The 144179-nt window shown below is 42.9% G+C and overlaps 2 protein-coding genes and 1 pseudogene across 3 annotated transcripts; 2 read left to right on the plus strand and 1 right to left on the minus strand.

The window, feature by feature from the left end:
- The first annotated feature begins 24453 nt into the window (after positions 1-24453).
- GPCPD1 (glycerophosphocholine phosphodiesterase 1) lies at positions 24454-89628 on the plus strand. 2 transcript variants are annotated; one of them, XM_010378924.2, is made up of 20 exons: positions 24475-24654; positions 30313-30389; positions 34689-34785; positions 40668-40752; positions 47529-47604; positions 49481-49522; positions 53508-53631; positions 55023-55254; positions 57900-58062; positions 58344-58476; positions 59921-59975; positions 63741-63833; positions 66364-66441; positions 67462-67501; positions 69117-69178; positions 73260-73325; positions 74702-74838; positions 75935-76070; positions 76626-76786; positions 86250-89628. In XM_010378924.2, exons 2-20 carry the CDS (start codon positions 30341-30343, stop codon positions 86437-86439), a joined length of 2019 nt encoding a protein of 672 aa, XP_010377226.1. In that variant the 5' UTR covers positions 24475-24654; positions 30313-30340; the 3' UTR covers positions 86440-89628. The 2 variants fall into 2 exon arrangements, with proteins under 2 accessions (XP_030770134.1, XP_010377226.1); XM_030914274.1 differs by lacking the exon at positions 30313-30389 and having other exon boundaries at positions 24454-24654.
- LOC104674642 lies at positions 84609-85914 on the minus strand (annotated as a pseudogene).
- A 27064-nt stretch (positions 89629-116692) lies between the features above and the next one.
- LOC104674574 lies at positions 116693-120770 on the plus strand. The gene is made up of 2 exons (XM_010378925.2): positions 116693-116996; positions 119247-120770. Exons 1-2 carry the CDS (start codon positions 116850-116852, stop codon positions 119544-119546), a joined length of 447 nt encoding a protein of 148 aa, XP_010377227.1. The 5' UTR covers positions 116693-116849; the 3' UTR covers positions 119547-120770.
- The last annotated feature ends 23409 nt before the right edge of the window (positions 120771-144179 follow it).

A 144179-nucleotide genomic window follows, 5' to 3' on the forward strand; every position in this document is an offset into this window, starting at 1 on the left:
CCAGCTTGTATTCAAGACGGAGTTGCTCTGGTTCAAATGCCTCTGACAGAAGCAATGCTGAGGCCATGAAGCTTCCATAAAAACACAGAGGACTGGTTTGGAGAGCTTCTGGATGGCTGAACGTGTGGAGATTTCTAGCGGGCGGTGCACCCAGGGAGGGCATGGAAGCTCCGCACCCCTTCCTTCATATCTATGCATCTCTTCACCTGTATCCTTTACAATAAACTGGTAAACATCACTATTTCCCTGGGTCCAGTGAGCCTCTCTAGCAAATTTAAGGAACCCAAATTGGGGGTCGTAGAGACTTCAACTTGTCGTTGGTAGGTCCGAAGTTCCAGTGGCATAGACTTACCACTGATGTCTTCTGCAAGGGACGCAGTGTTGGGGACTGAATCCTCAAGACATGGGATCTGATGCTATCTCCAAGTAGATAATGTGAGAATTAAATTGTAGGGCCCCCACCTGGTGTCGGCTGCTTGGTGTATGGGGAAAAACTCCCATATATTTGGCCATAGAAGTCTTCTTCTGTGTTGGCGGTCATTGTGGTGGTGTGAGAACAGTGGAAAAGCACAGCTTGGGAGAGTTTTTCCTGAAACACACCCTTAGAGAGGAGTAGTCATTTCCAAGCAACAAGAAAATTGCTGTGAGCTCCATAGTCAATGCAAGGGAAGCCTTTAGGAACACTCAGCCTGGTAAAAATGTTTATGAAAGGAGACATCTGGGGGAAAAGAAGCAGAGGTGGGATCCAGGAGAGATCCCCTACTCAGCAAAGCTTGCGGGTGTTCTGCAGGCAGAACACTGGTTTCAGTTTGCTTTTTATATCAGTCGTTTGTGGTCCATGAAAGTAAATTTTTAAAAATTCTAAGTCCAGACATAGGATTGCCAGTTTTAATTTTGCCACAGGGAACACTGTAAACCAAAACACACTCCTGTCACTTCCGGGTTTGTTTTTTTTTTTGTGCTTGTTTTTGAGATGGAGTTTCACTCTTGTTACCCAGGCTAGAGTGCAATGGCGCAATCTTGGCTCACTGCAACCTCCGCCTTCCGGGTTCAAGTGATTCTCCTGCCTCAGCTTCCTGAGTAGCTGGGATTACATGCATGCACCACCACGCCTGGCTAATTTTTGTATTATTAGTAGAGATGGGGTTTCTCCATGTTGGTCAGGCTGGTCTCAAACTTCCGACCTCAGGCAATCCGCTTGCCTCGGCCTCCCAAAGTGCTAGGATTACAGGCGTGAGCTACCGCGCCCTGCTGTCACTTCCATTTTAATGAATATTTTGATCCATAAAAAGTAGAAACTGGGCACAGTGGCTCACACCTGTAATCCCTGCATTTTGGAAGGCCAAGTTGGGAGGATTGCTTGAGTCTAGGAATTTGAGACCAGCGTGGGCAACATGGCAAAACCCTGTCTCTACTGAAAATACAACAACAACGACAACAAAACCTAGCTAGGTGTGGTGGCTTTCACTTGTGGTCCCAACGACTCAGGAGGCTGAAGTGGGAGGACCACACCGTTGCACTCCAACCTGGGCAAAGAGAGTGAGACCCTGTCTCAAAAAAAAAAAAAAAAAGAAAAAGCAAGTAGAAACAAAATACATTTATGGAAGGATATCTTTTTTATGGGATACATTTTGCTTTTTTTTTTTTTTGAGACGGAGTCTTGCTCTGTTGCCCACGCTGTAGGGCAGTGGCACGATCTCAGCTCACTGCAACCTCTACCTCCTGGGTTTAAGGAATTCCCTGCTTCAGCCTCCCAAATAGCTGGGATTACAGGTGCGTGCCACCATGCCTAGCTAATTTTTTTGTATTTTTAGTAGAGACGAAGTTTCAGCATCTTGGCCGGCAGGTCTTGAACTCCTGACCTTGTGATCCACCCGCCTTGGCCTCCCAAAATGTTGGGATTACAGGCATGAGCCACTGCGCCTGGCCAAATTTTGCTATATGAAGAACCTATCACATTTCCTTTATATTTATCAGTTTTCTTCTGGCTGGAGAGCTTGTTTTCAGAAATAATGACCCGTTCCACACTGACTTTGGGAAAATTACTCTTCTGTTCAGGATTCTAATGATTTTAGAGTATAGAAAGAGAAAGCCAGGCTGGGCTCACACCTGTAATCCCAGCACATTGGGAGGCAGAGGTGGGAGGATTGCTTGAGCTCAGGAGTTCCAGACCAGCCTGAGTAATGAGGCAAAACTCCGTCTCTGACAAAAGCCTGTAGTCTCTGCTACTTGGGGAACTGAGACTGGAAGATTACTGAGCCCAGAAGGTCAAGGCTGCAATGAATCATGATCACACCACTGTACTCCAGCCTGGGTAATAAAACAAGACCCTTTGTCAAAAAAAAAAAAAAGAAAGAAAGAAAAGAAAAGAATAAAGATAGAGAAAGTTACTCAGGTGAATAAAAATAAAGAATGGAATGGTGAATTGACACAAGGGATGTCATGGAGACCAGTCTTCAACTTTCTGTGATGTTTTCTCTCTGCTTCCCTCTATACATCTGTTCCGCCTGTCTGTCCCTTGATTGATCCTCTTGAACTTGGCCTGATAAGTTACAACCTCCTGCACCAAATGTCTACCATTTTCTGAGAACAACCTTCTCAGTATCTGTTATGGGTTGACTCATGTTTCTCAAAAATACATGTTCAAGTCCCAACTCCCACACCTGTGAATGTAATCTTATTGGGAAAGACAGTCTTTGCAGAATTAATCAAATTAAGATAAAATCATTAGGCCAAGTGTGGTGGCTCACGCCCATAATCCCAGCACTTTGGGAAGCTGAAGCAGGTAGATCACTTGAGTTCAGGAGTTTGAGACCAGCCCAGCCTAAATGGTGAAACTCCGTCTCTACTGAAAATACAAAAATTAGGCCAGATGCAGTGGCTCACGCCTGTAATCCCAGCACTTTGGGATTCGAGGCGGGCAGATCACCTGACATGGGGAATTCGAGACCAGCCTGACCAACATGGAGGAACTCCATCTCTACTGAAAATACAAAACTAGGCAGGTGCATGCCTATAATCCCAGCTATTCAGGAGGCTAAGGCAGGAGAATTGCTTGAACCTGGGAGGCAGAGGTTGTAGTGAGCCAAGATCGCGCCATTGCACTCCAGCCTGGTCAACAAGAGCAAAACTCCATCTCCCCCCCCCAAAAATACAAAAATTAGTTGGGCATGGTGGTGGGCACCTGTACTCCCATGGACTCAGGAGGCTGAGGTGGGAGACTTGCTTGAACCCAGGAGGCAGAGGTGGCAGCAAGCTGAGATGGTGCCACTGCACTCCAGCATGGGTGTCAGAGCGAGACTCTGTCTCAAAAATACATGAATAAATAAAAAGATAAAGTCATTAGGGTGAGCCCTAATCACATGGGTCTCCTTTTCTAAGAAAAGGAGGAGAAACACAGAGACAGACACACAAAGGGAAGACAACAGGAAGAGAGATACACAGGAGAACACTGTGCAACAACACAGGCAGCGATTCAAGTGATGCATCTACAAGCCAATAAGTGCCAAGCATTGCTGGGAGCACCAGGAGCTCAGAGAAAGGCATAGAATAGATTCGCCCCTACAGCTTTCAGAGAGATCATGGTTCTGCTGTCACCTTGATTTTGGACCTCTGACCTTCAGAACTGTGATAGTATAAATTTATTTCACTTTAAATCAGTGGGTTGGCCGGGTGCAGTGGCTAGCTGGGACTACAGGTGTGCTCCACCATGCCCAGCTAATTTTTTGTATTTTATAGAGATGGGGTTTCACCATGTTGTTGAAATGTAGAGATGGGGGTTTCACCATGTTGTCCATTCTGGTCTCGAACTCCTGACCTCAAGGAATCCGCCTACCTCAGCCTCCCAAAGTGCTGGAATTACAGGTATACGCCACCACACCTGGGCCAAGTTATGTTTAAAAACTGACCCCCAGATGCTCGGAGAGACTGATTTGAATAATACAACTGTGGCCAGCTCTGTGTGAATTACTCTTTCTCTATTGCAATTCTCCTGTCTTGATAAATTGACTCTGTCTAGGCAGCTAGCAAGGTGAACCCATTGGGTAGTTATATCCTGGGCTCCAGTGATCCTCCCACCTCAGTCTCTCAAATAGCTGGGATCACAGGCCCACACCAGCACACCTGGTTAATTTTTGTGTTTTTAAATTGTTGGTAGAGACAGGGTTTCACCATGTTGCACAGGCTGATCTCACACTCCTGGGCTCCAATGATCTGCCCTCCTTGGCCACCCAAAGTGCTGGGATTATAGGCATGAGCCACCTCACCTGGCCTTAATAAAATATTGTAATTTCTCTAGACCAAGCATTTGTACAAGATATGGTCCCTTAGGAGAAGAAATATTGTCTGGTTGGTAAAATAGTTACTCCAAGGTATAAGTATGCCAAACAAATTAGGCTATTCATGGCTGAGAGCAGTGGCTTACACCTGTAATCTCAGCACTTTGGGAGGTCAAGGTGGGTGGATCACTTGAGGTCAGGAGTTTGAGACCAGCCTGTCCAACATGGTGAATCCCCGTCTCTACTAAGATTAGCCAGGCGTGGCAATCGCCTGTAATCCCGCCTGTAATCCTAGGCTGAGGCAGGAGAATTGCTTGAACTGGGAGGCAAAGGTTACAGTGAGCTCAGATCGCGCCACTGCACTCCAGTCTGGGTGACAGAGTGAGACTGTCTCAAAAAAAAAAAACACAGGCAGCGATTCAAGTGATGCATCTACAAGCCAATAAGTGCCAAGCATTGCTGGGAGCACCAGGAGCTCAGAGAAAGGCATAGAATAGATTCGCCCCTACAGCTTTCAGAGAGATCATGGTTCTGCTGTCACCTTGATTTTGGACCTCTGACCTTCAGAACTGTGATAGTATAAATTTATTTCACTTTAAATCAGTGGGTTGGCCGGGTGCAGTGGCTAGCTGGGACTACAGGTGTGCTCCACCATGCCCAGCTAATTTTTTGTATTTTATAGAGATGGGGTTTCACCATGTTGTTGAAATGTAGAGATGGGGGTTTCACCATGTTGTCCATTCTGGTCTCGAACTCCTGACCTCAAGGAATCCGCCTACCTCAGCCTCCCAAAGTGCTGGAATTACAGGTATACGCCACCACACCTGGGCCAAGTTATGTTTAAAAACTGACCCCCAGATGCTCGGAGAGACTGATTTGAATAATACAACTGTGGCCAGCTCTGTGTGAATTACTCTTTCTCTATTGCAATTCTCCTGTCTTGATAAATTGACTCTGTCTAGGCAGCTAGCAAGGTGAACCCATTGGGTAGTTATATCCTGGGCTCCAGTGATCCTCCCACCTCAGTCTCTCAAATAGCTGGGATCACAGGCCCACACCAGCACACCTGGTTAATTTTTGTGTTTTTAAATTGTTGGTAGAGACAGGGTTTCACCATGTTGCACAGGCTGATCTCACACTCCTGGGCTATTCATAAATATAATTAATTGGGGCCTTTTATGGAAGTAACAGGCGGCACAGAGATTCAAAAAAAAGAAAGAAAAAAAAGCTCACATCAACACTCAAAGATGTTATGTATAGTGTGTAGTGTTTCCCTAACCAGACTGAAACAGCTGAAATGGGAAAAATCTTTAGGAAAGTTTTTTGTTTTTTGTTTTTCTTTTTGCCATTCTTGGGATTCCTTCATGTTACAGCTGGGAAGATAGCCCTCATGACATGCAGAGCCCAGTTATGAAGCATTCTACCTAAATAGATAAATGAAGCCTGAATTTGAGCCAGATTAGTAAGTTCATCAATCATCTTTCAATTTAGGAACTGTACATGCTGGTAAATATCGAACAACTGGCTCTCCAAGGAGAATAGCCCTGATTTATGGTGTTTTCTGCTGGCTTCTGATTCCCATGATGGCCAGTTTCAAGTCCCCAAACTGAGGACAGTGAACTTGAAGTTGAGAGGAGATACATGTACCAAGCATTTGAGCTATTTTCTGAACAGTATTGCTAAGGAGTCTGTTTTTTTTTTTTTTTTTTTTTGAGACGGAGTCTCGCTCTGTCGCCCAGGCTGGAGTTCAGCAGTGGCCGGATCTCGGCTCGCTGCGAGCTCCGCCTCCCGGGTTTACGCCATTCTCCTGCCTCAGCCTCTCGAGTAGCTGGGACTACAGGCGCCCGCCACCTCGCCCAGCTAGTTTTTTTTTTTTTTTTTTTTTTTTTTTTTTTTTTTTTTTTTTTATTTTTTAGTAGAGACAGGTTTTACCGTGTTCGCCAGGATGGTCTCCATCTCCTGACCTCGTGATCCGCCCGTCTCGGCCTCCCAAAGTGCTGGGATTACAGGCTTGAGCCACCGCGCCCCGCCCGGAGTCTGTTTTAATAGTAGTACTCGACATCTGCGGAGAACATAAAGAAAGAGTATTGTTTTCTGTAGACCAGGTATCTCACATACGAACTCCTTCACAGTTGGCATTCTTTTTTAATCCTTACATTTGATGAGAGAGATACTCTCTCAGTTTTATAGGCCATAAAACTAAGGGCCTAAGAGAATTAGTGGTTTGTATAAAGCCGCGCAGCCAAGCTGAACTAGGTACATTATTTAACCTTAATGGCCTTTGTTTCCTTTGCTGTAAAATGGACTAACAATAGTACTTCAAAGATGGGCCAGGCGTGGTGGCTCACACCTGTAATCCCAGCACTTTGGGAGGCCAAGGTGGGTGGATCACTTGAGGTCAGGAGTTTGAGACCAACCTGACCAACATGGTGAAACTCCGTCTCTACTAAAAATACAAAAATTAGCCGAGTGTGATGGCTGGGGCCTGTAATCTAAAAAAAAAAAAAAAAAAAACAAAGATGGTTGGGAGCAGTTAGTAAGAGAATGCATGTAAAATTCTTAGCACGTTGCCTAGTATGCAGTTATTCTCTACTTGAAACGGCAACAAGTGTTCATGATAGAAAATTAGAAAACACCAATATACCAAAAGAAGAAAATTTAAAATGCTATTAACTGCCAAGAGTCTTGCTGGAGAATTCTGTTCTGGCTTAACATGACTTATGAAGAGCAGTCCCAACATATGAAATGCTTTTTTCAATGATGAAGCATTTGAGCAGTTTTTTTTTTTTTTTAATTTTTTTGTTTTTTTCTTTTTTAGAATCAGGGTCTTGCTCTGTCACCCAGGCTCGAGTGTAGTGGCATTATCACAGCTGCAGCCTCAAACTCCTCGGCTCACACCATCCTCTTGCCTAAGCCTCCTGAGTAGCTGGGACTACAGTTGTGTACCATAATGCCTGGCTTTTTTTGTGTGTGTTTTTTTGTGTTTTTTTGTGTTTTTTGTGTTTTTTTGAGACGGAGGGAGCCTTGCTCTGTTGCCCAGGCTGGAGTGCAGTGGCATGATCTTGGCTCACTGCAACCTCCCTCTCCCAGATTCAAGTGATTCTCCTGCCTCAGCCTCCCGAGTAGCTGGAACTACAGGCAAGCACCACCACACTCAGCTAATTTTTGTAATTTTATTAGTGATGGGATTTCACCGTGTTGGCCAGGCTGGTCTCGGACTCCTGACCTCAGGTGATCCACGCACCTTGGCCTCCCAAAGTGCTGGGATTACAGGCATGAGCCACCGCACCTGGCCTATTTTTTTTTTTTTTTTTTTTTTTTTTGGGACACATGGAGTCTCTCTATGTTGCCCAGGGTAGTCTTGAACTCCTGGCCTCAGGCAATCCTTCCACCTCAGCCTCCCAGAGTGTTGGAATTACAGGTGTGAGCCACCACACCTGGCCTTGAGCAATTGTTGAATGCAATTCTGTTTGGATCATAATGAAAGTTTAGGGGCAGGGCAGGGTAGCTCAGGCCTATAATCCCAGCACTTTGGGAGGCCAAGCCGGGCAGATCACTTCAGGTCAGGAGTTCGAGACCAGCCTGACCAACATGGTGAAACCACATGTCTACTAGAAAACCTACAAAAATTAGCCAGGAGTTGGGGTGCATATGTGTAGTCCCAGCTACTTGGGTGGCCAAGGCATGAGAATTGCTTGAACCCAGGAAGAGGAGGCTGCAGTGAACCATATGGCACCACTGTACTCTAGCCTGGACGAAAGAGCAAAACTGACTCAAAAAAAAAAAAAAAGAAAAAGAAAAGAAAAGCAAACAAGGAAGCAAGTAAGGTTGGGTTTTATACTGATGCATGCAAATTATTTTAAAAAATAAATTAGAGCAGGAATAATAATGTCATTGCCACTCATGGATGTTACGATGTTCTGTCTGGGGTGGGAGTACTAAGAAAGGAGATGCAGCCAAGGCCCCAGGGCATGTAATAACTGTTGGACAAGACACCCATGGGGACACAGTGGTGTCTGTAAACGATATTTCTCATGAGTGTTGTAAGAGAGACAGGAAGACAGAACTGAGTTGAACACATTCACAGCTAGACAGGGAGAGCAAATGTGTTTCTTTCCAGCCTACTGTGCTGGTGGGTTCTCCTCAAAGCCTTGTGTTGAAAATGACTGCAGGGCCTCTTCTGTGGAGGTGCAGTAGGGTTTTGTGTTCATCACATCTACCTCCTCCTCTTCCTCATATTGCATTGAGGCCAAAAGTAGAGAATTACTTGAAGCAAGCAAAGGGAAGCTTTATGAAACTATAGGTTCATAATATAGTTTATGATATGACTTTGGTATATAGAACACAGAGAACATGCACCAATCGTATTTAAAGAGATGAAAAGAGACATTATTTAAAAAAAGAGAAAGAGATGAAAAGAAAACTGCATACTATATAAAGAGATGTGGGCATCTTGGTTTGGCTGAACCTGGTGAAACAGGAAATTTTCCTTGACCCCTTCACGGGCCTCATGACAGGGATGCCTCACTTACTCAGTCCACAGCTCTCAACCCCTCACAGGAGGGGGAGCATGCAGGTGAGCAGGTGCAGGTGCCAGAGTGAGTGCATTTAGGCACAAACAGGAGCAAAATTCCATGTGACCCCCTGGCAGTGTCTAGCGGGGAGTACCCACGACTCCCAAGGCCCCAGAGGGTGTGTGTTATAGTGCTCTTTTAGCTTTGCCATCTACAGATGGCTTAAGTGTTAAACAGCTCACTGGGCCCTCTCTTTTTTTGTGAGGTGGTTGCTCTCTGCCAGCGAGGGCAGACGGTCAGTGTGACAACCTTTAGCATCTGCACCCATGGCACCTGAGTTCTTGTTTAGCATCCAGGAAAAATCACGTCACACAAATGAACTGAAGGGTGGTGAATACAGAGGATTTTATTGCTGATGAAAGTTGCTCTCAGCAGGAAGGGGAGCCAGAAGGGGGATGGAGTGGGAAGGTGATCTTCCCCTGGAGTCCAGCTAGGGACAGAAGCAAGGTTGTCAAGCCGTCCCTCTGTAATCAAGCTGCTTCTCTCCGACATCCAACTGCAGTCTCCGATGTCCAGCTGCTTCTCCTTTTCTCCCCTTCTCTGCTCTCTGCCAGTCAGGTCAGGGGTTTTTATGGGTACAGGATGAGTGGCATGGTGGGTCATGAGTGGTTTTGGAAAAGGCAACTTTCAAGTGGGAAAACAGGAATGCATGTTCTCACTTTGGGCCAAGGTTCCAGGCTTGAGGGTAGGCCTTTACCAGGGACCCTGCCCTTTTCTGCCTACAATTTATCTGACTCCTGTCCCTATCACTGGCATACTACAGATCAGCATTATTTTGAAGACAAAAAGAGATTTCTGGGTAACACAGGATTCTTAGGGCTCTGAGTTCCTTAACATTTTCTAAATGAGTTTTGATCTTCTAGGGAAAGAATTTTGGCTGTTCGTCTTATACAAGGGGTCCTCACTTTGGTTATAATTCTATAATTTGAATCATGAATTGGTGACTTGAAAATGGCTTCTCTGGAGTTTGATCTGGGACCTAAGGACATAATCACTGATTTTAATGATGTTTTGACACTTTATTAGACAATGATACCATTTTATTTTATTTTCCTTTTTTTTTTTTTTTTTTGAGACAGGTTCTGTCTCAAAGTGTCTTGGAGCACAGTGACGTGATCGTGGCTCACTATGGCCTTGGCTTTTCAGGCCCAAGCAACACTCCCACCTCAGCCTCCCAAGAAGCTGAGACCACAGGCACAGACCGCCACACCTGGCTAAATTTTTTAGTTTTTGTAGAGACAGGGTCTCGCCATGTTGCCCAGGCTGGTCTTGAACTCCTGGATTTAAGTGATCATCCCACCTTAGCCTCCCAAAGTGCTGGGATTACAGGCATGAGCCACCACACCCAACCTGAGGCTATTTTTCTTTTCTTTCTTTCTTTTTTTTTTCTTTTTTTGAGACGAAGTCTCACTCTTGTCCCCAAGGCTGGAGTGCAATAGCACGATCTCAGCTCACTGCAACCTTGGCCTCCCGAGTTCAAGTGATTCTCCTGCCTCAGCCTCCCGAGTATCTGGGATTACAGATGCCTGCCACCACGCCTGACTAATTTTTATATTTTTAATAGAGATGGGGTTTCACTGGGTTGGCCAGGCTGATCTCGAACTCCTGACCTCAGGTGACCCACCCGCCTTGGCCTCCTAAAGTGCTGGGATTACAGGTATGAGCCACCGCGTCCCGCCACCTGGGGCCATTTTTCTATAGAACCCTTCTGTAGTGAATTCCCTGCCTGGAGATTCTCTCCCAAAACCCAGAAAAATGTTGAAGCCACCATTGCAAAATTATAACTGAGCTGACCTTACCAGCTACATCTTGCTTGTAACCTCCAAGCTATTCTTGTTCATTCCTGGGCATAGGCTGAACTAACTTTGGGAGAAACTTAGTTTACAGTTTAAAACAAAGACAATAACAGTTCTTTCCCCAAAAAAATCTCCTTCTTGCCTGCGGACTAGACTGCCTTTGTAGGATTAACAAATTAGCCACAAGATTAGAAATTATGGTTTAGCAGTCATGCAGCTGGAGGCTACAAGATGCTGACCCTCCCTAAACTGCTCCTAAGATTAGTGCTTGAGATATTTTGCAAACTCTGCCCTTGATGGATCAGCTGGTACCGCCCAGAAAGATAAACTGGTTCATCTGATCCTGTGGCCCCACTCAGGAACTGACTCAGTGCAAGAAGACAGCTTCAACTCCCTATAATTTTGTCTCTGACATGGCCAATCCACATTCCCAGCTCACCAGCTTCCTCCCACTCACTAAGTTGTCCTTAAAAACTGATCCCCTGGCTGGGCACAGTGGCTCATGCCTGTAATCCCAGCACTTTGGGAAGCCGAGGTGGGCGAATCACCTGAGGTCAGGAGTTCAAGACCAGCCTGGCCAATATGGTGAAACCCCATCTCTACTAAAAATACAAAAATTAGCCAGGTGTGGTGGTGCATGCCTGTAATCCCTGCTAGTTGGGAGGCTGAGGCAGGAGAATTGCTTGCACCCGGGAGGCGGAGTTTGCAGTGAACTGAGATTGAGCATTGAGCCACTGCATTCCAGTCTGGGCAACTGAGCGAGAATCTCTCACAAAAAAAAAAAAAAAAGAAAAAGAAAAACCTCTGATCCCCAAATGCTCAGGAAGACTGATTTGAGTAATAATAAAACTCCGGTCTCCTGTACCATCTCTGTGTTAATTACTCTCTCTATTGCAATTCCCCTGTCTTGAGAAATCAGCTCTGTCTAGGTAGCAGGCAAGGTGAACCCACTGGGTGGTTACAAATTCTCTAAAATCAATTAATACTATTGATTGATTGATTGATTGATTGAGACAGAGTCTCACTCTGTCACCCAGGCTAGAGTGCAATGGCGCAATCTTGGCTCACTGCAACTTCAACCTCCCAGGTTGAAGCGATTCTCCTGTCTCAGTGTCTTGAGTAGCTGGGATTACAGGCACTCACCACCATGCCCGGCTAGTTTTTGTATTTTTAGTAGAGATGGGGTTTCACCATCTTTACTAAAAGATTAGTATGTTTGGCCGGGCGCGGTGGCTCAAGCCTGTAATCCCAGCACTTTGGGAGGCCGAGACGGGCGGATCACGAGGTCAGGAGATCGAGACCATCCTGGCTAATATGGTGAAACCCCGTCTCTACTAAAAAATACAAAAAACTAGCCGGGTGAGGTGGCAGGCGCCTGTACTCCCAGCTACTCGGGAGGCTGAGGCAGGAGAATGGCGTAAACCCAGGAGGTGGAGCTTGCAGTGAGCTGAGATCCGGCTACTGCACTCTAGCCTGGGCGACAGAGCCAGACTCCGTCTCAAAAAAAAAAAAAAAAAAGATTAGTATGTTTTACTCATGCCATGAGGTAAAACATATAACTCAATCATATTGGCCAGGCTGGTCTCAAACTCCTGACCTCAAGTGATCCGCCTGTCTCGGCCTCCCAAAGTGCTGGGATTACAGGTGTAAGCCACCAGCGCTCAGCCTCAACTAATATTAGAATTTATTAATCCCTATTAAAAAACTTTTTTTCAGAGATGGTATCTCACTATGTTGCCCAGGCCGATCTGAAACCTTGGCCTCAAGGGATCCTCCCACCTCAGCCTCGCAAACTGCTGGTATTACAGGTATGAGCAACCATGCCCACACAAATGCTATTTTCCATACTTGGCTGAGTAATAAAATAACTTAGGAGATTGTTTTCGTTTCTGATGGGCATTGGTTGACTGCACACACTATAATTTAGTCTTTTTCTTTTTTTGAGATGGAGTCTCGCTCTGTCGCCCAGGCTGGAGTGCAGCGGTGCAGTCTCTGCTGACTTCAACCTCTGCTTCCTCGGTTCAAGTGATTCTTCTGCCTCAGCCTCCCGAGTGGCTGGGATTACAGGTGTGTGCCACCATGCCTGGCTAATTTTTGTATTTTTAGTGGGAACTGGGTTTCATCATGTTGCCCAGGCTGATCTTGAACTCCTGACCTCAAGTGATCTGTCCACTTTGGCCTCCCAAAGTCCTGAGATTACAGACATGAACCACTGCACCCTGCCCTAATTCAGTTTACCAATCATGAGTTATAGGTATAATGTTTGTATTAAATAGGTAAAGACCACTTACTCTGATTTTTAAAAATACCAGCTAGGGTGGTAGCCCCCACGTGTAATCCCAGCACTTTGCGAGACCAAGGTAGTTGCATTGCTTGAGCTCGGGAGTTCAAGATCATCCTGGGTAGTATAGCAAAACCCCATCTCTACAAAAAAATACAAACATTAGCTAGACGTGGTGGCAGGTTCCAGGAGTCCCTGCTACTGAGTGACAGAGCAATACCCCATCTCAAAAAAAAAAAAAAAAAAACCTTAGAATGCTAATCGTTACTTTCATATTCCCTTGGTATTTATTTTCTTTTCCTTTTTCTTTATTTTTATTTTATTTACTCTTTTTTTTTTTTTTTTTTTTTTTTGAGACAGAGTCTCCCTCCTGCCACACAGGCTGGAGTGCAGTGGTGCTATTTCGGCTCAATGTGACCTTACCCTCCTGGGCTCAAGTGATCCTCCCACCTCAGCCTCCTGCGTAGCTGGGACTACAGGTGCACGCCACCACACCCTGCTAATTTTTGTGTTTTTGGTAGAGATGGGGTTTTGCCATGTTGCCCAGGCTGGTCTCAAGCTCCTGGGCTCCAGTGATCAGCCTGCCTCAGCCTTCCAAAGTGCTAGGATTACAGGCGTGAGCCACCCCACACAGTCTGTCTTCCTTTTTCTTTAGGAAAATGTTTTTATTATTTCATTTTTGATCTCTTTGCCTGTTTATATGTAGTCATATTAATTGAGTGTATGATAGCATTGGTGAATTCCAAATGATTTGGATGATTTCCACCCTCTCTCTATGCACCTTGGATTTGGATTTAATTTGCTCTTTTAGCAGGAAAATACAGCAAGGGGCATAGCCAGGATGCCCAACTATTTTCATGAAAGAGGATAAAGCTCCCTTTACTGAACAGGATTGAGATAATCAGGAGTTTGTTCTTTACCCTGAATTCCAAAGCCTGGAATCCTGGGCCAGGCCAGAAATATGAAATGCATGATTAGGAGAGTGAGCAATAGGGCATGGTGGGGGCCTGTGCTGGGTTAGGGTATGCATTCCAAAGTCAATACATTTTAAAAAAACCTCTTCAGTAGCTAAGCCCTGCATTGTTATATGATTAATAAATAAAATGTTGACATCTAGGGTTGACAAACCTAATACTTTTTCCTGAAATTTTCAGCAGTCTCTGTGAGTATATTTGTACTGTTATGTGCCAGCAACTGTGCACATAACAACTGGTATGATCAATGAGACATAGTCCTTGCCAGGGCCAGGCACGGTAACTCACACCTGTAATCCCAGCACTTTGGGAGGCTGAGGCGGGCAGATCACTTGAGGTGGGGAGTTCGAGACCAGCCTGGTCAACATGGAGAAACCTCGTCTCTACTAAAAATACAAAATTAGCCAGGTGTGGTGGTGCATGCCTGTAATCCCAGCTACTCGGGAGGCTGAGGCAGCAGAATTGCTTGAACCCGGGAGGCGGAGGTTGTGGTGAGCTGAGATTGTGCCACTGCACTCCAGCATGGGCAACAAGAGCAAAACTCTATCTCAAAAAATAAATAAATAAAATAAAATTACCTCCTTGCCTTGAAAGCCTGCTTATAGGAAAGCAAAATAGAGATATAACAGATAAAGGCAAGGAAGAGTGAGTCGTCACTCTTTGTTTTCATGTTGTAAGTAAATAACAAAGGTACGGTATGAGCCAGCAAGTCAGGAGTAGAACAGAGAGCAAAAGCATGGCCTCTAATCTTCCCCCATCTAAATCATGCACATAATTAATTGGGTGCCATTGCCAAGAACCCCTGTCTTCCTGACTCCAGTCCTAGCTCACTTTGGCTGGCTTCCAGCCTGGAGTTGGCAGCTGGATTTTTGAGCCTGGTGCGTGGTAACCGCGCTGTTAGAGCTCTTTTGTTTACATTAAGGATAGACCCTGTAAACAGCAGCTCATTCTGCAGACAGTCATCAATATTTTCACTAAAATGATAAAAAGATAGCCAGTGAATTGTTGAAACATTTAAGCAGTAGAAAGAATTCCCTTGGGGAATCCATTTTAATGCAGAATGCACAAGACTGAGAGGCATTTGGAAAGATACAAAAAATAATCATAGTAACATTATTATTCATCATCATAATAAATGGACCAGGGAGGAAACAAAATGGCTCAGTTCAATGTTTTCTGAAATAACTTTGGCTTCTTAGTTTTATAAGGTCTTGATTTCTAAAGAGTTTATATTACACATGCCTTAAAGAGCTGCAATTATGTTACATTGTGTTAAAGGTGGTAATTTTTCTTTAAAGCTTCATTGGGCCCGGGGGCGAGGGGGGGTGGGGCGGTGGCTCCCGCCTGTAATCCCAGCACTTTAGGGGGCCAAGGCAGGTGGATCACCTGAGGTCACAGGTTCGAAACCAGCATGGCCAACATGGGAAACCCCGTCTCTACTAAAAATACAAAATTAGCTGGGCATGGTGGCTCATGCCTGTAATCCCAGCTACTTTGGGAGCTAAGGCAGGAGAATCGCTTGGACCTAGGAGGCAGAGGTTGCAGTGAGCCGAGATCATATCACTTCACTCCAGCCTGGGTGACAGAGTGAGACTCCATCTCAAAAAAGCGGGGGGAAAAAAGCATTCATACGTTTCTTAATGAAAAAAGCCGGCCAGGAGTGGTGGCTCACGCCTGTAATCCCAGCACTTTGGGAGGCAGAGGCAGAGGCAGGCGGATCACCTAAGGTCAGGAGTTCGAGATCAGCCTGACCAACATGGTGAAACCCCACCTCTACTAAAAATACAAAATTTGCCAGGCATGGTGGCGCATGCCTGTAATCCCAGCTACTTGGGAGACTGAGGCATGAGAATAGCTTGAACCTGGGAAGCGAAGATTGCAATGAGCCAAGATTGCACCATTGCACTCCAGCCTGGGTGACAGAGTGAGGCTCCTTCTCAAAAAGAAAAAAGAAAAGCCAGGCACGGTGGCTCATGCCTGTAATTCCAACACTTTGGGAGGAAGAGGCGGGCAGATCACCTGACGTCAGGAGTTCGAGACCAGTCTGGCCAACATGGTGAAACCCCATCTCTACTAAAAATACAAAAATTAGCCAGGCATGGTGGCAGGCACCTGTAATCCAAGCTACTTGGGAGGCTGTGGCAGAAGAATCGCTTAAATCCAGGAGGTGGAGGTTGCAGTGAACTGAAATCGTGCCATTGTACTCCAGCTTGGGGGACAAAGTGAGACTCTGTCTCCAAAAAAAAAAAACTTTTTCTTTTTTTTACTTTCTTTTCTTTCTTTCTTTCTTTCTTTCTTTTTTTTTTTTTTTTTTTTTTTTTTTTTTTTTTTTTTTTGAGACAGGATCTGGCTCCTGCACCCACCCTGAAAAGGAAAAAGATTTAAAAAATTAAAAAATGATAACAGCCTTTCTCAAAACTAAACTGCCTTTGTAAAACTAATGAAAGGCCACAGGTTAGGAGGATGGGAGGGGTTTAAATTTGACTAAGATGCAGATGTATTACAAGTCTTTATTCTGGAAATCACAAGATTTGCAACTTCTCCAGTTACTCCTGCAATTAACATCACTATTGTAGAACCTAAGATTAGACTTTGGAGATGGCTTTTGAACTTGTTTTTCTTTCTTTTGGAGACAAGGTCTCCCTTCTGGGGTGTAGTGCAATGGTGTGATCAGAGCTCACTGCAGCCCACAACCTCTCAGGCTCAAGAAATCCTGCCACCTCAGCCTCCCAGGTAGCTTAAACCACTAGGACATGCCATCACATCTGGCTGACTTTTGTATCTTTGTAGAGACAGAGTTTTGCCACATTGCCCAGGCTGGCCTCAACTCCTGGGCACAAGCAAACCACCTGCTAAGGCCTCCCAAAGTGTTAGGATTACAGGTGTGAGCCACCATGCCTGGCCTTTATTTATTTATTTATTTATTTATTATTTATTTATTTATTTATTTTTGAGATGGAGTCTTGCTCTATCACCCAGGCTGGAGTGCAGTGGTGAAATCTTGGCTCACTGCAAGCTCTGCCTCCCAGGTTCATGAAATTTTCCTACCTTAGCCTCCCAAGTAACTGGGATTACAGGCGTGAGCCACCACGGCTGGTTAATTTTTTATTTTTGTTTTTTAGAGATGGGGTCTTGCTATGTTGCCCAACTGGTCTCACATTCCTGGTCTCCAGCAATCCTCCCACCTTAGCCTCCTAAAGCATTAGAATTACAGGCATGAGCCACCACACCAGGCCGTCCTGTAGTGTTACATTCCCATTTCATAAAGGAAGAAATGGGTCAAAGAAGACCTTTTGATCTTATCATGTGAACCTTTCTTGCTCCAGACATTTGGATCTTATGATGGATTCAAGAAGTTAGAAAGTAATATACCCAAAAAACTGCAGCCAATTTAAAATTGGTTTAAAGGCTCACATCTGAGGCACTTCCTTGGTCTTCTTAATATAGGATTAATCTTTATCTTTGTTTTGTTTCATTTCTTTCTTTTTTTTTTTTTTTTTTTTTTTTTTTTTTGAGATGGAGTTTCACTCTTGTTGCCCAGGCTGAGGTGCAATGGCGCAATCTCAGCTCTCTGCAACCTCTGCCTCCTGGATTCAAGTGATTCTCTTGCTGTGGCCTCCCGAGTAGCTGGGATTACAGGTATGTGCCACAACGCCCAGCTAATTTTGTATCTTTAGTAGAGGCAGAGTTTCTCCATGTTGGCCAGGCTGGTCTTGAACTCCCGACCTCAGGTGATCCGCCCGCCTCAACCTCCCAAAGTGCTGGGATTACAGGTGTGAGCCACTGCACCCGGCCTTTAGGATCGATCTTTATCTAAAAGAACAATCAATAGCAAACACTAACAATTTGTCACCTACATGAAATCTAAGTAGTGCATACTATAATTTGGGAAATTGCCCATGGACTCAAGCCAAGGGAATAAAAGGCGTGGACAGTTCCTTCGAGTAGCAGGGCCACCAATGAGGTGCATAAAACACGTAAAATTGATAGTGTTTGAGTCTGGTAAAAGATTCTCACATTAGAATAATTGTGGAATATCTGAGGAGAATAGTCAAAATATTTTCATGAATTGGCCAAGAGATAAGTATAAGTGATTACTCTTTTATCCAACTCATAATGAATATTTCTGGGAGACGAATCGGTGCAAAACAAAGCTGATAATAGCTAAAACTGCTAAGGTAAGCTGTGCTATTACCCAAACATTGCTGGAAGAATCAATACTTTGTAACAAAATATAGACTTGCAAAATTGGACTCATGAAATAATGTGGCTACAAAAGGAAAAGCACAATGGTAGAAGCTATAATTGGCAGTTGGTTTAAAAACTCACTGTATTGGCCAGATGCGGTGGCTCACACCTGTAATCCCAGCACTTTGGGAGGCTGAGGCAGGTGGATCACAAGGTCAGGAGTTTGAGACCAGCTTCTCAACATGGTGAAACCCTGTCTCTCCTAAAAATACAAAACTTAGCTGCGCATGGTGGTGGGCACCTGTAATCCCAGATACTTGGGAGGCTGAGACAGGAGAATCGTTTGAACCCAGAAGGCGGAGGTTGCAGTGAGCTGAGATTGTGCCATTGCACTCCAGCCTGGGTAACAGGGCGAGAGTCCGTCTCAAAAAAAAAAAAAAAGATTCTCACAGTAGAGCGATTGAGAAATATCTGAGAATAATCAAAATATTTTCATGAATTGGCCAAGAGATAAATATAAGTGATTATTCTTTTATCCAAATCATAATTAATATTTCTGGGAGAAGAATCAGTGCAAAATGAAGCTGATAATAGCTAAAACTGCCAAGGTAAGCTGTGCTATTATGTAAACATTGTTGGAAGAATCAGTACTTTGCAACAAAATATAGACTTGCAAAATTGGACTCACAAAATAATGACCACAAAAGGAAACTCATAATGGTAGAAGCTATAGTTGGTGATTGGTTTAAAAAATCCCTGTATTAGCCGGGCACAGTGACCCACACCTGTAATTCCAGCACTTTGGGAAGTGGATGTGGGAGGATCACTTGAGCTCAGGAGTTTGAGACTAGCCTGGGCAACATGGAAAAGCTCCCCTCCACCAAAAATGGTGGCACGCACCTGTGGTCTCAGCTACTTGGGAGGCTGAGGGAGGATTGCTTGAGCCTGGGAGGCGGATGCTTCTGTGAGCTGAGATTGCACCATTTGCAATGCAGCCTGGGTGACAGAGTGAGATCTCATCTCAAAAAAAAAAAAACAAAAATCACTGGATCATCCTGAGCAACATAGACTGCATCTCTACACACACACACACACACACCAAATTAGCCAGGCATGGTGATGTGCACCCATAGTCTCAGAACAGAACAAGATCCTGTCTTGGCCAGAACCAGTGGCTCACTTCTATAATCCCAACACTTCGGGAGGCCGAAGCAGCAGATCACCTGAGGTCAGGAGCTTGAGACCAGCTGGGCCAACATGACAAAACCCCGTTTCTACTGAAAATACAAAAATTAGCTGGGCGTAGTAGTGCACACCTGTAATCCCAGCTACTTGGGACGTTGAGGAAGGAGAATCACTTGAACCCAGGAGATGAAGCCTGCAGTGACCCAAGATAGCACCATCACACTTCAGCCTGGGGCACAGAGCAACACTCTGTGTCAAAACATACATCAACAAATAAACCAGTAGCAGGAAAACTTTTACCAAAGATTAATGTCTACAATGTAACAGGCTGGGTGCGGTGGCTTATGCCTGTGATCTCAATACTTTGGGAGGCCAAAGTTGGAGGATAATTTAGTCAGGAATTCAAGACCAGCCTGGCCAACATGGCGAAACTCTGTCTCTACTAAAAATACAAAAATTAGCTGGCCGTAGTAGCACACACCTGAAATCCCAGCTACTTGGGTGGCTGAGGCAGGAGAATCACTTGAACCTGGGAGGTGGAGGCTGCAGTGGGCCAAGATTATAAGACTGCACTCCAGACTGGGTCACAGAGTGAGTCTCTGTGTCCAAAAAAAAAACATCCACTTGTGAAGGGTAGGATTCAAGCCCATGTCTGGCTTCTATGTCTAGAGTTTTTTGCATCAATACTGCTGATTTTTTTTTTTTTTTTTAAGAGACATTGCCTCCCTTTGTCACCCAGGCTGGAGTGCAGAGGTACAACCATGCACTGGGAGGCAGCCTGGACCTCCCAGACTCAAGAGATTCTCCCCTCTAAGCCTCTAGAGTAGCTAGTACTACTGCCTGGTGCCACCATATTTTGCCATATATCTGACATGGAGATATATATATATATATATATTTTTTTTTTTTTTTAGCTAGAATCACTTTTTTATTGCCCAGGCTGAAATGCTACTGTTTTCTTTCTTTTTTTAAAACAGGCAGCCTCCTGAGCCAGAGTAGGCTCACACTCCTTACTACAGTTTTTCAAAAAATGATGGCATAAGGTGAGATCCTGTGGTTCTGATTTCAGACAAATGAGGTAACGTATTTCATTATTTAATCAAGTACAATAATGAATGTTAAATATTTTATATAATTCAAAACATATGGAGCTCTTCTGGAAGTAATCAGGTAAGACCTAAATTGATCTCATTAACCATGTGCTTGAAAAGTTATGGCTGGGAGCCATGGCTCATGCCTGTAACTCCAACACTTTGGGACGCTGACGTGGGAGAGTCTCTTCAGACTAAGAGTTCAAGTTCAGCCTGGGCGACATGACAAGATCCCACCTATACAAAAAGTAAAAAACAATTAGCTAGGTGTAATGGCATGGTGGCACACACCTGTGATCCCAGCTACTAGGGAGGTGGAGGTGGGAGGATCGTTTGAGCTCAGGAGGTCAGGGTTGCAGTGAGCTGTGATCATGCACTCCAGCCTTGGCAACAGAGCAAGACCCCGCCTCAAAAAAAAAAAAAAAAGAGAAGAAAGAAAAGTTAACATTTCACAGAGTGTTGGGAGAAAGGAATATGGGAATGCATTACCTATATTCTAATTATCTATATTCTACTTCAATATCCCAATCAGAGCAGCATGATTTTGGAGTAATCTAAAATACGTTGCATTATCAAAGAGTTTCTAAGCAAGGCTGTGTAAAATGGCATCTGCAGGAATTCCTTCTTCTCTTGGATGGTATATGCTTCTCTGCCAGTCTTTTTATTTATTTATTTATTTTGAGATGGAGTCTGGCTCTATCGCCCAGGCTGGAGTGCAGTGGCGCGATCTTGGCTCACTGCAACCTCTGTCTTCCAGGTTCAAGCAATTCTCTTGCTTCAGCCTCTGAAGTAGCTAGGACTACAGGTGTGTGCCACCACGCCCGGCTAATGTTTTGTATTTTTAGTAGAGATGGGGTTTCGCTATGCTAGTCAGGATGGTCTCAATCTCTTGACCTCGTGATCCGCCCTCCTTGACCTCCCAAAGTGTTGGGATTACAGGCGTAAGGCACCACTCCCAGCCTCTCTGCCCGTCTTCTAATGCTACTGGTTTATTCCACATCTTTTAGAATGAGCTTGTCCAACCCATGGCCCAGGGGCTACATGTGGCCCAAGATGGCTTTGAATGCAGCCCAACACAAATTTGTAAACTTTCTTAAAACTTTATAAATTTTTTTGCGATTTTTAAAAAGGTCATCAGCTATCTAAAGTGTTAGTGTATTTTATGTGTGGCACAAGACAATTTTTCTTCTTCCAGCGTGACCCAGGGGAGCCAAAAGAACCCCTGTTCTAGACATTCCTCAGTTTCTGGCCATTGATGGCATCTTTTGAACATGTATAATTCTTCTGTCGTTTCAAAAGGATTCAGGGAAGGAGCAGGTCTACTAAATGGAACGATAAACATTAGACCTTGGATTAAGTCTATTAACTGGAACTATAAACATTAGACAAATAGCTTGACTCAATGCTGGTTATAGAAAAAAATCAAGATCTGGCTGGGTGTGGTGGCTCACGCCTGTAATCCCAGCACTTTGGGAAGCTGAGGTGGGTGGATCACCTGAGGTCAGGAGTTTGAGACCAGTCTGGCCAACATGCTGAAACCCCATCTCTACTAAAAATAAAAAAATTAGCTGGGCATGGTGGTAGGCGCCTGTAATCCCAGCTACTTGGGAGACTGAGGCAGGAGAGTTGCTTGAACCTGGGAGGTGGAGGTTGCAGTGAGCAGAGATCACGCCACTGCACTCCACCCTGGGAACAAGAGCTAAACTCTGTCTCAAAAAAAAAAAAAAAAAAACCATTTCAAAAAAAAAAAAGAAAAATACAGATCTATAAACATTTTAAGGAAGCAAATTCTTATGAAAACATTCATCACTGAAGTATGATTAACAGAGGAAATTCACTCCAAACTACGTAGGAAATGTAGGACAGCAGAGTTTAATGGGTAATGGCACATAACCAGAAGGAATTTTAATTCTTTAAGAAATCTGGGATTAAAATGAGTACTATCAAAAAACTATTGCATCCTGAGCCTAGCATAAAGCAGGCACTTAATTATTTAACTGAATGGATGACATTGTCAGAAATTTTCTGGGATTGAATCCAAGCTAAATATCAAATGTGGCAGAGAACATTCCGATTTATAAAACCAGAAATTCTACCTAAAGCTAGAGCTCATCCAATCCAAACACATTTTTAGTAGGCCCATTTTGAACCAGCGTGCAACTCGAGCTATTTCTCTATGTCTTGTTGTAAGGGAACTTCAACATCTCCCAAAAGGTGGTTCTTTTTAGTCGGTTTTCTGTTTTGTTTTGTTGTTTTTGCCAGAGTCTAGCTGTCACTCAAGTGGGAGAGCAGTGGTGCAATCTTGGCTCACAGCAACCTCCACCTCCCAGGCTTAAGTTATTCTAGTTCCTCCGCCTCCCGCCTCCCGAGTAGCTGGAATTACAGTCGTGCGACCACACCCACCTAATTTTTGTATTTTTAGTAGAAATGGGGTTTTGCCATGATGCCCAAGCTGGTCTCAAACTCCTGACCTCAGGCGATTTGCCCGCCTTGGGCACCCAAAGTGCTGGGATTACTGGCGTGAGCCACCGCACCAGGCCTCTTTTTTTCAATATCTCACTTTATTTAAGTAAAAGCTGCTAATATAATTTTATATTGGACACTAACCAGAGGGTAACTTTGATACTGGTAAGGTAACACTGTAAGTTAGGTGAGTTGCAAAGTTTTTTTTTTTTTTTTTTTTTTTTTTTTAGACGGAGTCTCGCTCTGTTGCCAGGCTGGAATGCAGTGGCGCGATCTTGGCTCACTGCAACCTCCACCTCCCGGGTTCAAGCAATTCTCCTGCCTCAGCCTCCCAAGTAGCTGGGACTACAGGCGTGTGCCACCACAACCGGCTAATTTTTATATTTTTAGTAGAGACGGGGTTTCGCCGTGTTTGCCAGGATGGTCTCCATCTCTTGACCTCCTGATCCCCCCTCCTCAGCCTTTCAAAGTACTGTGGATTACAGGCGTGAGCTACCGCGCCCGGCAAGTTGTAAAGTTTCGTAAGAGAACTTCAAGTGGCAAATGCTGATTAACTTTCTGGAGACCACCAAAGGAGAGGGAAAAAATTTTTTTTTTTTTTTTTTGTTAGGGCTCAATTTTTTAGAAAATAAACTACGACTCTGGCAGGGAGAGTCTGCTTTCAAAAAAGTTCCTTCAAACTTTAATTTGCATAATTGTTAACCCGGGGATGTTGCTAGAGGCAGATTTGATAGGGCAGGTCTAGGGATGGTCCTGGGAGTCTACAATTCTGAGTTCTGGCAGGTGCTACTGGCTTGTCGACCACACTTTGCGTAGCAAGGGTATACACTCTCATCCAGCTTAGGTAACTTAATCGTTTTCAATTAATGATTTGATCTAAGTGTGGCTGTTGTTTTGCAACGAAAGACAGTTTCCAGAAAACATCAGTACTGGTAATCTCCCTCGTTTTCAAATAGGGGAAAAAATACAACTCAACTCTGAATTGTAGCTCCAGGCTCCACAGTCAGTTCTTTCCTTCCCTCCCTTCCTCCCTCCCTCCCTCCCTCCCTTCTTTCCTTTCTTTCTCTCTTTCTCTTTCTTTCTTTCTCTCTTTCTGATGGAGTTTTGCTCATGTTGCCCAGGTTGGAGTGCAATCTCGGCTCACTGCAACCTCCGCCTCCCAGGTTCGAGCGATTCTCCTGCCTCAGCCTCCCGAATAGCTGGGATTACAGGCGCGCGCCACCACGCCCGGCTAATTTTGTATTTTTAGTAGAGACAGGGTTTCACCATGTTGGCCAGGCTGGTCTCGAACTCTGATCTTACGTCATCCGCCCGGCTCCGCCTCCCAAAGTGCTGGGATTACAGGCGTGAGCCACCGTGCCCAGCCCACGTGGGTTATTTCTGAGGCGGCTTTGATGGACCACAGTACACGCCTATGACCCCAGGGCAGGTGTCAAGGTGCTGGCGCCGGGGTCGGCTGAGAAGGGCTGCGGGGACACGGGGGATGCCCGGCTGCCCTCGGCCGCAGACGTCAGCCCTTTCCAGGAACGCGCGGGCCCGCACCCCCCCGCGCGCGGCTGCCGATTGGCTGGGATGGCGCCGGGCGTGACGTCAGGGCCCGCCCCACCGCCCTCCGGCCCCGCCCCTTGGGGTGGCCTGGCAGTTTGGTCTGGAGCAGCTGAAACCGGTTTGAGCGTAGCCGCTTCCTGCCGCTCGGCCCCGTGGCAGGCCGCCGGGGGGAGCGCTGGCGAGGCGCGGAGGGCGGGCGCACGGTACCTCTGCCTGTGGTCCTCGCTCTCGGGCGGGGCGGCAGCGACGCGGACCTGCGGACTAGCGAACCCGGCAGGTGAGGCGGCGAGCCGGGTGCGGGGGCCGGGCGGCCGCTCACGTGGCGGGCCGAGCTGTCAGGGCGGCCCGGGACGCGGCGGGGCTGGGGGCGTCGGGGCTAAGGCGCGGGCGGGGTCCTCGGGCCGGGCACTGCCAGCAGGGGAACGGCGGCCGGGCGTTCGCTGCGCTAAACCGGTGTCTGGGACGCACTCGACTTTTATTGTTCACTGGCGCGCTTCCGCTAGGCTGCCGGGGGCTTAGTTCCCTTCTAAAAAATACGTGGAGCATTTGAGGCGTAGCAGGGTAAGTGGAGCATAGGACCACCGCAGATATGCAGAGTACTGAGTCCGGGAACAAAGACACCAGAAATGCAGGTGAGGTCCTCTGGGGACATCCCCTGCCCCACAGCGGCCCCCTGGCTCACCGCCGCTCTCTGTCCCTAAGTTACTCATCGTGTTTTGACAACTGCTTATTTTCTGAAATTGCCTGGACACGTAGTCTAGAGCATGCTTGTATAATTCAGTTATTCCAAGAAACCAAAGTGCCTTTCCTAGGAAAAGGTTCCAGGAATAGTCATGAGTGCCCTCGATACAATTTTTTAGGTCGGCTGCCCCTTCTCTCCAAAGCTCTGCAGACTGCCTTGCTGAGGTAGGAGAGAGAGCCTCAATCACTTAGGTGTCTCATCAGCCCTCTACCCAGACTCCACTGGCCCGCTGGAAAAGAAATCGGGCATGAATTGTAGAGGATCTTCCACCTTAAGGCAGCTGTTAGTCTTAGTCTGATGTAGACCTGCATAGAGGAACTGATGGAACCGAGCAGGATGTTTGGACCCGATGTTTTTTCTTCATACTCCTCTGTCGTCTCCTCCCATTTCTGCACAGCTCTCACCCACTACTCTACCCCGTCATGCTTCCCCTTGCTACGTTTCTGACGAGTTGTGACTTAACTTAAGAAATAAATACAAGGTATTAGTCTTTTTTTGTTTTCAAAATTCCTAATGTCATGGATACAAATAACACCAAGCAAACAAGAAAACTGCACATGGTGCAATCTATTCCTGATTTAAGAACTAGGAAGAACCAAGAGCTAGAGAAAACCAGCATTCTAGACAACATTTAAATCTGCATAATAACGACATGGGAAAGCTGGACTCTGAGAAATAATGACCACAAAAGAAAAATCGTAGCAAAGTGAGTAAAATTTGATACGTACATAAAGTACGTCGATGAATCGAATTTTTATGAGTTAAAACAGGAAAAAAATGTATGAAACATACACATGAGAATAATATCACGATAAAATGAATGGAAAACATTTGGGAAAATGTTACTGCATTGTTTAGAAAGTTGATCAAGGAATTAACTTGGCTTAATTAAACCTAATCCAGAAACACTTTCTTAATAAAGACCTATTAATGTCTTAACATGTTTGATTAAGATATTGGCTTCAAGGATACGGGAATCAGAATGACAGTCACAACTTATCAGAAATGTAGCAAGGGTTGCAGTGATCCTTCACCAAGATGAGCAAAAATTAACTCAGGGAAAGGTAGGCATTTTATATATTACTTTATTTAGCTAGTTAAGAGGATCAAAGCTGCCAAGGCCTAGGAAAGGGCAAGGATAATTGGAAACAGCTTTTTTCCTTGAAAAAATTCAAAGGAAAACAGAGATGTTCCTTTTAGCCAGCAAAACACTTTAGCTAAAAATATCTAACTTCAATTTAGCTCTAAAGTGAATGTCCCGGTACCTTGGTTTACTTCATACCCCTTTTGTTTCCCAGGCTTGTAAATCAGTAGTGTCACGTGTTGGGAAAGTTTGAGGAAAAGAATAGGGTAAAATTTATTTTGTCAGGTAGTGTGAACTCTGAAATTTTTAAAACTGTAGATTACCATGTAATATTTTGCTAATTGCTTGAGACTTTTAAAAAGGGTTATTTAAATACTACTCAGAATCTCAGATGAGAATGCTGTTTAGTCTTTCTCTTCAAAAAAATTACAAAATAGATGTTATGTTTTCAAAAACCAAAAAGCAGAGGCCTATCTCAGAAAGTGTAGTCTATATGTGAGGTAATAGGTGAGTTGGTTACATTATCTGGTCAGCTGATGTGCATACAATGACTAACATTTTTCATCTTACTCTTGTTTTTATGTATATCCAGAACTGACCTTCCCTTTCCAAGTTGGGATTTTTTTTTTTTTTTTTTTTCCTTGTTTAGAAGAAGATGTATGGGTGGGTGCATACATTTTTTCTTCCACAACACAGTCGTTTTTTTTACTTGGTCACTGCTGTTTTGGTGGTAACTGGATGCCAAAATTGTATACTTCAACACAGCACCAGACTTTTGGCCTCTGTCCATAATCAAGTAAATTGCATTTGGAACAGCTCCCAAGGCTTTTATTTGGTATGGTATCAAATTTGGAGAGGGAGGGCGTTCAGGGTGGAAATCAAACCAGATTGCTTGACTTTGGTAAATCAAGTGGAAGATGATGCTTTGTTGACTTTTGGAGAGGTTTTCTGGGAGGTGTTTTTGTGCTTGTGTATATAGCTTTGTATAGTACATTTACTGCAGCTGTTTACTGCTAAGTTACTGTAGTCACTCTTCTAAACAACTCTGAGAATAAAAGACTCAGTTTTTATAATCAGTTCATTTCCCTTTTATTAAATTTACTTAAGTTTTCCATTTGCCTTAATGCAGTAGAAATCTAGAGATAATTTTGTACTAGCTGTTGATTTTAGTGCATAGGAATATCTGATTTCCATTAGGTTGATTAAAATAGTTAAAATTAGTCAACAACTATTTAATCACGTATATGAGGTTGTCCTTAGTTGAGAACCGCAGCAGTAAACACCAAATGAAAGGGCACCTTATAGGTTAAGATTGAAGTTGGTTATTTAGCCCTTTTGATGGGTGATGGACTATTTGCTCTCTTAAATTTAATTCAGTAACTTAAATGTCAGGCTTTTTTTTTTTTTTTTTAATTGAGACAGAGTCTCACTGCATCACTCAGGCAGGAGTACAGTGGCACAATCTCAGCTCACTGCAACCTCTGCCTTCTGGGTTCAAGTGATTCTCATGCCTCAGCCTCCCAAAGTGCTGGGATTATAGGCGTGAGTCACCACGCCTGGCCACTATGTTTACTCTTAGATGCAGAAGGTAGTATAAGAAATTATTTTAGAAATTATTTTGATGAAGGGAAGGCCTTTTTTTTTTTTTTTTTTTTGAGATGGAGTCTCCCTCTGTTGCAGAGGGCAGTGGCGCAGTGGCGTTCACCGCAACCTCTGTCTCCCGGGTTCAAGTGATTCTCCTGCCTCAGCTTACCGAGTAGCTGGGACTGCAGGCACATGCTACCATGCCCAGCTAATTCTTTAGTAGAGATGGGGTTTCACTATGCTGGCCAGGCTAGTCTTGAATTCCTGACCTCATGATCCACCCGCCTGGGCCTCCCAAAGTGCTGAGATTATAAGGCATGAAGCCACCATGCCCGGCCTTTTTTCTTTCTTTCTTTTTTTGAGACAGTCTCGCTGTGTTGCCCAGGTTGGATTGCAGTGGCATGATTTTTGCTCACCGCAACCTCTGCCTCCCAGGTTCAAGCGATTCTCCCACCTCAACCTCCTGCGTAGCTGGGATTATGGGTGCCCATGACCATGCCCAGCTAATTTTTGTATTTTTAGTAGAGACAGGGTTTCACCATGTTGGCCAGGCTGGTCGACCTTAGGTGATCCACCCGCCTTGGCTTCCCAAAGTGCTGGGATTACAGGCATGAGCCACCGTGCCTGGCCAAAGGGAAGGTTTTCACTAGTGTAGTGTTGGGTATTCTAACCAAAATGGTAGAGTTGCCAAATAGGGAATTTCGTATCCAAATATGACATGACTCCACACTAGTGGTCTTGCACTCTGTGAGATGAATATTTGACAATGTACATTTATAAATATATATATATATATCAGTGTTACATTTTATAATTGATGTAAATGTGATGATACATAGTTTATAGCTAACATGGAGCCTGGACTCTTGGCCCTCATCTCAACCTGAGCCCTATTGATGTTTGGAGCTGGACAATTAATTATTTGTGGAGGGCTGTTCTGTGTATTGTATGGTGTTCATACATATTGTATGGTTGTTTCATATTGTATGGTTGTTTGGCCTTTACCCGCTAGATGCTAGGAGTGCCACTCCCAGTTGTGACAACCAAAAATGCCTCCTGACATTACCAGATAATCCCCTGGAGGGCAGAATTGCCTTTGGTGAGAACTGCTGGTATAAATCTATCTACCCTGACTGGGAAGTGTGGTTAATTTTGCGTAGCAGTGTTCATTAAATGACTTGGGGAGGGGAAGGAAGCAAAGCAGAACTGGAAAAGTGACTATGGAAGGTAGCTATGCAAGGTACTTCAGAATTGTTTCGTAAGGTAATATATAAATGCAAATGAAATTTCAGCTGGTAATGTACATGATGCAGAATAAAGATGTGATTGGAATTCTTGTAGGAACATTGGTGGGTTGGGGGGCAAAGGGTTTTTTGGTGGGTGTTGGAGAAGTTATGTAGAATATGGTGTGTCTTTGGATGGAGTATGTTCTCTGTCCATTTAAATTATGTAAGTATCTCAAAGTATATGTACATGTGTATTAATCTATTTTTTATATTCCTTTAGGTATTTAAGTTAGTGGATGGGAAACAGATTCCTTTGACAAGGAAGAAATGAAAAAATTAGCGATAGTTGTTTTTCTTCTCTACCACAGTATTACCCTGGTCAGGAAAGATAGGGTTAAATTCAGAACAGCTGCTTATCAGAAGAGAAAGTATGTAGCAAGAGAATCTTGACAACTTAAAAAATAACAAGTTTGGATACTTTGTTTTACAATGTGTATTTCAGGCATGTATTATTCTGTCTTGTTTTCTTTTTGGGCATACATTCTTAAAGAATAGCTTTGTAGCACTAGGCTTCAAACTTGCTAGATACTTCCCAAGTAATTGAGTCACTGTATATATAAGGACTCTGAAATTAATTTTTTTTTTGCTCATAATTGAGATTCATTTTCATTTTTTGCTTTAAAAAAAAAAAAGCTTTATTCAGACTGTGTTTTGATTTTTTGAGACAGGGTCTTGCTCTGTCACTCAGATTAGAGTACAGTGGCACAATCACAGCTCACTACAGCCTCAACTTCCTGTGCTAAAGTGATCCTGCCACCTCAATGTCAATCTGTAGCTGAAAGTACAGGCATGCTCCCCATGCCCGGCTGTGTGTGTGTATATGTGTGTATGTGTGTGTGTGTGTGTGTGTGTGTGTGTGTATATATGTGTGTATATATATATATATATATATATATTTTTTTTTTTTTTTTTTTTTTTTTTTGTAGCTATGGGACCTCACTATGTTTCCCAGATTGGTCTCAAACTCCTGAGCTCAAGTCATCCTCCTGCCTCAGCCTCAAGTGTTTGTATTACAGGCATGAGGCACTGTGCCTGGTTTATTTTTTGCTTTTTCACTTGTTTCTTTCCCCCCCAACCCCGCACTAAAGTTACTTAAAAATAAACAAACAAAACCCCACCGTAAAACTGCAAAGACATTAAATATTGCTTTTAAAAATATAAATGGTTGAAGTTGTTTCTTGATGGTGGCTATCTAATGCTAATATTTTTATACTGTAAGTTACTTTTTTTTTTTTCTAGCACGACATCATAAAATAAATTCATCAGAATGACACCTTCTCAGGTTGCCTTTGAAATAAGAGGAACTCTTTTACCAGGTATTTTAAAAGTTTTACTTTAAAACAATTAAAATTAGCATGTTTCCTATCTGGATTACCTTAAATATGGAGTTGCTATTAGAGTGGACCTGATTTTTTAGATGAAAATATCTATAGGTCCTGCCTGATATCAGAAATGTGCTTGGAGCATAGTAAGCACACCAAAAACCTCCTTAAACTACTGTTTTGTTGTCATGTTTTCCCAAAAAAGCTGTGAATTTATACTTAACTTTGCACAGGACAGAGATGGTTGGGCTGTGGTTTCTAGGCAGCATTAAAATGAAGGAAACTTTGCTAGTGCAAGAAGTTGGTAGGCCAGGCACAATGGCTCAGGCCTGTAATCCCAGCACTTTGGGAGGCCGAGGTGGGCAGATCACTTGAGGTCAGGAATTCAAGACCAGCCTGGCCAACATGGTGAAACTCCGTCTCTACTAAAAATACAAAAATCATCCGGGCGTGGTGGCACGTGCCTATAATCCCAGCTACTTGGGAGGCTGAGGCAGGAGAATTGCTTGAACCCAGGAGGCAGAGGTTGCAGTGACCTGAGATCATGCCACTGCACTCCAGCCTGGGTGACAGAGCCAGACTCTGTCTCAAAAAAAAAGAAAGAAAGAATAAGTTGGTGAAACAATTAGCTGGGATAACCTTGTTCCTATGCGTGAATATATTTTTAGCCTCATTGTATTTTTTGCAGTCCCTTAAAGTGCCATGAGATAATTTTAGTGTTAAGATAGCATGTCAAAGCCGTATCACACCTGGGCTCTTATAAAACTGAGGTGTACCTCTCAGTTTTATGTACTCTGGCTATACAGGCCTTTCAGTTCCTTAAATGTGCTGCATTCCTTCCTCCTTTCTTCCTCTTTTAGGACTTTCTCAAATGCTGTGTCCTCTGCCTAAATCTTTGACCACTCTCATACTCCCCCTGTTCCTTCTCTCCCCTGTCCCCACTGCTAGCCTCCAGATTCCACTAGGTTAGGGCCAGCCTCCCGATTCCACTAGGTTCTGGCCCTATTTTATAGCACCTCTTGGATATTTTCTAGAATTATTTGAGTGACAGATTGTAAATTCTGTTGAAAACATGACTTTTTTTTTGAGACGGAGTCTTACTCTGTGCCCAGGCTAGAGTGCAGTGGCACGATCTCAGCTCACTGCAACCTCCGCCTCCTGTGTTGAAGCAATTCTCCTGCCTCAGCCTCCTGAGTAGCTGGGACTACAGGCGCCCATCATGGCGCCTGGCTAATTTTTGTATTTTTAGTAGAGACAGGGTTTCACTGTCTTGTCCAGGCTGGTCTTGAACTCCTGACCTCGCGACCCACCCACCTTGGCCTCCCAAAGTGCTGGATTACAGGTGGGAGCCACCATGCCGAGCCTTTTTTTTTTTTTTTTTTTTTGAGATGGAGTCTCACTTTGTTGCCCAGGCTGGAGTGCAGTGAAGTGATCTCGGCTCACTGCAACCTCCGCCTGCCAGGTTCAAGCAATTCTCCTGCCTCAGCCTCCTGAGTAGCTGCGATTACAGGCACCCACCACTACACCCAGCTAATTTTTTTTTTTTTTTTTAGATGGAGTCTTGCTCTGTTGCCCAGGTTGGAGTGCAGTGGCACGATCTTAGTTCACTGCAGCCTCGGCCTCCTGGGTTCAAGCGATTCTTCTGCCTCAGCCTCCTGAGTAGCTGGGATTACAGGCGCCTGCCACCACACCCAGCTAATTTTTGTATTTTTAGTAGAGATAGGGCTTCACCATGTTGGCCAGGCTGGTCTTGAACTCCTGACCTAGTGATGCGCCAACTTTGGCCTCCCAAAGTGCTGGGATTATAGGCATGAGCCACCGCACCCGGCCTGTACCTGCTAATTTTTTATTTTCAGTAGAGACAAGGTTTTACCATGTTGGCCAGGCTGGTCTTGAACTCCTGACCTAAAGTGATCCGCCAGCTTTAGCCTCCCGAAGTGCTGGGATTATAGGCGTGAGCCACCGCACCCAGCCTGTACCCGGCTAATTTTTTATTTTCAGTAGAGACAAGGTTTCACCATGTTGGCCAGGCTGGTCTTGAACTCCTGACCTAAAGTGATCCGCCCACCTCAGTCTCCCAAAGTGCTGGCATTATAGGCATCAGCAAATCACACCTGGCCTTTTTGTATTTTTAGTAGAGACAGGGTTTTGCTATGTTGGCCAGGCTGTTCTCGAACTTCTGGCTTTAAGTGATCTCCCTGCCTTGGCCTCCCAAAGTGCTGGAATTACAGGCATGGGCCACTGCGCCTGGCCCACATGTATTTAGAGCCCTGAAATCTGAATGACTGTCACACTTGGAATTTTAGTTAAGTTTTAGGCAATCCAAGCTAACAAAATGCTCATGTAGGTGGCTAAAGCTGAGTACAATTCTAGTCTTACTAGAGCGGTGCCTCAAGCTTGGAATCCCAGCTGTTCTCAGAATGTGGAGGAGTCTGTCTTGAGCCAAATTGGCAGTTGGACTCAGTTCATTATCTTTTTCTTTATGAATTTTAATTGTATTCAGAATGTGTTGATAGTTAAGTCAGAGACTTCTACGTACTTTTATCCAAGTGTGTTCTGCTAAATATATAAAATTTAGCAAGAAAACGTGGTAGCTTATATGTTGGCTTTTAAAGTCTATTGATAAGTGTTCAAAAGAAATGATAGTCATTACTTTAGTTAAGAAGTACTAGATTTTGGCCAGGTGGGGTGGCTCATGCCTGTAATCCCAGCACTTTGGAAGGCCAAGGCAGGCAGATCACCTGAGGTCAGGAGTTCAAGACCAACCTAGCCAACATGGTGATCCCATCTTTATTAAAAATACAAAAATTACACAGTCGTGATGGTGTGTACCTGTAATCCCAGCTACTAGGGAGGCTGAGGCAGGAGAATTGCTTGGACCCGGGAAGTGGAGGTTGCAGTGAGCCCAGATAATGCCACTGCACTCCAGCCCGGGCAACAGAGCAAAACTCCATCTCCAAAAACCACAAAAGAAGTACTAGATTTTCCAACTATGTAAGTCTTTGTTTTGATGGGTTTTTAATTACATTTCTGCTCTCTCATTGATAGTTTTGTTTTTGTTGTTTTTGAGATGGAGTCTTGCTCTGTTGCCCAGGGTGGAGTGTAGTGGTGCGATCTCAGCTCACTGCAACCTCTCCTCCTGGGTTCAAGTGAATTCTCCTGCCTCAGCCTCCCGAGTAGCTGGGATTACAGGCACCTGCCCCCACAAGCCCACCTCAGCCTCCCAGAGTGCTGGGATTACAGGCACCTGCCCCCACACGCCCACCTCAGCCTCCCAGAGTGCTGGGATTACAGGCACCTGCCCCCACACGCCCACCTCTGCCTCCCAGAGTGCTGGGATTACAGGCACCTGCCCCCACATGCCCACCTCAGCCTCCCGAGTAGCTGGGATTACAGGCACCTGCCCCCACACGCCCACCTCAGCCTCCCAGAGTGCTGGAATTACAGGCACCTGCCCCCACACGCCCACCTCAGCCTCCCAGAGTGCTGAGATTACAGGCACCTGCCCCCACACGCCCACCTCAGCCTCCCAGAGTGCTGGGATTACAGGCACCTGCCCCCACACGCCCACCTCAGCCTCCCAGAGTGCTGGGATTACAGGCACCTGCCCCCACACGCCCACCTCAGCCTCCCGAGTAGCTGGGATTATAGGCACCTGCCCCCACACGCCCACCTCAGCCTCCCAGAGTGCTGGGATTACAGGCACCTGCCCCCACACGCCCACCTCCGCCTCCTAGAGTGCTGAGATTACAGGCACCTGCCCCCACACGCCCACCTCGGCCTCTCAGAGTGCTGGGATTACAGGCACCTGCCCCCACACGCCCACCTCAGCCTCCCAGAGTGCTGGGATTACGGGTGTGAGCCACCACGCCTGGCCTTGATAATGTTCTTGATGTGAAACTTATTAATAGCTACTGTTTGACTTTCTAGAAAATATTAATGATTCTTTAGAATACTGATAGACGTTTAGTGTTTGCCTGTTAAAATTGGAAGCTGTCTTGAAGGCAGATACTGTGGTTTTATCCCATGTGTATTCTTGGATGCTTGTTACTGGCTCAATGAGTAGTTGAACAGATGAAGAAAACATCCGTATGCCTTCCGCCTTTTCTCTGGCTTTGGTTCTAGAAAGGTGAGTCGAGTTAATAGGCAGGTGTTATTGAGTGGTAGGTACCTGGGCCCAAACCTATATCTAATGAGGCTCCTTAATCTCTGCTAAAGGAGGCAACACATCTGGTTGAACTAATGCAAACTTCCCTGCTTATCCCACTATGACTGATTGTTCTGTTTCTTTAGGAGAAGTTTTTGCAATATGTGGAAGCTGTGATGCTTTGGGAAACTGGAATCCTCAAAATGCTGTGGCTCTTCTTCCAGAGAATGACACAGGTGAAAGGTGAGTATGGAAATGTGAGGTTACAGAATAACTGTGACATTAACCTTAGGATTTTAGGGGCTTTTAATATATCTTGGTATTTTTTCTTTCAGTTTTAATTTTTATCAACATTATCACGTTGCATAGTTTTATGAGTGAAATAATTTTACAAAATGTGTGTGGTAAAAACAGGTTCCTCTCTTACCGGTAATCCCCGCCTCTCAACCACTTTCATTTCTTTTTTTTGTAATTTATTTTCTATTTTTACAACTCAGGATAATTGAATACTTTTACTTCTTGACTGGTTCTTTAGGTACTTACCACCATAATTAGTTAGGGTCTCACTCTCTCACCCAGGCTGGAGTAGGGTGGTATGATCCTAGCTCAGTGCAGTCTTGAACTCTTGGGCTGAAGCGATCCTTACGCCTCAGCCTCCTGAGTAGCTGTGACTATAGGCACCCATCACCATGCCTAGTTAATTGTGGGGTTTTTTTGTGTGTTTTGTTTTTGGTGTGGAGATGGCATTTTTTGATTGTTTTTTGGGGGGTTTTTTTTTGGTGCAAAGGTGGTGTCTGGCTATGTTGCCCAGGCTGATCTGAAATTCCTGGACCTGAGATCCTCCCACCTTGCTTTCTTATTTAAAGAAACATTTTAAGGCATTATCATTTGTCTTGTCAGTGTATATTCTTTTCTTTTTTTTTCATTTTTTCTGATTTTTTTTTTTAATTGTCATCACATATTCTTGATCAGAGCTCTAATTTTTGTATTTGCCTATAGAAGTATTTCCTTGAAGTATGTGGTGTTAAAAGGAGCTGAGAGTGGAACACATACTTAGATATCTTAGCTAAAATAAAGAAATATATTCACTAGTGGCATTGAATCCATCAGTAAACTTAATATGGGCCCAGCGGATGGAGAAAGGTAAATCTGGGTGTCAGCCACTCTCCTGCAGTTAAGTGTGAGCTTGGGCAACTGATGTCTATAGGCCTCAGTTACCTCATCTACACAGTAAAGGGGTTAGCATAGATGAGTGGATGTCAGCAGAGGTGGCACTTACCCCACTGTGGATAGTTGGAAGTGTTATAGGTTTTCCTAAATAGCATACAAGTATATCCCGTGCCAGATTAGGTGATTGCTAAGGCTCTATTTTCCTGTAGAGCAGCATGACTTAAAATGTGGCCTGTGTACCAGTACCGGTCCAAAAGACTTTTAAAAAAAGTCAATCCATGATGGGAGAAATACAAAAATTGAGAGCAAGCATTTAGAAATGTGTATAGCAGTTTGACTCCATGCATGTCACTGTGGGCACATCTCATTGAATTGGGTATGTAGATGAGAATATTGGTCACCAAACAGGTTGAGTAAAGGAAAAAAAAACTGCTGGTCATTGACAGCAAATAGTTTGAGGAGCACCGGTGGTAAAGCAAGGGAAAATAACAAAGGAAGGTAAAACGGTAACAGTAATGGAAGCTAAGGGAAGGAAAATAAAAAAACACAGAACTCCCTTTTTTCTAGTTTGTCACTAGTATCACACATTTTCTCAGCCAATTCTCAGCCCTTATAAGAGTTCTATTGGTAAATTGTATGATTTTAATAGTATATATTCTTTACTAGTCTTTATTTCCTTCAAGTGGCTGTTTTTTTCTTTGATTTTCAGATCAGCCACTCTGGGTCTGAAGTGAAACCTCGTATCTTTCTGAACTTGTCTCTAAAACACACCCTTGCCTGTCCTAAATCAGTTTCAGCCAACTTGGTCAAAAAGATATGAACAGGATAAGACACTTAACAACTTTAAGAGGACCAGTTGTTCATACGTTGCGCATGTACAATGAAATAAGAGCTGATTCACAGGTGGCAGATAAACAGTGTTTTACAGGGAGAAGGGAGTAGATGACACAGGAATCCATGTGCCTTTAGACAATATTCATGAGTTTTAGAATTGTGTTTCTTTGGAATTTTAATGTGCTCTACATCTAAGTCTGCTGTGCCCCTCTTTTTCAGGGAGCGTCTTAAGCTTTCTCTTACCAGCTCTTCCTACCCACAGGCTCATGGCAGCTAGAGCTTTCCTGGAATTTTTTTCTACTTAGAGATAACTTGAAGGTCATGGTATCATTTCCTAATACTGCTGAAGATGTGGGTCATTGTGGTTTCATTTGCCCTCCTTGTAGATTTTACGGTATTTTGGAAAAGGATATAAGGGCAATTCAGAATTAGGCAGTTGCACTAAACTACCACATGACTATCCGTCTTTCCTGGTTTTGATTTAATTTCATCGGATTATTTTGTCTTCACCAAATAGTGCTGATTCTTTCTTTGAATCTTTTTTTTTTTTCTGAGACGGAATCTTGCTCTGTCGCCCAGGCTGGAGTGCCGTGGCGTGATCTTGGCTCACTGCAAGCTCTGCTCCCGGGTTCACGCCATTCTCCTGGCTCAGCCTCCCGAGTGGCCAGGACTACAGGCGCCCGCCACCATGCCCGGCTAATTGTTTTTGTATTTTTTTAACAGAAACAGGGTTTCACCGTGTTAGCCAGGATGGTCTCGATCTCCTGATCTTGTTATCTACCCACCTCGGCCTCCTAAAGTGCTGGGATTACAGGCTTGAGCCACTGTGCCTGGCCTTTTTAAAATTTTTTTAGACAGGGTCTCACTCTGTCACACAGGCTGGAGTGCAGTGGCATGATTTCGGTTCACTCTAACCTCAAACTCCTGGGCTCCAGTGATCTTCCTGCCTCAGCCTTTCAAGTAGCTAGGTGCACACCATCATGCCCAGCTAATTAAAATTTTTTTATAGAGGTGAGGTTTCACTATGTTGAGACCCAGGCTGTTCCTGAACTCCTGGGCTCAAGCTTCCCTCCTGCCTTGGCCTCCCAACATGCTGGGTGTAAGCCTGGGTTCTGGTTCATTCTTAAATTTGCCATGTTTGCTTAGACAAGTGGAGTAAAAAGGCTCGCTGCTTTGCCTTCTTTATCTCTTATTTTCATTTAGTGGTTCTTTACCAGGGATCACATTAGAGTCACTTGGGAGGACTTGAAAAAAAATACACATACCTAGATCCTGGAGATTGAGAAATAATGGCCGAGAGAGTGGCTGCAGCATATTTTTCAAAGCTTGTTACTAATTCTACTCTGCACATCTGGGGCTAGTTTCACATGCTCCAACTGACTGTTTTGTAGATGAGGTAGTACTGGGAATTTGCGCCCCCCCTTTTTATTTTCCTTTTGGGGTAGCAGAAATGGCAACTTTCTATTCTGAATTGGAAGAGTCTGCCTGGAGACCTCTGTTGAAAAGAATTCTGAGGCTTATTGGGGAAAATTAGGGAACATGTGCCAAGCATTTGCTATTCTTTTTTTGTTTTTGTTTTGAGATGGAGTCTCACTCTGTCGCCCAGGCTGGAGTGCAGTGGTGTGATCTGGGCTCACTGCAACCTCGGCCTCACGGGTTCAAGCCATTCTCCTGCCTTAACCTCCTGAGTAGCTGTGATTATAGGCGTGTGCCACCATGCCCGGCTAATTTTTGTATTTTTAGTAGAGATGTGGTTTCATCATGTTGGTCAGGCTGGTCTTGAACTCCTGACCTCGTGATCCGCCCACCTCAGCCTCCTAAAGTGCTGGGTTACAGTTGTGAGCCACCATGCCTGGCAGCATTTGCTATTCTTGCTTTAAAGCAGTGATTTTTATTTATTTTTTTAAATTTATTTATTTATTTTGTATTATACTTTAAGTTCTAGGGTACATGTGCACAACGTGCAAGTTTGTTACATATGTATACATGTGCCATGTTGGTTTGTTTAAAGCAATGATTTTTAAAAATGTACATACCTTAATTAAAAAATACTTTATTGCTAAAAAATGATACAATCATTTGAGCCTTTAGTGAATTGCAATCTTTTTGCTGGTGGAGAGTTTTGTCTCGATGTTGATGGCTGCTAACTGATCAGAGTTGTGGTTGCTGAAGGTTGAAGGACAGTGTCAATTTCTTAAAATAAGACAATGGGTCGGGTGCGGTGGCTCACGCCTGTAATCCCAGCACTTTGGGAGGCCCAGGCGGGCGCATCATGAGGTCAGGAGATCGAGACCATCCTGGCCAACATGGTGAAATCCCGTCTCTACTAAAAATACAAAAAATTAGCCAGGCATAGTGGCGGGCGCCTGTAGTCCCAACTACTCGGGGGGGCTGAGGTGGGAGAATGGCGTGAACCCGGGAGGCGGAGCTTGCGGTGAGCCGAGATTGTGGCACTGCACTCCAGCCTGGGCGACAGAACGAGACTCTGTCTCAAAAAAAAAAAAAAAAGACAATGAGGTTTACCACATTGATGAACCATTCCTTTCATTGAAAGATTTTTCTGTAGCATGCAATCACTGTAACAGATATAATAATAACAAAAAAGTTTGAAACATTATGAGATTTGCCAAACTGTGACATAGACACGAAGTAAGCACATGTTGTTGGGAAAATGGCACTGATAGACTTGCTGGACTCAGGTTTGCCACAAACCTTCAATTTGTAAAAAACACAGTATCTGTGAAGTATAATAAAGTGCAATACAATGAGCTATATCTGTATTTAATTTAGGAGCTAAGATTGTATCAGAGTGAGGACAATGCCCTAAAACCTGTCTTAGCAGAGCCAGGTAGGGCTAAACTACTCATACTGAATTAACTTTTGGTTAATGGTCTATGACAGGAGTTCTCAAAGTGTTCATAAAAGTTACCTGGAGGTGGCCGGGCATGGTGGCTCACGCCTGTAATCCCGGCACTTTGGGAGGCTGAGGCGGGCGGATCACGAGGTCAGGAGATCGAAACCATCCTGGCTAATGCAGTGAAACCCCATCTCTACTAAAAATACAAAAACAAAATTAGCCAGGCATAGTGGCGGGTGCCTGTAGTCCCAGCTACTGGGAAGGCTGAGGCAGGAGAACGGCATGAACCCGGGAGGCGGAGCTTGCAGTGAACCGAGATCGCGCCACTGCACTCCAGTCTTGGTGACAGAGCGAGACTCCATCTCAAAAATAAAAATAAAAATAAAGTTACCTGGAGGCTTGTTAAAATACAGATTACTGGGCCCCCACCCCCAGAGTTCTTAGTTTTTTAGGTCTGAGTGGGGCCTGAGAATCTGCATTTCTAAGAAGCTCCCAGCTGCTAATAATCTGGGACCATGCTTTGGATACCACTAGTTTATTATTTGAAGCTAAAAATCAGTTAACAGTAATGAATTGTAGTGAATTCTTGACCTTAAGGCAGCTGTTGAGTCAAATCTTTAGTTTCTGTTAGAATAACGTAGTTCAGAGAAAGACATTGGCCTGAAACAAGGTATAGGTTCTGACTGCTTGTCTAAGGAATAGCCAGAGCCTGGGTAGAACAGTTTAGAATAAGGGATAGTCAACAGGAGTGTAATTCATGTTTATCTCTCATTTGTAACACAAAAGCTGTGACCCAAAGTCTCTTATCAGCCATGTAACATCCCTCACTGAATGGGAAGTCAGAGAAGATTCTGACTGTGGCTTCCACTTTTGTATGACTTGAATTTTCTGTTTGGAAACTTATCCTGGCTCTTTATATGGCTGGTTCCTTCTCATCATGTAGATCTCAGCTCAGACAGCGCTTCCTCATTAAAACCTTCCTTCCTTTTAAAAGTCTCCTCCAAAACTTCCTTGTATCTATCTTTTTTGGTTATTTTTCTATCTACCCACACAGCAAAGGAACTCTTTGAAGATGAGGCTGTTTCTGCAATATATACTCCTGTGTTCCCATTGCCTGCTACAGAGTAGGCCTGTAACATTTTGTGTAGGAATAAATGAATGATATTGGTCACATGTTTTATTTGAGGGGTTTTGTGAATTAAGAAGTCTTTATGCACTGTAGTTTGATATTGATGCTGCTGCTTTTAATTTTCTTTCTTCACAGCATGTTATGGAAAGCAACCATTGTACTCAGTAGAGGAGTATCAGTTCAGTATCGCTACTTCAAAGGGTACTTTTTAGAACCAAAGGTATGTTTTCTTTATCTAGTTTCCAATTTCTTTAGCACTTCCTTCAAAAGCAACTCACTTAAGTTTGAAAACGTTCAAAGTAAAATGCATTTGCTTTGGTCAAATAAGGAATAGAACTCTTGATTAATAAAATTTACCAAAACCGAGGAAGTAGCCACTTCAGAGGCAGATGATGTCTGCCATGGAATTTTAAAAAGACGTAGTAAGTATGTTCTGCAATATTCTTATGAAATTGGTTTTAATGTGTTCTCTATAAGTGTGCATTTTCGGTAACTTTTGTAAACTAGTTAGGGACCACTTGCAGAGGTTTTACTTTTGGTTTTGTTTTTTAATCCTTGTGTGGTATAAATACATTTAGATAATTATATAGCCTGTTTTAAGTGAGTAATTAAAAAAATTATTTCACAGCAGCCGTCTCTTAATGGCTGTATTAACTCTGATCAAAATTTAATTGATTCTTTTTAGATTTTTTCAAAGATGTTATTGATAGACCCCTATCTTTTCTGGAGGCCTTTGGGATTATCTATTCTAAATCTGCCTGTTCACAATTCATTATTTTGGGATTGTTTTCATATTCAGAAAAGAAAAAAACTTAATCCTTTTCCATTTATTCTAAAGATACTTATTTGCTGAAAGGATTCTTTTCCTTCAGATTTTTATCTTTGACACCCTTGGGCTGCATATGAACAAGGGTTTAGGCAGGGGTCTAGGAAACAAATCATGGATTAGATCTTGTTAAAAAATGTATTTCCTTTGGGAGTCATTAAGTGTTTTTGTTACATGTGAAAAATGCAAGCAGCCACTCTTACCTCGTTCTCTTAGCCACCATTATACAAAGAAAAGAGAAAAAAATGACAAACCCACTTTAGCTGTCTTTTGCACCTATTACGTTTCTTATTCCAAGAATATTTTGTGAATACCCAGTAATTGAACTTAAATTACATTGTGGTTCATCATTGTGTTGGCTTTTCTTGACAATGGTTTCACTTTAACTTAAGAAAAGGGCATCTCATTGATTTGGCATGAGGTTGTGCATCATGGTAAAGTTCTTTGGTATAACTTAAGCAATGGTGTGTAGATACGTAGGTCATAGACACAGCAGGCTTACCTGAGGATCCTGGTGTATGAAATTTAGCTTTGTTATATGTGAAACCAACTAAATTTTACTTAGAAAGGGGAGTATGTATGAGAAAGATGATAATGAGTTATTTGGGCATAGTTTTCTAAAGTAAGACTATTGTCAACACAGGTCAAATTAAGCCAACCTAAGTATTTGTCCTCTTCATTGAAAATGTAACCAAAAGCAGCAGATCAGTCCAAAATACCTTTTGAAAAAATTGGCAAGAAGTCTGCTTAACAGTAAAAACAAGTTTTTCCCCTTGTAATACTTGCAAAAGTTTACAGTATGTGTTGGTGAGTGTGTTTCTTTAAGTAGGTGCTCTGTATCGTGTACACATGTACCGTGTGATGCAGGGGCTGCCATGGTAAGTATGTTTTTCATGGAATCGAGTACATAGCTACATAAAATCCCATGCATATGGCTACAGTTTTTTTCTCCACATGCCAGCTTAATGTGACACTTTAAAAAAGTTGGTGGCGCTTTTTAAATAAAGCATTTTTAATAGAAGTATTATGAAACTTTGTCTAGTTGTACATTGTCAAATAATAGAAGTAATGTGCAAGGCATTTTCAATTGTGAAATGATGTAAATTATTGGAATACATAATGTTACGAATATAAAGAATGATAGGAAAATAAATAATGAAAGCATTAAAAAGCTGAAATGGGAGAAAGGTTAATTTTACTGGGTTGAAAGTTTTAGGAGGTAATCTACCCAGGCAGTTTTGGAGCTAAAGCTTAAAGTTTTGCAATTATGGACAAGCCAGTTGACCTTTAGGCTTTAGCCTCCTCATCTATAAAACAAAAGGTTTGAACTATAGATTTTTAGATCCTTTCATTGCAAAATTTTATTTAGTAAATGAAATTTTACCATTCATATTTTTCTCCCATGCATTGCTTTTTCTGGCATATTCCTTTTAGTTTAGAAGAGTCCTGAAATCCTTTTTCTCAGTTTTTCACAGCTACATGTTCTCTTTGTGAATTAGGATAAGGTGTTAATATGTTACTTTTTAAAATAATTTCACAGATGACAAAACAAAATATTATCTGATTTGAACATACCACACAAAAGTAGTGAGTATTCCTGGAATGAAAACATTGGTATGAATCTACAGATAGTCCTGATGTCACATCTTCACCAAAGATACTTTTTGAATTAACATGTAATTTCAACATTTTTTTTTTCCCCGTGTCAACCCCTCTTTGCTTGTGGGTAGAATTAGGGATGTTTCCTCATAGTGAAATGTTAGCCAGTTTCTCATGATATCCTTTGAAATTTTTCCTTCATTTTTGTAGAAATAATCTTTATTTTTCAGCACATATCTATGTTTCTCACTTTCATAGTTGCTAACATTCACTTAGATTCATTACAAACTGTCTTATTTTGACCTCTATCTCCCTTGAGTTTTAAGTCCTTTAACAAGGTAATCAGTCACCTGCGATAGATAATTGTTTATTTTCAGAATAGTCTAGTTTGTCATTTTGTACAATAGTTTATTAGTATCTAAAATTCTTCTGAATAGTAAATACTGTCAGCTGTTAACTTGAGATTTGAACATTCTCAGTCTGTTGGCCTAGCTTCCTTTGCTTTACTCATGCCTAGGTGACTATTTATTTTACTGGTTGTACTAAAAATAGAGATTTTTTTTTTTCTTTTTTTTTTTTGAGATGGAGTCTTGCTCTGTCGCCCAGGCTGGAGTGCAGTGGCACGATCTCGGCTCCCTGCAACCTCCGCCTCCTGGGTTCAAGTGATTCTTCTGGCTCAGCCTCCAAGTAGCTGGGATTACAGGCATGCAACCACCATGCCTGGCTAATTTTTGTATTGTTTTAGTAGAGACAGGGTTTCGCCATGTTAGCCAGGCTGGTCTCGAACTCCTGACCTCAGGTGATCCACCTGCTTCAGCCTCCCGGAGTGCTGGGATTACAGGCAGGAGCCACCACATGCAGCCTTGATTCCTCAGACCCCCTCTTTACGTTCAGTTTGTTTTCAAAATTGTGGAAGGATAACAATCAGTAAAAGTTTTAAAAATTTGTGATATATGCAAGCAGTGATATTACATGGCTAGCTAATAATTTTGTTTGGTGATTTGTTAAAAAACAAACTTCCAATCTACATATTGGATAGTCTTATTTATTTCTCTCAGTGCTTGGAATAACTGAGTGATGTCAGTAACTGTTTAAGAAAACAATCATTAAGACTTATTGTGGGAAGAAATTTTTAAAAATATTTTTGTTAATATGCATGTTTGGAAACATTTCTGCAGTCGTCTGACATTATGTATGCTAAATTGTGAAATAACTCTGCCAGTACTGTTAATGGAATATTGTCTTAGATTGACATCATTACATTTTTCTCCAAAGATCTATCTCCCATGTTACTCCAAAAAGCTTAAAATTTTGGCAGACTTTGTCAGAATGTTTTCTTTCAGAACTGTTTTCTTTTCGTAGATCTTAAAGAATAAGTTATTACAGATAATATATTAGAAAGTATTGCATGTACAATGAGACCAGGATTAAAAAATAAATAACAGGATTGCATGTTTTGGAGTCATCGCTGAGATTCTGAATTTCCCAATGCTCAGTTGTTAGTTTTTATTTATTTATATTTTTGAAGTGGAGTTTCACTCTTGTTGCCCAGGCTGAAGTGCAGTGGTGCGATCTCAGCTCATTGCCAACCGCGTCCCGGGTTCAAGTGAGTCTCCTGCCTCAGCCTTCCGAGTAGCTGGGATTACAGGCATCACTGTGCCCGGCTAACTTTTGTATTTTTAGTAGAGACAGTGTTTCTCCATGTTGGTCAGGCTGTTCTCTAACTCCAGACCTCAGGTGATCCACCCGCTTTGACCTCCCAAAGTGCTAGGATTAGAGGAATGAGCCACCACGCCCGGCCTGTTAATTTTTTTTTAAGGAAGTGAAGCTGAAAATTTAAGATTGCCTTCTAAAGTTTAATAAAGTAGGTTTAACAACTTTGGAAATTCAGTGTATTTTAAAACTAGGTTCTTTTTTTTCTATATTGTAGCAGTTTACCAACCAATGTGTGTTTGTAGTCTGAATGATGATAGACATAATTCTGTCATCTGTTTACCTGGCCATTTGGACTGTTCCTCAAATATGCTATTCTATTCAAGTCTAGGTAGTTTTATGCAGTTGGGTAGTGGGTAGATGAGAGTGGAGTTGTTAAAATTGCTACTAAAATATGTTCCCTATCAAATTTAATCCAAAGGACTATTTTTACCTGATTAAAGATACTGCTGTCAACACTCTATAAAGTTCCCCTGACATCTGAATTAAAACAAACTCTCTGCTATGCCAACTGTATCTCTTTTTGACATTTAATATTATATTCATAGCACCCTTTTCTTTTTCTTTCTCTTTGTCTTTTTTTTTCTTTTTTGAGACACAGTCTCGCTCTATTGCCCAGGCTGGAGTGCAGTGGCGTGATCTCAGCTCACTGCAGCCTCCGCCTCCCAGATTCATGGGATTCTCCTGCCTTGGCCGCCCAAGTACCTAGGATTACAGGCGTGTGCCACCATGCCCGGCTAATTTTTGTATTTTTAGTAGAGATGGGGTTTCACCATGTTGGCCAGGCTGGTCTCGAACTCCTGACCTCAAGTGATCTGCCTGCCTCGGCCTCCCAAAATGCTGGGATTACAGGCATGAGCCACCATGCCTGGCCTATATTTGCAACTTTTGAGGTTTAGAAAGTTTGATGTTTAAAAAACACATTTAAAAAATGTTTCAGGAAAAATGTTACAGTAAACATCATCTAGAATTAAATTGATTTTCTTTTTAGTATAATGGATATGAAAGTCACCATATTTTTAAAAGAGCAATTTCACATTACATTTTTTAAAAATCTATGCGGTCTACCAATTAAGGTGAACTGTTATAGCAGAGAAGTATTTAGCTAGAGAAAAAGATAATTTTATTTAGCATCCCAGAATTAATGATTTGAAGAAATATATAGTGCTATTTTAGTTTTTAAACTTCAGAAGTTTGAGGATTTCAGAAAAGAATTTAGCCTGGTTATTTTAAGTGACAGGACTATTTCTTGCATTTAATACTTAATAATTTGCCTAATTTGTTACATATTTGTTATTGTTTGGCATATTATCAAATTTAATCAATATTAAAATCCTATGGAAAGTATAGGAGAATATTTTAGTCCATTATTAATGCCTTCTAAAGATAATAGAGAAGCTTTTATGTCTAGGCTTTTTAAGAGTATGTATAGGCTGGGCACAGTGGCTCACACCTATAATCCCAGCACATTGGGAGGCTGAGGTGGGTGGATCACGAGGTTAGGAGTTCCAGGCCAGCCTGGCCAACATGGTGAAGCCCTGTCTCTACTAAAAATACAAAAATTAGCTGGGTGTGGTGGCACGTGCCTTTAATCCCAGCTACTCAGGAGGCCGAGGCAGGAGAATTGCTTGAACTCAGGAGGCAAGGTTGCAGTGAGCCAAGATCATGCCATTGCACACCAGCCTGGGCGACAGAGCAAGACTCTGTCTCAAAAAAAAAAAAAAAAAAAAAAAAAAAAAAAAAAAAAAGAATATGTGTAATATAATGCCTAGAAAAAAAGGGCTCAAAGATTATTTGTGAAAATGTTGATGGTGATTATCCCTAAATGGTATGATATGGGTGAGTTTTGTATTTTCTTTTTGCTTCTCTGTATTTAATTAAATTTCTTCACAGAACATATAACGAATAAAATACCTTGTAAGATTATAGTTTGAAAATGTGCTTCCAAAATGTGTATTTAAGGGTTTTATTTCAGCATGTAATTACAACTAGTGAGTTTCTTTTTAAAAATAAAAGGAAAATTAGAACACTTAAATTTTAGTCTTTTAGGTATACTCAGGGAATCTTGCATGGTTATTCACTACTGCATGTGTTATCAACACATAACTTCATGTTCTTTTTTAGTAGGGGAACTTGATAATGGAAAACAGTATGAGGAATTGTCACACTGTATGAGATTTTAGACTAAGGCATAAGAATGGAACTGGATGTTAGTTCCTCTTTTATCACACTTGCTCTTCGAGTTTACCTGGCCACGTGTCCCTTCTAGAATTTCCTGTGTTCTTTAGAAACACTGGTTCCTATGATATGAGAAATCTTCATGTTTTTCACTTAGTATTCTTAAATAAATGTAATAAAGAACTTGATTATGCTTGTTAGTTCCTTGAGTAGCCTGTGATAGTTGCTCTTGCAGTACTTGTTCCTACTATTTTTACTATTGTAGGCTTTTTCTAAATGCGTAGAGCGGGAGGTACATACTTATTTAGCAATACCTCATTGATGTCTGACATACCAAAGAAAGTATATTTGATATTTATCTTAAGAATTAATATCAGTTAAAAATGAAAATTTCTTTGAAACAATTGAGTATTGTAGGCAGATTTAGAAATGGGTTTGAGACAGTTCTGTGTGCCAGTTCATCTCATTTTTCTTTGTTTACTGCCTCTAATTTTCTTCCAGCATTTCATCGTGTTTTGTGATCTGGTACATTCCTGACTTTTGGCATATAATATTGATAATAAGATGAATCTTTTGGTCTCATATTTAGTATAAGATATAGGCCACAAACATCTAATGGAGTCATGGGTAGAAAATAAGATATAAGAAATTATTGCAGACGTTTAACTTTTAAATTGCAGACTATCGGTGGTCCATGTCAAGTGATAGTTCACAAGTGGGAGACTCATCTACAACCACGATCAATAACCCCTTTAGGTATGGGCATTAACTGCATCTGTTTGAGGCATATGCATAAAGTTACTAATATGCTGCACAATGGCTTAGTGGGATTTAATAAATTTTTATTCTAAAATTTAAGGTCAATGCATCGTCAGTGCTACAAATTTCACTGAGCATTTCATGGATCTTTCAAAACTGAACAGTTTTTAATTGCCTTTTAAAATAAACTGTATTAGAAATGTTTACCTAGATATTTTTGTTTTCTTGGGTTAGATTAGTTTATGAAATATTTACTTTCATTTGGAATGGTTAGAAAGTTTATAAGATAGCATTCTTCTTGACTGAGCATCCATGCCTCTATTTGTTTACTTGCTGAGGCTTAGAGAACATTTGAAGAAAAAATTAATCCAAAACAAAGATTCTTAAATTTTTAGCTTCGAATATTAATAGAGTAAGTTATTCTATTTTTTCTTTTCTTCTTAAATTTTTTTTTTTTTTTTTTTTTTTTTAAGGAACTGGTAAATACTTGAATAAACTCGTATGAATGAATTCGAATTTCTTAAATTCCCTGCTGGCTATGCTAGAATTACTACTCAGAAAGTTGTTTTCTTTTTTTTGAAAGTTGTTTTCTTTTAAACACATTATCCACTTTTCTTATTCTTTAATATGGCATTTCTCTTCATACAAGTATTTTTGAATTTCCTTGTCCATATTGACAATAGAATTTGAAGTTCATTTCACATACATTAAATTACCCACATGTATGCATCTATAAATTGACTCAGTGCTGAGAAACATATCTTTTAGTTTCTAGGTAAAGTTAAAATTGAAAGATAACTGGATGCTAGTTTTCTGGTTTAAATTAGAAAGCAGTGGGAGTTTCTGCTTTACCCCGGAGTAAGGACACATCTCGTTTAAACAGTATCTCATTCCATCCTCTTTATTGGATTTTCTTTTTGTATGTTTTAATACATTTTTGATAGTGTATTTAGGATTTTTATGACAGTATACTTAAAATGATAATATTCCCATACTGAGGTTGGAACTTACTAGGTATTGAATGTTTTAAAAAATTGTATTTTAAAGCATCTTGCAGTTAAATATATTTTATTATGAGAAGTGGGATGATTTTGTTTGTCTTTTAGAAAGGAATGTATACTTTCAGAAATATAACTTTTGAACTTAAAAGCTGTGTGAACATTACCAGAGAATCATTATTAGGAATTGTCACATCCATTTTGCAAGTATTTCAGACTAATGTTTAAAGTAAACTGGGAAGGGAAGTAGACGAGGAAGATAAATTGTATTTTACTCAGGGGGTGGGGCTTTACAGCTTTTCTCATTGAGTTGAAATTTCTGTTAGGAGAAGGGGATGTGCTAGCATTTATTCTTTTGGTAGTTCCTCACAGCTCTGTACATACAGGTAAGTTCACGCTGTTTGTAAAGTAAAGCTTTTAACTGGCAGTAGCGAATAGTTGGGATATGAGGAGAATTACATTTGAGACAAGTTCAGAATATGCACTACATAAGAATAAGCATTTTAATTGTGCCAAGACCTTTGGTTTGAAAATGAAGAAGGAGTTATCATGGTCCAGCAACCTGTGAGTCTTGTACATTGGTTAGTGTAGAAGTTAATCCCAGTGCCTCTAGAGCACCTTTCTGAAGAGTTTTCTTTTTCTTCCTTTTAACATAATGGATAATCAACAAAGTGTATAAGAACTATTACCGTTTGCTAGCCTCCTTTAAAGGGAATTCTTTATTGAGGGCTACAATAAATATGCTTATTCACCTTGGGCTGCTTTTAAGCTGTAGATTTAATATTATAAATGATCTTTAAGGTGGGTAATTTCTCTTGTTCATTGAGTATGCATCAAGAGTTTTAACTAAATTTTCTATTTTCCTTAAATTCTAGAAAGCGAAATTATTATTGACGATGGACAATTTGGAATCCACAGTAAGTGAGACTGACTTATTTAAATGCTTACTGAAATGATTGAGATGTTACTTTACATTTCATTGGAAGTATATAGCACAGGAAAATAGAACATACAGTCATGTGCTGCATAACGATGTTTTGGTCAAAGACAGACCACACATACAGCAGTGGTCTCATAGGAGTATAATGTAGCTGAAAAATGCCTGTTGCCCAGTGACATGGCTGTCGTAACGTAGCGCACGTTATAGTACAGCGCATTATGTTTTCTATGTGTAGATGTGTTTAGATACACAAATGCTTACCATTGTGTTATGTAGTTGCCTATAGTATTCAGTATGCCCTACGGTGTTGGAATCTAGGAGCAACAGGCCTCACCATCTAGGTTTGTGTAAGTACATTTCCTGATGTTCCCACAGCAATGAAATCGTCTAATGACGCATTTCTCAGAACTTACCTTCATTGTTAAGCAATGCATGACTGTGGTATGATTTTGAAAATAGAGACTAGATCCAAAAAACAAATCCCTTCTGTTAAATAGTAAGTAGTTTCTAATATAATTCTTGCGCTTTAAAATGTTATCCTTTTGGTTTTCATTTGACTAGCAATTTCAGGTATATAATGTTATATAATTTAAAGTGTGTAGTATACTGAACTGCTAATGTAGCCTTTTACCTCTTTTATATTTGAAATTACATTAATATTTCTAAATATCTAAAGTGTGAAATGGTACACTTAAGACTAAGTTTGTGAATTTTGTGTGTTTGTATATCTGCATATACTGTAAAATTCAGACTAACCAGAGTGTTCTAGTAATTCTGGCTGAATGTTTAATTTGAGATAGAGTAGAAAATGCTTTAACTTCTGAATGTGTTAAAAGTGTTATTTGTGTATTTTCTGTTTTAGCAAATACCATATCCTAAAAATTCTAATTTTCTTCAGTGACTGGAATTCTTACCCCCGCCCACCCAGGCTGGGTGCAGTGGCGCAATCTTGGCTCACTGCAACCTCTGACCCTGAGGTTCAAGAGATTCTCTTGCCTCAGGCTCCTGAGTAGCTGGGATCATAGGCTCCTGCCACCATGCCCAGCTAATTTTTGTATTTTTTTTTTTAGTAGAGACGAGGTTTTGCCATGTTGGCCAGACTGGTCTGAAACTCCTGACCTCAAGTGAGCCACCCGCCTCAACCTCCCAAAGTGCTAGGATTACAGGTGTGAGCCACCATCCCCAGCTGGGTGACTGGAATTCTTCTTCTTCTTCTTTTTTTTTTTTTTGAGATGGAGTTTTCACCCTTGTTGCCCAGGCTAGAGTGCAATGGCACAATCTTGGCTCACCGCACTCTCTGCCTCCCAGATTCAAGCGATTCTCCTGCCTCAGCCTCCTGAGTAGTTGAGATTACAGGCATGCACCACCACGCCCAGCTAATTTTGTATTTTTAGTAGAGACGGGGTTTCTCCATGTTGGTCAGGCTGGTCTTGAACTCTCAACCTGAGGTGATCCTCCTGCCTTAGCCTCCCAAAGTGCTGGGATTACAGGCATGAGCCACCGCACCCAGCTGGAATTCTTACAGTGTATCAGGGCTGTTGTATTAAACTGCATTCTCTTTTTTTGTTGTTTTTTGAGATGGAGTCTTGCTGTCCCCAGGCTGGAATGCAGTGGCACAATCTCCTCTCACTGCAGCCTCCACCAGCTGGGTTCAAGCAATTCTCCTGCCTCAGCCTGCTGAGTAGCTGGGACTATAGGTGAGTGCCATCACACCTGGCTAATTTTTGTATTTTTAGTAGAGATGGGGCTTTGCTGTGTTGGTTAGGCTGGTCTCAAACTCCTGACCTCAAGTGATCTGCCTGCCGTGGCCTCCCAAAGTGTTGGGATTACAGGCGTGAGCCACCATGCCCGGCCTGCATCCTCATTTTGGATGCTGTACTGTAGGAGTCAAAAGGTGGAAAGAGGGTGGGCGAAATTGTGTTTGTACTGACTCTGAATCAGAGATAAATTGCTGATAACCAGTTTGCTTTCCTGCTGAGCACAGGAAAGAACAGGCCTGAATGTTTTGGTTGTGGTTTTTATTAGGTATATGTGTTTATGTATGGTAGAAATGAACATGCTCTGGCAGTATTTAAATAGGAATTTGACATCTTTTCCTTGATTTTGTTTGAGATTGTTTATATTACATCAGAAAATAGTGTACAATACTTGAATAGCTTTAGTGTTAAGTGTTTTAGAGTCTTTATTACTTTCATAAGTAATATTTACACTACATGTTTTGGAGTGCTTTATGGAGTAGCAGTTTTTGCTTGAGCTGTAATGCATGGTCTCACTTTGTCTTTTCTAGAAAAGAAAAGGTTAAAATCCCACAGTTATTAAGCATTCTTAAGTTAGGAGAGAATTTCTAAGGAGAAAGTTTCTTGGTATTTATTTATTTTAACCCCATTTATGAAAAAGCTTAGGTCCAAAACAGTTGACAGCTTCTCTGGTATTTATGAAAATTTTATTACCTATATTAAGTAGGTGAGTAGCTCCAAGTTAATGCTAACAGTGTTGTCACGATCATGCAGTTTATTTATGGCAGAATATATAAATTTGAGAATATGGAATTGACTCACAGTTCTGTTCTTACCTTCTGATATCTCAGACCCCCAGGACTAGTGGCATAACTAGTTGCAGCTGAATATCTAAAATGACACTTTGGAAGTGTAACAGTGATCCCTAGTAGAATAATTGCTAGGTTAGATGCTATCTTGGACCATGTGCTCTTTCTGAAATAGATTTGTATTTTTTCAGTCATGGATTCAATACGAATATTTTAATTTATTTGTGCTGTGACAGCATAGCTAATTATTAATATTCATTTAATTTCCCCCCTACTTCATAAAAAGTTATATTTTAATGAAGAATTTAAGACTACCTGTATATTTGCTTTGGGGAGAAGAGTACCAGTGTTATGTAACCTCAGTGTATTATTACAGTGTGAACGTGGGCAGGGTGAGGTGGCTCATGCCTGTAATACCAGCACTTTGGTAGGCCTGAGGAAGGCGGATCATTTGACGTCAGAAGTTCAGGAGTTTGAGACCAGCTTGGCCAGCATGGTGTCACCCTCTCTGTACTAAAAATACAAAAGTTAGCTGGGCATGGTGTATGCCTATAATCCCAGCTACTTTGGAGGCTGAGGTGTGAGAATCACTTGAACCTGGGAGATGGAGTCCTCAGTGAGTTGAGATCATGCCACTGTACTCTAGCCTGAGCAACAGAGCAAGACTCTGTCTCAAAAAAAAATGAATTGATTCCTTTTAGATTTTTTTCAAAGATGGTATCGATAGAACCAGGATCTTTTCTGAAGGCCTTTGGAATATGTATTCTAAATCCGTTCACAACGATTCATTATTTTGGGATTCTTTTATTTTATTTTTATTTTTATTTTTCTTGTGAGACGGAGTCTCGCTTTGTTGCCCAGGCTGGAGTGCAGTGGCGTGATCTTGGCTCACTGCAAGCTCCGCCTCCCGGGTTCACGCCATTCTCCTGCCTCAGCCTCCCGAGTGGCTGGTACTACAGGCGCCCGCCACCACACCCGGCTAATTTTTTTTGTATTTTTAGTAGAGACAGGGTTTCATCATGTTAGCCGGGATGGTCTCGATCTCCTGACTTCGTAATCTGCCTGTCTTGACCTCCCAAAGTGCTGGGATTACAGGCGTGAGCCACCACGCCTGGCCTATTTTCATATTTAGAAAGGAAAGAAGTTAATTCTTTTTTTATTGTTATTCTAAAAATACTTATTTGCTGAAAGGATTCTTTTTGGTCAGATTTTTACCTTTGGAACCTTTGGGTTGCATATGAACAACGGTTTAGGCAGGGGTCTAGGAAACAAATCATGGATTAGATCTCATTAAAAAATGTATTTCCTTTGGAGGTTAAAAAAAAAAAGAGTGAGTGAGTCAATGCATATAGGTACTTATTGTGTTGTTTAAAAAAACATGTATAATAATTACTGTTCTTCATATTTATTCTGTCAGATGGTGTTGAAACTCTGGATTCTGGATGGCTGACGTGTCAGACTGAAATAAGATTACGTTTGCATTATTCTGAAAAACCTCCTGTGTCAATAACCAAGAAAAAACTAAAAAAATCTAGATTTAGGTATGACCATGTATATGTTTATTAGGCCATTTTTTTTCACTAGTGCTGTAGATTTCAGACTCAATTGGTTTTGGTCTTTAAGTTTACACAGTTTGGGATAATGTTACATATTCTAGTAACTACAGGGCTTTGTAATAGTGAACTACTTATCCCGACTCAGGTTGCTACTGTTGCAGTTAGTCTTAGTCTCTACATTTAGAACCAGAAAAAATTTGTTTATATAGATAAGTGGTTTTCTAAGCTTATGTATTTTTATAGTTTCTATTTAAATTTTCATAGTGTAGCAACAGTTTGTTTTAAAATTGATATAATGTGCCGGGCTTGGTGGCTCACGCCTGTAATCCCAGCACTTTGGGAGGCCAGTGGGCACGGTGGCTCATAACTGTAATCCCTGCACTTTGGGAGGCCAAGGTGGTCAGATCACCTGAGGTCAGGAGTTCGAGACCAGACTGGCCAACATGGTGAAACCGCGTCTCTACTAAAAATACAAAAATTAGCCGGGCATGGTGTTGGGCGCCTATAATCCCAGCTGCTTGGGAGGCTGAGGCAGGAGAATCGTTTGAACCCGGGAGGCAGAAGTTGCAGTGAGCCGAGATCGCAGCCCTGCATTCCAGGCAGAGCGAGACTCTCAGAAAAAAAGAAAAAATTGATATAATGGAAATGATTGCTATGTAAGAATGCCATAAAGAGAAAATATTTTTTGGAAATATTCTTCAGTGTTCTAAATTTTACTGTGTGTTGAAAATGAAAAATTTTCCACACAACAGAAAATTTTTGAATATTATGTATGTGTAATTATATATATATATATTCTTTTGAGAGAAGATCTGGCTGTGTCACCCAGGTTGGAGTACAGTGGTGCAATCTCGGCTCACTGCAACCTCCACCTCCCAAGCTCAAGTGATCCTCCCACGTCAGCCTCTCGAGTAGCTGGGACTACAGGCATGTAACACATGCCTGGATAATTTTTATATCTTTTGCAGGTGGGGTTTCACCATGTTGCCTAGGCTGGTCTCAGACTTCTGAGTTCAAGCAGTCCTCCCGCCTCAGCCCCCTGAAGTTCTGGGATTACAGATGTGAGCCATTGGCCCAGCCCTGGATTTATGTATTTTTTAATGAAAGAATCAACAACCTTAGGCATAATGGTCATTTATCCCATTTTAATACTTTGCAAAAATATACGTGGATAATAACATCAGTATTTTATAAAACACACCTAATTCCTTAACCTGTAGTATGTGTAGTCTCTGCATAATGCGTTGTTTTTGTTATTCGAAGATTTAGCATATTTGGGGGCACTTTAAAATGTAGAATTTAGGCAACATTTGTATGAGTTTTTCGTTTCTGCCACTTCTTGCATCTCATTTTTTTTTTTTTTTTTTATTACATAGAGTGAAGCTGACACTAGAAGGCCTGGAGGAAGATGACGATGATAGGGTATCTCCCACTGTACTCCACAAAATGTCCAATAGCTTGGAGATATCCTTAATAAGCGACAATGAATTCAAGTGCAGGCATTCACAGCCGGAGTGTGGTTATGGCTTACAGCCTGATCGATGGACAGAGTACAGCATACAGACAATGGAACCAGATAACCTGGAACTAATCTTTGATTTTTTTGAAGTGAGTAGTTACTGCAGTGAGGGGATTGAGAAAGAATGCAGGGACACTCTTATTTTCACATGTTTTGATTTTTATTTTAGTCTAATTTGTGTAAAGCTAAGTTTTTAGAAGTATGCTCCTTTGTACAGTTAAGCTTAAAAGACTTAGAGTTGTCATCTTCAAGTACTATTAAAAATATAATTAAGAGAACAGCAGTATTGCTGTTTCAAATCAAGACCAGATGTCTTTGATGCCTGTCTGCTAAATCTAAATGTGAATGAATTGTATCCAAAGGAACCATCAGTAGTAAATAGAGACCAGAGCAGAGTTTTTACCTCTTGGCGGGCATACCAGTGTAACAAGTGTGATCGAGTTCTCATTATGATGAAGGCTGTCATTTATTGAGGTACTTTATTAGGATTTGTTGATGGGACTGACTTGCAACTTGATATTGTAAATATGTAATGAAATTATAAAGCTTGTGCCAGGTTATTGACAGTCTGTGCTGCTAACTTTCTGGAGCTACATGTGATACTTACACTAGTGCTTACAGATCACTGGCTGTTCATATTTCCTCAACACATAATACTTGGTACATCCCCTAAGGTCCTAACTGCTGTGGGCCTGGCTTACTAGTGATATGTAGTGGTTTCCTTAGCCTCTAGCTCCACCTCCACATCCATTTATACTAGATTAGAGTTTAAATCTTGGAGGGTGGGGAATATGTCTTGACCACCAGTAGCCCCCAGCCCATTTCTTAAGGACAGAATTCAGGATGGATTTTAAAAAATCTAATCTTAAGCAGTAAGATCTGTGGGACTCTATTATAAAAATATAAAGTTTTGATGACTTCTTTCTTTCTTTTTCTTTTTTCTCTTTTTTTTTTTCCCCCTGGAGAGAGGGTCTTGCTGTGTTGCCCAGGCTGGAGTACAGTGACATGATCATGGCTCACTGGGCGCCAGTGATCCTCCTGCCTCAGCCTCCCAAGTAGTTGGGACTACAGGTGTGTACCACCACACCCAGCTAATTAAAAAAAAACTTTTTTGGCTGGGTGCGGTGGCTCACGCCTGTAATCCCAGCACTTTGGGAGGCCAAGGCAGGCGGATCATGAGGTCAAGAGTAAGAATACAAAAATTAGCCAGGTGTGGTGGCACTTGCCTGTAATCCCAGCTACTTGAGAGGCTAAGGCAGGAGAATTGCTTAAACCCAGGAGGTGGAGGTTGCAGTGAGCCAAGATCACGCCACTGCACTCCAACCTGAGCGACAGAGCAAGACTCCGTCTCAGAAATAAAAAAACAACTTTTTTTTTTTTGTTGAGACGGGGTCTTTGTTGCCCAGGCTGGTCTTGAACTCCTGGGCTCAAGCAATCCTCCTGCCTTGGCCCCTCGAAGTGCTGGGATTACAGGTGTGAGCCTCTGCTCCTGGCCTGAACATTTTCTTGTTGCTTCCTTTTAATAAACCTACCTTTTAATAAACTCTTGAATGTCCTACCTTCCCTTTAATTTGGTTAGCATTTTTTGTAATAGTGTTTTATTCATAGACTAGGCTGATAAAATACCCAGTGTAATCTCAAAGTGAGTATAGTATCTGGTTTCCTAGAGAGTTGCTATCCCTATATGACGCTTGTGTAGACATTTTTTTTTTTTTTTTTTTTTTTTTGAGACGGAGTCTTGCTCTGTCGCCAAGGCTGGAGTGCAGTGGCGCGATCTCAGCTCACTGCAAGCTCCTCCTCCTGGGTTCACGCCATTCTCCTGCCTTAACCTCCCGGGTAGCTGGGACTACAGGCGCCTGCCACCTCGCCTGGCTAATTTTTTTGTATTTTTAGTAGAGATGGCGTTTCACTGTGTTAGCCAGGATGGTCTCGATCTCCTGACCTTGTGATCCACCCACCTCAGCCTCCCAAAGTGCTGGGATTACAGGCATGAGCCACCATGCCCGGCAGTGTAGACACATTTTTAGAGAATATGTTTAAAATTCACTACAAATATATCTTAGTCTTAAAACAACATAAAAGTGATTAGAAATTTTCGAGCAGTGCTTTAAATTTCAACTGAATGAGACTCCGTCTCAAAAATACATACATATTTAAACTGTACAAGAAAATGTATTTAATTATAAAGAAGACATCGTCACTTGAATATAAATTTGATTGTGTCTCTTTCTTATCAGTTCTGCCCAGAGATTCTCAGTTGACTTTAAGTGAGGCTTTTGATCTTTAAATTGAAAATACTGAATTTTTTTTTTTTTTTTGAGATGGAGTCTTGCTCTGTTGTCCCAGCTGGAGTGCAGTGGCACGATCTCAGCTTACCGCAGCCTCCACCTCCTGGTTTCAAGCGTTTCTCCTGCATCAGCCTCCTGAGTAGCTGGTACTGCTGGCATGTGCCACCATGCCTGGCTAATGTTTTGTGTTTTTAATAGAAATGGGGTTTCACTATGTTAGCCAGGCTAGTCTCGAACTCCTGACCTCGTGATCCGCCTGCATTGGCATCCCAAAGTGCTGGGATTACAGACGTGAGCCACTGCACCTGGCCGAAAATATTGAGGTTTTTATGAAAAAAATACATATACACATTTCATATATAGGTGATATATAATGTGTGTGTGTAAATTATGTATGTATGTAATACAGAAGTTTAAAAAGATTATTTTAAATCTCATTTTTTCAGGAAGATCTCAGTGAGCATGTAGTTCAGGGTGATGCCCTTCCTGGACATGTGGGTACAGCTTGTCTCTTATCATCCACCATTGCTGAGAGTGGAAAGAGTGCTGGAATTCTTACTCTTCCCATCATGAGCAGAAATTCCAGGAAAACAATAGGCAAAGTGAGAGGTAAGTTTGAAGACACGGCCAAATAACCCAAGGGGTTAAGTTAGAATTTTAATTAGTTTCAAATTAAGTATTTGATAATGATAAAGAAGAAATTAATAATTTCCTTATCAATTTAAGGAGAATGTCTGTTATATTTTCTAAAAGTTTTGAATCTTGATTTTTTTTGTTTGTTTGATAGAAACTAATAAAGCTGACTTGAGTGGTATTTAAATATAATTCAGCTCATAATGGCCCTTTTAATCATTTTTATTTTTGTTCCTCCCTCTTTTTTCCTATGAAAGTTGACTATATAATTATCAAGCCATTACCAGGATACACTTGTGACATGAAATCTTCATTTTCCAAGTATTGGAAGCCAAGAATACCATTGGATGTTGGCCATCGAGGTGCAGGAAACTCTACAACAACTGCCCAGTAAGTTGAATATTTGAGTAGGATTAGCATTTGGTGTAGCTCATGTTTGATAGAGTTATACTGCTTTTCTCAGCAAAGGTGAAATGATGTTTTTATTTTTTACCAAGGGAATTTAATGTAATTTGGTAATTGGAGTTAGAGACCAACCATAAGATTCTGGTCAGTTTTATAATATATCTACTGAATTGATAAGGAGGAAGACATTAAAAATTGAAAGATAGGAAGGAAAGCTTGATACAGAAAGCTTTGGTAGCATCTGTGTGTGTGTCTGTATTGTGGTCCTTACTTTTGACATGTTGCCCTCCCTGAGTCTGAGTTTCTGCATCTATAAAATGGAAGGGTTTGGACAACGTTATCCCAAGTCTAGAAAAGTGTGATTAAACTCAAGGAATATTAGTTAACTTGAACCTCAACCGAAAGATGCTCTCTCTTCTCAACAGACATTAGATTGTAGCCTAGAATAGTTGTCTTCCCCTTCTACTTTTGTAAGTTTGTTTAATTACCAGTGCTATAGCTCATGCCACAGATTTTCTACTGTAAATTTTAATCCCTCTCCATTTTGTTTTAAAGTGATGCTGTGGAGACCATTAGGATTTTTTAATTTTAAGGTCTATAAAAAACCATTTAAGGAAGAAGCACCCTCACCCGCCCCCACTTTTTTTGTTTGTTTGTTTTTGAGACAGGGTCTCTTTCGTTCAGGCCGGAGTGCAGTGGCACATTCTTGTCTCACTGCAGCCTCAATTTCCGGAACTCAAGCCATTCTTCCACCTCAGTCTCCCCAGTGGCTGGAACCACAGGCACGTGGTACCATGGCCAGCTATTTTTTTTGGTATTTTTCTATAGAGACCAGGTCTCACCTTGTTGCCCAGGCCAGTCTCAAACTCCCGAGCTCAAGTGATCTGCCTGCCTCAGCCTCCCAAAGTGCTGGGGTTACCGGCGTGAGCCACCGCACCTAACCTCTCAGGCCCCATCTTAAACAATACATTTTCCCCCTTTCTGTTCTTATTATTAATAGATTTTCCATACTTCTATCCTGTGTGTGTGTCGGTTGTTTCTCATTCCCCCACTGTCTGCCAGTAGTGAGTCCTTTGGAGGCTGTATTGCAAGGAGCAGGTTTCTATGTCTTTATTTCTTCTGCCATTGAAGAGGATTGTTTTTACTGATCACTTTGCATGACTCCAAGAAAAAAGTCCATAGTACAGGGCAAGTGTATGTTGTGTTGGCTATGTTGGTATACAGCTTGTAAATATCTATCATTGTTAGAGCTTGCATTTAAGGAATAAATTCCTAGTGACAGCCATAGTCATATTTTGGGGATGTCAAAATTGGCCTCAAAATACAGAATAAGTACCGTTTCCCATTGTTGAAAATACACTTTGCTTCTTTATTACATTTGTTTCTTTATCTTCCCTATAGTCTATGATAATGTATTTCTTCTTTTCAGGCTGGCTAAAGTTCAAGAAAATACTATTGCTTCTTTAAGAAATGCTGCTAGTCATGTAAGTAACCTTTAAATAACTTTAGACTGCTGAGGTAGAGAAATATCGATCAGGGAGTCTCCTCCAGTTTTTATTAATAGTTAGAAAGGGGAAATATCTCTTGGCATTTATATTCAGATCCATGGTGAAGATTGGGATAAAGACAATAGAACCATAAGCATCTTTTCTTTTTTTTTGAGACAAGGTCTCGTTCTGTCACCCAGGCATGGAATGCAGTGATGCGAACTGGCTCACTGCAGCCTCAACCTCCTGGGCTCAGGCAGTCCTCCCACCTCAGCCTCCTTAGTAGTGGGAATAGAGACATGTGCCGCCATGTCTGGCTAATTTTTGAATTTTTTTTTCTTTTGTAGAGACAGGGTCTCACTATGTTGCCCAGGCTGGTTTCAAACTCCTGGGCTCAAGCGATCCTCCTGCCTCAGCCTTCCTAAGTACTGGGATTATGGGTATCAGCCACTGTGTCCAGCCAGCATCCTTTTTTGAGATAACAAAATTTTGAGTAATTGAGACAAAAAAAAAGTTCCCACTAAGCATTGGTTTTCACTACCTGAATAATGTGCTTATTCAGATACTCACTTTGGAAAAAATGCCTTTAGAAAGATTTGATGGGACAGGCATGGTGGCTCACACCTGTAATCCCAGCACTTTGGGAGGCCGAGATGGGCAGATCACCTGAGGTTGGGAGTTCAAGACCAGCCTGGCCAACATGGTGAAACCCAGACTGTACTAAAAATACAAAAAATTAACCGGGCGTGGTAGCCTGCGCCTGTAATCCCAGCTACTTGCGAGACTGAGGTGGGAGAATTGCTTGAATCTGGGAGGTGGAGGTTGCTGTGAGCTGAGATCACGCCACTGTTTTCCAGCCTGGATGACAGAGTGAGACTCAGTCTCAAAAAAGAAAGAAAAGAATGAAAGATTTGATGGTGACTTTATGTAACACTTGCAAAAAGTATATCAGCTGGGTGTGGTGTCTTATACCTATAGTCCCACCTACTTGGGAGTCTGAGGCAGGAGCTGAGCCCAGGAGTTTGAGGCTGCGGTGAGCTATGATCCGGCCAGTGTACTCCAGCCTAGATGACAGAGTGAGACTCTATCTCTTTAAAAAAAAAAACAAAACAAAAATATTAGTTTCTACCCTTGCATAGCAACTTGATTGTCTTCCTTAACTCCTTTTTTTTTTTTTTTCAAATCCAGTTATCAAGGATTAGAGTCTGTTTTTTAGCTTTTAGTATTTTCAGCAATTGCAAGTTGGACATTTTTAATCAATAACCTGAGATTTTTCTCCCCTCTTCCTCTGTACTTGTCTGGACCGCCTCACATTCCAAAGTGAAACTAGGGGAAAAATGGAGGAACATCTCATTTTTTAATTTCCACTTTTTCCACAATGTACTCCATATGCCCTCAACTTTGCCTTGTAAAAATAGTTCGGGAAGTAAACTTGGCTAGTCAGTGTTTAGCTTCATTAGTTATATGAACTAACATCTATTCTGAGGTGTACTTTTAAAATATTTTAACCTCTCTGAAATTGGAATGGGTTTACAACTTAGCTTTGAGTCATAATTTAATTGGCAGCATATTTCCCCCTCTTAGTGGTATGTAAAATAAGGCATTTTAAAATTCATGACATCTTGAATTGATTGTAATTTTAATGTTTAAAATAGTAGTATATTGTTTTATCTTTGTCGAAAATATATTTATTAGTAGTATTGGGCTATAGTTTATAATTAATCTGGAACCAGTTTTACTGTCATGGCTAATCTAAACATCATTTCATTAGCTATAAACGTGATGGCCTGGTCACCCAGGCTGGAGTGCAGTGGCAGGATCATAGCTCACTGCAGCCTCAACCTCCGGGGCTCAAGTGATCCTCCTGCTTTGGCTTCTCAAGTAACTGGGACCACAGGCATGTGTCATCACACCTGGCTAATTGTTGTATTTTTTGTAGAGATAAGATCTCACTATGTTGCTCAGGCGGGTTTCGAACTTGTGGGCTCAAGCTATCTCCTCACTTGGCCTCCCTAAGTACTAGGGTTACAGGCATGAGCCATCTTGCCCGGTGTGATGAGCCAGTTTTTTTTTTTTTTGAGATGGAGTTTTGTTCTGTCTCTCAGGCTGGAGTGCAGTGGCGTGATCTCGGCTCACTGCAACCTCTACCTCCTAGGTTCAAGCGATTCTCCTGTTTCAGCCTCCCGAGTAGCTGAGATTGTAGGCGTGTGCCACCATGCCCAGCTAATTTTTGTAATTTTGGTAGAGATGGGGTTTCCCCATGTTGGCCAGACTGGTCTTGAACTTCTGACCTCAGGTGATCTGACTGCCTCAGCCTCTCAAAGTGCTGGCATTATAGGCGTGAGCCACCGCACCCCGCCGAGAATTTTTAGATATGTGCTTTTTGAGAGAGGATTTCATTAAGCCTTTTTCTTCCGTATTCTAATGAAATCCTTTGTAACTCACAGGGATCACATTTTCAGAAGTGTTATTTTAATTGTTATTGACTTATTTTAATGTTAAATACATATCTGTGACGATGTTTTGGTCTGTTATTGGCTTATTACTTAAACCTTACGATGAATTTTGGGATTAAGTTTTGTCTCCTACTAAAATTATTTTCTATAAGGATTATGGTTGTCTCAAAACCAAACAAATTAGAAAGCTACAACTTAAAATGTTTTATAGAACTACTTGGGAATGGTAGGGTTTGTCCTCTTTGGTAGAACGGGTTTTTGGTATTATCTTGTTTCAAATAAGAGGTGCTAAGTTTCCTGCTTCAGAAGTCTGCAAGGAAGTAGGCTTCCTCACCATACTCTTGAACTCCTTTGACTCTAGTGTGTGATCCATGTGTATTCACACATTGAGTTCTACCCCTTGACAACTTAGAGCCGGTGTAAGGGGTAGAAATGCACCCATCTTTTCTAGTACAGCACCTCTGTGGGTCACAGCAGAGTAGTGTTACAGAATTTTCAAACCTTCCTTCTATCGCAGCTGGCCTTCTTTCAGGAAAGGTACATATTTGTGTGTCAGTTTATGACATATAGACTTTAACTGAATTAATTCATGGGGGTGAGTGGATCTGCCTTTTTCTTTCTTTTTTTTTTTTTTTCTTTAAATTAATTTCAGTCCTGCTCCTTCTGTATGGATCTGATTTTTAGAAATTTGGCTTTAACTATAATTCATGTCTCCCTCATTTGTTTGGCTTTCATTAGGAAACTGGACATGAGCATCATCTTTTTCCTGTTTCTGTTTTCTCTGTCTGTTCATCAGCAGTTATGGCTTCCTCTTTCATTCAGTCCTGACATTTTGCTGAGAAAGGCTGTACAGTGGACTGCTCAGGTGCACTAAGGAGCAGAGCTAAGGCGCTTTGCAGCTTATTCCTTCCCTCACCAAATCTTTCATGTTAGCTATGCAGCTAAGGTTTGCAGGGACAGCGGGCAGCAATGTGAGGGATCCCTGAGCTCGAGGCACTTGTTGGGTTCCTTTTCTGCCAATAGCAGTTGTAGAAGTGACAGCCCAAAGGCTGTCTCACTGCCACTGAGGTGCCTCTGGATGTTTTAAAGTGAATTTGTGTCCTTTTTTTTTTTTTTTTGGCCAGGAAAAAGTAGCTGTGCTTTTGCAAAAGAGAAAAGCCATTGTTTTAAGAGAATACATTACTTTTTAGAAAAAGTTTGTACAGGTCCATAATTTTATAGTGAACAAAAATTTCTTATGTTCTTGCAGTTTGAGATGTACTGTGTACCAGGCAATGTTTTTCAAATACTTGCTTCCTTCTATCAGGGTGCAGCCTTTGTAGAATTTGATGTACACCTTTCAAAGGATTTTGTGCCCGTGGTATATCATGATCTTACCTGTTGTTTGACTATGAAAAAGGTACGTTGAAATTTCTTCTTTTCAAACTCTTAATGTTAGGTATAATGTTTAAAAACTAGGAAGTTTTTTTTATATTTTTAATTACTTATTAAATAGAATTGGTTAATTCATTTTCTTGGTGTATTCCTGCCAGTCCTTCCCTCTCATGCTCTTGCAACATTGAGACAGTGATGAGATTGGGATACTGCCTTCCTAGAGTAGGGTCTCTGTTGCTAAATACACTTTATTATGTTATAGAAAAGGGACATTCCAGGTGATTTCTGTGGTGTTGTGACTGTCTGTGCTACTATATTGAGGCAAGAGAGGAAGATATCATAGTGTTTGTTTTCTGGGATTCCAGCTGTTTCTGCTTCAAGCTTCTTCAATTAATAAAGCTAGTGAGCCACAGTGAAAAATTCAAAAAGTGGTTTGGAGTTAGATGGCGGAGGGCCTCAGTGAAGAGGTTTAGACTCAAGAGCTAGGGAGGTAGGGAATACTTTTTAGCTGAAAAGGGAAATGTTCACGACTAATGTTTTGGTAGCTGATGAAATAGGAGTGTCAGAGGACAGAGATTGCAGGCAGGGCGAGCAGCAATGTGGGCTACAGGAAAGGTAAGCCTGAATTGAAGTAGGGGACCAGAAGAATGGAGAAGAGGGCATAATGGGGGCCAGGGGGGAATCCAGAATGAGATTTAAAAATTTATGTAGCTTTAAAAAACCTGTAATTGTTTTTGTACAAACATAATCGTGACAATGATATAGTCCCTAAACGTCAGTATACTATGTAACCAAGTGATTTATCAGGGACTTGGACGCTAAAACTGTGTTCGATATTAATTTCCAACTGAGTTGATTTCAAGTTAGTGTAGTTTGCTAACATCACTGTACCAGATACTGCCTGTTGTATTAAAGAGTGTGACAGGGAACCTGGCACCACCTGCTGGTGAATTTTAATCAGAGTTCCTAGGGGTTGGATTATTATGACGTATAGGAAAGGACCCTTTTGTTTCTGCGAAATGGTATTGGAAGGAAGGAAGGGAGGAGGGAGGGGAGGGAGAAAAGGAGGGAAGGAAGGAGATGCATCTATTTAGATTACATGAGTAGAGTGACCAAACACATGGAAGAGGTTGTTTTAGCCATGGAAGAACATTAATGAAAAGATAAATGAGAAAGAGTGAAGTGATAAATGATCTTATTAGCCAAGGTTGAGATTAATTTATCTAGCTGCAATTTATTTATTTATTTATTTGAGACCGAGTCTTGCTCTGTCACCTAGGCTGGAGTGCAGTGGCGTGATCTTGGCTCAGCCTCCACCTCCTGGGTTCAAGCAATTCTCCTGCCTCAGCCTCCTAAGTGGCTAGGACTGCAGACTCCTAAGTAGCTGGACCACGCCCAGCTAATTTTTGTATTTTTTAGTAGAAACAGGGCTTCACCATGTTGGCCAGGCTGGTCTCAAATTCTTGACCTCAGGTGATCCGCCCACCTCAGCCTCCCAAAGTGCCGGGATTTACAGACGTGAGCCACTGCACCCAGCCGAGCTACAATTTACTTCTGAAAATCAATGAGAGTTCAAATATTACTAAAGCCCCATTTTCACCAGGCTATATCTTGATCTGAAGATGAACCTGAATGAGTTGAGAAATGAAAGCAATGAACTTTTATATTGAAGTTTTATTTTTAAGCTAGTATTTTTCTTATAAAAACATTTCATGTTCATTAGAAAAAATGTAAGTATTTCAGAAGATTATGAAATGAAAAATAAATCTTTCCTGTTTTTCCTTGTTCTCACTGCCTTACTCTTAATAGTTTCTTATGTGTTCCAGAAAAACCTTATGTATGTACAGGTTCATACCAATGTACATGAATGAATATATATGTGGTGGATTTTAGTATATTTGTTGGACAGATGATTTATTGGTGTTACCTTAATTCATTTCCTGTAGAAGTGCCTTCAACAGAATGACATTGATCATTTGATAGACATTAAAACCTAATACAACAGATTTGCTTCTGGGGGAAACATGATAACTCAGAGTGCTTGTTAAGTATTACGGTTTATAGCTAATCAGACAATTTTTTCATGACATTTGGTGTGTCGGCTGTTTTTAATCAAATGTTAGTTTAAAAGTCTTTGAAAAGATTAGAAACTTACAGAAATAAATTCTATATAGTACTTTCATGTTGATTTCTAGTCATGTAGTATGGATAAGTATCAAAGAAAATGTATAGACAGCATAACAAGAAGTAGGGGAGATGACTGACTTCTGGTTCTATCTCAGTTGTCTTCAGCGCTACAGCTTTCTCCCAGCTCCTTTTTTCCTTCCAGGTATTCTACACTGCAATAAAAACGAAAGCCAGAATATAAGGGCTGGGAGGTAATGTTAGATTAGAAGGGGTCCCCCGCATGGGCTCAGTATGGCTACTCACCGTTACTCTCATTGTTGAGTAAATAGAGTTGCTAGGCCTGTCTAGTGTGAGCATTCAGTGATAATTTAGGGCTCACTTTTCTCTTAATTTTCTTTCTTTCTTTCTTTCTTTTTTTCTTTTTTTAGAAATTTGATGCTGATCCAGTTGAATTATTTGAAATTCCAGTAAAAGAATTAACATTTGACCAACTCCAGTTGTTAAAGGTAGTAATAATAACATGAAATGTAAATTATCCCTTAGTTTAGGACTATTGTACTTGCTTATATATGGTTATGTTCTCTTTGCACATGGGGATGACTGTTATATTTAATGTGTAGAGTATGTGCTTTGGTATTCTGTTCTGTTTGGGAGAAGGGTTCTGTATTGATCCAGCTGTCTTCTCCAACCATTTCCATGGACCCCACTGGTTTTTGTATATGAAGGAACAAACTAGACGTAAGTTTTCATAGGCCATAGTGGCTAGCCCATTCATAATCTTTAGGTTGCTTCTGTTCTGCAGTAGCCCTTCTTCATATAATGGTCATTATTTTACAGTAGGCCTTTTATGCAATTGTTGGTAAATAAATGTTAATTTCCAATACATTTGAATATTTTGTATCATGTCATTTTACATGGTTCCTCTTCCTATCCCTATTAGGAACCTAAATAAATGCATGATTCCCTATTAACAGTTATCTAGTGAAGAATTTTTATATTCTTCCTTAATTGAGTATTTGATCATTATCTTAAATATATGTATGCACATATAAAATATATACAGTGGCTAGTGCTTATTCTTTTTTTTTTTTTTTTTTTTTTTAAGACGGAGTCTTGCTCTGCCACCCAGGCTGGAGTGCAGTGGCCGGATCTCAGCTCACTGCAAGCTCCGCCTCCCGGGTTTACGCCATTCTCCTGCCTCAGCCTCCCCAGTAGCTGGGACTACAGGCGCCCGCCTCGTCGCCCGGCTAGTTTTTTGTATTTTTAAGTAGAGACAGGGTTTCACTGTATTAGCCAGGATGGTCTCGATCTCCTGACCTCGTGATCCGCCCGTCTCGGCCTCCCAAAGTGCTGGGATTACAGGCTTGAGCCACCGCGCCCGGCCAGTGCTTATTCTTATTAAACTGATAGTTCTACATTTTATAGGCTTTTTTATCTTGCTAGTTTTTCAAGTTATAGTTCTGTTAACTATCTCTTCATAAGCTAAGGCTTCCTTTCCAATTTCATTTTGTTTGTGTGCTTTCTAGCTCACTCATGTGACTGCATTGAAATCTAAGGATCGGAAAGGTATGTACCAATATGGAAACACTGTTTTCCTTTTGTAGTTAGCATTAATAGGATTTTAAAAATCCATTTTAGCACATACTTGGTCATTTTTATGAATGTAATACTGGGCCTTCTAAATGTAATTTTATAGTTCGGAAATTTGCATTTGTTTTCTACTAAATACGTATCATGTGTGTAGTAACCATTGCATTGCGTTTCTTAGCTTGATGATCAAAGTATTAATACCTATCAATCTTTCCAAACATTCTTAACCATTACAAAGTGGAAAGTAAATCAGCTATAGAATCCAGCTTCAGGGTCAGTTTGAACCAGCTCTGTCATTTACCTGTTATGACCATGGGTAAGCTTTGTCCTGCCTACCACATCCCTTTATAATTTCACTTTGCTTTTCTACTCCCATAGAAATTAATGGCTGTGCCATTCATATAAGGCTTATTGTATTCATTTTAAATCCTTTATTTTCATATATGTCCCATCTTTTCAACTAGAATGTTAGCTCCTCAGGGATAGGAAAATGTTTGTACATTCCGAGAGACTGATGGTGCTGTACATATAGTAGGTGTACTATAGATATAGGTGTTTATCTGTCATTGTGATAACCATACAGTTTTAATATCTTTATAAAGATTGTGAAGTACTTAAGACTAAAGATTATCCCCACCCAGAGCATAAATGTAACTATATAGGCTTACAGATATTTTATGACTCTTAGTAATAAAATGAATTCTACCTTTATTCCACTGTAAAATTTTACATGATTTTATCTTTGAATTTGTAATACAGTTTTGTGTGTGTGTTTTTAAGAAAAACTTGATATTTTAATTTTTTCCACTTTTGGAAAATATTTTTTTTTAGTCTGCATTAATAATGATAAAAGCATAATAGTAGCTATATATTCTCTTAATTTGTAATTTCTGAGCTGATCTTAGTATTTCAAATTTAGTCTTAGCAGAATCACACAACTCTTAATTCTCTGGAAAAATAGCAAAATCACAGCTTGTGACTACTTTTTAAAGAGCAGTACTTTAGTACAAATTTTATAAGAAAGTAATCACTCTTGGGTCTACAGACTGGTGTCTATTAATCGTTGCAAACTGGTTTTCATAAAGGTTACTTATTTAGAAAATGGGTTTTTGATGGTTAATAAATACAAGAGCCTTTAAAAATACTGTATATAGGGGCTGAGCATGGTGGCTCACTCCTGTAATCCCAGCACTTTTGGAGGTCAAGTTGGGAGAATTGCTTGAGGTCAGGAGTTCAAGATTAGCCTGAGCAACGTACACCTCATTTCTACAAAAAAATTTTAAAAATGAGCTGGATGTGGTAGTGCACGTCTGTGGGCATCGCTACTCGGGAGTCTGAGGCTGGAGGATCAATACTTGAGCCTGCTTGAGTTTGAGGCTGCATTGAGCGATGATCATGCCACTGTGTTCCAGCCTAGATGACAGAATGAGACCCTATCTCTATTAAAAAAAGTGGGGATCTCAGAGTTACTTATGCTTTTGCAGTTCTCACACTCTTTCTTTCCCTCTTTTTTTGGCGCTAAGGATTTAAGAAAGCTCTTAGTGATATAGTGGTATTTTATTTACTGAGATTTTTTATTTTAAAATTTCAGAATCTGTGGTCCAGGAGGAAAATTCCTTTTCAGAAAATCAGCCATTTCCTTCTCTTAAGATGGTAAGTTATTGAGGAAAACCAAGGCAAGGCTATCATTAACTTTGTTATGTATGAATAATTTACTTTTGTTTCTTAAAAGGATCCTTAAAAGACTATGTTAAAAACAATGTTAATATGAACTTATCATCATTGGTGCCTTTTAGAGAAAATACTTGTGTGTGTGTTTGTGTGAGAGAGAGAGAGAGAGAGAGAGAGAGAGAGAGAAAGAGAGAGAGAATCTCACTTTGTCATCCAGGCTGAGTGCAGTGGTGTGATCAGGACTCACTGCAGCCTCCACTTCCTTGGCTCAAGTGATCCTCCCACCTCACTCAGTCTCTCAGGTAGCTGGGATGGCAGGTGTGCACCACCATGCCTGGCTAATTTTTTTATTTTTTTGTAGAGACGGTCTCACCTTGTTGACCAGGCTGGTCTCAAGGGGATTCAAACCCCTGGACTTATGCTGTCCCCCAGCCTCAGCCTCCTAAAGGGTTGAGAATACAGGCATGAGCCAACACACCCAGCCAACAAGATACATTCTTGTGTGGTATACTTGTGCTACTTTTGTTTCTTTCCCCAAGAGTAACTTCTACTCAAATAAATAAAAATTCCCATCTCAGTATGTTAATTTGGTAAGAGTAGCAAATTCATTTATTTCTGTTTATAAATGGGAAGGAGAGGGCACAGGTATGGGGTGAGAGATGATGGTGGGAGAGGCAGGTTTTTTTTTTTGTTTTTTTGTTTGTTTTTAACAATATTTTAAATTATTCCTTAGTTTTGGGAGAGAAGTGAGTTTCTTCAACCAAAGAAAATAAGTGCCCCTCTTACTTAAGATGGTATCGAAATTTCAGAAATTCACTCTGAGAAAATAGATCTTCACGCAAAAACGAGCATGAAGATTTAAAAACTAGATACAATTTAATACAGGAATACCCTTGACAGCATCAGGAAAGCCCACACAGATGCCAAAGAGATGCTGGCTCTGCTTTTGTTCTGTCGACTCCAGTTTCTAAATTCTGGTCTTTCTGTTCATGTCAGGTATAGTAGCTTTCTTAGGCAAAAATAGGTAATTTTAGTTAACTACTATGTGGAAATTCTTATTTGGGGAGTGGAACTTATTAGCTTAATGGTTTTTATCTAGTATATTAGCTACTTGCTAAAACTTGATTTAGAAAGGAAAGATTTAGAAATGATTTAGAAAGGAAAGACGTGACTATAATGAAGATTTTGTTAAAATATTTAGGTATGTATTTCTTGAGGGGTTCATAAAACAATCTAAATCATTAAAATCTCAGTGGTTAAAGGTAAATTAAGTGTTGATTATTCACTCTGCAAAAAGGACACTAAAAGAGAGCCCCTACAATGAACATTATCCTGGTGCATTTAAAACATCATTTTTGGCCGGGCATGGTGGCTCATTCCTGTAATCCCAGCACTTTGGGAGGCCAGGGCAGGCAGACAGTTTGAGTCCAGGAGGTTGAGGCTGCAGTGAGCTGTGATTGTGCCACTGCACTCCAGCCTGGGCAACAGGGAGAGATCCTGTCTCAAAAACAAATAAGTAAAATATAATTTGTATGATTTTTAAAGTGTTTATGAAGCCCATCTAAGTAAGATCATTTCTTCTAATTTGATTTGCTAAAATCATTTGTTTTTTAGAAATCTCATGATTCCCAGAAAAAATCTTAAATTGTAATACAGGCTTGACAACCTTTTAGTCAAATAAGTTAAAACACACACGCAAACTCATTTACTCACTTTGCTATCATAATTCAATCACAAAGAAATTTTGGCCAGGCGTGGTGGCTTACGCCTGTAATCCCAGCACTTTAGGAGGCCGAGGCAGGTGGATCACGAGGTCAGGAGATTGAGATCATCCTGGCTAACATGTGAAACCCTGTCTCAACTAAAAATTCAAAAAATTACCTGGGCATGGTGGCGGGCACCTGTAGTCCTAGCTACTCTGGAGGCTGAGGCAGGAGAATGGTGTGAACCCAGGTGGCAGAGCTCGCAGTGAACTGAGATTGTGCCACTGCACTCCAGCCCAGACAACAAAGCGAGACTCTGTCTCAAAAAAAAAAAAAAAAAAAAAATTTAACACCAAAAATAATCTCATTATATAGACACTTTTCTGGCAAATTCGCTATTGAGCAATCTCAACACTAATGTATTGTCTTACGGCCAGGCGCGGTGGCTCAAGCCTGTAATCCCAGCACTTTGGGAGGCCGAAACGGGCGGATCATGAGGTCAGGAGATCGAGACCATCCTGGCTAACATGGTGAAACCCCGTCTCTACTAAAAATACAAAAAAAAAAAAACTAGCCGGGCGAGGTGGCGGGCGCCTGTAGTCCCAGCTACTCAGGAGGCTGAGGCAGGAGAATGGCGTGAACCCGGGAGGCGGAGCTTGCAGTGAGCCGAGATTGCGCCACTGCACTCCAGTCTGGGCGACAGAGCGAGACTCCGCCTCAAAAAAAAAAAAAAAAAAAAAAAAATTACCTGGGCATGGTGGTGGGCACCTGTAGTCCTAGCTACTCTGGAGGCTGAGGCAGGAGAATGGTGTGAACCCAGGTGGCGGAGCTCGCAGTGAACTGAGATTGTGCCACTGCACTCCAGCCCAGACAACAGAGCGAGACTCTGTCTCAAAAAAAAAAAAAAAAATTTTAACACCAAAAATAATCTCATTATATAGACACTTTTCTGGCAAATTCGCTATTGAGCAATCTCAACACTAATGTATTGTCTTACTCTTTCTGATTTTGCATTAGTCCAGCAAAAATATGACAGATGTGTTAAATAAGTCTTTAGATAGGAGAAAATAAAAAAAGTCCCACACAAAATTGAGTATAAACTGTTTTAGATGCTGTACTTCACATGCAGCTGGTTATAGGAGACCCAGAGCTAGATGCCAGGTCACCAGACTCCCAGGCTATGTTCTTACCACTCTGTTATTCTGTTTGTATGCATTTATTTGCTGTTAAAAAATTAAATACCATATATGCTACACATGTTCTTTGATATCTAAAATTTTGAAGTATCTAAAATAGTCTGCCGGGCACAGTGGCTCACACCTGTAATCCCAGCACTTCAGGAGGCCAAGGCAGGTGGATCACCTGAGGTCAGGAGTTTCAGACTGGCCTAGTTAACATGGTGAAACCCATCTACTAAAATACAAAAAATTAGCCAGGCATGGTGGCAGGCACCTGTAATCCCAGCTACTCGGGAGGCTGAGGCAGGAAAGTTGCTTGAACCCCAGAGATAGAGGTTGCAGTGAACTGAGATTGTGCCACTCTGCTCCATCCTGGGTGACAGAGTGAGACTGTGCTTCAAAAATAGTAATAATGATAATAATAATAAAACATAATCTCTGTCAAATTCATTTTGCCCTGAGCATATTTATGTATATGTCTGGCCTTCATGTTTGTTTAAGACTGAACAAGTCTGTTCTTTGAAGGTTACTAACCAAGTTTCATATTTTCAATATCATTTTCTAGTTACAACTGCCAAAATAATCTGATGGCAAAGTGTCTAGATAATTTAGTTTAGATACACTGATAGCATTTGTCATTTATATAAATTATAACTTTTTTGATTTATGAGCTGCAGCCTAATCTTTTCATTTGGGGATACATCTTTTCAGGGAGTTACAGTATTTGTTTAGCATCATCACCTTCAAAACAATCTAAAAATCATGGTTTTTCATAGATTTTAAGCAAGTAGATTGACATCCCCAAATGCAATGTATAATACATGACAAATGTCTTGAATTAATGATGTCGCCTATTGTGTTAGAGTTCACTTTGGATGTTCACTAGTAATGGCGGAAAGGGTTTGAGGTTAAGAACCATCTTGGTGTTGGTCAGTTATCGCAGACAGTGCCTGAGACCCCTGCTTTTGCTGCTTAATTTCTTTTGACCTTATTTAATGTAATCATCTAACAGGCTGTCACTTTGAGTATGGCAAAATATGTTTGTGCATTATGCACAAAACATTTTATTGCTACTAATGATAAATTCTTATTTTTAGTAATAATTCTATTTTTTTTTGTTTTCTTATTCTGCTGTCCATCTCACCAAAAACAAAATTTACCACCGACAAAACAAAACTCTAGGTTTTAGAGTCTTTGCCAGAAGATGTAGGGTTTAACATTGAAATAAAATGGATCTGCCAACAAAGGGTAAGTAATTCTCTATGCCGCACATTCTGTACTCTCTATGCCCTTCCTAAAAAATTCTTTCATTCCTGTCTTTGTATTTTAATGGAATAAGCTAACCTGAAATCTCATTGTGGCTTCCTCCATCAAGCACAATGCTTTTGGACCCTTTAAATAAAACATATCTTACATTCATGCTAGTATGTGAGTACTTCAAATTAATGATGATTATTGTAGAAATTTCAGTTTACATGTGTCTTGTGTGAACAATATGGTTTTGGGGAGATACTTATAAAGTGGACAGTCACATCGCTTGGATTTAGTTTTTACTTTCTTATTGCTCATCTAATAACATGTTTTAAATAATTTTCTAAGCAGTTTTCTGTTGTTAACAGTAGCCAGTAATAATTACTCAGAAAAAAAAATTTTTTGCAGTTGTATTTTAAATCACTTCCAAATTTAGTCATTTTTTTGTTCAACAAATGTTTCTCAAAAAGCTGCTACGGGCCAGGCATTTTCCAAGTGCTTGGGACAAGTAGTGCACAAAAGAGAATAAGGCTTTGGCTTCCTGGGACTTATATTTCAGTTGTGGAAAACAAATTAGCTAACTATTGAATATATCAGAGAGAGTATGTACAAATTGATGGGATGCATGTCAAGGGGCTTGGGTAGGGTGTGGGGTGTTGAAAGTAGTTAATTCAGATGTCATGATTGGGCATTGAGCAATACCCTTGAATTTGTTTCGGTCAGAATAATCTGTAATTGCCCTCAATTCATGCTGTTTATGACAAGCTGGTCCTTATTAATGTAGTGAATGCTCAACTCAGGTTTCCCTAATAATGTGATTTTTAGTTTTCTGAGCTTCCAGAATTATTTCAGTGACTAACACTTAAAACATTTAACATTTGAATGTCAATAGAGCTGGCTTGGTGTCTTGTCTATGTTTAATGAATTATTTTAATTAATTTTTGGTTACTTCATATGTCCAAGACCCAAAGAATGAGACTTTTAAACTGGTAATAATTAATAGGGACATTTTATTAATTTGTTAGATGACGTGTCCTATAATTTATGGAAATAAAATCATAGCAAACTGCAATATTCTAGAGTTTTAGCTTTTAACTTTAATAATGCAAAAGTGTATTGATGATATAGTTAATAGTTACTTGCTTTTTGTATGAGAGTCTCTGTATCTGAATTATGACCTGTGTCATCACTAAATAGCTTTGTGATCTTGGGCCAATCACTTAATCTTTTCAGGTTTCATCATCTGTAAAATAATAGTTGGACTAGATACTGTCAGGGCTTCTTTCTATCACAGCTTGCCAGAATAAAAACAGTTTCTAGCACTGTGGTTTAGGGTGTGCAGTGACTTTTATTTTGCTTTCTCTTTCCCATAGGATGGAATGTGGGATGGTAACTTATCAACATATTTTGACATGAATCTGTTTTTGGATATAATTTTAAAAACTGTTTTAGAAAATTCTGGGAAGAGGAGAATAGTGTTTTCTTCATTTGATGCAGATATTTGCACAATGTGAGTAATACCCAGTGTTTTTTCCTATACTCTTAGAATGTGTCTAGGACTTAAGGTACCAGTCTGGAGCTGGGGTAGTTGTCCAGCTTTCCCCCGATCTGTCCTTTCAAATCATGTCAGGTTGTGTGTCCTCATGTCCTTTCCTGACTGCTTGCTAGGGTGCCTACTACTCCTGTGAAGTCCACACCTCCTGGGTCCTAGAGCCTTACACCCTTTTATTTTACAGGCAAGTCATATACTTCTTACCATATTGTAAGCTCCCAAGGGATTTATCACTGACAATTTCTGAGAATATTTTAGCTCTTGTATAGAAAAATTTTAAATTTGTATTTATCTTTTATTTTTAAAAAAATTGTTTTTGAGATAGGATCTCACTCTGTCACCGAGGCTGATGACTCACTGCAGCCCTGACCTCTTGGGCGTAAGCAGTCCTCCTGCCTTGGCCTCTTGAGTAGCTGGACTGCATGTGCATGCCATTAAGACTGGCTAATTTTATATTTTTTGTAGAAATGTCTCTTCATGTTTCCCAGGCTGGTGTCAAACTCTTAGGCTCAGGTGACCTTCCTGCCTTGGTTTTCCAAAGTATTTGGATTATAGGCATGAGCCACTGCACTGTACCTGGCCTGAAAGGCAACACATGTGAATGGTGATTTTATCTGAGCAATGGGACTATGCTCCTTTTCTTTGTTTCTTAAAAAAAAAAATCTATTTATTTGAGTCAGAATCTTGTTCTGTTGCCCAGGTTGGAGTGCAGTGGCGTGATCTTGGCTCACTGCAACCTCTGCCTTCAGGGTTCAAGCGATATTGTGCTCCAGCCTCCTCAGTAGCTGGGATTACAGGCCTGTGCATGATACTTGGCCAATTTTTGTATTTTTAGTAGAGACGGAGTTTCAACATGTTGTTCAGGCTGGTCTTGAACTCCTGACCACAAGTGCTCTGCCCACCTTGGCCTCCCAAAATATTGGGATTACAGGTGTGAGCCACTGTGCCCAACCTCATTTGTTTTCTTTTAACTTTTAGTGTTTTCTAAAATTTCAAAAAGGAATATTACAGTTACTCCCCATTGAAAGGTATTTTTTAAATTGTTTCTTTTCAGGGTTCGGCAAAAGCAGAACAAATATCCCATACTATTTTTAACTCAAGGAAAATCTGAAATTTATCCCGAACTCATGGACCTCAGATCTCGGACAACCCCCATTGCAATGAGCTTTGCACAGTTTGAAAATCTACTGGTAAGTTATGTTTGAATTTTTATCTTTTTAATTTTCTATTTTTATTTTAGAGGAGTAGTAAAGATTTCATATTACTTTACACATTTAATGGTTAACGTTTTGACTAAACTGTAGCAAACAAGTGGCTCTGCTTAAAAGCGAGGATATTAGATCTCAGAATGAAAAACAAATTAAGTACAAAATTTGTTATAGGCATACAGTACATTTTTTCGTTTAACTTTCTGAATAGATTTTATGAATAATCTAAAAATGGTTAGACTGTATTCCTTTTAAAAAATATTATTCCCATTTTACAGATGAATGTAAACTTGTTTTGATAGAGCATTCCATTAGTAAATTTTTTTGACTGCACATTCAATATGTATGTTTATAAATTATGTATATATTAATATATTGTGAATATATTTATGTATGAAGTGTCCATTAAAAAGAATAAGATAAAGTAATTGGAAGAAAAAACATTTTCTTTTCCTGCCTACTGTACTTTGGAGTGTGAGCATTTAGCTTTGCAGTTAATGTTTCTTTTTCATGCACAACTAATTTTTCTTCTTCTAGGGGATAAATGCACATACTGAAGACTTGCTCAGAAACCCGTCCTATATTCAAGAGGCAAAAGCTAAGGGACTAGTCATATTCTGCTGGGGTGATGACACCAATGATCCTGAAAACAGAAGGAAATTGAAGGAACTTGGAGTTAATGGTCTAATTTATGATAGGTATTTGTTTTTCATGAACAATTTTCATGGAATTTAGAAGTATAGATTTCATCTTACGAAATTATAAATAAAATTGAACTTAGTTAAGTTAAAATTCTGCAGTTCAGCCTGAGATTATCTTAACATTTGCCTGTGGGTGTTTTCAAAGTTTGAAGGATAGCAGAATCACTTGGGAAGCTTGTTAAGGATTCAGCTGACTGGGCTCTAACTCAGATATATATACTAAATCATCCTGGGGGTGAGGGGGGACTTCCAGCCCTTAGACCTCTTTTCTGTCTATACCAACTTTTTCAGTGCTCTCATCCAATTCTGTGGCATTTCATAACTTCTATGTTCCCAATCTTATGTATCTCCAACTCAGACCATTCCCTAGACCTCTGTAGACTTTTATATCCAGGTATTGACACCTGTTCCTCTTACAGTCTTCCTGATTTCAGTATAAGTGACAATTCAGACTACATTCTTAGTCTTCCATGACTCTCTTCTTTATTTCATACCCCAAATCCAGTCAGATAGAAAATCTTTTCGTTCTGTCTTCAAAATATATCCTGAATCGTCTACTCACCACGTTAACTGTTGTCACTCAACTAAAGCAGCTCATCTTTGGTGTGGATTGTTGAGGTAGTCTGCCCCCTGGTGACTGCCTCTTCCCTTAAGGGTCAGGCTGTTTATTAGTACAGCAGCCAGAGGGAAGCTTTTAAGACCTATGTCTGATCATGTTGCTGCTTAAAACTCTCCCACGGTTTTCTGTGTCACCTAAAGGAAAAGCTGAAGTCTGAGGGCCTTATACGAGCCAATCTGCCACCCCACCACCTTCCAACCCTCTTTCCCTCTCTGACCTTCCACAAAATTCCCCCATCTGCTGTTTTCCCGTTCTTCGGAGAAAGACTTCCGTAACAATTTAAATGTCGCCTCAGTGAGGACTTCCTTGAATAACCGATTTCAAATAACAGCCTCTATTCACAGTGTACTTCCTGACTTGTCTCCATATCATTGATCATCATCTGACACACCACATATGCTGTGTTATATTTTACTTGTTTTTTCTCCCTAGCCCCTTTCCTCCATCTTCCTTGGTACTAATGCACACATGCAAATGAGAATATAGGCTCCATGAGGAGGGCAAGGCTGTTTGCCTGATTTGTTCATTGCTATTGAGGTTAGAACAATGTGGGGCACCCAATGTGGGGCACCCAGTAGGGATTCAAATAATTTATTTTGAACAAACCTTTTTTTTTTTCCCATCAGCTTCCTTGGCAGCCACTAATCTGAGAGACAAAAAGGTTTCTTTAGTATAAAGACATTTGGGGTCAGAAGGGATGTCATTTACTCAGCTGAGGGATTAGCAGACTTGCTCATACAGGTGTACCTCAGCGATAGTGAAGGCTGGGATCCAGACCACCACAGCAAAGCAAGTCCCAAATCTTTTGGTTTCCCAGTGCATATAAATGTTATGTTTACGCCAGGTGCCGTGGCTCATGCCTATAATCCCAGCACTTTGGGAGGCTGAGACGGGCAGATCATGAGGTCCGGAGTTTGAGACCAGCCTGACCAACATGGTGAAACCCTGTCTCTACTAAAAACACAAAAATTAGCCGGGTGTGGTGGTGGTGCACGCCTGTAATCCCAGCTACTCAGGGGGCTGAGGCAGGAGGAAGGAGAATCGCTTGAACCCAGGAGGCAGAGGTTGCAGGGAGCCGAGATCGTGCCACTGCACTCCAGTCTGGGTGACAGAGTGAGACTCTGTCTAAACAAAAGTTATGTTTATACTACATTGTAGTTTACCAAGTGTACAGTAGCGTTGTGTCTGAGAAAACACAGTATGTATCTTAATTTTAAAATACGTTATTACTAAGAAATGCTGACAGTCTGTCTTCAGCAAATCGTAATCGTGTTGCTGCTGGGGGGTCTTGCCTTGAGGTCGATGGCTGCTGACTGATTAGGGTGGTGGTTGCTGAAGGTTGAGGTGGCTGTGGCAATTTCTTAAAATAAGACAGAAATGAAGTTTGCTGCACCAATGGACTCTTTCTTTTACACAATATTTCTCTGTTGCACTTGATGGTGTTTAAGAGCATTTTTCACCCACAATAAAACATCTTTTTTGTTTGTTTTTGCTTTTTTGAGACAGAGTCTCACTCTATCACCCCGGCTGGAGTGCAGTGGCATGATCTCAGCTCACTACAGCCTCCACCTCCCGGGTTCAAGTGATTCTTCTGCCTCAGCCTCCGTGGTAGTTGGGATTACAGACACACGCCTGCCACCATGCCTGGCTAATTTTTGTATTTTTACTAGAGACGGGGTTTCACCATGTTGACCAGGCTGATCTTGAACTCCTGATCCCAAGTGATCCACCCACCTTGGACTCCCAAAGTGCTGGAATTACAGGCGTGAGCCACCGTGCCCTGCCAAAACATTTTGATTTATTTTTATTTTATTATTATTATTTTTTTGAGATGGAGTCTTGTTCTGTCACCCAGGCTGCAGTGCAATGGCACAGTCTCGGCTCACTGCAAGCTCCACCTCCTAGGTTCAAGTGATTCTCCTTCCTCGCCTCCCGAGTAGCTGGGACTACAGGCATGCACAACCACATCCAGCTAATTTTTGTGTTTTTGGTAGAGACAGGGTTTCACCATATTGGCCAGGCTATTCTCGAATTGCTGACCTCAGGTGATCTGCCTGCCTTTACCTCCTAAAGTGCTGGGATTACAGGTGGCCACCACTCCCGGCCCCACAGTAGTACATCTTTAAATTGGAGTCCATCTTCTCAAACCCTGCTGCTGCTTTATTAACTAAGTTTATGTAATATTCTAAATATCTTGTCATTGAAACAATGTTCAGAGCATCTTTGTTGGGAGTGGATTTATCTCAGAAAACCATTTTCTTTCCTCATCCATAAGAAGCAACTCCTCATCTGTTAAAGTTTTATCATGAGATTGTAGCAATTCAGTCGCATCTTTAGGTTCCATTTCTATTTCTAGGTCTCTATTTCCACCACATCTGCAGTGACTTCCTCCACTGAAGTCTTGAAACCCTTTGTCATGTATGAGGATTGGCATCAGCTTCTACCAAATGCCTGTTAGTGTTGATATTTTGATCTTGTCCCATGAATCTGAAATGTTCTTAATGGTATCTGGAATGATGAAAAGTTTTCAGTTTACCTTGCCAAGATCCTTCAGAAGAATCACTGTCAGTGGCAGCTACAGTCTTTAAAATGTATTCTAAGGTAATGATACTTGAAAGCCAAAGTGACTTCTTGATCCATGGGTTGCAGAATGGATTTTGTGTTAACAGGTATGAAAACAACAATCTTTGTTAGAGCTCTTGGGTGACCAGGTGCATTGTCAATGAACAGTAATATTTTGAAAAGTATCTTTTTTCTTCCTGAGCTGTAGGTCTCAACTGTGGGCTTAAAATATTCAGTAAACCATGCTGTGTACAGATGTGTTGTCATCCAGACTTTGTTGCATTTCTGGAGCACAGACAGAGTAGATTTAGCATAATTCTGAAGGGCCCTACAATTTTCAGTGTTATTTAACTGTTGGGTTCCAACTTTTTTCTGCAGCTTCTTTACCTCTCTCAGCCTTGATAGAACTGAAGAGAGTTAAGCCCTTTGAATTAGGTTTTGGCTTAAGGGAATGTTTTGACTGGTTTGATCTTCTGTCCAGGCCATTAAAACTTTCTCCTCATCAGCAATAAGGCTGCTTTGCTTTCTTTTCATTGCTGTGTTCACTGTAGTAGCACTTTCAATTTCCTTCAAGGACTTTTCCTTTGCATTCATAACTTGGTTAACAGTTTGGTGCAAGAGGCCCAGCTTTCAGCCTATCTTAGTTTTTAACATGCCTTCCTCACTAATCTTAATCATTTCTAGTTTTTGATTTAAATTGAGAGATTTAAGACTCTTCCTTTCACCTGAACTCTTAGACGCCATTGTAAGGTTAATTGGCCTGATTTCAATATGGATGTGTCTCTGGGCATAGGGAGGCCGGATGAGAGGCAGAAAGATAGGGGAGAGGCTGGTCATTGGGGCAGTCAGAACACACTGATTTATGGGTACAATTTGTGGCACCTCAAAACAATTACAATAGTGACATCAAAGATTACTAATCACAGATCACCATATCAGATAGAATCATAATGAGGAACTTTGAAATATTGTGGGAATTATCAAAATGTGATACAGACATGAAGTGAGCATATGCTGTTGGGAAAATGGCACCAACAGATTTGCAGAGTGCAGGGTGGTCACAAAGCTTCAATTCGTAAGAAACACAGTATCTGAAAAGCGCATGTGGGGCGCGGTGGTTCGTGCCTGTAATCCCAGCACTTTGGGAGGAGACCCCATCTCATAGAAAATAAAATAAAATTATAAGAAATTTTTTAAAAAAAGACGAAGTGCAGTAAAATGAAGATTGCCTGTGCTTGAGAAGTGTTACACAAAGAGTAAGTGATAAAATCTCACTAGGCCTGCTCTAAACAATACTGTCCTTGGATTTGGTTCATATTACTCTTCTTCCCATAAAGTTGTATTACTTTCTTAATAAAGCTTGTTTTCCTTCCAGTATTTTGTCTCAATTAGTTTGGTTTTAAAACTGTAGTCCCAGTAAATCCTACCTACCTGCCTTTTAAACTATTTGGTTAATTTTGCATGAAATAGCATGTGTGACTCATAGCGCTCTTCAACGTTTCCAGCTAATTTAATTAAATTTTTAAACTAATAATTTGGAACAAGTACTGGCTTTAGCAAATTTTTGAATGTATATGGTTATATGTGTATTTTTGTTACAAGGAATGATTACAAATATTTTCCGGCAAGGAAGTGTATTATGAGGTTATACCATTTATGGTTTTGTAGAGTATACAAATTTCAGGCAGATCCTTCATCTTAAGGGCTTTACTTGGTTGAAATCAGATGTTGACATGTAATGGAGAACAGGAAGATATATGATATAACAGGTGCTCGAGAAAGTTCTTCCTGGCTTGGAGCTTTAAAGAAGAAGAATTGAGTTGGAATTTGGGGAGTGGTTATGTTTACTTTGATATTTGTGTTCTAGGCACAGGCAAGAGTGTAAATCAGGGCACGACTCTGTTGAGGATTTCAGGGAGGTGGCCAGGCACTGGATTCCTAATAAGGTCTGAGGAGGGGTAAGGTGGGTTGTGTTGAGTTGGTTTTTACCCTCAAAAAGTTTTTTTTTTTTTAATTTGATTCAAAAAAGTATGTGTATATAGTTTTAAAATTCAAACAGTTTGATAAGTATTATAATAAAAATAATTTCTTGTACCTATTTCTTCCATTGTCTCTGGCTGAGACTGTCCCCTCATGTCTTTGTTTTCTGGCTCTTCTGGCATTTCCCTCTATTTCTAAATAATCTGCCTATGCTATTTTTTCCATTATCAAATTTAGACATCATATAGAAGGTTTTGAATGATGAGTGACTTGGAGCCTTTGAAGCATTATGGATTGGAGAGAGGTGTGGTGAGAGTGTGTGAGTGTGTATTTTCAATTGTCAAACACTAAATGGCTACATATCATTTTCTGGTATTTTGTTTGGGAAATTTGCACTTATGATGATGAGTAAGAGGCCGTTCTTTTTATTTTTTTAAGACAGAGTCTTGCTCTGTCACCCAGGTTGGAGTGCAGTGGCACTATCTTGACGAACTGCAACCTGGGTTCAAGTGATTCTCCTCCCCCAGCTGTAGTTTTATATAGTTTCAAGCTTTAATTATACTTTATAAAACTTGTAATTATGTTTTTAAAGTTAACCTATATTGTTGCATGTAGCTATACCTTACTGCTTTTCGTGGTCGTATTAATATTCCATTGTTGTCTTTACCACAACTTATACTATTTTTTAGGAACATTTAGGTTGCTGCCAAGTCATTGCTATTTTATAGTGTTGCTGTGAACATTATTGATAGTACAGTGACTTTTAAACCTTTTTGCACCCAGCCTAGTTTATGTGGCAACCCAGTACACGGATAAGGTATATTTACAAGTATGCACCTGAAACAATTCCAGGTGTCCTTTAGATACTTCCTGTTCATGCATGTACTTCTTTATGTGTGTGCACTTAAATGCCAGTCTTAACTTTCGGAACTGATTGTGTGACTTGCTAGGTCTCTAGCTCAGCACATCTGCCTGTGGGTCAGGCATTGGAAGTATAGCAGGAGTGGGCTATCCTGTATTTCCTGGTTCTGCACTCATTGTAGCCTGTTACCAGTTCTCAGGAGTAGGCCAAAGCATTTTAATCCTGCAGGTAACGTGGAAACTTAATCAGCACACGGTTAGACCATATTTAGGTAATATGCCAGTTCAGGCTCATGAGGGCACTCTGTTCTTAGGTTAACATAGCTGCTAGAGTGACAGTGTCTCTCTTGGAGTAATAGCCCTCAACACATCTGCCTGTCCACTGGGATGCTCCAGTACTGATTGGTTGATTGTACACAGCTGTCATCCTGAGCTCTGCCATTCTCTGTGTTAGATCTCCTGTTTCCTGTAGCTCATATCTTTTTCTTTCTTGGTTCAATGAGTTTTACGGAACACGTCTTTCAGCATCTTAAGAAAGGTGGACGCAGGAGGTAAATGTTTTTGAGGTCTTAGGTGTCCAGAAATGTCGTGGCTGTGTATAGAACTCTGTTAGAAATACTTTAGAATTTTAGAAACATTCTCCATCATCTTTACCATTCCAGTGTTGCTGTTGAGTGTGAAGCCATCTTGATTATGTTCTCACATGTAATCTGTGTTTCCTGTTTAGAAGCTTTGAGGGTTTTCCTTTTATTACCAGTGTTCTGAAATTCTATAGAGATGCGTTTTCTTGTGGGTCTGGTTTTGCCCACTTTGCTGGACACTTGGTAACCCTTTCAGTCTGTCAATACATGTTCTTAAACATGGGAAAATTTTTTCAAAAATATTTCTTTTGATTCTTGTCCCCTTCAATTTTCTGGATTTTTTTTTTTCCTTTATAGAAGTCTTTTTGTTTGAATCAAATAGCTCTTGGACCAGATTTTGGTTTTTTTTGTTTGTTTGTTTTTTGTTTTTTTTTGCTTCGTTTGAAAGATTTTCTCAGTCTTACTTTCTACTCATTCTGTTGAGCTTTTCTGTTTTTTGTTTGTTTTGTTTTGTTGTTTTGAGACCGTCTCTATCATTCAGGCTGGGGTGCAGTGATGCGATCTGAGCTCACTGCAACCTCTGTCTCCTGGGTTCAAGCAAATTCTCATGCCTCAGCCTCCCGAGTAGCTGGGCCTACAGGCACACACCACCATGCCTGGCTAATTTTTTGTATTTCAGTAGAGACAGGGTTTCGCCATGTTGCCCAGGCTGGTCTTGAACTCTTAAGCTCAGGCAATTTGCCTGCCTTGTCCTCCCAAAGTGCTGGGATTACCAGAGTGAGCCACCCTGCCTGGCCTCTGTTGAGTTTTTCATGTCTACTGTTGTGTGTTTAATTTCCAATGACTGTCTTTTTTTCTCTGAATGTAGTTTTTTCCATATGTTTAGCATCCTATTCTCATTTAATGAACATGCTATTTCCCTGAAGTCATTAAGGATTTTTTTTTTTTTTTTTTTTTTTTTTTGAGACAGGGTCTCTCGCTCTGCTGCCCAGGTTGGAGTGCAGTGGCACAATCTCAGCTCACTGCTCCCTTGACCTCCTGAGTTCCAGTCCTTCCACCTCAGTGAATGAGACTTCTCTTACATCTTAGCAACATTTGGATGGAAATCACATTTAAATCCAGTCCACTCTAGTAGTTTTTGAAGAGGCTTTGATTCAGCTTCAAAATCTCGATTGTTTGACTTGGTCTCTTATGAGAATACTCAGAAGGTGTCTTCTTAAACAACAAACCTATTTTTAGTGGTGGAACTGTTTTAGTAGCTGTGTCTGCGTGGGACTGATAACCAGTCACTATGTTTGGAGGAAGTCCTAACCTTTCCTTGTATACCCTCCCAAATGTGTAACAGCTTCTCTGTTTTCACATTCAGTAGTCCATACTGCTATCTTATCACCTTTAGCTCTAACATTAACAACAGCTTTACATACATCATCACTCTAGTCATTAAAAGATTCTCCAATAAGGCCCTGTAGAGTCTCTAGCCAAAAGTGATCGAGGTCCCTTTGTCTCTGCTGTTTGTTCAATGTAAATTAGCCATCATCCTCCCCGTTTGTTTATCTTCCCACATAGGCTCAATACCATCTTTAAAAAGTGAGTAGTCACAGACAGCCATTAAATTACTAGACAACTAGATATGGTTGTATAGAGCCCAAAAGTCTTCAACAAGATCAAACTTAGAGATCAGCGGCAGGTTTGCTTGCCAAGTTTTGCTTTTATCATTTTAAAAAAAACCAGAGTGCCCATTTGTTCTGTAGAGGATGTTTAATGTAGTGTTCTGGGTTAGCGACCTCTTGATTAGATTGTTTTCTCCTCTTCCACAGGGGGATTAGGAGTAGGGGTGGTTTCTGGTTTGACAGTCGCCGTCTTTGATCGATCTGCTCCTGCTTTTAACTCCACTCTTTGTGTTTCCTACCACTGGCCTGTGAGCCAGCCTTTTCAGTTATCTCACTGACAAACCTTTAGTTCTTATTTATCCATCTGTTTTCCAGCTTTCAAAATGTTGTAGCTTTGTCTCTTGGATTTTTCTCATACTTACGGATTTTATTAAAAAGAATCTCTTTGTTTTATTTTCAATGGAATGTAGGGAGAGAATGAAGCTAGACGCTTCTGTTCTGTCTCGATACCTTGATGCAGAGGTCATTTTTTATTCTCTTAGATACGTCTTTAATTAGTAGAAACTCTTTGTTTTAATACAGTCAGATATTTAATAGAGTCACCATATTTTTTTTTATCATGTTTAAATAATTCTTTCCTACTGTGATGTCATAAAGATTCTCTGATACTACATAGTTGCCTGGCTTACATAGTGACCTGGCTGTCACATTCAGGCACAGGAGGCCGTCCTTTCTCTGCTGATGGGCAGTGCCAGTGTCAGATCACCGGAGGCTCTTTTGGAGTTCTCCACTCTGGATGCATCTGGCATTACGGAGCAGCTTTAGAGCAGTTCCCACGCTGGTGAGCAGTCTTCTTATCTTGATCTTTAGTGACTTTGAAGTCAGAACAGTCAGTTTTTTATAGATTTCCATTTGTTTAAAAACAAAAACGAGTTGGAGAGCAAATACTTTAAGCTAGATCACAAGTAAATTAGACGTTTCATTTTCTGATTCAGTTGCTTTATGTTGAGCTCCATTGCATCCGGGGTACAAAAGGGCAGTGCTGCTATTCTGGATTATTGGAAAGACTGGGAAGAAGAGAAATTTTAAAAAATAGAATGGATACTTTCATCTTTAAGACAAAACAAAAACTCTGATGTGGATGTTCCAGGCATTCTGTAAATCTTATGAAAAGGTTGAGTCAAGCAGGTCTTAGGTAAACCATAAAATTACAGTATTTTATGTATTTTGTATTTGTTTCATCATAGGATATATGATTGGATGCCTGAACAACCAAATATATTCCAAGTGGAGCAATTGGAACGCCTGAAGCAAGAATTGCCAGAGCTTAAGAGCTGTTTGTGTCCCACTGTTAGCCGCTTTGTCCCCTCATCTTTGTGTGGGGAGCCTGATATCCATGTGGATGCCAACGGCATTGATAACGTGGAGAATGCTTAGTTTTTATTGCACAGAGGTCATTTTGGGGGCATGCACCGCTGTTCTGGGTATTCATTTTTCATCATTGAGCATTGTTGATCTATGCCTTTTGGGCTTCTCAGTTCAATGAAGCAATAATGAAGTATTTAACTCTTTCACTACAGTTCTTGCAAGTATGCTCTTTAAATTACTTGGCCAGGTATAATTGCCAGTCAGTCTCTTTATAGTGAGAAAATTTATTGGTTGGTAATATAAATATTTTAAACTAAATATATAAATCTATAATGTTAAGCAAATGTTCATTAAAAGCGTAGCACTTTGAAATTATATAAATAGCTCATATTTACACTTACAGCTTTTCATTTGATCAGGTCTGAAATCTTTAGCACTTAAGGAAAATGACTATGCATAATTATACCTGACCATGGAAAAAATAAGTACCTCAAATGCATGCATTTGCACTGGTGATTCCAACTGCACAAATTTTTGTGCCATCTTGTATATAGGTATTTTTTACATGGGTTGACATGCACACAACACCATTTTCATTCAGTATGAACCTTGAGGCTGCTGCCATTTTCCACTTAACCAAACCAGCCTGAAGTTAAACCTTGAAACTTGTTTCATAAATCTTTCAAAAGTTGTTTTACATCAATGTTAAAATTTCAAAATGCTGCAGGGTAATTTAATGTGTAAAATATTAGTAAAAGTATGTATTGCATACTTAGTAGAATAGATCACAACATACAAATTCAATTCAGTGCATGCTTTAGGTGTTAAGCATGAGATTGTACATGTTTACTGTTAGGTCCTTGCATCTGTGGTGCTAGGTGAGTATGAGAAGATGTCAAGGACTGGACGTATTTTGTTGCCTAAAAAAAAAAAGGCTGTTAGGTATTTTAAATAGGCTTATTTTGTGTGTCTGTAGCTACCTATTACACACTGTTGCTTTGCGGGTTTGTTTTGTATATGTGTGTGTTGTACAGTAGTTAAATTTCAATGCAGAAAAATAAATGTCCTGAATTCTCATATTAGTATTCTTTATTGTATATCATGCATGTAATTTATTTAGAAATGTCGAAGGTCTTACTAAATGTATATGCATGTGTTTCAGATTATACTAGGATTTCTTGGATTAGAAGCAGGTTGTGTTAACTGTAACTTAAAGAATGAATGTTAAATAAAATGATACAGATTTATTTTCTTCATTACAAAATGAAATTTCAAGAAGGTGTTACTTTTGTAGAATGGTTTTATAATATGACAAGAAATTTTAATATAGTGTCTACCCCAAAGGGATGGCTTATTTGCATCTACCTTTTACTGCATGTTTTTCATGAGGCAGTTTATTCATATATTGACATATTTTGGTAGGAGCTGAGAACCTAAGACTTGAAATTACACATTGTGTATTATTTTTTAAGCTAAGCAATGCAATTTTGGTCAGATCGTATTTCTGTGAAGTTAGGCTCTGAAATCCTATGGTATTGCATTTGTAACATTGATATTAATGGAAAATAGTTTAGGAAATGGAGTCTTTTGCAAGGGTTCTGTATACCTTTCCCACATTGTATGAGATTTTCCAACATTTTGGTGTGAATTGGGCACTTTTGGAAAACTCCTGAAAAAGAATTAGTTTCCTTCATCTGCAGACCTTTGTCCAATACGGTTACCATTTCTTTATAGTAACTCGATTAGTCATATGTGTTTGTTTCTAGTCCTGCTCCTTTGCTCCTCTCCTTTGCCTTCCCAATGCTGGCTCCATTTTGAAGACTCGAGGACAGAGGGGAAGCAGATCATAAAGAGAAAAAGGAGACAGAAGGAAGGAGGTCATGGGGAGTGTGGCTTCTGAGCAGTTTAATTGCTGGGGAGAGCAGACAGTCACTGTCTACAATACAGACAGAACCTTCCTGCTCACTTTCTGTCCTATCTGTTCCTGACCTTATGAACCAGTGTTAGCTGATGATTAAAACATGACAAGCAATGGCTCCTTATTTTCACAGGACTAAGTCCGGGCCTTCATATCACTAGCTGTTGCCTTTTACACCCTGCTTCAGCCACACTGTCCCTGTCATTGGCCCTGGACTTCCTCGCTGTGCCCGTGTGTCCGCTGCCTGGGAGCCCCCTCCTCCCGTAGTCACTTTCTCTCTGCCAAACTCATTTCTTCTTGTGCCCAAGATCTTTCTCCTGAGCCCTTGTGGAAACTCCAGAAAGGATGAATCCATCTTTGTGCTCCATGGCTCGTGCCTTGATCAGGCTGTGCATCACAGTAATTCTGGGTAGGCAGAGTTGATCTTTGCTCATCTGCCAGGTTGCGGGCTCTTCAAGGGCAGGGACCTTGTCATAGTCATTTTTATTTTCATAGTGCTTGGAACATGGTGGAAAATGAATGTTGGAATTATTGGAGTAATATAATTTGTATCAAATGTCTTTTTGAATTAAGAGATTTAGTTATGTTTACTAAGAATGTAAACTTTGAATTGGTTTACATTTTGACAGGATGGTTTATTGATGTGAATTTTGAAATGTAGAGGTATAATGTTAAATTATTTTATACTTTATGGAAATCAAGTGAAATGTTTGATAAAATGCCGCCATTGTCCTCTGGTATTTTCTACTCTCTGGAATTATGTACTGTAAATAATCAGATGTAAATGTGAGGCACGCCGCTCAGCCCTGTGTGGGAAGTGTGGTGGTACTTCCTGCCACCCACCCACCTCTCTGCCATTACTCCTTGTGACACTTGTCTGTCATCTCCCCTCCAAACTCCAAGCTTACAGCTACCTCAGTACTGCTTTCCTTGTCTGAAACACCTCCTTTGCCTTCCTTCAGTGTCCCGCTCAGGTGCCACCTACTCCATAAAGCTCATCTCAGCTTTTGAGCTGAATCACCATGGAAACATGCAGACAGCCTCTCAGTCTTAAGTATTTAATGTTGTAGCTGGGAAGAAACCCAGAGAGGTTCACTGATGTACTGGGTTGGGACTAGGATGTGGGTTTTGTGACTCTGAATCCCATGTTCTCAAACTACGCTGCCTTCCAAAGTCTGGCATTTGTTAGCTCATGCTTCCTTGTAGTCCAGCTTCTTATGTGCCTGTTATATTCTCCAGTAAGATTGTAAGCCCCTTAAGGGCAGGGACGTCTTTGCATCTCCAGCACTGCTATAGTGTTCTTAGTTATGAACTAGATAAATAAATGGTGGTGGCAACAATCCTAGTTTCCTAACTCAGATTGTTTCATGATAAACATACAGTTTTGTATGGCATGCTTGGCCATAATGTCTGGAGTATGTGTGCGCTCACATGTGCGTGTGTGTTTGCATGTGTTTGTATGTGTTTGTTTACACATGGAGTTCTCTGTCCTGGTTGCTTGGAGTCATGTATTTGATGGATTATGCTAAAACCAATTTTTTGCTCCATGCAGACTGAGGAGAAATACAGGGATAGTTATTCCATTTAAGTGGAAGAATCAGGTCCAGTTTTTCCCCCAGGCCTGGTTGCCTCTTCCTGGGACAGCATACCTAAATCCTGCAGTTGGTGGACTGATAGTGAAAAAGGCGCTGCCTTGGATAGGAATTGTGTGGCCTGGGGGCAGATCACCTCATTAGTCCTGGTGGACACTCTGCCCTTTCTACCTAGGCTCACTCTCTATGCCTCTGACTAAATTCTGCCTTTCACATTATTACTGGCTTGGTACTCTAAGTTGATAATGGAGTCCTGTTAATTTAGATTTGGATGCAATTGATTTATGCCTTTGCATTTTAGTTTTGGATTGTGTATTTTTGGGGTAGAAAGCAAAGTATTTGTATTAGAAATACTGCATGATTTTGGCATTCATGATTGGAAACTCATTCCAATATGATCTTAGTGGGCTTGTACAATTTGAGAAGTAGGTTTGAGGTTTTTAAAATGCAAGAGACCATATGATGAAGACTACCATATAAATGTATGTGGAGATGAGGAGGGGAGATGATGGGCTGAAACAGTTGGAGACTTCATAGAGCTCTTAAGCTCTTACAGATAGAGGTACAGGTCAAGGGAGTTGTGAAACCAGTTTGGGTCGCAGTCTGCATAAAGTCAGACGCCAGGGTCATACGTGTGGTGTGTTCAGGGGGAATGAAGGAGCCATTTGGACAATGGAGAATATATTATCAATGCCAGAGAGAAGCTTAGCATCATATAGGAGATCAAAGTTAAATGATTTTTAAGAAGTGAAATGACACGAAAGGCAAGTGTTCAAAAGTAATGAGGAAAGTAATAATAGTATAGGAATAATAAGAGGAATACTAGAGTTTATTTAGTCCTCTACTAAATTTACCTAAACATGAAAACAGAAATGTGGATAGGATGGGTGAACTTCTGAAGCTTACTTGCAAAGCCAAACTATTGAACAGGAAGAAAGCAATAAAAGCTCAGCAAAAGTTCAGTGGCATCCCACAGTTTTAAATGTATCTCTCTTATGGAAGAGACCAGACCTCTTCCATAAGTTCTAGATTCATACATCCCGCTGTTTCCCCATCTCCAGTTTAAGGTCTAATAAGCATCTCACACTTGATGTATCTCAACAAAGCACTTCCTTCTTCCTTCTACCAAACCTGCTGCCATCCCACCTCCTCCCAAGTTCTGTCTCAGTGTGTGGTACCTGGGAGTCATCCATGCGACTAGTATAGCTTTATGTTGTGTGTGATAGAGTAGTTGCTCAATTGTTTTCTTCAATTTTTAAAAATTTGTCCAAATGTTCTTAAATAACTTGATACTTTATCAAATGCCAGAAGAGTACGCTTGAGAGTCTGATCAGTGTTGGACTAATTTGCTGTATTAAGAATATAGAAGGGGCTGGGCGCAGTGGCTCACACCCATAATCCCAGCACTTTGGGAGGCAGATCAGCTGAGGTCAGGAGTTCGAGACCAGCCTGGCCAACATGGTGAAACCCCGTCTCTACTAAAAATACAAAATTAGTCGGGCGTGGTGATGGGCATCTGTAATCCCAGCTACTCAGGAGGTTGAGGCAGGAGAATCACTTGCATCTGGGAGGTGGAGGTTGCAGTGAGCTGAGATCACGCAACTGCACTCCAGCCTGGGTGGAAAAACTGAAATTTATTTGGAGAGGCAAAAGAACTAGAATAGCTAAAAACAGTTTTGAACAAGAAGCAAGTGGGAGGAATCACTCTACCTGATTTTAAAACTTATGTAACTATAGGAATCAATACTTCGGTACTGGCGGAAGGATAGATATATAGATCAGTGGCCCAGAATAGGAAAATCCACACAAGACCGTCAACTGCTTTTTGACAAACATGCAAAGGCAATTCAATGAAGGATGGTCTTTTCTTTCAAGAAATTATGCTGGAGCGGCCAGGCCTGGTGGCTCACGCCTGTAATCCTAGTACTTTGGGAGGCCAAGGTGGGTGGATCACTTGAGGTCAGGAGTTCGAGACCAGCCTGGCCAGCATAGTGAAATCCCATCTCTACTAAATACAAAAGTTAGCCGAGTGTGGTGGCATGCACCTGTAGTCCTAGCTACTCAGGAGACTGAGGCACAAGAATCGCTTGAACCTGGGAGGTGGAGGTAGTGAGCCAAGATTGTGCCACTGCACTCCAGCCTGGACGACAGAGCGAGACCCAGTCTCAAAAAAAAAAAAAAAAAAAAAGTATGCTGGAGCAATGGGACATCCAATGCCATGAGGGCAAACGGCCTAAATTTTACACCCTATACAAGAAGTAACTCAAAATGAATCATAGATTAAAATATAAAACCCCAAATCTTAGCAGATAACAGGCTGGGTTTGGTGGCTGACACTTCTAATCCCCAGAACTTTGAGATGAAGACCACCCTGAGCAACACAGCAAGATCCCATCGCTACAAAAATTTTAAAAATTAGCCGAATGTGGTGGCGTACACCTGTGGTCCCAGCTACTCTGGAGGCTGAGGCAGGAGGATTGCTTGAACCCAGGTGCTCAAGGCTGCAGTGAGCCTTGATTGTGCCACTGCACTCCAGCCTGGGTAACAGAGCAAGACCCTGTCCTCAAAAACAAGAGAAAATAACACAGGAGAATATCTTCAGGACCTAGGGCTTGGTAAAGAATTCTCAGACATGACACCAAAAGTACCATTCATAAAATTAAAAGATCAATAAACTGGACTTTGTAAAAATGTAAAACTGTTGCTCCAGGAAAGACCTGTTAAAAGGACAAAAAGGGCCAGACACAGTGGCTCACGCCTGTAATCCCAGCACTTTGGGAGGCTGAGGTGGGCAGATTGTTTGAGTCCAGGAGTTCAAGACCAGTCTGGGCAACAGGGTGAAATTTCATCTCTACAAAAAAAATACAAAAATTAGCTAGGTGTGATGGCACACGCCTGTAGTCCCAGCTACTCTGGAGGCTGAGGTGGGAGGATCATTTGAGCCCTGGAGGCTGAGGCTACAATGAGCTGAGATTGTGCCCATGCGCTCCAGTCTGGGCAACAGAGCAATACCCTGTCTCTAAACAAGACAAGTTTACAAAGTGGGATACAATATTTGCAAAACAAATGTCTGACAAAGAACTCTGAAAATTTGACATTAATAGCCAGGTGCAGTGATGCCCGTGGTTCCAACTACTGCTGAGGCTGAAGTGGGAGGATCACTTGAGCCCAGGAGTTAAGGCTGTAGTGAGCTGTGATTGTGCCACCGCACTCCAGCCTGGGTGGCAGAGCAAGACCTTGTCATAAAACAACAACAACAACAAAAGAAAATTCAGTTTAAAAATGAGCAAAAGGTAGGAGGATACATCACATTGAAGATGATATATCAATAAACACATAAGATATTCAACATCACTAGCCATTAAGGAAATGCAAATTAAAAGCATGATGTAGGCTGGGTGCGGTGGCTCACACCTGTAATCCCAGCACTTCGGGAGGCCGAGGTGGGTGGATCACTTGAGGTCAGGAGTTTGAGACTAGCCTGGTCAACATGGTGAAACCCTGTCTGTACTAAAATACAAAATTAGCTGGGTGTGGTGACACACGCCTGTAATCCCAGTTACTCGGGATGCTAAGGCAGGAGAGTCTCTTGAACCTGGGAGGCAGAGTTTGTAATGAGCCAAGATCATGCCACTGCACTCCATCCTGAGCAATAGAGTGAGACTCCATCTCAGGAAAAAAAAAGAAAACAAAACAAAAAAAACCAATGGGTAAATAGTCTCCACATTTCTAGGAACCAACTTTATAAGTGATCTTTAGAAGCACAATTTCTTGTGTCAACAAGTGTCTCTAGTTGAGACAGGAGTGAGAGTCTGTCTCCATTGACTTTCAGCAAGGTTGTTTTGAGGAAAGGGCCAAGATTTGAGGAATGAGCGTGATGAAGATGTCCCAGGCTTGATGTTAGAAGGAAGTGGCCATGTGGATAGCAGAGGCAGAGGTGCCCAGACTCCCAGTATGTTTTTGTAATTGCCTGATGGGTTCGTCCTCCCCACTACACAGACAAAATCAATTCACTGAGACCACACCATTGCAGTGAAGAGTTTAATTGATGCAAGACCTACCACCACACAGGAGATGTAGTTATTACTCAAACTGATCTCCCTGAAGGCTTTGAGTTTAGGGGTTTTCAAGGATAATTTGGTGGGCAGTGAACTAGGGAATGGGCAAGGGACCAGGGAATGCTACTGATTGGTTGGGGATGCCATCACAGGGGCATGGAAAATGGTTTGCCTCTGGGTGAGGGTGTCAGAGGACTGGTTAGTCATTAGTCATGAGTCTGGATGGAGTTAGCCAATTGTCAGAAATGCAGAAGTCTCAAAAGACCAATCTTAGGTTCTACAATAGTGATGTTGTATACAAGAGAAATTGGGGAAGTTGCAAATCTTGTGACCTCTGGAACAATGGCTGTTTATCCTTTATGCCTACATCTTAGCAGCATTCAGGCCCTTCTCATTCTCCTAACCTTGCAGACTTTCATTAGTTTTACAAAGGTGATTTAGTTTCGGGAAGGGCTATGGTAGGCTAAGGTTAAACTATAAACTAAATGTCTCCCAAAGTTAGTTTGGCTTATGCCCAGAGATGACCAAGAACAGCTTGGAGGTTAGAGGAAAGATGAAGTCAGCTATGTCAGATTTCTCTGACTGTCTAATTTTGCAAAGGCAGTTTCATGTGGAGGACTCTGCCAGAGATACAGAATTTGTGCACCTTGCCTCAGCCTCTGTTCTCTTAGGAAATATCCCAGAGATGCACATGGCACACAAATTCCCAGCTGGTTTCTTCTGGGAATTGGTAGGTGGGTCCTGGAAGATTCCCCAATGTCCATGTGTTGGACAGTCCTCCCACCTCAGCCCCACAAGTATCTGGGACTACAGGGCATGCCACCACGCCTAGCTAGGACTACAGGTGTGTGCCACCCATCTTTCCCTCTGAAAGCATTTCATGGTTGTCACCGAAGTGTGTGGAGTCTGGACTAACAACTCCACTAGCACATTGGTAGAGTCTTAGTGAGATGACTTTGGTTCAAAGAGGAGTCCCCAAAATGTTTATACCTCTTGTAACTAACTATTTTTTTTTTAAGTTTGGGAAACATTAGGAAATAAGGAAGCCAATGACTATTGATGCCAAAAATGCAGAAGCTATGACTCCTTTGCAATGACTCTCACAGTGAATCCTGTCCTGGACGAGGTCAAGTATGGGCAGAGAAGTGCTATAGCACTCTTCTATGCCCATGTATTGTTGAGTTCCCAGTTTCCCTGTGGGGCACTATTTGGGGTACAGGAATTGCTCATGATTTTACATAATGCAGAGATACCTACTAGACAGAATTTCACCAAGTCATGGCTAGGCACTGGAGGCTCAGTGGTGAGCACGTGGTTACCCCCTCATGAAGATCAACGGCTGCAGCATGCAATACATTGGAATCCTGCCTCCACCTGTGTGAATCTATCGGTTTGAGCGTCAGTCTCTCAATCTCCCTCTCTCTCTCTCTCTGAGTTAGGATCTCACTCTGTCACCCAGGCTGGACTGCAGTGGCATGATCACAGTTCACTGCAGCCTTGACGCCCAGGGCTCAAGCCATCCTCCTGCCTCAGCCTCCCAAGTAGCTGCAACTGCAGGTGCATGCCACCATGCCCAGCTAATTTTAGAAAAATTTTTGTAGTGATGGAGTTTTGCCATGTTACCCAGTCTGGTCTGGAACTCCTGGGCTCAAGTGATCCTCCTGCCTTAGCCTCCCAAAGTGCTGGGATTACTGGCATGAGCCACCATGCCTGGCCTAAGTCTCTTTTTCTGGAAAATGAAGTAATAGTCTCAAATTGGCAGAGTTATGGTGTGGGTTAGAGATCGGTATATAGCACCTAGCCTGATGCTAGATGGGTGGTTGGTCTTTAGAGGTCATCGTTGTGTCACTTAGTGGTTGGAAGTGTATGATACCGATACTTAGGAAACTCTCTTGAACCCCTGGTGATACCCTGCCATAGAGAACCCCAGGAGTAAGCATGAGGCCGTGTTGCTGCTCAAACCCCAATCACTGTTTCTGCTGGTGCCAGGTCCATACCTGGGGCCAGCACACCCCAAGAGAAAGGGGAGGTCCCCTTCTTTACCCCTAAGAACAATAGCCTTAGGCTGGGCACGGTGGCTCACACCTGTAATCCCAGCACTTTGGGAGGCTGAGGCGAGTGGATCACTTGAGGTCAGGAGTTCAAGACCAGCCTGGCCAACATGGCGAAACTCCATCTCTACTAAATATATAAAGAAAATTAGCCAGGCATGGTGGCAGGCTACCCCAGCTACTTGGAAGGCTGAGGCAGGAGAACTGCTTGAACCTGAGAGGCAGAGGTTGCAGTGAGCCAAGATCTCACCACTACACTCCAGCCTGGGCAATAAGAGTGAAGCTCCATCCCCGTCCCCGCAAAAAAAAAAAAAAAAAAAAAAAAAAAAAAACAGGAACAATAGCCTTGAATTATAATAGCCTTGAATTACTCTCATCCTTACATTACCCAGACCAGTTTCTTCCTTGAGCCAAACTAACCTATTCACTCAGCCTGATTCCCTCTATGCAGATGAAGATGTAGCTGGTGCCAAGAATGATCAGTGTTACAGTTTGATCAAACTCTTACAAACAAAAGCTCTCTCCCCTTCCATCCCTGTACCCCACTCAGGATTCTGACCACCTAGTTTCTGAGTGTCCTTCCCTGAACCACAGCCTGTCTTTGCCAAGCCAGTTATGTTCCTGCCCCAGAGCACTGAAGAGACTGCAGGGGAGTTGGGGTTTGTCTTTTTTTTTTTTTTTTTCCAGAAACCAGGTCTCACTTTGTCACCCAGACTGGAGTGCAGTGGCATAATGACGGCTCACTGCAGCCTCAACCTCCTGGACTCAAGCAGTCCTACCACCTCAAACTCATGAGTAGCTGGGACTACAGGCACATGCCACCATGCCTGGCTAGTTTTCATATTTTTTGTAGAGATGGGGTTTTGCCACATTGCCCAGGCTGGTCTCAAATTCCTAGACTCAAGCAATACACCTGCCTCAGCCTCCCAAAGTGCTAGAATTATAGGTGTGCGCCACCGTGCTCGGCCAATAAAACCAACTTTTTTTTTTTTAATGGAGTCTTGCTCTTGCTCTTGTTGCCCAGGCTGGAGTGCAATGGTGCAATCTTGGCTTACTGCAACCTCCGCCTCTAGGGTTCAAGCAGTTCTCCTGCCTCAGCCTCCCGAGTAGCTGGGATTATAGATGCATGCCACCATGCCCGGCTAATTTTTGTATTTTTTGGTAGAGACAAGGTTTCATCATGTTGGCCAGGCTGATCTCAAACTTCTGACCTCGTGATCCACCTGCCTTGGCCTCCCAAAGTGCTGGAATTACAGGTGTGAGTCACTGTGCCCGGCCAAATAAAACCAACTTCTAATGACCACAGCTCTTAGCCAGCAAAAGTGACCCAAATAAGTCCAAGGAATAGGGAGGCTGTGGAATGGCACATGAGTCACTCCGGACCAGCAGGAAAATAGATTTTCACAGGTCTAGGGTAGGGCATGAATGAGGTGAGCACTGGACCGCTTATCAGGTTGAAAGCAAGGAAGGTATCAAACACTAATGGATGAAGTCAAAGGAACCCAGAACTGACTCACCTAAAATGGGACAAGTTTTAGCACCAAAACAGATGTTTACAATAGACTGAAACATATCATAATGACCAAATTACAAAATGAAACAAAAACAAGACCCCTGCATTTGTCACCACTAGAATTTTCCAGGAAATAGGCCAGTTCTTTGACAATTGAGAAATAAAGGGACAGAATCAAGCATTTATCCCACCTTTCTATATTAGCTCCCTTGCTTCTTTCCTCTCTCTCTCCTTCCCTTCCTTCCTTTTTTTCCTTCCTTCCTTCCTTCTCCCTTCCCTTCCCCTCTTTCATCTTTCATCTTGTTTCCCTTTCTTTCCTTTCTTCAGGGGCTCACTCTGTTGACCAACCTGGAGTGCAGTGGTGCAATCATGGCTCACTGCAGCCTCGACTTCACAGGCTCAGCTGATCCTCCCACTGCAGCCTCCTGACTGACTGGGACTACAGGCATGCGCCACCAGGCCTGGCTACCTTTCGTATTTTTTTGTAGAGATGGGGTTTTGACATGTTGCCCAGGCTGATCTCGAACTCCTAGGCTCAAAGCAATCCACCCATCTTGACATCCCAAAGTCCTGGGATTACAGGCATGAGCCACTGTGCCCAGCATCAGCTGTATTTCAAAAACACCAAGTCGGTGATAAGGAAAAGTTTTCCTTTGTAGAAGAATTCTAATTAAGAGAAGCAAAAGGAATGATAGAATTTTTAAAAAATCATCTTGCAGGCATGAATGAAACAGTGAATGTAGATAATGATCATCAGGAGATGCTAGAACCACGATGTGAAAGGTTTACAGGGAACTTTATGATGAAGAGATCAGGCTCACATCACCTGAACCTACTGAGCATTACGTTAGCATCACCAGACGTAGCAAGGAGCCCTCCAGATGGGTAGCCATAGCAAAAGCACAGTATCTCTTATCAAGTCTTCTTCCCTAAAAAGCTGAATCCGAACAAGCCTTTAGACCTGACTTTCCAATGTACAGGGAATATATGGGACAGAGTACTACAGGATGCAGATGACACCATAGGGAGCAAAAACCCAAACTCAGAACACGGAACATTCTAGAAGCCAATTGATTCATCCTCTCCAAAAAAAACCAATGGCATTAAAACAAAAAGAGATGTAAGATTGCTATGGAACAAAAGAGACTTAAGAGATAATAATAACCAAATGCAATGTACGAACCTTTCTAATCCTGATTCAAATAAGCCAGTTATAAAAAGATACCCTTGAGATAATCAGATAAATAAATATGCATCCTGGCTAACAGAGTGAAACTCCATCTCTACCAAAAATACAAAAAATTAGCCGGGCATGGTGGCGTACGCCTGTAGTCCCAGTTACTTGGGAGGCTGAGGCAGGAGTATTGCTTGAACCCGGGAGGCTGAAGCAGGAGAATCACTTGAACCTGGGAGGCAGAGGTTGCAGTTAGCCAAGATCACACCATGGCACTCCAGCCTGAGCAACACAGTGAGACTCCGTCTCAAATATATATATATATGTGTGTGTGTGTGTGTGTGTGTGTGTGTGTGTGTGTGCGCGCGCGCGCAGAGAGAGATATATGTAGGCAGATATATATATATATAGGCAGATAGGTGATATCAAAGGGATTGTTGTTAGCTTTGTTGAGTGTCAGCTTTATTGAGTGTTTTGTGGCATGTGTTTTTCTTTTTAAAATTTTCTTAGTCAGAGAAGCATGCTAAAGTATTTACGAGAGAAATGATAGTATCTTGGATTTAAAAAAAATGTTTTGTCTTTTATTTGTTTCCATCCCATTTAACAGAAGTTCAAATATCTTGGATTTGCTTTAAAACAATCCGGTACAAATACAAGAGGACAGATAAAACGATTCTGGCAACTTGTTGGTAATTGTTATCATTGTAGCTGAGTGATGAGTATATATTCTGCCTACCTTTGTATGTGTTTGAAATTTTCCATAACAAAAAGATAAAAGAGAAAGCCAAAAAAAAAAAAAAAAAAAAAAAAAAAGAGGTAGGGGAGCGCCAGGGCACTGGTTCTGAATCTGCTCCTAACCAGTTTTGAGCTTGAGCAAGTTAGTTCAATTCTCTGGGTTTCAATGTCCTTATCAGTAAAATCAGTAATGCAATGATGGCCATCTAATACCTGACTTCTGTGGTTCTTTATTCTCTTTGACTTGGGAACCATTTTTATTTAATTATATTAATTTTTTTAACATTAAAAAAAAGATAGGGACGGGGTCTCCCTGTGTTGCTCAGGCTTATCTTGAACTGCTACCCTCAACCAATCTTCCCGTCTAGGCCTCCCAATGTGCTGAGCGTGAGCCACCATGCCGGCTGGGAGCCATTTTTAAATGCCTTCTCTGTGACATCCAGGAGGGGAAAGCAACCATGGTGTGGGTTGTATCAGGAGGTGTGGGCTTCCTGAGGGAAGTGGAATGCAGAACCACTCCAGGGTTAAAAGGTAATAATGAAGAGTTTATTTGCATTTTCTTAGCTAAACAAGGAACTACAAAGGGGAAGAAGGATTCATCTGACGCAATTTCTCCCCACCCCCTTTTTATTTTTTCAGTGTATGTTGTTGGGTAATTTCTGTACAGGGTTCTCTATGCTGTGGGTCTAGATGGGAGAATTGCTTGCTCACCCATTGGCCTAATGCAGAGGGAACAGCTTTCCTCAGCTGCGGGGGTGTAACTGTTTCAGCTCAAGAGACTCTTACCCAACATTTTGTTCATTGTAAACAAAATTCTAGGTATGTGGGGAAATGTCTGCAATGAGGCAAGAGCATCTTGTGAGCAGAGGGTAGAAAGCTCTTGGTGAGCATCTATAGGATTTCTACATTATGAAATGTAGAAACCCCAGTCTGGCTTCTGAATTCTTACACTCTGTCAGCTAGTATTTGTCTAGGACATATGCACTGACTATAATATTAGATTGAGCCAAATGTCTATAGGAATACACATCTGCAAAAAAATGCACCCTTAAGAATGAATTGGGAGTTAGTTATACCATTGTTATTCAGCAAGCAACAGGGAGATGACTGTGGATTGATATATAATTCTTTTAAATTCGGAAGTCAAGTTGCATAGCTTTAAATACCATCTATGTGGTATAGACCCTCAGATTTATACCTGCAGCCTCATCTCTCCCGTTAGCTGCAGACCCCTATTAGACAACTGCCTGCTCAAAATCTGGCAGGTGGTCTAGCAAGTCTTTCAGACTTAACATATCCCAGTATGAACTCATGTGCAACCCCTTCCTCTCAAACGTTCTACTTGCGGTCTTCTGCATAACAGGCAGCTCCATCCTTCCAGTTGCTCAGGTCAAATTTTAGTCACCTTTGATTCTTTTTTTTTTTTTTTTTTTTTTTTGAGACAGTCTTGCTCTGTCACCCAGTCTGGAGTGCAGTGGCGTGATCTTGGCTCACGGCAACCTACGCCTCCTGGATTCAAGCAATTCTCCTGCCTCAGCCTCCCGAGTACCTGGGATTACAGGCAAGTGCCACCATGCCTGGTTAATTTGTGTATTTTTAGTAAAGATGGAGTTTCATCATGTTGGCCAGGCTGGCCTCAAATTCCTAACCTCAGGTGATCTGCCTGCCTCGGCCTCCCAAAGTGCTGGGATTACAGGCATGAGCCACTGCGCCCGGCCCAGCCTTGATTCTTTTACTTTCATTCCCAAACTCCAATTCATTCAAGCAATCCACTCACCTTGGCCTCCCAAAGTGCTGGGATTACAGGTGTGAACCACCTTGCTCAGCTAAATTTTCTAGTAGCCCTATTAAAATAAGTGAAAAGAACCAGGTGAAATTAATTTCAACTATATATTTTATGTAGCCCAATAAATCCAACATGAAAAACACATTTTGTTTAGAGATTTCACTTTCTGAATCATTGCCACTTTCTCTAACACTTTCCTGTCCTTGGTGATATCAATATCTTTGTAAATAATATTTCCAAAATACTGACCTCTCAGTTTCCTGCCAGTGATCCTGTCATCTACCCAGTCTTTCATTCCCATGGTCATATCCCAGAGCTGTCCTGTCAAATAGCGACACCCTTTCCGTAACAGAAATGGCATGCATCACGTTCCACTCCACTGTTCACTCCCTCTGGCACTCTCCCTGTGCTGAGACCACCAGTGCATCCTTCCCAGCTTCTCTGCCCATGGTCCACCACATCTCATGCTCTCACTGACTGACCCGCCAGCTGTAATGAGGCTGTCAGCTGCTAGAATCTCTTCCTTGTGTGTGCTCAAGGCCCTTGCCCTGTCTTGGCTCCATCACTTCCCTCTTATTATTTTCATCTCACCTCCAAGTCTGAATCTGCACCCACATAGCTGAACCTGGCTGGGGAGAGCAAGCAGCACCTAAGGTCCCCTCATGGTCATGGCCACTAACTGGTCTCAGTTGGCCCCAAATCTTTGACAGTTCCCTTCAACCTCCCATTCTCCTAGATGCTATTTTACTATCCGTAAAAGGACACAAAAGACCCCACTTTGCTAAATTCATTTTTCCCCTAAATATATCACTTAGGAAAGTTAACGATACCCTGTTTTCTTGATTTGTAAAAGAGAAATAATGTTGAATATAACTTTACATAACTTAGGTAAATCACGTACCAAAAGTCTGCTTGTCAAAAATTAGAGATGCTGGCTGAGCACGGTGGCTCACACCTGTAACCCTAGCACTTTGGGAGGCCAACATGGATGGATCATTTGAGCCCAGGAGTTTGAGAATAGTCTGGGCAACATGGTGAAACCTGGTCTCATTAATTTAAAAACAATTTAAAAAATTAGAGATGTTAGGCCTGGCATGGTGGCTTATGCTTGTAAACCCAGTGCTTTGGGAGGCCCAGAGGGTCACCTGAGGCCAGAAGTTCAAGACCAGTCTGGGCAACAAAGCAAGACTCTGTCTCTACAAAAAAAAATTTGAAAATTATAGGTGCTTGCCTATAGACTTAGGTACCCAGGAGGCTGAGGTGGAAGGATCGCTTGAGCCCAGAAGTTTGACACTGCAGTGATCCATGACTGCACCACTACACTCCTGCCTGGGCGAGAGTGAGACCCTGTTTCAAAAAAACCAAAAAAAATCACAAGCCAAATATGCTCTGATAGGAGTTGGGTTTTTCCACCAAAAAAAAAAAGAAAAAGAAAAAAAAGGTCAGGCACAGTTGCTCATGCTTGTAATCCCAGCACTTGGGGAGGCCAAGGAGGGCGGATCCCCTGAGGTCTGGAGTTCAAGACCAGCCTGACCATGGAGAAACCCCATCTCTACTAAAAATACAAAATTAGCCAGGCGTGGTGCTGCATACCAGTAATCACAGCTACTTGGGAGGCTGAGACAGGAGAATTGCTTGAACATGGGAGGTGGAGGTTGTGGTGAGCCGAGGCTGCACCATTGCACTCCAGCCTAGGCAACAAGAGAGAGACTCTGTCTCAAAAAAAAAAAAAAAAAAAAGAGAGAGAGAGAAAGAGATAGAAAGCTCTACCTGTTTACCCGATCCTAAGCTGAATGTTGCTAAGCTGAGTGTTGCATCTGTGCCTGAGCTGGGTGGGTAAGCGTGAACTGCTGAGCCTGGGGTGGGTGGGTAAGCGTGAACTGCTTGTGCCTGAGCTGGGTGGGTAAGCATGAACTGCTGAGCCTGGGGATCTGGGTAAGCGTGAACTGCTGAGCCTGAGCTGGGTGGGTAAGTATGAACTGCTGAGCCTGGGGTGCTGGGTAAGCGTGAACTGCTGTGCCTGAGCTGGGTGGGTAAGCGTGAACTGCTGAGCCTGAGCTGGGTGGGTAAGCGTCAACTGCTGTGCCTGGGCTGGGTGGGTAAGCGTGAACTGCTGAGCCTGGGCTGGGTGGGTAAGCGTGAACTGCTGAGCCTGGCTGGGTGGGTAAGCGTGAACTGCTGAGCCTGGGCTGGGTGGGTAAGCGTGAACTGCTGAGCCTGGGCTGGGTGGGTAAGCGTGAACCGCTGAGCCTGGGGTGGTGGGAAGGACCTGGATTCCCTGTGGTTGTTCTGTCTAGATGAGAAACATGCACAGCAAAGAGACTGCGGCCAATAATCTTATGACCTTTTTTCTGATAATAAATTTCTAATTACTGTTCTCACTAATTCCAAGCTAAGGGCCATTCTCAATTGGTGTAGGATTGAGCATATACATAATCACATAACCGAGACTTCAGCAGTAAAAGCTGAGACACATGTGCAGGCTAGAGGGAGCCTTGTGTGCTGGAGGAGTGTGGGCCACCAGGAAAGCAGGTTCTCTCTGCCTCTACTCACTGTGCGTTCCATTGCCAAGGTTCCTGAAGTTCTAATCCTTTCTTTCCCCATCTGTAAAATGAGGATAATAATCACTATGTCAGATGGCTGCAGTAAAGTTTAATGCAACTATGCATGTAAGGCATTGATAATGTGCCCAATGTCGTCTAAATTTTCAGGAAATAAACAGCAACAATTATGACACATGCAAGCCATGAACCCAAGTCGGTCATCTGCACTGAACAAACCCTTTCATCGAGTATCATTGACTTCTGGCTTCAGGTGCAACATATACACTCTTTACCAAAAGGTGAAGAGTTCTGGCCACGCTCAGTGGCTCACGGCTGTAATCCCAGCCCTTTGGGAGGCTGAAGTGGGAGGATCGCTTGAGCCCAGCAGTTCAAGAACAGCCTGGGCAACATAGTGAGACCCTGTCTCTATTATAACTAAATACATACATACATACGTAAGTTTTTTTTAAAAAGGTGAATTCTGAACTACATAATTTCCTGTTACCCTTTGGATCTCTTCATCTACCTCAGAAATGCTGTGTGTGTTTGCAACACATTATCATAGAAACAGGCATCATAACCTTTTAAGTGTAGGGCTTTCCAGGGTGGCAGGGGTGTTACTAGAGAGCAGATTAATTGCTGTCATCTCAGTGGGCAGGAGCTTGAAATGCTGTGTGCATGTGCTGCCATCTTGTGGTATCTTGGGGGAACATGTGTCCGATTACTCTGGAGTCGCTAGCTGACTGGGTGACTTCTAACCTTTTTGAGCAGGATTGCAGGATTACATGTTACATGTTACATACATACACATGGTACATAGGCACCCATAAATCCACCCCAAAAATGGTGTTCCGGACAATGGGTTATTTCACCCATGAAATTATTTACAGGTTGCTCTAAGTGTAGGAGAAGGGAGGACAAGGCACATCCGTGTCTAAGGAGGAAACATATGCCCCTTTGCAGGCCCAGGAGGCTGTCCTGTGGAGGGAGGCCCTGTTTCCTAAGTGCTTCTGAGGGAAGCAGATCTGGGAAACTGAAGGCCTTAGAGATTCAGCTCAAGATGTACCCAACTCTAGACTGAACTCCTCAGTTCTGTTGGTGTGCCAGCACTGCTCGCCCCCAGCCCTTCAACACACACCTTAACTCATTCTCTGGAAAGCTACACACATTCCAAGTAAGAGCATGCAGTGCCAGTCCCCAGGCTGCTCTGGACATTCACGCACTGAAGGGCATTGGGGTTGTGTCCAGTTTGGAGCTACTCTGCATCAATCGACTACAAACACTTGTGCACAGGCTTTCGTGTGAACTAAGTTCTCATTTCTGTTGGCTAATTCTGAGAACAGTAAGTACTAGGTCATATGGTAGTTGCATGTTTAGCCCTTTTTTTTTTTTCCACCCAGGCTGGAGTGCAGTGGCGCTATCACTGCCCTTCCCTCAGGTACTTGATTCCGGGAACTGACTCTCAACCTGCCTTTGCCTACCTCTCAGTCTCAGAGGAACCCCTTCGTTGAGTCTTTTCCTCCTTCTAGCTCCTGCGTTTCTCTCACCCCATCTCACCTCCGCCTGTCCATCATGAGCCTATTCTATTCCCTGTCCTAAGTTTGCACAAGAAAAAAACCTGGGGCTCAGATTGGGTAACACGGCCACAGGTTGACAGCCCAGATGTGATAAGCAGGAACAGAGAGAGCAGAGTCCCCAGGCCTTGGGGACTTCAACAAGGAAAGGTGAGGTGCTGAGGCCTGGGGCTCTGAACCTGAGGAGTATAGGACACTGGGAGGACAGCAGGTGGAGTCATGGCTAAGGGAGCTGAGAACATTCCTGTATCCTTGATTCTAGCACTAGGATCAACCCCAGGAAGACACACGTGGGCCCTGTCAATGGAAAACTTTGTGCTGGTGGGGTGTCCTAGAAGGGAGCAGGACAATGGGGTGGAGGGTCTCTCAGTCCCTGGCGCTGTGTGACAGGCATTGGGTGATGGTCAGGAAAGAGGTTACTTTCTATCATTTTGATTTCTTATTCAGATTTTGCATGAATTGAACAGTCAGTTTCTAAGAGGTTCTATTTCAGGAAACAGCAACCTCCTTCCCTGGGCTGTCCCCTGTACCTGCCCCTCAGGATGCCATTTTCTTTCCTTTCCTTTTCTTTTTTTTTTTTTTGAAACAGAGTTTCACTCTTGTTGCCCAGGCTGGAGTGCGATGGCGTGATCTCAGATCACTGCAACCTCTGCCTCCCAGGTTCAAGCCATTCTCCTGCCTCAGCCTCCAAGTATGTTGCCTAGAATGAAAGAATGACCTTGAGAGAAGTACAAAAATCATACAAAAAGAAGAATTGAAAAGAAAAGGCAAAGCAAGGTTTATGGAGTACATTCACCACCGAGTACGCTCACGGAGTATGTTGCATGAGAATCGCTTGAACCAGAGAGGCAGAGGTTGCAGTGAACTGAGTTTGTGCCACTGCACTACAGCCTGGGTGAAATAGCAAGACTCTGTCTCAAAAACAAATTGTGGCCAGGCGCGGTGGCTCACACCTGTAATCCCAGCACTTTGGGAGGCTGAGGTGGGCGGATCACGAGGTCAGGAGTTCAAGACCAGCATGACCAATATGGTGAAACCCTGTCTCTACTAAAAAATACAAAAATTAGCCGGACGTGGTGGCACGTGTCTATAATCCCAGCTACTTAGGAGGCTGAGGCAGGAGAATCACTTGAACCTGGGAGGTGGAGGTTGCAGTGAGCCAAGATCACACTATTGCACTCCAGCCTGGGCAACAGAGTGAGACTCTGATTCAAAAAAAAAAAAAAAAAAATTGAAATGAGTAGCGTATGCATGCATGTGGTACCAGCTACTTGGGAGGTTGAGGTGGGAGGATCACTTGGTCTGGAAGGTCAAGGCTGCAGTGAATTGTGATAGCACCACAGCACTCCAGCCTGGGTGATGGAGAGAAAAACTTTAAAGAAATACAATAGTCAACATGAAAGAACATATAAACACATATATGTTATGCAGAAAAAGAACTAATTCCAGAACTCATCCCAGTGTAGCCATTGCTCAGCTCCAGAAACGAATTTCTATGATTACTTTTGCAGAATTCTCTGTACCCACCTTGGCAACCACTATTCAGAATTTTATGTTTTTCAATCAATTGCCCTTCTTTGTAGTCTGCCTCAATTCTTTGTATTTGCATAGATTACATGGACTAGTTTTGCAAGCTTTTTATGCCCTACTGTTCTTCTGTATCTCCACACCTTGTTTGTGACTTTCCTGCATGTTAGAGCATGAAACCTGTGCAGTATTCCACTGTAATGACTGTAGCGCATATCATTTCTCCATTCTTCTGTTAATGTACATTTGGATTGTTTTCAGTTTTGCTGCCTTGATCAATATTTACCTGTCTTCAGGACACGTGTGCAAAGTGCTGTGTAGTAGTGGAATTGCAGGGCCAGAGTTGCATGTTCAACTTTATTGGATAAGGCCAAACTGTTTTCCAAAGTGGTCACACTGATTTAGACATTTGCCCCCCACCCCCATCCCAGTGAAAACAGGTTCCTCCTATTCTACTTCTTTGCAAATACTTTGGATTCTTGCATTAATATTAACGCTTCACTTTTTACTCAGTGACAGGTAACTGTAAAGTTATTCATAGGAATACATCTCTCATTCCTCCTCCTTCAAAATGACTATCTTTCATGATACTATTACCAGCGGTGAATCCATATGGGTCTGCAGCAACTCAATTCTTGCCTCCTTGATGGAAGGAATTCATCTGAGTGGCAGAAGGTGGAGTGAGCAACCAAGGCAAGTTTTAGAGCAGGAGTGAAAGTTTATTAAAAAGTTTTAGAGGGGGAATGAAAGGAAGTAAAGTACACTTGGAAAAGGGCCAAGCAGGAAACTTGAGAGATTGCCCTTTGACTTGGGGTTTTTTACATTGGCATGATTCTGGAGGGTTGTGTCTCTCTTTCCCTTATTCTTCCCTTGGGGTGGGCTGTCCCCATGCAGAGTGGCCTACCAGCACTTGGGAGGGTCTGCATGCACAGTGTGTTTACTGAAGTTGTATGCATGCTCACTTGAAGTGTTTTTCACTTACCAGTGGAATGTTCCTAGAGGAAGGTCATGCCGGTTTAACTCTGCCATTTTGCCTCTTAGTGGGCATGCTTGAGCTCATTCACCAAGTCCTAAAATCTTATCAGGAAGCTGCTAAAGCTGCTAATCACCAGCTTCAGGTGTTTTGTATCTAGTGGGAGACTGCCGTTCCCTTGTGCTAGCTGTGACCAATTAGTATTTTAGCGAGACAGTTTAACAACCACCTAACCGTCACCAGATGATTGTCTGACAGTCCTGGTGGTGGGGGCCTCTCCTTCCCTGCTCATGTCTGTCTAACTACCTACTCTAACATTTCCCCCCTCAAGATTCTAGATCCAATTCTGGAAAAAATGGATGAAGGTCAGTCTTCTGTAGCTGCTTCCTGCTGACAGAGGGGTGGTGGTGTCTGTTCTGTGGGTTTTGGCCTCTTGCTGTCAGAGCAGGGTGGCTCCATAGGTTAATGAAAACGGTATCCAGCCAGATCTAACAGAGACAGGGAATTCACCTCTGTTGTGTCCCACTGTTGGGCAGTCTACTGGTCTCCTGTAGAAGGGTGACTCTTGATCATTGAGAGGATGATGTCCCTCACTGAGGATCATCTGGAGCTTGGCAGCCCAAAAGTGAGAGGAGACAAATCAGGTGATTAGATTTAGAAGACATGGACAAAAACGAGCAAAAGTAGGAGAGTAACAAGTGGACCTAAAAAGAGAAAAACCCAGAGAACCATTTGCATGTTGCTTCCTAATCTAATAAACCCTGAGAGGCTTGTTCCCATCAATTAGAGTCTCAATTTAGGAGTTGTCTGATGTTGTCTTGTACTTTTGCCAATCCATTTACGCCAAAGCAACATTGGTTATCTAAGGCTAAGCAAATTCCTCCCTGTGCTTCCATTAACATATCTAGTCCTTGGAGATTTCGGAGGACTATAGCTCCTAAAGAGTCAATTTGTTCTTACACTAACATTGTTAAAATTTTAGTCATGGCCTCAATGTTGGCTATTTCATTTGAGAGTTGGCTATAGATCAAGGAGACTTTTGTGACTCCGGCAATTCTGGTTTCCATACAGGGTATAATGCCATGTTCCACAAGAAGCGGAATTAATTGGATAGCCCTCTTCACCTTGGGCAAGATAGGATGCCTGTAGATTGGTGCTGGAAGACAGAGATTGCCAGGGACTATGAAGATGTCTGGGGATACATAGCCTATGGTACAAGTTTCATTCCAGTTAGTGGGGAGGCATTAGTGAACTGATTGGCCACAAATATAGATGGCTCCTTGGGTTTTAAGACAAGTAGGGATGTCCAAATGAAATAAGTGGGTGAGGACAGCTTCAAAAAATCCTGAGGCTGCCATCATGCCCAGGTAGCTCATGGCTATTGTCATACCTGGTAAGACTTGGGCGCATGGGGTTGCTAGCTGATTCCAATAAGTGCCCAGAATTAGAATATTGATCCAGATTTTTATATTACCCATGCCTCTTATTTCATCTGAGCTGTAGTCAGAGATCACTGGTTGGTTCACAGAAATAAGCAGGATCGCCGGGCGCGGTGGCTCAAGCCTGTAATCCCAGCACTTTGGGAGGCCGAGATGGGCGGATCACGAGGTCAGGAGATCGAGACCATCCTGGCTAACATGGTGAAACCCTGTCTCTACTAAAAATACAAAAAACTAGCCGGGGGCGGGGGCGGCGGGCGCCTGTAGTCCCAGCTACTCCGGAGGCTGAGGCAGGAGAATGGCGTAAAAAACCCGGGAGGCGGAGCTTGCAGTGAGCTGAGATCCGGCCACTGCACTCCAGGATCAGTCTAAATTGCAGGAAAAAAACCTCAAAAACAATGGATGAGACTAGAATCTAATAACAGGTATACCATAGTCATAGTTTTTTTTTGTTTTGTTTTGAGATGGAGTTTCACTCTTGTTGCCCAGGCTGGAGTACAAGGCATGATCTCAGTTCACTGGAACCTCTGCCTCCCGCGTTCAAGTGATTCTCCTGTCTTAGCCTCCCAAGTAGCTGGGATTACAGGCACATGCCACTATGCCTGGCTAATTTTTTGCATTTTTAGTAGAGACGGGGTTTCTCCATGTTGGTCAGGCTAGTCTCCAACTCCCGACCTCAGGTGATCTGCCCGCCTTAGCCTCCCAAAGTGCTGGAATAACAGACATGAGCCACTGTACCCAGCCTCATAGTTCTTTTTTTTTTTTTTTTTTTTTTTTTTTTTTTTTTGAGACGGAGTCTTGCTCTGTCGCCCAGGCTGGAGTACAGTGGCGCGATCTCAGCTCACTGCAAGCTCCGCCTCCCGGGTTTACGCCATTCTCCTGCCTCAGCCTCCCGAGTAACTGGGACTACAGGCGCCCGCCACATCACCCAGCTAGTTTTTTTTGTATTTTTTTAGTAGAGACGGGGTTTCACCGTGTTAGCCAGGATGGTCTCGATCTCCTGACCTCATGATCCGCCCATCTCGGCCTCCCAAAGTGCTGGGATTACAGGCTTGAGCCACCGCGCCCGGCCCTCATAGTTCTTAAAACATACTTTTACTCTCTCCAGTCCTCATTTTTATTAAAAACAGACCATGATAGGACTGATTTGTTTGCAAAATAAACTTTAGTCTTATTATACTTGGCCTGATTATTTGCATAAAGCACAGCAAGAATAATTATTTGCCATATAGGCTCCTTTTTATATTGGCTTTGATGGAACATGGTTCCATGAGAAATCTCAGATAAGACTTTAAAGCCTTGAGCCCAGCCATGGTTTTCTGCCAACCATATCTGAATGAGTTGAGTAAATTTCTCTCCTCTTGAGGTCTTAATATAACTTGGGGATCCTGGGCCTGCTAGGAACTGATATTCTTTCCTTACCACAGGTCAGGAACCCTGTACAGGAACTGTAGAGACTAGTTATGAGGCCAGTTTTCTCAAGGGGATTTTATTGTCTCTATAAGTCAACTTTGATTCCTTAAAGGAGTCTGTATCTCAAAGCAAGAGAATGAGGGGTGGGATGTAGTGATGTCACAAGAGTCCCATTATGACCCCTACCCCATCATTGGAGCAAGGACTGGCTAAGCCTGAGCAAGGGTGGGGGAAATAAATAAGGCACTATTGCTAGGGCCTGAGCCCAGCAGAGAAAGGCTGTGTGCAGAGGGAGGGCCTCGGGTCCTGCTGCTCCTCCTGGACTCCTTCATCCCAATCCCTTCACATCCTCCTCTAACAAGGACTCCCACATCCCTCCCCGGCTAACTTGGATCCTGCTCAACGCAACACCTGCCTTTCCTGAGTCCCCGGGTTCCTGCAGGCCCCGGGGCCCCACAGTTATATCTGCTGTTCCTGCAGGTCAGTGGCCAGGGTGGGGGTGGGTGGGGGTGCAGAGGAAACCTCTTGAAAGGGGCAGGGCACAGATGAGGCCTCCACCAATCTTGCTGGATGAGAACTTCCCACCATCCTGGAATCCTTCCTGGGTCTCCAGTTGACCACCCTCCTGCTTCCACCTTTTTCCTTGTTTTGGTCCTGCTGTTGGATTTCTGTAAAAATCCGCCTGCCTCCAGCCTCCCCTGATGATCAGTTCCTTTCTGGGGTCATCAGGTTGCTTCAGATTGGGGTAACCATGGTAGGATGGTGACTTGAGATTCCTGGGCCATAATGCAGGTGAGAAATGCACCCTAAGAGTGAAAAGGAACAGTGTCACTGCTGAAGATGGGACTTAGGCAACACATGTCCCTTAAATCCAGTCCATGAGGGTACCACAAATACCACATTTTTTTCAAATTCTAGCAGAGAGGTTGTACTGGGTTGAGAGAGAGGCCTCAGAATCAAGACCTTGTCTCCTGCCACCGTTTACCCTGGTGAAGCTCCCAGGCCAAGCAGAAACTTCCAGGTCGAACATAAACAGCCTTCAGCTCTCAGAGAGGAGGTGGCACTAACACTCCAAGCGGGCGGCTGCTCTGTGGTCTTCTGCTGCCTGGAGAGGTTGCCTCCATCACTGGTGCCCACCTGAGGAATACTCAGGAAGTACTCTTCAAAGGTACACTCAGATGCCCACTCTGCAAAGCCATTTTGTTTCTTGAATGTACCTCTGAAATCATGTGTTAACAAAGCATTTGGAAATCCACCTGTCTTCTGTATGTGGTATATCTATAGACACTGAGGGTGAAAAACAAGGGCAAGACTCGATTCCTTTTCTTTCTTGCTTGCTTTCTTGCTTGCTTTCTTGCTTTCTTTCTTTTTTTTTTTTTTTTTTTTTTTTTTTTTTTGAGACAGAGTTTTGCTCTTGTTGCCCAGGCTGGAGTGCAATGGTGCAATCTCGGCTCACTGCAACCTCCGCCTCCAGGGTTCAAGCGATTCTCCTCTTTCAGCCTCCCAAGTAGCTGGGATTACAGGCTCATGCCACCATGTCTGGCTAATTTTTATATTTTTAGTAGAGACGGGGTTTCATCATATTGGTCAGGCTGGTCTCAAACTTCTGACCTCAGGTGATTCACCTGCTTCAGCCTCCCAAAGTGCTGGAATTACTGGTGTGAGCCACTGAGCCTGGCCCGATTCCTTTTCTTACGGAGCTCACAGTTCACTAGATGAGACAGAAGGAAGCTGATTCTGAAAGGAAACAGGGTGTGGTAAAGATGGGGCAGAGGATTGAGCACAGAGGGGATCAAGAGAAGGGGGAGAAAGACCATTGTCATCGGTGCAGCTTTTCTGGGGAGCAATGTGTGAGCTGAGCTTTGTAAAGAAATGAGGTTTTAATGAGTGTGGGAGGAGAGCCCTCCTGAGATGTATGGAGAGACCAGTGCCCCTCCTCCCTGCCGCTCCCCCTCCTGCAGCTGTTCCCTTCTTCCCTCTGTCCCTGCTCAGCAGTCACAGCCAGTCACAGCAACTCTCCAAATCATGATGCTCAAAATGCCACATCTAAAAAAAACATCTGGGTAGGTGCCTCTGCTTCTTCTGACTTGGCCTCCCTTCCCTGCCCTCTTTGGGTCTCATGTAGTTCTTTCTCCTCACCCAACCTCCACACTCCCTCGACAGCAGATGAAAACATTTGCTCTCTGAATCCCCGTCTGCTTGTGTGTGATTGTATCCTCTGTGAGTCAACAAGGTGAACATATTCCTCATTTGGTTGTGGGATTTTTAAAAAATGTCTCCAACAGGCTCTGCCCCTAAGAAAGTAAATTCATGCACCTACCAAGAGAAAGGAAAGGGACAGCCATCTACCTTTTGACTCCTGAGTTTCCATCTGCACCCTTCAACACTTACTAGGACTTATATGAAACTATGTGACAACTTTTTATTTCTATTAAACAAAATACAGCTTTCTTCCTTGTATCTGAAGAAGTTGGCAACCTCTACGCAGAATAGGAGACGCACAGTTCCAACAGTTATTGTATACATCACTGACCATGTTAATGACTACACAAAATCAATCACTGGGTCCACCAAATATTCTGTTGAAGATTAAATTATAAAATTAAACTCCAGCAACGTGCATATACAGTTAATAAACCCAGGGAAAAGATCAAAATGGGACCTATATAAAAATTTTAAAACTTTTTATTTATTCTGTTTCTCATGCTTGCTGAGGCTGGAGTGCAGTGGTGTGATCTCTGCTCACTGCAGTCTCCACCTCTGGGGTTCTAGCAATTCTCCTGCCTCAGCCTCCTGTGTAGCTGGGACAAGTGCATGCCACCATTCCTGGTTAATTTTTGTATTTTTAGTAGAGACGGGGTTTCGCCATGTTGGCCAGGCTGGTCTTGACTCCTGGCCTTAAGTGATCTACCCACCTTGGCCTAACAAAGTGCTGGGATTACAGGAGAATGAGCCATCAGACCCAGCTTTTTTTTTTCCTTGAGACAAGGTCCCACTGTGTCATCCAGGCTGGAGTGCACTGGCTCAATCATGGCTCACTCTAGACTGGACGTTCTGGACTCAAGTGATCCTCCCACCATAGTCTCCAGACTAGCTGGTACTATTCACACTGTACACAAAAATTAATTCAAAATGCATCAAAAACTTAAATATAAGAACTAACTATAAAGGTTTTTGAAGAAAACATAGATAAACGTAGATAAGTCTTTGTGACTTTGGATTAGGAAGCAATTTTTTTTTTTTTTTTTTAGATGGAGTTTTGCTCTTGTTGCCCAGGCTGGAGTGCAATGGCACCATCTTGGCTCACCGCAAGCTCTGCCTTATGGGTTCAAGCAATTCTCCTGCCTCAGCCTCCCAAGTAGCTGGGATTATAGGCATGTGCCACCATGCCTGGCTAATTTTGTATTTTTAGTAGAGACGAGGTTTCTCCACGTTGGTCAGGCTGGTCTCCAATTCCCGACCTCAGGTGATGTGCCTGCCTTGGCCTCCCAAAGTGCTAGGATTACAGGCGTGAGCCACCGCGCCTGGCCACGATTTCTTAAATATGACACCAAAAGTAAAAGTGGCCGAGCATGGTGGGTCACACCTGTAATCCCAGCAATTTGGGAGGCCAAAGCGGGAGGATCCCAGGAGTTTGGACCAGTCTGGGCTACATAAGGGGACCCTGTGTCTACAAAACAAAATTTAAAAATTAGGTGTGGTGGCGTGTGCCTTCAGTCCCTGCTACTCCAGCTACTCTGGAGGCTGAGGAGGGAGCATCACTTAAGCTGAGGAGTTCTAGGCTGCAGTAAGCCGTGATTGCACCACTGCACTCCAGCCTGTGTGACAGAATGAGACCCTGTCTCAAAAAAAAAAAAAAGAAAAAGAAAAAGAAAAAAGAAAGAAAGAAAAAAAGTACAGGTGACAAAAACAAAATTGGACTTCACCAAAATTTTAAAAATTTGACTTCAAAGAATACCACCCAGAAAGTAAAAAGACAAGCCATAGGATGGGAGAAAAACCTGGCAACTTGTTTATCTCATAAGGGACTTGTATCAATACACAGGGAACTCCTACAACTCAACAAAAGGAAAATAACCCGAGTGAAAAATTTGCATGGACATTTCTCCAAAGATAATATACAAATTGCCAATAATCACATGACATGATACTCAACACCATTAGTCATTAGGGAAAGGCAAATCAAACGCACAATGAGATGCCACCTTATACCCTTATGTGATAAAATCTACAGACAAGAACAAGTGTTGGCAAGGATGGAAGAAAAAACCCTCATCACTGGTGGTGGGAATGTGAAATGGTGCAGCCACTTTAGAAAACAGGTTGACAGCCAGGTGCGGTGTCTCATGCCTCGAATCCCAGCAATTGGGAGGCCAAGATGGGCGGATTGCCTGAGGTCAGGAGTTCGAGAGCAGCCTGGGCAACATGATGAAACCCTGTCTCTACAAAAACAAAACAAAACAAAACAAATAAAAAACAAACAAAAAATAGTTCTGCAGGCGTGGTGGCGTGTTCCTGTAGTCTCAGCTACTTAGGGAGCTGAGACTGGAGGGTCACTTGAGTCCAGGAGGTCGATGCTGCAGTGAGTGGTGTTTGTGCCACTGCACTCCAGCCTGAGTGACAGAGTGAAACCCCCTCTCTGAAAAAAAAAAAAAAAAAAGAAGAGGGAAAACAGGTTGGCAATTCCTCTCAAAAATTAAACAGAGTTATACTCTGACCGAGAAATTATACTCCTACATGTATAAGCAGAAGTGAAAACATAAATCTACACAATCTTGTACAAAAATGCTCATAGCAGCTTTATTCATAATAAACAAAAGTGGAAACAGTTCAAAAGTCCATCAGCTGATGACTGGATAAATATCGTATATGCATACAAGGGAATATTTTTCAGTAAAAAAACTAAGTTCTGGGCCAGGTGAGGCATCTCATGCCTGTAATATGGATGCTTGAACCTGTGCATAGGTATTGTACAGGCTGAAGGAGGAGGATGGTTTCACCCCAAGAGTTCAAGACCAGACTGGACAACATAGCAAGACCCCTTTCTCTACATATATATATAATATATATATAGAAAATGTTATATTAGATGGTGCCGATGATTGCACAATTCTGTGACTATACTAAGAACCAGTGTATATTCTCTTTTTTATTTTATTTTATTTTAGAGACAGGGTCTCACTCTGTCACCCAGGCTGGAGTGAAGTGGTGCAATTTCGGTTCACGGCAACTTCTATCTCCTAGGCTCAAGCGATTCTCCTGCCTCAGCTTCCCGAGTACCTGGGATTACAAGCATGCACCACTACACCTGGATATTTTTTGTATCTTTTTTTTTTTTTTTTTTTTTTTTTGAGACGGAGTCTCGCTCTGTGGCCCGGGCTGGAGTGCAGTGGCCGGATCTCAGCTCACTGCAAGCTCCGCCTCCCGGGTTCACGCCATTCTCCTGCCTCAGCCTCCCGAGTAGCTGGGACTACAGGCTCCCGCCACCTCGCCCGGCTAGATTTTTGTATTTTTTTAGTAGAGATGGGGTTTCACCATGTTAGCCAGGATGGTCTCGATCTCCTGACCTCGTGATCCGCCCGTCTCGGCCTCCCAAAGTGCTGGGATTACAGGCTTGAGCCACCGCGCCCGGCCTTTTGTATCTTTAATAGAGACGGAGTTTCGCCATGTTGGCCAGGCTGGTCTTGAACTCATGACCTCAGGTGACCCGCACCCCCCACCCCGCCCCCTCGGCCTCCCAAAGTGCTGGGATTACAGGCATGAGCCACCGCGCCGGGCCCAGTGCACGTTTTAAATGGGCGAATTACATAGTGTGTTAATTATAACTTAGTAAAGCTGCTGAAAAAAAAAAAGAAGATAAAAAAGTGAGGTGGATTAAAGGGTCCATAGAGGAAGCCGCCTGGCCTCCAGCCCGGCCTCCTTCTCGCTCTTCCTCTCTGGGGACCCCACAGGGCTGTGCGTTTGACAGGCAGTTGGGAGACCCCGGTGGCCGGTTTTGGTCGGTCACGTGGACACGCGGCTCAGCCAATCAGAATCTCCCGGCAGTTGGTTCCTGGAGGAACTGACGAAGCCCTTGTCTCAGGGTCCCTGTCTTGGGGAGTCGGGACTACTGGGTCACCCTGGGTAGTCGGGAATTTAGACTGAGCTGTCTTGGTCACTCAGCGGGCAGTTGGCAGAGTATTCATGGTCAGGGAGGTGACCCGTGGTCAGCAGGGTCAGGCCACCCAGGGGCAAAGGGTGCTCCTGCACCGGGCCCTGGAGAAGGACAGACCGGTGGGGACACGGCGTTGGCGGGGGAGCCTTCGCGGATGGGGAGTCACCACCTGCCGGGTAAGAGGGGACTCGACACAGGGGCCAGAGCAGAGCAAGCGCTCCCTCCCGGCTCAGGCCGGGTCTCACGCTGGACCCTTCCCTGTCCCACAGGGCTGGCCTCCTTCGGAGCTGGCTGGGAACAGACCAGGATGGAAAAGGGAAGTAGGAGGAACTCAGAACACGGGGATTGGGGCCAATCCTGGGGTCTGAGCTGTGGGGTGAGGAGGGGATCGCCTGTCCCCTGGGGAATGAGGATGTCACCCAGCCGTGGCCGATGCTGGGGGTTATGATCTGAACCTTGACAGGTTACCCCAGGGCTGCCTTCCTGTTCTCCTGAGCTGTCAGGGAGACTCCCTGCTCTGTTTTTAAGTGACCAGAGACAGACATGTAACATAGAAAACACTATCACTTTGATCATTTGTTTCAAATGAAAGAAAAACCGACACAATTGGGTTTGTGGTGGGAAGCGCTTCCCTCCAACTCCAGGAACTCCATTAAGGAGTTAAGAGAGCACAGAGTCCTATCAGCAGACAGGACATGCTGGGCAGTGGTAACCTGGGAGCCACCCTGGGACACGGAGATCTCCAGCTCTACCCTCTGTGCAGGGAGATTCCTTTCGGAAGAAATCTCAGGACAGAGTGGGAGAGTGTAGGGGCCAGTCACAAACAGGCTTGCTGCTAGGACCCCTAAGGCATGGGCAGGGTGGGTACAGTGACCAGGGCCAGGAAACTTACAGACCCACGAAAGAGTGTCAATTTCTTTCAAAGTCAGGAGAAAAAAAAAAATTGAACTATATGAAATTAATATAGTTACCATTATACCAGTAACTCATAAAATCAAGCTTCAAACTTTTTTTTTTTGGGGGGGACGGAGTCTTGCTCTGTCGCCAGGCTGGAGTGCAGTGGCACCATCTCGGCTCACTGCAACCTCCTCCTCCTGGGTTCAAGCCATTCTTCTGCCTCAGCCTCCCCCGTAGCTGGGATGACAGCCGCCACCACCATGCCTGGCTACTTTTTTGTATCTTAGTAGAAACGGGGTTTCACCATGTTGGTCAAGATGGTCTCGATCTCCTGACCTCGTAATCTGCCCACCTTGGCCTCCCAAAGTGCTGGGATTACAGGCGTGAGCCACCGCACCCAGAAAACTTCAAACTTTTTAATGGAACAAGGACACACAGGCATTAATCCCATGTCCATTAAGGTGGCAATGCAGACCTAATGGCCTGGCATCCTTGAAAGGGACATGCGTTTGGTAATGAGATATGCTCAGCAGCATAGTCAGCTGTGTGGTGCCTTCTCAGTGGTGCCTCAGCAGTCCCGATGCAGACACCCAGAAGGAGCACAGCCACTTTATCCAGAGGTGAAGTTTTGCAGCAAGACAGCATTCATAGAGACAGTTCTCAGCAAAGGTCAGTCCCCAAAAAGGGAACTGATTTTATTATGGTCATTAGGATATTCACTCATAGAGAACAGGAACTGACAGACAAGGCAAAGAATAAATACTAAGATTAGAAGTATTTGGCACATTTGGGATGAGAGAGAAGCACAATGGGAAAGTGTTGAGTTGAAATCAAACTTGGGTTAAATGTGCTGTTTTACCCAGGATCATTCTTGGCCACAGGACAAAGTGATCCTGGGAAATTGGACCCCCCCAAGGCAAAAAGAGAAGCCATCTCCTGCACTTCCTCCAGAGCTGCACCTGATCAGAAGAATCACTTGGGCACCCAGTTAACTGGAGGTGTTTGCTGAGCAGGTACACAACACACAAGGATACAAGCAGCCATTGCACACAGACACACCCACATCGGACACAAACTGCTCTCTTCCCCTACCTGCACCAAGAGGTGCATGTGGCAGGGGTCCTGGTAGAGCACTTCTAGGACGAGTGTTCTGGGACCCTCATGTGAAGGGAACTCCATGTCAAGGCACCCCCTTTCCTCAGCCACAATGAGCTCTTCGGAGCTGGGCAACGGTGTGGGAGAGGTTGTGGGGGATAGCAAAGCAGGGGAACCAGCCTGGAAGTGTCTCAGAGAAAGATCAGGCCACTAAGAGTGCAGATGGAGCCATGAGACATCCGAGGGAGGGAGGAGAGAAGACCCCCTGGTGACATTGGGGCTCACGTAAACCTGCATCAAGCGCTGCAACTCTGTTCAATCAGAAATGCTGCCCATACCCAAGTGAGGCACATACATGCTCAACACCTGAAAAATGTCTGTTCTGATTTGGGCCTCAGGAGAAGAGTTAATGTCTCCTTCATCTTTCCCTCTAGCAATCAGCCATGACTGCCTTTGCATTGTCCGTGCTCTCAGCCTACCACCTCCTCCCCCTGCCATTGCAGTGGCTAACACTGGGGAAGAAGACCAAGACACCACAGCCTTTCTCCAATCCCTCTCAAATCAGCACGAACAAGGACACAGGTCTCAATCCACAACTGCTGCAGATGGACCCTGGCCACATGGGATGGTCAGACACGCCCGCCCAGCTATCTGCAGGCAAAGAAGCTCAGAAGAGATTTGGGGGCCTGAAGGACATCTTGCTCCCATGTCCATATGGGCGGGCTATTTCATGAGTCAATTTTGCCACATAAAGGACTTAATTTCAGCCATTCCAGGGTGCTACAGGATGCACAGCTTCCCATCAGCCCACCTGAACTCCAGCCGTGCCATTTTGATACCAGGAAAAAGGTCACTTGCTTTCCTGCCCCTTAGAGGACCAGAGCCATGGAAGCAAGATGGCACTTCTGTTCACCTGTTATGTAATTTTTTTGTAATCTTCATATGTTTGAGAAATGCAATTATATGAAAAAAGTTTAGTAATTACAGACATAACAGCAGAAAGACCTCGGAACCAAGCTTATTCTCATGGCTGATCTGCTCCACCTGGCACTCTGCTGCGCTGCAGGCATCCTGTGGTCAGAATCTCAGAGGGACCGTCAGGGAGGGCCTTCCCAGAGGATGGACCTCACGTGACTGCTGCCTGAGCGAGTGGCACTGGCCACTCTGCCTGGAGAGAGGAGTAAATACAGGGCTGGCCAGGAGACCTGCGCACTCTGCTACCGGCCTTGTCCATGTTTAGCCTCTATTTGAAAATGAGGAACACACAGACCAAGAGTATCTTTGAGGGTTAGTAGGGACCACAGAAATGCCAGTGGACCTTTCACTCTCTCCTTTTGCATATTCCCAGGTATGGAAATGCCGTTTGGATAGAGGGAGCCTGCAGGAGGTGGACACATGAGCAGCACGACAGGGCTGATTCCATCCTCTGAAAATGGGGACCCGTGTCCGGTGTGTGGCCTTACTGGTTCAGTCTTCTTCACAGTGGGAGGTTTTGAGTGCCCAGATGCCCAGTGCCTCCTAACCGGAACAGGACAGGACCGGGCTGACCCCTGGAAGAATCCCATGCACACTTGGCTATTCAGGGAGTTTCTACCCAGCCAAGCTCACCTCTGTGGCTACCCTGGTCTTGCTGCTCATATCTGCCAGGAAAGGCCTGGACTTGGAGAGAAACCTGGGATTTGGATTCAGTCCTTGCCGGCCTGGCTGGTTTCACATCCTTACCTCTGTCTGTGGAAGCCCATGTTCCTGAGCAGCGAGTCAGAGGGGACATCTGAGCACAGAGCAGGGAGCCTCAGATGGGAAGAAGTCAGAGGAACCAGAATGTGTCAGAGAATGTGGAGTCGAGTGCCTGAGCTCAAAGGCAAGCTGGGCCACAGGCTGGCTGTGTGATCTTGGGCAAGTTCGACCAGCTTCTTTGTGCCTCTTTTCTCTCCTTAGTAAGATCAATGTCTTCACTAATACACTGAGGGCTGCCATTAAGTTCTATATGCAAAGATCCAAGGCAGGCCCTAGGCCTCTTGGTGAGTGCTACTCCTCCTTACAATTTGCTGCCAGGGGTAACATTGGGTGAGAGAACTTCTTAGAGCCTTGGCAGTCCTTGTCCTCCTGGACCCTCTGTTTTGAGGGTGGAATGAGGTGAAGGGCAAGTGCTTTCCCAGCTGGTCAGATGCTCTACCAACTGGGCATATTCTAATCCCCCAAGAGTGTACAGATCAGAGTTTGATATGGCCAATGGGTCCAATGCCCAAGTGAGAATCTCTTGATGAAGTTATTGGTGTGGGGTTTTGCTTTGGTTTTTAATTATAGAGAACAAAAGTACTGAAAGTATTACATTTACCCTAAAGTTGTAGGCAAGTTATGGTCAAGTGAAGACGAAGACCCATCCTCAAACACAGGTTCCATTCTTAGCTCATCTCATTTAAAGGAGAGAAAAGCCTTGCAGGTGGAACATGGTGTAGGTAGACAGTAGACAGGGGTTCAGCCAATTTCAGTGTTTGGCCCCAAGAAGTGAATTTGGGTTTGAGGACCTCTCTCTGGAAGGATTTTATGACCAGATCTTCCTGGAGATGATATTATAAGCTTTTCTCACCAAATATTTATTTTCCTGGGGTGCAACTTCTGCTTCATTCTCTCTTTAACTCCAGCTGTCTTTTTGGACTCAGGTGCAGGTTGCTCACAGGGTCCTACAAAGCAACTATCTTCCCAAATCTCACCCACCTCTGAGCTTCTGCTGTATTCCTCTTTCTCTCTCGCTCTCTTTTTTTTTTTTTTGAACTGGAATCTACTACTTTGGATGATGCATGCTGGTGTTTTCTAAAGTTTCCTGATTGATTATTTCTTTAACAAATAATCTGATAATATTTTAGCTTCTTCTTGAATTTTGTGGCATATTTTTAGGCTTCGGCTAAACCCATTTTTGAGTGCTATGACATTGTTCATGTATGACATTGTGCCAATAGAAACAAAATGTTGTCATATAGGCTCCCCTAAAGCTTCAACCAAATCTGGTCCAGATCTTAGACTCTGACAGGTTCTGCTGTCATTGGATCTCAGTGAGACCTTTGCACCCATTTCCTCCCTTTGTGCTTCATCCACGGACATCTCCATCTCTTTGAGAACAATCTCAGGAATATTCCTTGCCTTCTTTCGGCTCTCACTCCATCTCATTTCCTGCTGTTCACTCGGGAATAAAGAAATGTCCCACACTTTAAAGAGTAAAAACAAAAATTGGAGCTCAGAGAGGGTGGACTTGTCAATGTCACACAGAGCGGGGAGTGTGGTAAGCCCTTGAAATGGGGCTCAGTGACACCACTACCTCCCAGGGGTTCCTAATGTCTGAGGGTTGCAGTGAGCTGAGATGAACCCAGGGCCTAAGAAGCACTGTCTGACCTCGGCACCTCCAAAGCCCCACCCAGTGCACATGGCCTGAGGCGTCCATGGTGATGGTAAAGAAACCTCACCTGCCATCTCTCCCATTACTGCCGTGTTCCCCTTTCATCCTATTCTGTGCTAAATGTCCAGATGTGATCAATAGAATCAGGAGAAAATTGAGGCCTGAGGGGAGGGGCCAGACTCTGGGAGTAGAGAGTAGATTGAAGTCAGACTAGGGGCTGTTCAGCAATGAGTTACAGGGCCTTCAAATGTTGGGCACTTGGCAGCAATGCCAAGGGGAATGTGGGGGGGATTTGGGTCCAAGTTTATGTTCGTAGAATGTAAGCACGATTTGGAGGCTCCTGATGTTCATATGTCCCCATCAAGCATAGCTAGGAGTCACCAGAAGAGAGAATGGTGCTAGAAGTTCATGTGAGAACAGGGCAGATGCTGCATAAATGTGGGATCTCCCTGTTTGAATCAAGGCCCAAACACTGTGGCAGGGACACTCCCAAGGAACTCAAACATGTATTTTATCAGGGCTTTAACATAAGGAATATTCTTTTTTTTTTTTTTTTTATTTTTTTTATTTTTTATTTTTTTATTTTTTTTGAGGCGGAGTCTCGCTCTGTCGCCCGGACTGGAGTGCAGTGGCCCGATCTCAGCTCACTGCAAGCTCCGCCTCCCGGGTTTGTGCCATTCTCCCGCCTCAGCCTCCCGAGTAGCTGGGACTACAGGCGCCCGCCACCTCGCCCGGCTAGTTTTTGTATTTTTAGTAGAGACGGGGTTTCACTGTGTTAGCCAGGATGGTCTCGATCTCCTGACCTCGTGATCCGCCCGTCTCGGCCTCCCAAAGTGCTGGGATTACAGGCTTGAGCCACCGCGCCCGGCCAACATAAGGAATATTCTTAAGAAAATCGGCAACATATGAGAATCTAATTTAGTCTATTATGAGATGCTATACACCTGGAAGAACTGGTTTACTGTCAAATTATTACCAAATTGTTGCAAAAAATTGCCAACGAAGCAATCATACAAGGTCAGGTAACAGAGTGGGTGGCCATCACTCTGGGAGAAGGAGATAGCACCGGCAAATGAGACAGCGAATGGCAAAGGGGGACAGTTGCTGTTTTCTGAAGTAAAGCCTCTTAAGTGTTATTTGACCATTTGTTACCTGTGAATGTATAACTTTGATTTTTAAAATAAGTAGAAAAGAGCCTCTTTCCTAACACCAACCAATCTCTGAGCCCCACAGATGGTATTCTGCTTTCTTACAGGAGGTTTTGGTCCCACCCGCCTGCCCCCTTCTAGGACAACCCCACCAGCAAGTAGGTCTTCTAGTTCCTTATGTGTGTTCGCCTGCTGGTCCTGGCTTGGGCCCCAGGGAGCCCAGGAACCTCTGGGTTCTCTCAGCTGCACTTCCATCCGTGGTGCCCAACCTCAGTACCTAGGACTCTGTGTGCCTGACCTCCTCCGGGTGGGGCTGCTCCTTCCAGGTATCCACCTGGTACGGGCCTCCCTTGGCAGCTCTCCTCTGATGACCAAGTGTGGTGGGGGTGCTAAGGCCAACTTGCTGCTGGCACGCCCGAAACTTATTTGCTGGCTGTTTCAAAGACTCCCTAAAGGCTCCATGGATTTTCCTTAGAATAATATAGTTCTGAGTAGTCCCACCCATCCTCTTCCCCTCTATTTCCCACTAGGGCTGATACTTGCTTTAAGGTCTGATGGCTCACCCAGTCCTTCATAATTTTCACAATGTTATGTTCCTTCCTAAAACCCTTGCAGTTTAGTGTGCTGTTGGCATCTGCTGCTCAGAGGAGCTGAATAACAGAGACTCCAACCCTTCTTCTCTCAGTCCCTGCTGCCCCTGTGGTGAGGTTGACAGTTGCAGACCATAGAGCCAGCCTGGCCTTGCCTAGAGTATACATGACCTCTTAGTAAGGCTGGGCCCTGCTAAGGGCTATGTTTTGCACACATTCCTGCTAGTCACATCCAGCACATCTGGGCTACCACTCGGATGGCAGCATTACATTGAGGACCACTGTGGCCATGGCAGGAGTGGACCAGGTGTCAGTACTTGTCTTCAGTCATCATGGAAACCCCAGCTATGCAGCACTAGCAGGGGTTTTAGAATGGAGGATCAGATGCTTGAGCTTCTGAGCAGGCCTCCTCCCTCTACTGCCTTCTCTCAGGGTTGTGGCAGCAGCTAGCTCTGGAAGGCATCCTGGCTCTGGGTTCAAGAGCTTGCTGGGCTTCTACATGAAGGTGTGAAGTGTGAATGTCACCTCTTCTGATTTACACTTTTGTTTTCTGCTACAAACTTGGGATGTTTTCTGAGGGACGCTGAATAGATAGGGGTAGATGGGGAAGGAGGCAGGGGCTAGAAGGTGTTCTCCTGGGGCCACCCTCCAGCCTGGGGCATCTGATGGGTGAGGAGAGGAGAATCTTTAGGATCCTGTTTATGAGAGGCCTCAGAATTAAGTCCCTGTCTCCTGCCATACTTTACACTGGTGAAGCTCCCTAGCTGAGCATAAATTTCCAGGTGGAGTAAAAACAGCCTTCAACAATAGCACCATCATTGGTACCAATGGCATTGAGAGGAGGTGGCAATGATGCCCTAAGTGGGTGGCTGCCTTATGGTCTTCTGCTGCCTGAAGAGCTTTGCCTCCATCACTGGTGCCCACCTTGGGAATTCCCGGGAACTACTCTTCAAAGGTACACTCAGATGCCCACTCTGCAAGACCATTTTTTTCCCTTACTGTACCTCTGAAATCATTCTGAGACAGGAGAATAGGGAATTAGGGTAACCAATGGTTAAGGCATAAGCAAAAAAACAACAGGTGCAGCCAGCACTAGACAGCGTGGAAGCCACATCCTCCCTCCTGTTATAAGAAGACAGAAGTTTCCACTTCAGCCTCTTGCTTCATCCAGGGTAAGTCCTTCATAGGGTGTAACCAGTTGGAGGCCTCTAAAGGGCACCTAGAGGTGTTACTAAATTATTTTATTAATAGCTTAATAAAAACCCTAAAGAACATTGTAATCAGCACCCTTGAGCCCTTTACTTGAGCCTGCTTCCACTCTGTGGAGTGTACTTTTGCTTCAATAAATCTTTGCTTTCATTGCTTCATTCTTTCGTTGCTTTGTTTGTGCACAATAAATCTGTGCTTTTGTTGCTTCTTTCATTGCTTTGCTCTTTTGTTGCTTTGAGTGTTTCGTTCATTATTTGTTCAATGCCCCATGAGCCTGGACAACTCAGAGTCAAGACTTTTTACCTTGTAACAGTTTCTTATCCAAGCACTTGCAAATCCATCTGTCTTCTGTGTGGCTTTCTGTGTGGCATAACCATAGACATTGAAGGTGAAACACAAGGGTAAGACTCTGTTCCTTAATGAGCTCACAGTTCACTGGATGAGACAGAAGGAAGACACTGACTCTAAAAGGAAACAGAGTGTGGCAAAGATGGGGCAGAGGAGTGAGCACAGACAGGATCAAGAGAGAGGGGAGACAAACCATTGTCATTAGTGCAACCTTTCTTGGGAGCAATGTGTGAGCTGAGCTTTGGAGAAGAAATGAGGAAGCTGAGTGTGGTGGCTCACTCCTGTAATTTCAGCACTTTGGGAAGCCAAGGCAGGTGGACAGCTTGAATACAGGAGTTTGACACTAGCCTGGGCAACAAGGTGAAACCCCGTCTGTACTGAAAACACAAAAAATTAGCCAAGAGTGGTGGCACGTATGTGTGGTTACAGCTACTCGGGAGGCTGAGGTGGGAGAATCACCTGAACCTGGGAGGTCAAGGCTGCAGTGAGCTGAGATCACACCAGTGCACTCCAGCCTGGGCAACTGGAGTGAGACCTCATCTCAAAAAATCATACATACATACATACAGACAGACAAACAGACAGACAGACAGACAGAAGAGAGAAGAGCCTTCCACAGCAGTGTGGAATGGCCAATGCCCCTCCTCCCTGCTGCTCCTCCTCCTGTAGCTGTTTCCTTCTCCCCTCTCTCCTTGCTTGGAACAGCCACAGCGACTCTCCAAATCATGACACTCAAAATGCCACTTATAAAAAGAACATCAGGGTTGGTGCCTCTGCTTCTTCTGACTTGACCTCCCTTCTCTGCCCTCTTCTGACTTGACCTCCCTTCTCTTTCAGATGTAGTTCTTTCCACCCATCCAGCCTCCACACTCCCTTGAATTTTTGTCATCATATTCTGATGAAAAATTTGCATCTCTGAATCCTATATCTGCTTGTGTATGATCCAAATACTTTTTTTGAGTCAACAAGGTGAACATATTCCTCATATTTTGTTATGGAATATTTAAAAAGTCTAAAACAGACACTGCTGCTGAGAAAGCAAATTCATGCACCTACAAAGAGAAAGGAAAGGACAGCCATCCACCATTTGACTACTGTTTCCACCTGCACCCTTTGACACTTATTAGAACTTACATGAAACAATGTGACAACTCTTATTCCTATCAAACAAAGAACTTTCTTCCTTGTATGTAAAGAATTTTGCACCCTCTACACCAAATAAGGAGACGCACAGTTCCAACAGTTATTGTATACGTCACTGACCATATTAGTCACTCCTCAAAATCCATCACAGGTCCACCAAATATTCTGTTACCTGAGGACTACATTATAAGATTAAACTCCAACAACATGTATATACAACAAATGAATGGAGAGAAAAAAGTGGTGAGCATGTAATATTAATGTATACATATTACAAAGAAAAATATGCAAAGCTACTACCATACTTGTTTCTGTAATTTATCATGAGGCCATGACACCTTTTAAAATATATATTTAAAAATTTTTAAAAATATAAAAATTGACTTAAAAAGTTGTATTCTTTTCACTATGCTTCTTTTTATTTTGTGGAATCAGGCCATGATGGTACATTGGTTTTCTTGTTTCACTACCCATTCCACATTTTCCCTGTCCTCACTGAAAACCTCAGTTTGTCTCAGGTCTTTGTCTAACATGAGTGACCTAAATCACCAAAGTCCAATCCTGAAGACAGGCTTTTCTGGGGAATATGCAGGGTTTGAGCAACCGAGGCCCACTGAGTGAGCCCTTTCCAGGCACCAAGGGAAATGCCTTCAGGATAAGGAGAAAGAAAAATCTAACCAAAGATCCAAACCATGGGACCATATGGACATGGCTATAATGCCAGGTGATTCCCAAAGGGGAGATACTGGTGAACTTCCCATGAGGGAAATTCTCTTTTGTTATCAGGCCATGAGAGGGCAAACACAAAGCTCTGAGCAGTATCCGGAGAAGATGCCTGAGCAGCTTTGGTGCTGACTGTGAAGAAACTGGAGGATGACAAGAAAGACCTGAATCTCCATGCTGAGGTCTGTGCTGTGAGGACAGGGGCGTATCTAATGCATCTAACTCCACCTTCTACCCTGACTTCAAACTCTTCAAGAATAAACTGCATCAGGGCAGAGGCTGAGGAACTTCTGTCCATAATAAAACCCGAGGCCTTATGCCCTGCACGGTGTGTTAGGGACTTGATGGCAACCAAGGTTGCCAAACATGTCAATTCTTCTGGACACAGGGGCACAAGTCATGGAGGTGCCAAGAAATGTCCATGCCCATTTTGAAAAATTACTTTAACTGGATTTGGAAGTAACTCTGAACAATGGACTGATATGTCTTTGTGGGTGGGCCCTTTTGTGCCAATACACACTGGAGTGACTGTAATTAATAATGCCGAATATATTGTGGGAATAGATGTAGAGTGTGTATGTAATACTATGTTTAACTGTAAAGGACATTCCCTGTAAGAAAATACCAAGTAGAACAATGGAGAGGCACAAGTACATAAGCAGGAGTAACAGCACGTGTTGTTACATGCTGGCATCCCTATCCTGGGGTGGGTCAGAAAGGAGAACACTAACAAAGTAGGTATTGCCCAGCAAGCATCCATTACTAATGGAAATGTTACATCCAGGAAAGAAGTAAACTAGACATTAATGGCATCTCACAGTTACATGAAATAGTACCTAGTCACCCTCTAGTTGTGGCTGTCTCAGACACAGGATCTGTGCCAGCACCTTGGGCTTCTTGGGGACTTCAGGGCACTGAAGTTCTTGAGGATACCTGGGCATGGTTCACAGATGGGTCAGCTAAGTTCAAGGCCAGTGGGGGATATTGGGCTGCTGCTGCTGTGGGGTCCCAAAGGAAATTGCTCAAAACTGCATGGAAAAGGGAACTTTGCTCAGTGGGTGGAGGTGCAGGCCAACACTTGCCCTAGAAACACCCCCTGCCCCTAAAATGCACCTTGTTACAGTTCACTGACTTGTGGGCAATCAACAGTGGAATTGGCAGTGTGGTGTGGTGCTGGTGATGGGACGATTGGACAATCAAATTGTGGTGCACATTGCACAAGATTTCAACCCCCAGTTTGTGACTCATGTGGATGCCAAGAAAATAGACCCTTCAATAATGGACATCACTGAAATCCACAAGCTGATCAGGAGACCTCTACTGCCCTGGTGCCAGGAGCTATTACAAGATGGAATGGGCTGCCCTTAAGGAGAAACGGATAAAGGTAACTAACAATGAAGGCTATGCACCAAGTGGAGCATACTCATCATGAAGGTACGCTGGGCTCAAAATGTGGCAATTCTCTGAAAGGGTACCTTCTATTATATTTAAATAGAATGTTTGACAGGTTGGAACAGAGGAGGCCCAGACAGCCTGCAAAATTCCCAAACCACATAATTAACACTTCTTGCATTCCTATGTCTACTTCTGAGCTACTGGAATTTCAGAGTAGCAAAAATGAGCCAGAGAATAGGTGCCTCTAATATGGTACGCCTTTTGCTGTCTGGCTATGCTTACTGAATTTAGGCAGTTATGGACATTGATGATAATGATCATGAATATGAGGTGACAATTCCTAAGGTAGTCCTGGTGGGCCACAGTGCATCAGTGGGTAAAAGAGAGTTTTTAGGGTGGTATAAAGTATATAAGGAAGAAACTCCTGAACCACTTAGGGATGAGTCTGAATGTGTGGTGTTGGCTAGACGTGGGAAGAGCTGCAAACACAGTGAAGCGACTGCTCCAAGGACTGGTCATACTGACCACCTGACTGTGGAAGGAGAAGAACAACCCTGGTTGATGTGAGGAGAGAACATCTTGGGCCCTGGGGTGTCAGAGGTGGAGGGAGATGTCTGCAGGGCATCTGGTCAATTTAACCCAGAGTGCCACCACCACCCTCCACTGCTGGCCAGCATAGAATCTTAATCAGAACCCTCCCAATAGCCTTGACACCAGGAAACAGCTTCCAGTGAAGTGAAAGAACAAGGTTAACTTTGTGGACACTCATGTTGTTAGACTTTTCAATATGCTTTTCACCGACTGTTCTAAACTCTGTAGCATGAGTGATAATGGACAACCATATTGCTCTAGACTTCCTGCTGGCCAGTCAGTGTGGGAGGTGTGTGGTTGATAACACCTCATGCTGCACCTGGGTTAATAACATATTTCACTGGCTTAACTCCAGGTGTGACATCTGGCTATGGTCCGATTGCACTAATGGGAGTAATAGCATGATCACTCTCATCTAATTTTGCCAAAGACAAACAGAACAGACTTGGTCTGATACCTTTACAGTTACTTAAATAATGTAATAATGGTGGCCTATGCTACCAAGAATTCTTCACTGCGTGTGTGAACAGTCAGGAGGTGGGGCATGGAGTTGTACGGGAATGTCTCTACCTTGCACCCTGACAACCCTGCACATATCCACACAGGCCTTCTGGGCAAAGGCATGAATCACAGGTCATCTGACTCTTGGCGCTAAACACCCTGGGATCCTCCTGGAACACAGGATGAGAGGCCTATGAGGAGCTGCTGTGAGGCTATCTCCCACTCCTGCATACCTGCTAAGAGGCTGCTATTGCCTCTTGGGTTCTGATGAGGTATGAGGCTTTGTACCCCACCCTCTTCAGAATAGAGTCACAGAATTGGATACTCAGCAGTGGGTACCCTCCAACTTGTCTTGCAGTCATCTGGCTCCTTTCATTTCAGTTTCACGCGTGCACACATGCGTGCACATGTGCATGTGCGTGTAGGGATGTGGTTGGGGGACAAGAACCACAGGGAGCTGTCACCTTTGACTATTCTTCCTTTCAATGTCTACGTACATAATAAACAATCTAAATCAAAAAACGGCTTTTGTATCTTTACTGGTCAAATCAGTCATGCTTTGCCCTTTTTTGTACATTTGACAAGTGAAAGTTCTTGCAACTTCCCCTGCCTACCAAGAATAAACCAGAAGCAAAGCATCACTCGAGAAATTGTATCAGTGAATGACACAAAGACTCAAAAGAAGTGGTGATACCTATCACATCCCCATTTAACTTACCAGTTTGGCCTGTTCAGGAGTCGGATGAATTTTGGAGAGAGGCTGTGGGTTATCATTAAGTAAATCAGGTAGAGACTCTCATTGCAATTGCAGGCTCAGATATAACAACTTTCCTGGAGCAAATCATCATAGCCCTTGAAACTTGGTATGCAGCTACTGACCCAGCTAAAGCTGTTTTTCATCATACCAATTTTCAAGGACCAACAGAAATAGTTTGCTGTTACCTTGTAGTGCTAACCATATACCATCACAGCATTGCCACAGGGTAGCTCTATTCTGTTGTCTGCTGTGACATGGTCTATAGAAATACTGAGTGTTAAGCCAGGAGTGGTGGCTCACGCCTGTAATCCCAGCACTTTGGGAGGCTTAGGCGGGCAGATTACCTGGCGTCAGGAGTTCAAGACCAGGCCTGACCAACATGGAGAAACCCCGTCTCTACTAAAAATATAAAATTAGCCGGGCGTGGTGGCACATGTCTGTAATCCCAGCTATTCGGGAGGCTGAGGCAGGAAAATTGCTTGAATCCAGAAGGTGGAGGTTGCGGTGAACCAAGATCACACCACTGCACTACAGCCTGGGCAGCAAGAGCGAAACTGTCTCAAAAAAAAAAAAAAAAAAAAAAAAAAAAAACCAGAAAAGAAAAGAAATACTGAGTGTCTTAACATTCCACAAAACATAATACTGGTCCATATTGATGGTATCATGCTGATTGGATTTGATGAGCAGGAAGTTACAAGTACTTTAGATGTCTTAATAAGACATATGTGAACCACATTGAGGGAGATGATACCCACACAAAATCCAGGGGCTGGTCACCTGAGTGAAGGTTCTGGGGATTTAGTAGTCTGGAGAACAAAGAAATATCTCCTCCGAGGCAAAAGACCAACTTCTGCATTTTGTACTACCTACCACAAAGAGGCACAACTCTTGATAAGCCTTTTTGGATTTTGGAGGCAACGTGTATCACGTTTGTGAATCTACAGAGATACTTGTAAGGCTCCCCGTTTCACATGGGACATGGGACAAAAAAAGGCTCTGCTCTAAATTCAGGCTATAGTACAAGCTGCTCTATCACTTGTCCTTCTGACTCAACAGACCCAATGATACTTTAAGTATGGCAAACAGTTGATGTATGCAGCTTCTCAAAAGCATGAATAGGAAAATGACACCTTGACCTCTATAATTTTTTAAGAAAATTCATGTCTTCTACAGATAACTATTCTCTTTTTGAGAACAGGCTTCTGTCTTGCTACTAGGCCTTGGTAGATACTGAATGCCTAATGCTTCCATCACAAATCACCTTGCCAAGAGGTCAGGCATTGCACAGTTTATCATCAAATGGACACGGTATATAAGAGATCAAGTTTGAGTAGGTCTGGAATATATGAGTAGATTTCATGAACAGGTGCTTCAGATTCCTTTGACACAAACTCCCATTGCACTGTGTCCTGTCCTTCACCCCATGCCTGTGATCTCATGAACTGCTCCTCATGACCAGTTTATTGAGGAAAACACTTGGACCTGGTTACAGCTGAACCTGTGCAGTAAGCTGACAATACACAAAAGTGGACAGCCTCAGCATTACAGGGGTGACCCTGAAGTACGATGGAGCTGCCTGCCTTGCCTGTAATGCTTCTGCCAGCAACACCATCTGCGGACTGACAGAATGCTTTATCCACATTCACAGGAACCCAGCCATCATCTGAGGAAGCAGTTCATGTCATGTTGCAGCAAAAGAAGTTCTGTTCTCACCACAGCCCCTATCTTCTGGAAGCAGCTGGCATAATTGAAAGGTGGAATGACACCCTATAAGGATGGAGTTCTGTTTTGCCTGATGCAGAATCTGTTTTGAATCAGAAGATATATGGTGCTGTCTCTCCCATAGGCAGAATATGTTGGTTTATAAAAAAGAATAAAATTAAGTGTGGCTCCTTTGACAATCGCACCTAGTAACCCACTTAAGGAATTTTTGCGTTTTGTCTCAGCAATTTTGAGTTCTGATGATTTAGAGGAATTTGTCCCTGGGGGTTATTAATATCAGAGGACAGCAATTGTTTCATTAAACTGGAAGATGAGACTTCTACCTGAATACTTAGGTTCCTTATTTTATTGAACCAACAGACACAAGGGATTACTTGACTATCTGGTGTGATTGATTCTGATTTCCAAGAAATAATTGGGTTGCTGCTACCCCGTGGGTCAAAGGATGGCTATGTTGGCAACCCAGGGGATTCTTAGGGTGGTTCTTTGTACTTCCACGCTCAGTTGTAAAGTTTAAGGGAAAGGTACTAAACTAAAAGACAGCAGGATGATTGAGGACTTAGTCCTTTGGGAATGGAGGTTTAGGTCACTCTAAAACACAACGACCTGAGACAAATTGAGGTTCTTGGTGAGGGCAGGAGAAATATGGAGTGGATAATGAAAGGAAGAAGTCATTGTATCCATCATGGCCTGAATCCACAAAGCAAGAGAAGTGTGGTGAAAACTAAATTAATTAATTAAAAAATTTTAATGGTATTATGGCCTCACGACAAATTACAGAAACAGATATGGTAGTAGCTTTCTATATTTTTTCTTTGTAATATGTACATGTTCATATTATATGCTCACCAATTTGATCTTTTCTCTCTGTTAATTTGTTGTATATTCATGTTGTTGGAGTTTAATTTTATAAGTTAGTCTTCAGGTAACAGAATATATGGTGGACCCATGATTGATTTTGTGGAGTCATTAATATGGTCAGTGATGTATACAATAACTGTTGGAACTGTGCATCTCCTATTCTGTACAGAGGGTGCCAACTTCTTCAGAAACAAGGAAGAAAGGTGTATTTTGTTTGATAGAAATAAAAAGAAAGGTGTATTTTGTCACAGAGTTTCATATAAGTCCTAGTAAATGTTTAAGGGTGCAGATGGAAACTCAGTAGTCAAATGGTGGGTGACTGTCCCTTTCCTTTCTCTTTGTAGGTGCATGAATTTACTATCTTAGGGGCAGAGTCTGTTGCAGACATTTTAAAAAATTTCACAACTGGCTAGGCACAGTGGCTTACGCCTGTAATCCCAGCACTTTGGGAGGCCGAGGCGGGTGGATCATGCGGTCAAGAGTTTGAGACCAGCGTGGCCAACATGGTGAAACCCTGTATCTACTAAAAATACAAAAATTAGCTGGGTGTAGTGACACGCACCAGTAGTCCCAGCTACTCAGGAGGCTGAGGCAGGAGAATTGTTTGAACCCAGGAGGTGGAGGTTGCAGTGAGCCTAGACTGTGCCATTGCACTCCAGCCTGAGTGACAGAGCAAGACTCCATCTCAAAAAAAAAAAAAAAAAAAATCACAACCAATTGAGGAATATGTTCACTCTGTTGACTCACAGAGGGTACAAATCATACACAGGCAGAAGGGGATTTGGAAATGCAAATTTTTTCATCTGCTGTCGAGGGAGTGTGAAGGTTGGGTGAGGGGAAAGAACTACATGAGACCCAAAGAGGGCAGGGAAGGGAGGCCAAGTCAGAAGAAGCAGAGGCACCTACCCAGATGTTCTTTTTAGATGTGGCATTTTGAGTGTCATGATTTGGAGAGTTGTGACTATGCTGAGGAAGGACAGAGGGAAGAAGGGAACAGCGGGAAGAGGGGACATTGGTCTCCCCATACATCTTGGAAGGCTCTTCTTCCACACTCTTTAGAACCTCATTTCTTCTCCAAAGCTCAGCTCACACATTGCTCCCCAGAAAGGCTGCACTCATGACAATGGTCTTTCTCCCCCTTCTCTTGATCCCCTCTGTGCTTACCCCTCTGCCCCATCTTTGCCACATCCTGCTCCCTTTCAGAGTCAGTGGCTTCCTTCTGTCTCATCCAGTGAACTGTGAGCTCCCTAGGAAAAGGAACAGAGTCTTACCCTTGCTTTTTATCCTCAATGTCTATAGATATGCCACATAGGAAGCCACATACAGAAGACAGGTGGATTTGCAAATACTTGGATAACAAATGATTTCAGAGGTACAGTAAGGGAACAAAATGGCTTTACAGAGGGGGCATCCGAGTGTACCTTTGAGGTGTACACTGAGGAATTTCCTAGGTGGTCACCAGTGATGGAGGCAAAGCTCTTCAGGCAGCAGAAGACGATAGAGCAGCCACCCGCCTAGAGTGTTAGTGCCACCTCCTCTCTTAGGGCTGTTTGTGCTCGACCTGGGAGTTTGTGCTAGGCCAGTGAGCATCTCCAGGGTAAACTGTGTCAAGAAACAGGATCTTGCTCTTTAGGACTTTCTCCCAATCTAGTACAACCTCTCTGCTAGAATTTGCAAAGGATATGGTCTTTGTGGTGTCCTCATAGACTGGATTTAAGGGACATCTGTTGTCTAAGTTCCATCTTTAAAATGACCCTGCGATGACACTGTGCCTTTTCACTCTGCAGGGTGCACTTCTCACCTGCACTGTGGTCTGGGAAACTCAAGTCACCATCCCCATCATGTTCTTCCTGACTTTGAAGCAGCCTGGTGACCCCAGGCAGGAACTGACTAGCAGGGGAATCTTGATGCAGGAGAATTTTTAAAGAAATTCAGGAGCAGAACCGAAAGGAGGAGAGAAGGTGGAGGTGGGAAAGCTGACAGCTGGAGACCGGGGAGGGCCCTTTGAGGCCTGGGAGAGAGTATGTGGATCATGGGGAGACCTTTCCCAGCATTTTGGTAAAGGCTCCATCAGTGCCCTGTCCCTGTGTTGGGGTCCCCCTCTCACGAAGTATCCTCTACACCATTAGCCACCTCCACTCTGTCCACTAACCTGCAGTGGGAACAGCAGATGCAACTGGGGGAGCTGAAGGTCAGTGGGAACTCCAGGGCCCCAGAGAAGGCCGATGCCACACTGAGCAGGATCCAGGAGAGTGGAGAAGGGAGATCAAGGTCCTTGTTAGAGGAGGGTGTGAAGGGGTCAGGATGAAGGAGCAGCAGGACCTGAGGCCCTCCCTCTGCACACAGACTTTCTCTGGTGGGCTCAGGCTCTGGCAACAGCCCCTTATTTACTCCCCTCCCCCTCTGTTCAGGCGCAGACAATCCCCCCTTAGCTGATAGTGGAGGGGTCACAATGGGACCCTTGTGATATCACTGCATCCCACTCCTCATTCCTCCCTGTGAAGTCCCCTAGAGCGGTCCCTGCCCGATGCCCTGTCCCAGAGGGCCCACCCAGTGATAGCCCTTTCCTTCCTTCTAGCCCCTCCTTCCTCCCCTCCATCGACCCCCATGTATTCAGTGTCCCTCGGGAAATGTCCAAAACTGTAGCAGAAAAATGTAACTCAGAAAAGGTGACATTCTAACCTCAAACATTCAAGTAGAAGCTCAGCAAGCTCCTGAACCCAGAGTGAGGATGCCTTCCAGAGCTGGCTGCCACTGAGGCCCTGCCAGAAGGCAGTGATGAACCCAGGAGGCCTGCCCAGCAGCTGCAGGGAGGGGCGGAGGATTGGGGCTGCACCCGTGAGCATCTGAGCCTCTATTCTAAAACACCTGCTAGCACTGGATGCTGGGGTTACCATGGTGACTGAAGACTCTACCTGGTCCACCCCTGTTATGACCACAGTGACCCCCAATCTAATGTTGCCATCAAGGGTGATAGCGCAGATGTGCTGGATGTGACTAGCAGGAACAAGGAGAAACGCAACCCTTAGTGGGGGGCTCCACTTTGCTAAGGGCTAGTTTATGGTTTGGACAAGGGAAGCTGGCTCTGTGGTCTCCACCTTGCAACAGGGGCAGCAGGGACTGGGAGAAGAGAGTGTGGAGTCTGTTACCGAGCTCCTCTGAGAAACAGACACCAAGACTAAATTGCAAGGGTTTTAGGAGGGAACAGACATACATGAAAAGAACGAGAAAAAACTGGGTAAGCCACTAGACCATGAAGCAAGTGTGACCCCCAGTGTGGGGGAGAAGGGGAAGAGGATGGGTGGGACTGCTCAGGACTGTGTTCTAAGGAAAATCCGTGGAGCCTTTAGGGAGTCTTTGAAACAGCCAGCAAAGAAGGTTTGGCTGTGCCAGCAACAAGTGAGCCTTAGCATCCCTAGCACACTTGGTCGTCGGAGGAGAGCTGCCATGGGAGCCCCGTACCAGGTGGACACCTGGGGGCAGCAGCCCTGACTGGAGGAGGTCAGGCACAGAGTCCTAGGCACTGAGGTTGGATGGAAGTGCAGCTGAGAGAACCCAGAGGTCCCTGGGGCCAAAGCCAGGACCAGAAGGAGAGCACACACAGGAAGAGCTCGAAGACCTCCTTGCTGGTGGGTTTGTCCTAAAAGGGAGCAGGCAGGTGGGATGAGAAACTCCTGCAAGAAACCAGAACACCATCTGTGGGGCTCAGGGACTGAGTGTTGTCAGGAAAGAGGCACTTTTCTATTTATTTTTAAAATCAAAGTTATGCATTCACATGGAGAAACAAATGGTCAAATAATCCCTAAGAGGCTTTATTTCAGGACACAGCTACTCTGTCCCCCTTTCCTCATTGCCTGCACACAAAACCATTTTCCTCTCTATGACCTGAGTCACAAAGACCTTTTCCTGTGCTGTCTCCCTCTGCCAGGGTGCCGGTCACCCCCTCCGTTACGTGAGCCCTCACAGCTATGCATGATTGCTGCATTGGTAATCTGTTGCAACAATTTGGTGATAATGATTTCACGCTTAACCCAGTTTTCCACCTGCATAACATCTCATAGCCGATTAAATGAGATTTTCACTCATATGTTGCCGATTTTCTTAAGAACTGATACTTTATGTTAAAGCCCTAGTAAAATAAATGATTGAGTTCCCTGGGAGTACTCTTGCCACAGTGTTTGGGCCTTGATTCAAACACCTGCAGTGCCTGGGAAACCGCCCCCCCCGCAACATTTATGCAGGTGTCTGCCCTGTTCTCACATGAACTTCTAGCACCAACCTTCCCTCCAGTGGCTCCTAGCTCTGCTTGCTGGGGACACAAGAACATAGGAGTCTCCAAGTCATGCTTATATTCTTCCAAACATAAACTCAAACCCCAATGTCCCCCATTCTTCTTGGCACTGCTGTTGAGTTCCCTAGGTTTGAAGGCTCTGAGTTCACAGCTCAAAGCCCCTCATCTGACTCTAACCCCTTTCCCCTCAGAACATTTCCCCTTGATTCTATTGATCACATCTGGACACTCAGCACAGAATGGGATGAGAGAGGACTCAGCAGTAATGGGACACGGCAGTAATGGGAGAGATGGCAGGTGAGGTTTCATTACCATCACCATGGAAGCCCCTCACGGCATGTGCACTGGGTGTGGTTTTAAAGGTGGGAGGGTCAGACAGCCCTTCTTGGGCCCTGAGTTCATCCCAGCTCACTGGGACTCTCAGATATTAGGGATCCCTGGGAGGCAGCAGTATCATTGAGCCCCCATTTTAAGGGCTTACCACACTCCCAGCTCTGTGTCTTCTTGACAAGTCCACCCTCTCTAAGCTCTAATTTTTGTGTTTACTCTCTAAAGTGTGGGGCATTTCTTTATTTCACAGGAAACAGCAGGCAGTGAGATGGAGTGAGAACTGGAATAAGGCCAGGAATATTGCTGAGATGGTTCTCAAATCAATGGAGGGAGATGTCTGTGGATGAATCACAAAGGGAGGGAATGGGTGCAAAGGCCTCACTGAGATCCAATGACAGCAGAAGCTGCCAGGGTCTGACGTAAACCAATTTGGTTGAAGTGTTGGGAGAGGCTATATGACCACATTTTGTTTCTATTGGCACAATTCCATACATGTAAAATGTCATGAGACTCAACAATGGGTTTAGCAGAAGCTCAAAAATATGCTACAAAGTTCAGGAAGAAGCTAAAATATTATCGGATTGTTTTATAAATGACACAACTAGTAAGGAACTTTTGAAAACACCAGCAGGCATCATCCAAAGAAGTAGATTCCAGTAATAATAATAATAATAATAATAATAATAGAAGACTGGGAGGAATACATCACAAAGGAGGGTGAGATTTAGGAAGACAGTTACTCTAAGAACCGGTTAGCAACCTGCACCTGATTCCAGAAAGACAGCTGGAGTCAAGGAGAGAATGAAGCAACTTTACTGGCTGGGTTGAAGCCTACCCTACCAGAACGGAGAAGGCTAGTGAGGTTATCAAGGTTCTCTTGAAGGAAATAATCCCCTGGTTCGGGTTGCCCCAAAGCCTCCAAAGTAATAATCGCTCGTCTTCCACCTCCCAAATAACTCAAAGCATTAAGGCTCTCAGAATCAAATACTATTTACACTCAGCATGGAGGCCTTAATCCTCAGGGAAAGTAGAAAGGGCTAATCAAACTGCAAAATGGGCATTAGCTAAGCTATGTCAGGAAACGTCAGAAACTTGGATCAACTTACTGCCTATAGCCCTCTTAAAAAACCATTATTCTCCAAGAACAAAAATTAATATGAGCCCATATAAAATGTTATATGTGAGGTCATTTTAACTAATGATCTAATTACTGATCCAGAAACAGCTGGGTTAATAAAATACCTAGTTAACCTAGGACAATTTCAGCAGGTTTTGTGAGAGTTTGGAACTCAAAGGCTCCCCGCACCAGGAACTAACCAGCAAACCAAGATCAGGCCAGGAGATAAGGTACTTGTTAAAACATGGAATAAGGAGTCACCCACTCAACAACTACAACCCTAATGGGACCATTTTCACTGGTGTTGGCCATGCCTTCCACGGTCAAAGGACTAGCATTAGATAGTTGGGTATCTCTTTCCAGGTTTAAGCCTGCAATATCTGAAGCCCTGGACCTGGAACCAGAGGCTCCCACCAGTTACTATACCTGTGAACCCATAGAAGACCTGAACTACCTATTGAAAATACAGTCAGAAGATGAGTAAATACCTAACGATTTTCCCTGGTGTAAAATGTTAACTGATTTTTGCTCTCTCACTTACAGATGCTTGTATAAGGGTTTCAGCCAATGTTGGAACAAAATCCAAAATCAGGCCAAAATACCCACCTGCCATGACTGGATCAAGCCAGCTGCACCTTTTACAACCACGTACAAGGCTCACCGCAACCTATGGATACCCACCTAACTACCTAGGGACAGAGAGCCACGATCCTCGATAGGCAGGGACAATGCCCATGGCCAGCAGAAAGTACCTACAGAAAGCTGATCTTCAGCCCTTCTGCCTCCCATAAAGATTTATGGGGATCATATCTCTCAGGGGGAAATGAGGCAGGAGAATAGGGAATTAGGGTAACCAGGGTTTCAGCTGGCACAGCCAGTGCCACAGGGGTGGAAGAACTGCAGGTGCAGCCAGTTCAAATGAACAGAAGAACAGCAGGTGCAGCATATAGGCCATAGTCTTGCTCCCATGACAACAAGCCACTTCAGCCTCTGATTGGTCTCAGGCCAATCCCTTATGAGGTGTGGTCAATTGGAGGCCTCTGAAGGGCACCGAGGGGTGTTGCCGGGTTTTTTCTTTAATAAAAACCATAACTGAGGGGGCTCTTGAGCAGCCGCTTGCTCAAGCCCAATCCCACTCTTAACTTTCTTCAATAAATCTGTGCCCACTCTGGCATTTTGTTCAATCCCTTGCCCAATATGCCAAGAATAGCGGGTGCAGCATACAGGCCACATCCTGGCTGGACAACTCACATTTAGGACACTCTCTCCGGCAACCAGGTGACATCATCCTCTTTCCTCAGCCTGTTAAAATGTTGGTATTATGGGCGTGAGCTGCCCTGCCTGGCCTGGAACTTCATTCATTTTGCTGAAAATTATTCCCTTGTAGGCACATATTACATTTAGCCATTCATCAGCTGATGGACATTTGAACTGTTTCCACTTTTATTATGAATAAAGCTGCTATGAACACTTGTGTAAAGGTTTGCATAGACATATGTTTTCATTTCTGTGTACATATGTAAGAGTATAATTTTTCTTTTTTTTTTTTGAGACAGAGTTTCACTCTTGTTGCCCAGGTTGGAGTGCAATGGCATGATCTCAGCTCACTGCAACCTCCGCCTCCTGCGTTCAAGTGATTCTCCTGCTCAGCCTCCCGAGTAGCTGGGATTACAGGCGCCCACCACTGCACCTGGCTAATTTTTTGTATTTTTAGTAGAGATGGGGTTTCACCATGTTGGCCAGGCTGGTCTCAAATTCCTGACCTCAGGTGATCCACCTGCCTCAGTCTCCCAAAGTGCTGGGATTACAGGCATGAGCCACCGCACCTGGCCTCTAATTTTTGGGTCAAAGTGTAACTCTATGTTTAATTGTTTAGGGGAATTTCCAACCTATTTTATGGTTTGTTTTGTTTTGCTTTGTTGTTGTTCTAAGACAAGGTCTTGCTTTGTCACCCAGGCTGGAGTGCAGTGGCACGAACATGACTCACTGCAGCCTTGACCTTCTGGGCTCAAGCAGTCCTTCAGTCTCAGCCCCTCAAGTAGCTAGGACTACAGGTGCATGCCACCACACCCAGGTAATTTTTTATTTTTTTTTGTAGAGATGGGGTGTCACCATATTGCCCAGGCTGGTCTCAAACTCCTGAGCTCAGACAATCCGTCCACCTTGGCTTTCCAAAGTGCTGGGATTACAGGCGTGAGCCACCACACCGGGTCACCAACCTGTTTTCTAAAATGACTGTACTATTTCACATTCCCAATAGCAGTATATGAGGGTTTCATTTCTCCCCATCCTCACCAACACTTGTTCTTCTTCTCTGTAGATTTTATCATAGCCATTCTAGGGGGTATAAAGTGGCATCTCATTCTGCTTTTGATTGCCTTTCCCTAGTGACTAATGGGGTTGAGCATCTAATTATGTGATTATTGGCAATTTGTGTATCATCTTGGAGAAATGAGCAAATCTTTTACTCATTTTTTCACCTGGGTTACTTGCCTTTTGTTGAGTTGTTAAGAGTTCCCTATGTATTCTGATACAAGTCCCTTAACACATAAACAAGTTGCCAAGTTTTTCTCCCATCTTATGGGTTGTCTTTTTAGTTTCTTGGTGGTGAACTTTGAAGTCATAAGTTTTTAATTTGATGAACTCCAATTTTGTTTTTGTCACTTGTACTTTTTTTTTTGAGACAGGGTCTCACTCTGCCACCCAGGCTGGAGCATGCTGGTACAATTATGGCTTATTTCGGCCTCAAACTCCTCGGCTTAAGTGACCTTCCTGCCCTGGCCTCCTGAGTAGCTAGAGTAGAACTAGAAGCACATGCCACCATATCCAGGTAATTTTTCAAATTTTGTTTTGTAGAATGGGGTCTCTTTATGTTGCCCAGACTCATTTCAAATTCCTGGAATCAAGAGATCCTCCCGCTTTGGCCTCCCAAAGTGCCGGAATTAAAGGTGTGAGCCACCATGCTTGGCCACTTTTACTTTTGGTGTCATATTTAAAAAATTATTTTTCTGATCCAAAGTTACAAACATTTACCTTTATGTGTTTTTTTTTTCAAAATGTTTTATAGTTTAGTTGTTATATTTAGGTCTTTGATCCATTTTGAAATTAATTTTTATGTATGCTGTGAGTCCCAGCTTTTCTGGAGACTAAGATGGGAGGATCAGTTGAGCCCAGGAAGACCAGGCTGGAGTGAGCCATGACGGGGCCACTCCACTCTAGTCTGGATGAGTGAAACCTTGTCTAAAAAAAATAAACAAAATAACTTCATGAGAGATTAGGGAAACAAGTATGACAGTAGCTTTCCATATTTTTTCTTTGTTATATGTACACATTTATATTATATGCTCACCACTATAATCTTTTCTCTGGGTTCATTAATTATATATGCATATTGTTGAAATTTAATTGTATAATTTAATCTTCAAGAAACAGAACATTTGGTGGACCTGCGAGGAATTTTGAGGAGTAGTAAGAATGGTCAGTGATGTATACAATAACTGTTGAAACTGTGTTCTCCTATTCTGTGCAGAGGGTGCCAACTTCTTCAGATGCAAGAAAGAAAGCTATAGTTGGATAGAAATAAAAAGTTGTCACATAGTTTCATGTAAGTCCTAATAAGTGTTGAAGGGTGCTGATGGAAACTCAGTAGTCAAATGGTGGATGGCTGTCCCTTTCCTTTCTCTTTGTAGGTGCATGAATTTACTTTCTCATGGAGCAAAGCCTGTTTGAGATGTTTTTTTAAAAAAATCCCGCAACCAAATGAGGAATATATTCACCTTGTTGATTCACAGAGGATACAAATCACACACAAGCGGATGGGGATTCAGAGCTGCAAATGTTTTCATTTGCTGTCGAGGGAGTGTGGAGGTTGAGTGAGTGGAAAGGACTACGTGAGAGAGACACAAAGAGGGCAGGGAAGGGAGGTCAGGTTAGAAGTAGAGGCACCTACCCGGAACTCGGATTTTTTTTTTTTTTTTTTTTTTTTTTTTGGCGGAGCCTTGCTCTGTCACCCAGGCTGGAGTGCATTGGTGCGATCTTGGCTCACTGCAAGCTCCTCCCCCCGGGTTCAAGTGATTCTCCTGCCTCAGCCTCCCAAGTAGCTGGGATTACAGGTATGCACCACCATGCCCAGCTAATTTTTTTTTTAATTTAGTAGAGACAGGGTTTCGCTATGTTGGTCAAGCTGGTCTCGGACTCCTGACCTCAGGTGATCCACCCACCTTGGCCTCCTAAAGTACTGGGATTACAGGTTTGAGCCACTGCGCCCAGCCATGATGTTCTTTTCAGAAGTGGCATTTTGAGTGTCCTGATTTGGAGAGTTGTTGTGACTGCTGAGCTAGGACAGAGGGAAGAAGGGAACAGCTGCAGAAGGGTGAGCGGCAGGGAGGAGGGGCATTGGTCTCCCCACACATCTTGGAAGGCTCTTCTCCCACACTTTAAAACCTCATTTCTTCTCCAAAGCTCAGCTCACACATTGCTCCCCAGAAAGGCTGCACTCATGACAATGGTCTTTCTCCCCCTTCTCTTGATCCCCTCTGTGCTTACCCCTCTGCCCCATCTTTGCCACATCCTGCTCCCTTTCAGAGTCAGTGGCTTCCTTCTGTCTCATCCAGTGAACTGTGAGCTCCCTAGGAAAAGCAACAGTCTTACCCTTGTTTTTCACCCTCAATATCTATGGATATGCCACATAGAAAGCCACACACAGAAGACAGGTGGATTTGCAAATACTTGGATAACAAATGATTTCAGAGGTACAGTAAGGGAACAAAATGGCTTTGCAGAAGGGGCATCCGAGTGTACCTTTGAAGAGTAGTTCCTGAGAATTCCCCAGGTGGTCACCAGTGATGGAGGCAAAGCTCTCCAGGCAGCAGACCACAGAGAAGCTGCCCACTTACAGTGTTAGTGTCACCTCCTCTTTGAGGGCTGATGGTGCCATTGGTGAAGGCTATTTGTGCTCAACCTGGGAGTTTGTGCTTGGCCAGGGAGCTTCACCAGGGTAAGCTGTGTCAAGAAACAGGATCTTGGTTTTGAGGCCTCTCTCCAAAGCTAGTACAACCTCTCTGCTAGAATTTGCAAAGGATAAGGACTTTGTGGTTCCCTCATAGATTGGATTTAAGGGACATGTGTTGCCTAAGCCTCATCTTCTTCTTCTTATTATTATTATACTTTAAGTTCTAGGGTACATGTGCACAACATGCAGGTTACACATGTATACATGCGCCATGTTGGTGTGCTGCACCTGTTAAC

The sequence above is a fragment of the Rhinopithecus roxellana genome, chromosome 13, assembly GCF_007565055.1.
Source record: "Rhinopithecus roxellana isolate Shanxi Qingling chromosome 13, ASM756505v1, whole genome shotgun sequence".
Taxonomy (NCBI): Eukaryota; Metazoa; Chordata; class Mammalia; order Primates; family Cercopithecidae; genus Rhinopithecus; species Rhinopithecus roxellana.

Excerpts from the sequence above, each read along its gene's own strand:
- GPCPD1 (XM_010378924.2), top strand. The coding sequence starts at position 30,341 with ATGACACCTTCTCAGGTTGCCTTTGAAATAAGAGGAACTCTTTTACCA. Across the intron at positions 49,523-53,507 it reads TGGACAATTTGGAATCCACA|ATGGTGTTGAAACTCTGGAT; the intron begins GTAAGTGAGACT and ends TTATTCTGTCAG. Across the intron at positions 69,179-73,259 it reads CATTTCCTTCTCTTAAGATG|GTTTTAGAGTCTTTGCCAGA; the intron begins GTAAGTTATTGA and ends ACAAAACTCTAG.
- LOC104674574 (XM_010378925.2), top strand. The coding sequence starts at position 116,850 with ATGGTCAGGGAGGTGACCCGTGGTCAGCAGGGTCAGGCCACCCAGGGG. Across the intron at positions 116,997-119,246 it reads GGGGAGTCACCACCTGCCGG|CAATCAGCCATGACTGCCTT; the intron begins GTAAGAGGGGAC and ends CTTTCCCTCTAG.